Genomic DNA, 144,179 nt, shown 5'->3' with positions numbered 1-144,179 from the left:
TGGAGAAAAAGGAACAATCTTCTCCATTGTTGGTGGGATTGCAAGCTGGTACAACCACTCTGGAAATCAGTCTGGCAGTTCCTCAGAAAATGGGACATAGTACTACTACCTGAGGACCCAGGTATACCAATCCTGGGCATACACCCGAAAGATGCTCCAATATATAACAAGGACACATGCTCAACTATGTTCATAGCAGACTTATGTATAATAGCCAGAAGCTGGAAAGAACCCAGATGCCCTTCAACAGAGGAATGGATAGAGAAAATGTGGTACATTTATACAATTGAGTAATACTGAGCTATTAAAAACAATGACTACATGAAGTCCATAAGCAAATGGATAGAACTAAAAAATATCCTGAGTGAGGTAACCCAGTCACAAAAGAATACACATGGTATGCACTTACCAATAAGTAGATATTAGCCCAAAAGCTCAGAATACCTAAGAAAAAATTCATAGATCATATGAAAATCAAGAAGAAGATAGACCAAAATGTAGATGCTTCAGTCCTTCTTAGAAGGGAGAACAAAATACTCATTGGAGGAAATACAGGAACAAAGAGTTGGCAGGGACTGAAGAAAAGGTCATGCAGAGATTGCCCAACCTGGGGAACCATCCCATATGCCGCCACAAAACCCAGTCACTATTGCTGATGCCAAGAAGTGCATGCTGACAGGAACCAGATATATGTGTCCCCTGAGAGGCTCTGCCAGAGCCCTATGGATACAGATGAGAATACTTGCAGCTAACCATTGGACTAAACAAGAGGACCCCAAAGTAGGAGTTAGAGAAATGGCCAAAGGGGCTGAAGGGTTTGCAACCCCATAGGAAGAACAACAGTGTCAACTAACCAGACCCTACCAGAGCTCCCAGGGACTAAACCACCAACCAATGAGTACAACCACTTATGCAAAGGATGGCACTGTCCAGCATCAATAGGAGGAAAAACCCTTGGTCCTATGAAGGCTCATTTTCCCAATGTAGGAGAATGCCAGGGCATTGAGGTGGGAGTAGATGGGTGGTAGTGGGAACATCCTCATAGAAGAAGGGGGGAGGAGTATGGGGGGAGAGATAATATTATGACCCTTAAGTATCATAGGCTCTATTAGATAAAACTAAGTTTCATTTTGAGAAAAATTAAGTAAAATTCAAGACTAATGTTATAAATGCTACTTTTCAATTCCTGTTAATATTTTTTCCATGCTCACAGCATCTCCTTTTAAAAGGGAAAATAACAGTTTCAGATAAAATTCAGTTCTCCTAAAGAAAAGATAATTCTACCTACTATAGCTTGAGAGTTACCAATATCTACAAATTGAAAAAAAGTTAGAAGCTACTATCTGAACATAGAGAGAATACCTAATCGCCAAGCCCTTGTGAGCAACAAGTGGAAAATTCTATACTGCTCCTTCTAGTCCTAGTGTTCACACCATTTTTTTAAAACCAGACTCACAATTTGTTGTCTTCTGAAATCAACACAGGGCTCATGTTAAAATAATAATAGTATTAACTACACCAATTCTGAATGTAATAATAGTATGTGGTTATAACATAGACATACACTTTACATACACAGAGAAGAGCTGCGACTACTTACTTTTGTTACTTGGGAAGCAGGTTGGCATTATTTGAAAGTAGACTTAAACTAGTTATAAATGTGAACTGTAGATACCAGGCATGCCATTAACTGCAGAGAATTATTATAACTGATATGCTGGGAGAAGAAAGAAAATAAAATTGTGTAAACAGCTAAATTAGAACCAGAGAAGGCAGAGAAAAGGAGAACATTTTAAGTTAGAAACAGAGAGGATATTAATCTATATAGTCATTTCAAATGGACTAAAAATACTAATTAAAAGTCAAGAATGTCACACTGGAAAGTCAAATTCAATGTATGGAATCTCCAAGAAAACCACTCTAAGTAGAAAAACAGAGTAAAATAAAAGTAAAAAGATGAAAAAGTTTTTGTCTGAATAAATTAATATTTTTATTGATTAAGTTATCTATTTATCTGGATCACTGATTCTCCTCCCTCCTCTACTCCTAGTCCCTCCTCATCCCCATCCCCTGCCCCCCTGGGACATGTACCCCTCCTCCACTTCTCCAAAAGGGGAAGCTCCCATGGATATTAACCAGCCTTGGCATATCAAGTTGTAATATGATTAGGTGCATCTTCTTCTAATAAGGCTAGACAAGGCAGCCCAGTTAGGGGAAAGGGATCCAAAGGTAGGCAATATAGTCAGATACAGCCCCTGCCCCTGCTTTAGGAGTCCCACATGAAGACCCAGCTGCACAACTGTTACATATTTGCAGAGGGCTAGGTCCATCCCATTCATGCTCTCTGGTTGGTTAGCATTTCAGTCTCTATGAGTCCCTCTAAGCCCAGGTGAGTTGATTCTGTAGGTTTCCTTGTGGTATTCTTGGCCTCTCTGGCTCCTCCAACCCTACCTCCCCCTTAACCCCAAGTTCCACTTAATGATTGTTGGAGTATCTGTTTCCATCAGTTTCTGGGTGAAGCCTCTCAGTTGACTGTTAGGCAAGTGGACAGTGCCAACAGACAGAAAAACTAGTAAGGCTGAGCAGGCTCAGACACTGGGGAAATCTCAAAACTGAGAAGGGCAGGAGTGGAACCAGCTCCCTACAAAAATACCTGATCTGAAACACATAATCATGACACCCCACTGAGAGGAGCATGGCATTCAGTCATATGGCATAAAAACCTGGGTTCTCCAGGCCAATGAGCTTCCCTTCCTGGACATTCCTTCCCACAAAAGGTATTTAATTCTTGGTTCACCCTGAGTAAGGGTATGCATTCACATCTGCAATCAAATAAAGTAGTTTGGATAAGCAAGGACAGTCTCCTTCACCAAGGATCACTGCGGGGAGGCCTTTGTGGTAAAGAGCTACACCTAAGTCTCTCAGAGAGTCTTCTATCTCCCAGACCATCTATAGTCTCACTTGGAACAAAATCCAAACTGGGTTCTGCCCAGACCTGGGATCCACCTTCGCCTTCCTACCTAGCTCTTAGACAGCCTGTTCCCAACTCTCAGTGGTATGCTGGTAGCACCTGGGTATACAGGAGACTGGGAACCACAGCAATCATCACAGACTCTATTGTTTCCCACCCAAGAAAACAGACTGAGAATCCCTACTATGGACCATGTTCTGCCTCCCCTGAGTATCTTGCCAGCATCATTGGACACCCCAGCAGCAAGGCAGACATGCAGCCAGCAGAAGACAGTTATGCTAAGCTCATGTCTGCAAGTATAAAACATCATTATTAGTGTCAAGTGTCTCTCATAAGCATGAGTTTCAAGCTGGGCCAGTCATTGGTTGGCCTTCCCTTCAAATTCTGCTCCATTTTTCACCCCTGCACATTTTGACAGCAGGACAAATTATGGGTATTGATTTTGTTGATGCATTGATGTTGCAAGCCCTTCATTGGAAGTCATACATGGTTACAGGAGATGGCCAGTTCAGGTTCTGTATCCCCCATTTCTAGGAGTCATAGCTACAGTCACCTTCATATATTCCTGTGAGTTTCCATTCCACTGGGTTTCTAGCTCGTCCCAGAGATGCCCCCCCAACCCAAGAGTCTCTCTCAGTACTCTCTCTCTCTGTCTTCCCCACACTTTATCTATCAGTCCTGTTTCTAGCCCTACCCCTCTCTCCTCCCAGTCCCCTCCAGCATCTTCAGCAAATGGTGCTGGTCTAACTAGATATCTGCATGTAGAAGAATGCAAGTGGATCCCTATTACCCTGCACAAGACTCAAGTACAAATGGATCAACAACCTCAATATAAAATCAGATATACTAAATCTGACAGAAAAGAAAGTGGGAAATAGCCTTGAACTAGTTGACATAGGAGACAACTTCCTTAACAGAACACCAATGGCTCAGGTTCTAAGAGAAATGATTAATAATAGGGACATCATGAAACTGAAAATCTCCTGTAAGGCAAAATACACTGTCGATAAAACAAAATAACAGCCTACAGAATGGGAAAAGATATTTCCCCAATTCCAAAGCTGACATTCGAAGTATATAAAGAATCCAAGAAACTAGACATCAACAAACCTACTAACCTACTAAAAAATGTGGCAGAGAAATCTCAACAGGAATCTCTAATGGCCAAGAAGCACTTAAAATGCTCAACACCCTTAGTCATCAGGGAACTGCAAATCAAAACAACTCTGAGACCATCTTGCAGCTCCTAAGAATGGCTAAGATGAAAAGGCCATGTGACAGACCATGCTGGCAAGGATGTGGAGCAGGGGACACTCCTTCATTGCTGGTTGGAATGAAAACTTGTATCACAGCATTGGAAACCATTTTTGTGGTTTCTCAGAAAAATGGAAATAGATCTAAGCAAAGACCCAGCTATACCACTCCTGGGCATATACTCAAAAGATGCTCCACTGTTTCATACCATAAAGACACTTGCTCTACTATGTTCATAGCAGCTTTATTCATAACAGCCAGAAACTGGAAACAACCTACATGTCCCTCAACTGAAGTATGGATAAAGAAAATACGGTTCATTTACACAATGGAGCATTTGTTACTCAGCCATTAAAAACAATGACATCACGAAATTTGCAGGGACATGTACAGAAGTAGAAAAGATCAACCTGAGTGAGATAACTCAGACCTAGAAAGACATACATGGTGTGTGCTCAATTATAAATGGATAGTAGACATGAAGTACAAAATAACTATACTACTATCCACAGACCCAAAGAAGGGCCCAAGAGTGGGGGTGGGATTGGGGGTAGGAGGTGACACTTGTATCTCACTGAGGTGATACTGATAAGAAAGTTTTTCCTGCTAATACTTATCAAAAGAAAGATGTATAATGGAAGATATATAAGTTAAATTAACTTCTAGAAAAGACCTCTTCAGAACAAGAAAGTTCCTAAGTAATTAAAATGCATTGAATTCTCCAAGGAAACATAACCACTTATTAAGCTATATAGAACCAATAAAAGATGACTAAAATATTTGAGACAAAACACTGATAGAGATTCAGGAGAAAGGGAATTGTTCACTATTCAGAAATTCTCTCAGTAACTGACAAATAAGAAAATAACAATCAGTGAAGATTTAGCTGAATGAGACAGTACTACCAAGCAACTCCATCTGACTGATATTTATGGCAAACTTCGACAATAGTAGAACATTTTGTTCTAAACACATGCAGTGGTCACCAAGAAACACAATCTCGCCCATAAAACACTTTTCAAAGAACTTAAAGGAATAAGAATTATACAAAGTATAGCTCAGACACAGAGGAATTACACCAGAAAAGATGGCTGGTAATATTCCAAAACTGTTAGATTAGCAGAACAACCCACTGCTAAATGACAAATAAGTCAGGGACATCCCAAGAGAAGCTTGGTAATTTCTGGAAATTAAAACACAGCCTTTACGAATGTATGAAAGTGCACAGCAGTGCTCAGAATTTTGGCATTGTATTACAACATTGTCATATACCAAGATCACACTCGAAACTAATAACCAAGTTACAAAATTAAAGTTGAAAGAAAGCTCACAGAAATGAAACAAAACTAAAAACTTCATAGTATTTTAAATAAGCTTATGATCTTGTGTTGAACGACATTCATAGCTATCCTTGGCATGTGTCTGAGAGCTGTGAGTTGGGCTATGAATGCACAGACATAACAGAAAAGAAGGAAGTTCTGTGCCCTAAACTTCTACCTTAGAGATCCAGATGAATAGTATAACTGAAAGCTAAAGACTAAGAAAAGAAAGGGTTAAATTCAGTAAAGAGCTATGGTGTTGAAACCAGAAGTTTCAACAATTCAGTATAGAAAAACCAATGATCTTGACAATGACATTGGAAAGCCAATGAAATCATACAGGCTCAAAACATTTTTGCTTTCATTGGTGGTGGTGTTTGAGATAGGGTCTCATGTAGCCCAGGATAACTTCCAACTCACTACATCTTTGAGTAATTGAAGATAACCTGGACCTCCATGTGCTCCTGTCTCCAGTTTCTGATTTTTGTCCATAACATTGAAAAGCTTCTAGTGAGGCTAGCCAAGGAAAATGGTGCAGGCTGTCAGGATCAGGAATGAAAGAATACCATTACTAGTCCCGTGAACATTAAAAGAATAATAAAAGAATGCTATGAATCACTCTGCCCACGAGTTTCATATCCTACGGAAATGAATCGGTTCTGTAAAAGATGCTAACTATTAAAGTTCACACAAGGAGAAACAAATACTCTACATACCGCTGTTAAGTACATTGAACCAAGAATAACCTGGGGGTAGGGATTTAGCTCAGTGGATGAGTACTTGTCTAGCAAGCACAGGGTACTGAGTTTAGTTCTCAGTAGGAAAATAAAACTGTATATAATAAGCCCTTTAAAACCACTCAGTGAAGGGGTTGGGGATTTAGCTCAGTGGTAGAACACTTGCCTAGCAAGCACAAGGCCCTGGGTTCGGTCCCCAGCTCCAAAAAAAAAAAAAAAAGAAAAAAAAAAGAAAAAGAAAAAGAAAAAGAAAAACCACTCAGCGAAGTACCATGTGACACCTGCTATCTGAGCATTTGAAAGCTGGTGGCTATCCTGGGCTACATGAGATCCTAGGGCAAACAAAAACACCAATAAAAATAAAATTGTTCTGAGCCTATGTGGTTTCACTGGCTTGACTCTTCCAAAAAAATTAAGTAAAATGTTGCCAGTTCTCTACATCTTGCAGAAAATAAATTTGAAGGACCACTTCCAACTCATCCATATAAGGAGTAGTAACAAAACCAAATAAAAACATTTTAAAAGAAGCAAAGGCAATGAATCAGTATCTCTCAAATATAAATGAAATTTTCTCAATTATTACCAAATCAACAATATATTAAGAATAATTACAGAATGGCACCAAGTGGGATTTATTCTAGATATGAAATTGGTTAATTAGCCTATCACATTGGCATGCTAAAGAAAAACCCTACGGTCATATCAATAGACACAAATGAATGATTGACAGAATTCAGCACCATTTCATGATCTGTCAAAAGAACCAAAGCAAAACATTCAGCAGACGAGGAGCAGAGAGGAGTCTTTCTCTCCTTCATAAAGAACAATGTGCAGATAGGCAAAGCACTACGGCGAGATTGCACTTATTGACCTCCCGAAACAACACATCCTGAAGATCTCAGATAGGTGAGTGAGATCCGTGAAGATTACTTCCCTGGGCCTCCTTATAAAACAAAGAAAACCAAACACAAACAGTTCATTGCCTTTGAATATCATCATTTCTTAAAGCAGGATCAATGTCCTTGAAAATACACCAGATCCATGGCACTCAGAGACATTCCCATCACGCCTACAGCATACACTGTCTCTCTCCACCCACATTTCTTCTCCACCATCTGCTTTCTCCTGACTCCCATCTCCCTCTTACTAGACCTTAATTGATCCTCTATTTTCAGTTCACCTTTCCCTGCCTTAAATCTTCCACTTAAGACAGAAAACTTGAACATGATGACTTCTAGTCCTTTCAATTCTGACAACATGATTTTTTGTTCTGCTTTATGAACGTCTCTCTCTCTCTCTCTCTCTCTCTCTCTCTCTCTCTCTCTCTCTGTGTGTGTGTGTGTGTGTGTGTGTGAGTGTGTGTGTGTGTGTACATGTGTTATTTTCCTTATTCATGTAATTGTCTGAGCAGCTGTTGACTATATACCTAGGCTTATTCCATAACTTGACTGCTGTACGTTGTACCATACTAACTGTGGCTGTGTGAGTATCTATTCTATAAACTAATTTCATTTCCCTTACACATACACCAAGAAGTTGGCTAGCCAGATCACAAAGCACACCTATTCTTAGAGTTCTATGCATTCTTCACTGTATTTTTCACAGCACTTGTATTGTTTGACATTCCCATCAACAGTGTATAAGGGTTCTCTCCTCTCTACATCCTGCCAGCCCTTGCTATTCCTGTTGGTTTTACTATGGCCATTCTGTTTGGGGTGATAAAGAAATTCACTGTACGTTTTATTTGCATTTTCCTGAGGGTCCAAGGTTTTAAGTAGATTTCCACATAGTTATAGGTCATTTGTATTTCTTCCTTTAAGAAGTGTCCACTTAGATCATTTGCCCACGTTCCACTGAATTATTGTTTGCTAGTGTTTTAGCTATTTGCCTATCATGGTGTTAATCTGTTAAATAAGCAGCTGGCAAAGATTTCCTCTGAATTTGGAGATCTTTTCACTTCTCGATTTGCTACTTATTTTCTTTGCTGTCCAGAGCTGTTGACCTTAATGACATCTGCCTGGCCATCCTTGCTCATCTCTGTGCCTTTGGAAACTTACTCGTGAAATTGGTAGCTGCAATAATACTTCGAAATGCTTTTCTCTGACAGTTACAGAATTTCAGGATCTCAGTGGAAATTGAGTTTTGTCATAGAGGAGACTGCCCTCCAGAGCAGTTTTCAGGTTTTCAGGTTGGCATTTGGATTGCTTGTTTGTTTCTTTCTGAAGACATGTAGATTTATTTCTTAATTCTCTATTTTATTCAATTAGCCATTAGTCTTCTTTTATGCCAAAATCATCCTATTTCTGTCACTGTGGTTCTATGCTATATTTTAAAATCAGGCATTGAGGTGACTCCAGCATTGATTTTCTCTTTGTTTACCTTAGGGTTACTTTAGCTAATTGGACTCTTGTGCTTCCTTATGAATTGGTTGGTTTTTGTAGATTTATGAGGAATGTGACTAGTATTTTGACAGCAAGGTCTTTAAATCTGCACACCACTTTGAGTAGTATGGCTTCTTTAATAGCAGTAACTCTTAAAGTTTACAAACACCATATTCTTTTCAGCTTTTAGTGTCTTCTTCGATCTTCTTTCTCCAGAATCTGATCATAGTTATTATAGAGGCTTTTTAAATACTCAAGTTTTTCTAGGTATTAAATTTTGTTATTTTTGGTGGCTATTTTGGTTTTTCCCTGCTTTCTTTTGTTATGAGTTCGTTCCTGGGGTATAAAATGCTACTGATGTTTATGTATTGCTTTTGTATCCTATTTTACTGAATTTGTCTATCAGTCCTATTAGTCTTTGGTATAGTTTTTAGGCTTGCCTATACATAAATTCATAGCATCTAAAACAGGGATAATGTGTCATCCTCCTTTCCTAACTGCATGCTTTTTATTTCTTTCTCTTGTCTATAGCCTAAATTCCTAGCACTATATTGAATAGGAGTGGTTATAGCAGACTCCATGTCTTGTTCCTGACCTTAGAGATGATGCTTTATTCCCCGGTATTCAATATGATATTGGCTATAGGTTTATTATATACAGCCTTTGTTATATTGAGATATGATCATTGTATACCTTATTTATTCAAGATTTTTAACATATGGGTTGTTAGATTTTTATCCAATGCTTTTATACACCTACTGATGACTGTGATTTTCCTTCTGATTCTATTTAAATGCTAGATTACATTTATGTGTTGAATCATATATCCCTGGGATAAAACTAACTTTATTATGATATAGCATTATAATGAACTCTTGAATTCAATTTGAAAGTATTTTCTTAGGTTTTTTTTTACCTGTGGTTATCAATGGTATTGATCTATATTCTCTCTCTCTCTCTCTCTCTCTCTCTCTCTCTCTCTCTCGTGTGTGTGTGTGTGTGTGTGTGCATGTGTGTCCCTGTATCCCTGTGTCCCTCCTTCCACACATTTTTGAGCTTGAATTAAAATAAATGGCAAGGTAATTCTGTTCTGTTGGTACTTTTCTGGTTCTGTTCTGCCATTCCTGAATAGTAAACAGCTTTCCGTCCCATCTTTAATGGGTACAAGAAGATGTAGCTGATCATGCATCCATAATATAAACTATCAGACAATAAATGGTGCTGCTGAGATAGTCAGAGGGAAGTCATGTGTCGCCTCAAAGCTAACTTTCTCTTTATTATGTTTAGCCAAAATAAAATCTGCAAAATGTTATTTCCATTTTTATACTGTGCATTTGGTTTCTACAGAATTAAATCTGAAGATACATAATTGATGGGCAACATTACAATTCCGTTTTTAGCATTTGTTTAGACCTGTATGAACTTCAATACCATGCTGTCTAGACAGCTAAACTTGACTAAAGGCATAAATTTTCTAATTTACACAAATGTGAGTTAATGGGAGAGTCAGCCAAGGTCACAAGCCTGACTCATACTGCTGGAATCCCAAGAACAGACCAGAAGGCAGCTGAAGAGTCAGTGGGAACCAGTTACCTTCAGGCAGTTCATAAAACAGGTGCTTTAGGAGAGCTTCAGTACTGATTCCATTCAATTGACTATTGAATCACAAAAATAATGGCAATCTGTCCAGTAGAGAAGATGAGAGAGATGACTTATGATCCACAAGTGGCACCCCTTACAATCTAGGAGTTATGATTCACACTGAAATCTATATGAGTAGCCACACAGATTTATAGCACATTTGTGATAGATAAGTCAAAACCATTCATATTCTATCACATGTGGAGCCTGTGTACACTTCTGCAACCATGATGATAAACTTGAAAACATTTGGATGTTTGTCTATAATAACGAATGTATATAACATAGAGCAAAATATGAATATGTATTCATGTCAGTCTGAACTATTAACTCTAAAGAAGTTATACTGTATAACTTATTTATATGAACTCCTACACAAAAACCTGTGTGTGTGTGTGTGTGTGTGTGTGTGTGTGTGCGTGCGTGTGTCTCCTCAGCACCTTATAGAACCTTCTCCAAAATTGACCATTTAATCTTAGGTCACAAAACAGGCCTCAACAGATACTGGAAGATAGAAGTAATCCCATGCATCCTATCATATCACCACGCACTAAGACTGGTTTTTAATAACAATAATGACAGAAAGCCCACATGTACATGGAAGTTGAACAGTTCTCTATTCAATGACAACTTGGTCAAGGAAGAAGAAATAAAGAAAGAAATTAATGACTTCTTAGAATTTAATGAAAATGAAGATATAACATTCCCAAACTTATAGGACACAATGAAAGCAGTACCAAGAGGAAAACTCATAGCTCTGAGTGCCTGCAAAAAGAAACAGGAGAGAGCATATGTCAGCAGCTTAACAGCACACCTAAAAGCTCTAGAACAAAAAGAAAGAAAGAAACCCAAGAGGAGTAAAAAGCAGGAAATAATCAAACTCAGAGCTGAAATCAACCAAGTAGAAACGAAAAGGACTGTACAAAGAATCAACAAAACTGGGAGCTTTTTTTTGAGAAAATCAACAAGATAGATAAACCCGTAGCCAGACTAACCAGAGGTCACAGAGAGTATATCCAAATTAACAAAATCAGAAATGAGAAGGGAGACATAACAACAGAATCTGAAGAAATTTAAAAAATCATCAGATCCTACTACAAAAGCCTATATGCAACAAAACTGGAAAATCTGGAGGAAATGGACAATTTTCTAGACAGATACCAGGTGCCAAAGTTAAGTCAGGAACAAATAAACGATCTAAGCAACCCCATAACTCCTAAAGAAATAGAAGCAGTCATTAAAGGTCTCCCAACCAAAAAGAGCCCAGGTCCGGACGGGTTTAGTGCAGAATTCTATCAGACCTTCATAGAAGACCTCATACCAATTCTGTCCAAACTATTTCACAAAACAGATGGAGCACTATCTAATTCCTTCTATGAAGCCACAATTACTCTTATACCTAAACCACACATAGACCCAACAAAGAAAGAGAACTTCAGACCAATTTCCCTTATGAATATTGATGCAAAAATACTCAATAAAATTCTTGCAAACCAAATCTGAGAACACATCAAAACAATCATCCATCATGATCAAATAGGCTTCATCCCAGGCATGCAGGGATGGTTTAATATATGAAAATCCATCAATGCAATCCACTATATAAACAAACTCAAAGATAAGAACCATATGGTCATTTCATTAGATGCTGAGAACGCATTTGACAAAATTAAACACCCCTTCATGGTAAAAGTCCTGGAAAGATCAGGAAATCAAGGCCCATATCTAAACATAGTAAAAGCAACATACAGCAACCCAGTAGCTAACATCAAACTAAATGGAGGGAAACTTGAAGCAATCCCAATAAAATCAGAGACTAGACAAGGCTGCCCACTCTCTCACCACTTATTCAATATAGAGTCAAAGTCCTAGCCAGAGCAATCAGACAGCAAAAGGAGGTCAAAGGGATACAAATTGGAATGGAAGAAATCAAAATATCACTATTTGTAGATGATATGATAGTGTACTTAAGTGACCCCAAAAGTTCCACCAGAGAACTACTTAACCTTATAAACAACTTCAGCAAAGTGTTGGTTATAAAATCAACTCAAACAAATCAGTAGGCTTCCTCTACTCAAAAGATAAGCAGGCTGAGAAATAAATTAGGGAAATGACATACTTCACAATAGTCCCAAATAATATAAAATATCTTGGTGTGACGTTAACCAAGCAAGTGAAATACCTGTATGACAAGAGCTTCAAGTCTCTGAAGAAAGATTTTCCCTGTTCATGGATTGGCAGGATTAATATAGTTAAGATGGCCATTTTGCCAAAAGCAATCTACAGATTCAATACAATCCCCATCAAAATTCCTACTCAATTCTTTACAGAGATAGAAAGAGCAATTTGCAGATTCATTTGGAATAACAAAAAACCCAGGATAGCAAAAACTATACTCAATAATAAAAGAACTTCTGGGAGAATCACCATCCCTGACTTCAAGCAGTATTACAGAGCAATAGGCATAAAAATTGTATATGGTATTGGTACAGAGACAGGCAGATATATCAGTGGAACAGAATTGAAGACCAGAAATGAACCCACACACCTATAGTCACGTGATCTTTGACAAAGGAGCTAAAACTATCCAATAGAAGAAAGTTAGCATTTTCAACAAATGGTGCTGGTTCAATTGGAGGTCAGCATGTAGAAGAATGCAAATCAATCCATGCTTATCACCCTGTACAAAGCTCAAGTCCAAGTGGATCAAGGGGTTGATCCACATTGCACTACCTGAGAACCTCCACATCAAACCAGATACACTCTAATAGAAGAAAAAGTGGGGAAGAGTCTTGAACACATGGGCACTGGGGAAAACTTTCTGAACAAAACAACAATGACTCATGCTCTAAGATCAGGAATCAACAAATGGGACCTCATAAAACTGCAAAGTTTTTGTAAAGCAAAAGACACTCTTATTAGGACAAAATGGCAGCCAACAGAATGGGAAAGGATCTTTACTAATCCTATATCTGATAGAGGGCTAATATCCAAAATATACAAAGAACTCAAGAAGTTAGACTCCAGAGAGCCAAATAACCCTATTAAAAATGGGGTAAAGAGCTAAACAAAACATTCTCAGCTGAGAATTATCGAATGGTCAAAAAGCACCTAAAGAAATGTTCAACATCCTTAATCATCAGAGAAATGAAAATCAAAACAACCCTGAGCTTCCACCTCATACCAGTCAGAATGGCTAGGATAAAAATCTCAGGTGACAACAGATGCAGGTGAGGATGTGGAGAAAGAGGAACACTCCTCCATTGTTGGTGGGATTACAAACTGGTACAACCACTCTGGAAATCAGTCTGGAAGTTTCTCAGAAAATTGGACATGGCACTACCTGAGAACCCAGCTATACTTCTCCTGGGCATATACCCAAAAGATGCTCCAACATACAACAAAGACACACGTTCCACTATGTTCATAGCAGCCTTATTTATAATAGCCAGAAGCTGGAAAGAACCCAGATGCCACAGTTCAACAGAGGAATGGATTTTAAAAATGTGGTACATCTACACAACGGAGTACTGCTCAGCTATCAAAAACAATAACTTCATGAAATTCATAGGCAAGTGAAATGAACTAGAAAATATCATCCTGAGTGAGGTTACTCAATCACAGAAATACGCACTTGGTCTGCACTCACTGATAAGTGGATATTAACCAAAAAGCTCAAATTACCCAAGACGCAATCCACAGACCACAGGAAGCTCAAGAAGAAGGATGACCAAAATGCAGATGCTCCCACTCCTTCTTAAAAGGGGAAAAAATATCTATAGGAGGGGATATGGAAGCAAAGTTTAGAGCAGCGATTCAGGGAATAGCCATTCAGAGCCTGACCCACATGTGGCCCATATATATATACAGTCAGCAAAACTAGATAAGATTGATGAAGCAAAAAAAAAAAAAATGCATGCTGAAAGGGACCGGATATAGATCTCTCCTGAGAGACATATCCAGGGCGTGTCCAATACAGAGGTCAATGCTAGTAGCAAACCACCAAACTGAGAATAGGAACCCCTTGGGGGGGATTAGAGGAAGTATTGAAAGAGTTGAAGGAGCTTGCAACCCCATAAAAACAGCAATGCCAACCAACCAGAGCCTCCAGGGACTAAACCACTACAGAAAGCCTATACAGGGACTGACCCAGAGCTCCAACTGCATATGTAGCAGAGAATAGTTTTATTGGGGCACCAGGGGAAAGGGAAGCCTTTGGTCCTGCCAAGGTTGGATCCCCAGTGCAGGGGAATATGGGGGGTAATAAGGAGGATGTATAGGGGGAATACCTGTATGGCAGAGGGGGAGGGGAGGGAATGGGGGCTTATGGACAGGAAACCAGGAAGGGGAATAATGTTTGAAATGTAAGTAAAGAAATATATCTAATAAAAAATTAAAAAATAAAAGCAAAAGAAAATAAATATTATTGGGGATGGTCTAAATTATGATGTTTTTAATAATAACTTAATTACTCTTAATATTTGTTTTATTAAAACAATAACATCTTTTAGATATAAACATACTGGAGAGATTACTAGCTCACATTGGAAGTTCAGGTTTTACTAATATAAGAAACATATAGGGCTGAGGAGATGCGGTCAAGAGCTCTGCCTGCTCTTCCAGAGGTTCTGAGTTCAATTCCCAGCATCTACATTGTGGACCACAACTATTTGTCATGGAATCCAGTGCTCTTTTCTGGTGTGACTGGGGGTATACCTACAGTGTACTCATAAATAAAGTAAAGAGATGTTTAAAAAGAAGAAAAAATGGTTCAGAAAAAATAGAAAGAAATAAATGATTAATATCAGAATAATGTGTATGTATCTGAAACCCATTTTGCTGAGTGAAGAAGAAAAATCTGCTCTCAAAATGTAAACTACGGGAGGGGGATGTTTGCCCAGAAACCGGGAAAGGGAATAACACTCGAAATGTATATAAGAAATACTCAAGTTAATAAAAAAAAGAAAAGAAATGTAAACTACAACCAAGTTCCATTTCTATGATAGTGTGTGTACTTGCTATGATATCAGCTTGTCATAAACTCAAATCGTGTGGGATGGAAATCTTAAGGAGAGACTAGGCATGTCTTTGGGGATTGTCTGGGTTGCCTTAATGATGTGGGAAGATCCATCCTAAAAGTAGGTGGCACCATTTCCTAGTTTGGGGCTCTGAACAATTCTAATTGGGGAAATCAAATTGAGCACTAACTGTGCATGCATTTATTTCTCTCTGCTCTTGACTATGGATTTAATGCAACTAACTACTTCAAGCTCTTACCCCTGAAGTGATAGATTATAACATGAAATTGTACACTAAAATAAACTCTTTCTCCTGTAGCTTGCTTTTTGTCAAAATATTTTATCACAGCAATAGGAAGGAAACTAGGACATTAAAGAAAACTCAAAACTGGAAAGGTGATCAGTGGATGTCAGTCAGGGACTGGATGGAAGAGAGCTTGACGACAACAGGGAGGCATGAATAACTTGGAGACAATGCTCGAATTATTCTAAATCTGAGTTGGGTGGTATCTTCTGTCTTCAAAGTATACATTTGCTCATAACACTGACCACAAAACAGCTTTAACTTCACAGTATATTAATCAAACAACCAAACAAGCATCAAGGTGTCCTAATTGTTGTGGTACCCTCCTTCCACCTCCAGTCTTCCAATCTGCTTGCTTGCTTCCCTTCTTTCTTTCTTTTTGGAAGCAGGGTTTCTACATAGCTCTGGCTGTCCTGGAACTCACTATGTAGACAAGACTGGCCTTGAACTCACAGAGATCCACCTGCCTCTGCTTCCCAGAATGCTGAAGTTAAAGGTATGTACCACCACAACTAAACCAATCTGTTTTCATAATTATGAAATGTTTCTATCATTAAAAATAAAGATATAATGAAAAAATATATCCGATGGCTAATGTTGATTGTGAACTTGATACACATAGGAAGAAGAATCTTCAGTTGATAAATTCCCTTAATTAGATTGGTCTGTAGCCACGTTATGGGAACATTTTTTTGATTGCTCTTTGATTGTTAACTGAAGAGGGCCAAGCCCACTATGTGTAGTAACATCCCTAGGCAGATGGGTCTGAGCTGTATAAGAAGGAAGGGTAGCTGAATGTGATTCAGAGAGCAAACTAGAACACTGGATGTGTACACTATACCCTATTACATCCTCCAAACTGAAAAACAAATGAAAAATAAAATGTGCACCCAAAAGAAAATGTGTTGGTTTGAATGAGAATGGTCCCTAGAGTTTCATAGGCTTATGCATTTGAATGCTTGGTTCCCAGTTGAAGAATCTGTTTGGAAAGGATTAGGAGATGTAGCCTTATTGGAAATATGTCACTGGGGTAAGGTTTTGAGGTTTCAAAAGCTGATTCATTCCCAGTCAGCAGTTCTCTCTCTTTGTCTTTCTCTCTTTCTGTCTGATTCTCTATCTTTCTGTGTCTGTCTGTCTCTTTGTGTCTGTCTCTGTGTCTATCTCTGTTTCTCTCTGTGTGTCTATGTGTCTCTCTGTCTGTCTCCGAATGTCTCTGACTGTCTCCGCTCCCCTCCTTTCTCTCTCTCCATCATTCTTGTGGAACAGATGTAACCCCTCATCTACTGATCAAGGACCATGTCTACTTGCTTGCTTCTATGCTGCCACCAAGATGGCCATGGACTCAACCTCTGCAACTGTAATCCCCAATGAACTCTTCTATAACTTGCTTTGGTCGTGGTGCTTTGCTACAGCAATAGAAAAATAGCTAAGACAGAAGTTGATATTGCTGTGATAGGCCCGACCATCCTGGTTTTGGAGCAATGTGAAAGACATTAAGATTTTGGATTAGGAAAGTAATTGCCAATACTGCAAGCAGGGCCCTCCTAGTAGGATCTTGGAAGATAGTCGTGCTGAAAGAAATGTGGATCCATGAAAGTCCCAGTCTAAGAGGTTTCAAAGAGAAACAATATTAGCAACTGGGTTAGAGAGCATTTTCATGACATAAGCAAAGAATAAGGCTGCTTTTGCCCTTGCCCTAGGAATCTACCTGAGGCAAATTAAAAGGTTTGGGACTAACTTCACTGGCAGAGGAGATTTCAAGATAGTCTGGTGTCAGTTGTGCCATTTGGTTATTAGTGAACACTCTTATGCAGATCCACAGCGAAGTGTAACAAGCTGAATAAAAAGAAATATAAAGTGGGGAATTTGAGGAGAAAAAGAATACCAGGAAATTTAATGTTAGAGACAAGGCTTGTGCTGGAAGAGATAAGAAAAAGATTAAAGGGAGTGAGGCCCTCAGGATCAGACTGATCCAGTCAATCCTGTAACTTGTGAAAGAAAAAGACCCAAAGGATTTCCTCCACCTAAAAAGCAACTACCAAGGAAAGCTTATTCAAATGTTAGTCAAGGAGGAGACCAGGCTCCATCCAAGGCAGGCTACAGAACTTGGCAACGTCAGCCACACGGCTCTGGCTTCAGAGTGATGAAGGATACAGGAGTGAAGGGCTTGTGAATGTTCCTGCATGGAGGCCTAGAGAGGCTATTCTGTGAAGCTGTGAAGATGAATCCTAGATTGTGTTAGAGACACCATGGTTTTGAAGATACCAGAGCCATAGGATGTCTCCCAGAGAGATGCATATAAGAAATGGAATGAGAGAGAGGAGAGAGAGAGAGAGAGAGAGAGAGAGAGAGAGAGAGAGAGAGAGAGAGAGAGAACAAAACTGGGAGGGAAGAACCATATAAATTCTTTGTCATCAGATATAGAGTTATAGGATTTTTTTTGCCTGCTGGACTTTGGCCTTGCTTACCCTGGTATTTTCCCACTGTGCTCCTTCTCCTCCCTTTCAGAATGATAATATACATTCTGTGCCGTAGTGTGATGGAAGTATGTAATTTGCATTTAGATTTTACAGAGGGTTACAATTAAGGAATTGCTTTGAATCTCGGGAGACACTTGGGACTTTGAAACCGTGTTGAGACTGTGAAAGACAGCAGAGACTTTTGAAATCAGACTAAATTCATTCTGCATTATGATATGATGACAAGCCTAGGGGACCAGGGACTGGAATGGTAATTTGAATGGGAATGGTCCCCATAGACTCATATGTCTGAATGAATATATATATATATATATATATATATATATATATATATATATATATATATATATCACAGTATATCAATATATATCCACAACAGGCTTTGAGGCTTCAAGAACCTACACCATTTCCAGTCATATTCTCTCTCTCTCTCTCTCTCTCTCTCTCTCTCTCTCTCTCTCTCTCTCTCCCCTCTCCCCTCCCCTCCCCTCCCCTCCCCACCTTGTGTTTTTAGATCAGGTGTCTTAGCACCATAACTGCCTACCTGCTATCAAGCTCCCTGCCATTATAGTCATGGACTCACCCTCTGTAATGTAGACCCCAATAAACTCATCTATAACTTGCATTGGTCATGGTGCTTTGACAAACAGTAGAAAAGTAACTGAGACAGGACACATACTGTATTGCATCACATACACCATAGTCTTACAAAAACACAGCAGGCTTTATTGTTTTACTGGAAATGTGTGGATTGCTGTGGATATGTAGGTGAGGGCAGGTGAAATATAAGGCTAGAGTCTGTGATTGGGCAATGAAAAAGGAAGGCAGGGTTAAGAGTCTCAGAGAGAGAGGACAGGGGCCAGACAGGAGGAAGGACAGAGAAAGATGGAGGAAGAGGACAAACCGGATCCACGTTGCTTGAAATAGCCACATGTAGCTATAAATATTAAGAAGAGCAATAGAGTAATGTGGGGCAATTTGTCCAATCTAGGTGGGCAGCTTGTATCAGTATCAATTGAATCTGAGTTCTTTGAGTGAGCATTTTGTGAGTCAGGAATTTACCGTTATAAATCTGACTGATAAATCGCAAGCCTCTGGAGTTTTGATTTTACTGGGATATGGGAATTTGTGACAGTTAGCCACAGGGGCTGGATGGCTGGGAAGATATGAGCGGTTTGGAGGCAGGTGAAACACAGGGAAACAGGGAAGACCACGGCTTGTAGCTCCCAATTGGGGGGGGGGGGTGGGACCGTGTTACTGGAGTGTAGCTGGCTAAAGTGTGGATTGATTTTTTAATTATTACATGCAACAGAAATGAAAAATTTTTTAACTAACTGTACCAGGCTCATTTCACTTATTTGTGCCCAATTTTTGTTTCTCCCTCTATCCCATGCTTGCTGCCTCCACCAAGTGCTCCACTCCTCTTAGCTGAACTGTTTCTAGCTGTTTCCAATCAGTAGCTCTTCTTGCCTCTGTCTCTAGAATTAGCATGTAACATTGGCACACAACAACTGGGAAAGAACAACAACATCCCAGAGATAGCATCTATTAAAAATTAATTGGCTGTTCAGGAAACAATAGCCAGAAAATAGAAGAAAGAAAACTTCCCTGTAGGATGCTAAAAAAATGCTCTAGTGTTAAAAGTTGAAAGAAAGACAAATAAATGTTTTCCCAGTGTTATTGCAGGTGCCTCTGGACTAGCAGTGGGGTGAATGATTTCAAAGTAAAATAAAAACAATAGTAAAATATGCACTGTAGGGCAGAATCCGTCCTCTTACTTCCTTAGCAAACCCTAGCTACTCTGGGGGAGCTTCACTTATTGCTAATAGCTGATACTCAGGAGATACTCATAGTTTACCACCAAAGTCAATTTAAGAGTATTAAATACGGAGGTGGTAAACCATACAAGAAGACAGAGATGGTTGAACAGATGGGGCGACATAAAACAGGAAGCCTTTGCTGCAAAGTGAACAATCAGCCTGGAAATTGAGACCCAAGCACAGGCCTCCAGGTCCCCACACTGGTGATGCTGGGGCATATCAGGTAGCAAAGTGAAGAGCTTTGCTATTGGGAGTTTAAATTAATTGGTAAAAGCCTTTCCCAGTTCCAGAAGAAGGGACCGGAGTTTAAGAAGGCTTTGTAATCTTCGAAGCTTACAAAGTTTACATGGACATGACCTGTGATGCCAGGTTTTGTAGATTGTCATCAGGTAGCTCTAACCATGACCTAGTCTGCCCCACTGTCTTCGTCAGCTTTTTGTTATGGTCCTGTTGGTTTTTCTTTGGGGTGAGGGGCAGAAAGAGGCAGCACATCATGGTGGGAGCACATAACAGAGGAATTCTCATGGCAGCCCAGAAGTAAAGGGAGAGCGGGGGGGGGAGGGGAAGAGGTCCCAAGGACACTCAATGATTTCACTGGGCGCTGCTTCTTTAAAGTTCTGTTACCACTCAGTGGTGCCATGGGCTGATGGACCTTCTGAGGGAAATATTCAGGTTCAATTAGAGCATTCAAATATGGAAAATCATGCTTTGGGATCCTTCCGCCAAATTTGTTGTCAAGTTTGAGAGACACAAGTCTTAATCTGCGTTCAGAAATTATTTTTTGATAGACCTTTCTCTTTACAATTCAGATTTGTGAGCTTGTAGAAATCTATTCTGTGAGTTAAAATAATCTTCATGGTATAACTGAAACTAAATAACTGAGTAACCATACTCATGTGTTATCATAAGATCTTAGCAACTTGTTCACAGCCATCAGGACTATGAGGAGGGGGCTGGGGATTTAGCTCAGTGGTAGAGCGCTTACCTAGGAAGCGCAAGGCCCTGGGTTCGGTCCCCAGCTCCGAAAAAAAGAACCCAAAAAAAAAAAAAAAGGACTATGATACTCTGGTTGGGAGTCTTAGCTCTAGTTTTATCGTAGAAAGTTGGGACTAACATACATTTTCTTCATTATTTCCACTCTCTTCACCACACGAGGAGTGGTGGTTTTGTCTGGGTAGAGTAGCTGGTTTTATTCTGGTCACAAGAAACAGAGATCCGTTGGAGTTGCCTGAAATAATTGGAGGATGTGAAAAATACAGGGTTCTGAGTGCCTGGATCTCACCCTGTAGCTGGTTTCTTCTTTTTCCCATACTTAATCCCCCTGGTTTCAACCTGTATCACGAGATAGGAGAGAAGGAATGAGAGAGAGAGAAAGAGAGAGAGAGAGAGAGAGAGAGAAATCCTTGAATCTAATTTCTTTCCTTTTGTTTCTTCTTTGAGCTCTACACTTAACAAACAGCAAGCAACCTCCCTTAAATGACCAACAAGCCCCCACCTTGCCTATTGGGCTCTAGTGTTTATATGCCCTCTCAAAGTCCAGAACGCCAAACCTTACACAATCACAGAAACTATCTACAGCTGGCAAACCCGTGCCTCTGCCAGAGCACAGGACATCATAATCATAATCAGCTGCTGTGACAGTCTGAACAAAGCAACCCTACGTCCCTACACCTGGGATTGGAATGAAACCACATTCTTAATAACATTTCTGTGTTTAAGAAAACCAAAATTCAAAAATTGCCACTACAGACCCTCATAGAAACAGAGAGACCACATTAGAGTCAGTCCCTTCTGACACTGCAGGGCAGCTCAGAAAAAAGCAGTTGACACAGTTACTGCTAGCAGTGCATCGAGATGATTGTTCTCCAGAGGCCAGTTTCTCTCTGTCTCAGCTTCTACTGCACTTATGTTCACTAAAATTCTCCATCATGTTGTCTCTGTTCAAAGGTTCTATTTGCTCATGCTAATTGTAATGGTACGGAAAATATAGAAGGCAAAAAAGTAAAGTTCCCATGTAAGGATCCTCCCCAATATTTCCTGTTCATCAGACAGCATTAGGACTATACAAAAAGACAAAAAGATTTAATTTCAGATCATGGATCAAAATTAAATTAAAATGTGTCAAAGATCTAGAAGCAAAAAGTGATCTCAGAATATCAGTTTGACTTTGGTGTAATCAAATATCCCTGAAGTCACTAAGGCATTGAACACCCTTACATGCTATGGCCAATGTACCATGCTGATAATAGGGAATGCTGGACATGGAGTTTATGAGAACTCTCATATTGTCTTTGTATTTATCTAAGTCTAAAATTATTTGAACCTAAAAAGTACATTTAAACATCAGCCATTAAATTAAAAATAGATAAACTGAAAAAATCTTTCTTTGTGAAACTGGAAAAAATCATGAAAATCATACAATTGAGCATGCAATTCTCAACAGACAAAACAACCCTTAGCAAAGAGAGCAATGCTGGAGGAACCCTGAGACAATCGTACAATACAAATTATACCGCAGACTCTAGCAAGAGCATGGTCCTGGCACAAAGATGGTTCCAACAGCCGGAATAGAGGACCTAGAAATTAACCCATACATTTATAGCCATCTACTTTGATGAAGGTGTTGAATCACACTCTGGAGGAAAAAGATCTCTTTAACAAATGGTACTGGGAACACTGGATTCCCACATGTAAAAGAATGAAACTGGACCTGTATCTCTGACTTTGCACAAAATCCATTCAAAATGGATTAAAGACCTTAATTTAAAATCTGAAACACTGAAAGTGCTAGAGGAAAACATTTTAAGATTCAAGCCTTGAGGTCACTAAGGCATTGGACATCTTAACTGTCTGTGGCCATCTTAACTTTCTGAACAGGACACATAGCACAGGAACCAATGTCAGGAATTAACTAATAGAAATCAATTTAGCAGTTTCTCAGAAAACTGGAAATAGTTCTACCTCAAGACCCAGCTATTTCACTCCTGGGCATATACCGTAAAGATGTTCTACCATTCCACAAAGACAGTTTGGTCAACTATGTTCATAGCAGCTTTATTTGTAAGAGCCAAAAAATGGGAAATAGTGTAGATGTTCCTCAACTGAAGAATGGATAAAAATGTGGTTCATCTACACAATGGAGTATTACTCAGCTATTAAAAGCAAAGACATCATGAATTTTGAAGGCAAATGGATGGATCTTGAGAATATCATCCTGAATGAGGTAACCCAGACCCAAAAGAACATGCATGGTATGCATTCACCATGAATATTAGCTATAAAATATAGGATATTCATGCTATATTCTACAGACACAAAGAAGGTAAAACAAGGATGCCACAAGCAAGGATGCTTGACTCTCACTTAAGAGGGGAAATAAAATCATCATAAGAGGCAGATGGAGAAATAAAATCTCAAGCCCGAAACCCTTCCACAGCTGCCCCGCTCATTCCACCATCCTCTGTAGCTTTTTAAGAGAACTCTGAGGACCCAACATGTCAGAATTGGGGGTTGGTGTCTTATCCAGGTATTCCTGCCTATGGGACATTGCCCTTCTGGTCAAAGGACAAATTCTCACCTCATCTTTCATATTGCCCAGCTGGTACCAGCTGACCAAAGGACTCCAAAGAGATGTGCTGTTCTCTGAGAGGCTCTACCCAGCAACTAACTTAGACAGATGCAAATACCCACAGCAAAACAGTGGCTAGAGCTTGGGAACAGGAAGAAAGATTGCAACCCCTAAGGGCAGAGGAACTCTACAGAAAGACCAAAAGGATCAACTAACCTGGATCCTTGGGGCTCTCAGAGACTGAACCACCAACCAAAGAACATACACAGACTGGACCTAGACTTCCCAACACATATGTAGCAGAAGTGTAGTTTGGTCTTCATGTGGGTCCTGAATAACTGAAGTAGGGCCCACCTCAAAAGCTGTTGCTTGTATGTAGAATATGTTTCTCTAGATGGGCTGCCTTGTCTGGGCTCAGTGGGAGAGGATGCACCTAGCACCAGAGACTTGATGTACAAGGGTGGGGGGTTACCCAGGGGCCCTCCACCCACTCAGAGAAGAAGGGGAAGGAGGAAGGACTGTGGGAGGAGGTGACTGGGAATGGGGCAGTGAGCAGGATGTAAAGTGATGTAAGAAAAAAAATAATAATAATAACTATGCATGTACACACACAAAGAAGGAAAAGAAATAAGAAATAAGAAAAAAGAAAGAAGGAGGAAGAGGAAGAGGAGGAGGAAGAGGAAGAGGAGGATGAGAAGAGGAGAAGGAGAAGGAGAAGGAGAAGGAGAAGGAGAAGGAGAAGGAGAAGAAGAAGAAGAAGAAGAAGAAGAAGAAGAAGAAGAAGAAGAAGAAGAAGAAGAAGAAGAAGAAGAAGAAGAAGAAGAAGAAGAAGAAGAAGAAGAAGAAACACGACAACAAATGCTTGTGGGAAGGAAAAACCTTTGTTCACTGCTGACCAGAATGACAGCTTGTATAACACCTATGGAATCAGCATGACAGTTCCTTAAAATCCTGAAACTCATGCTCTTACTCGTATAGCAGCCCAAGTGGACAGTGGCACCAGTGACTGGGATTAGAGGTAAAGTGAAGACCAACTGCACAGGACCCGGAGGAAACTTCTGTGGTGGTAGGTGAGCCGGTACCCATCTTGACTGTGAAGATGACCACACACGTGTGTTGTTACACTTTGCTTTACACTTTGAGTCCTCCCAGTGCTCCCCCCATTGTGATGACCAACCAAAACAAGTAACCAAAAGCAAGACTTGTGCTGAGTATAAATTATGCCTGGTAAACTATACTTTAAAAAGTAAAACGGGGATGTCTTCTACACTACATTTATATTGCTTCTCCTTTTTGTTTAATACGAGAGCACTAAATAAGCCACAAAATCAGATTTTCATGATGGCATAGCACTTCTCTGTGTAAGTATACTGTAAGTCATTTGAATCTTGTCTTATTATTGAAGACTATTTCCTGTTTTCACACAGAGATCCTTAGCTGAACATCTGTATATACTAATTCAGTCTTTTGTCTCCTTTATTGCATTAAAACAAAATCTAGATGTGAAAATATTGAGTCGAGAGTATGAGCATTGATTACAGTTCTGGGCATTTACTATTAATTCCCTTCCCCAAAAATATGGAAATAGCTTCTCATCATCAGTGTGAATCTGTGACAGAAACCTTAACTCCACCTTTTCTGAATTTGAAATCTTAATCATAAAAAATATTCAAAATATTTGAGAGGGATGATATCATAACTCAGATGTGGGCACCACCTAAGGCATGGGGAAGGGAGCTGGGTTAGTGTAGAGTGGAAAAAAAATCCCAGAGATGGTTTTCTGAGTTTCCAAGGATGGAAACTTTTGCGCTATAGATGACTTACCCACATCCATAGTGCAAAGCTTTCTTGAATGGTATTTTCTCTCTAGAAAGACAATTATTTTTATTATAACTTGCTACTTTGTATAATGAAAGAAAATTAGCAAAATTATCCGCCTAAGCCCCAATTCCCTTCCAGTTTCAGGAACAATCATTTATTTTGGCTAAGATGCACCCCTTTTGATAATCAAAAAGAATATTGAAATTTTCACCAAAAATAACACTCAATGTTATAAATACTATATTAACAGAAGAACCTCCCCTTTGTATAGTCTCCCTTATGTGGGCCTTTATATTAAGGACATAGTGTGTGCCACTTTGAAACTTTAACAATCCAAACAGAACAACTTTCCTCATTAATTTTCTGTTAATAGCCACAAGTTAACCCTGTTATAACTAAAATAAACACTTACCTATTATTTTAGTTAGAAAGTGGCCAAAAGAGAAAAATAACTAAATCTTGACAATGTTAAATTCAGTTACAAAGCAGCAACATGGAACAGAAATAAATGTCTAAATGTGGGTCACGCGACTCTGGAGCCCTCATTTTCCATCCCTGACTTGGAAGATGAATGGCGTCTGCCAGAGCAGCTCTATTGAAGCCGTCTTTCCTTACTTGTGTAGGTAAGGACTATGAGTGTCCAGATTCATTCAGAATTTTAACCCCACCATTCACTTCAGAACGGAGGCCCACTTGGTCTGCTCAAACCTCTGGCTGAGATGACTGGCAGTAGAGCTGCGCCAAGTTCATGTTTCAATCCTGGACTCCCCAGGCTACCCTACTCTGTCTTGCTGTCTGTTCTGTCTTACAAAAGGTGACACATTCAAATCTACTTATCTAGTTTCTCCCACAAGAATGCTTAATTTGTGGAATGATTCAGAATCACACTAGTGAAAATTCTACCTAAATGATCCTGAGTATTCCAGCACACCTTCCAGAACAATTAAGCCGACTTCTGACAGGGAAAAAGATATATATATACTTGGAAGCTTTAAACAAAATATATTGGGTCAGTTTCTAATTTTCTTATATTATGATTATCTTATTTAAGATGCATCTTTAAAGGAAAATGCTGCCATTTCAAAAGATAGTCAAAATAAATATCATATCCCTCCATTGTGATTCTACCTCTGTCTCCCTCCCTCCCCCTTTCCTACAGGTATATTTTTCAAAGGCAATTGGTAGACTTTCCATCAAAGGACCTAGCCAAAATGTCACTAATGCTCTAATGATGTACAAGTCCTTGCCAGCCAACAGTCAGGTTTGGAACAAAGCCAAGGCCATCCTTTGGAGCCTATAATGCCTTGTGGGGCATAACTGTTCTCCTAGGCATTCTGTTCTGCTTTATTCAGATAAGCACCTTCTCTCAGAGACTAAAGGAGGCTGTGCAGACATGTTTAATAAGGGCAGTCTGAAGCCAAACCTTAGGTAGAGTGCCCTTTCAGTCCATTTTGCAGCACTAGCATCTGGTAGTCCCCTTCTTGCAAGCCCCCTAGCCTATTACTTCTCCTCCTCCTCCCCCACAGCAACTGTCTAAGAACCCTACCTCAGGTTTGATTGCCACCAACCACGGAAGCATAAGAAAGGCTAAGCCCTCCCAGGAAATTGGATCAGCAGAAAACCCTGGAAATGGTGGATTCTCTCTGGGATATGACAGTGAGGGGAAGTGGCTGGGTGAACTTGCTTACAGAGGGTTCTCAGAGTCAGACATTTCAGGGTCCTAGAAGGTTGCATTTAAATTTGAATAACGAGCCACATAAACCACTAGAGGCCACGTGTGATTGTGGAAGCAGCAGCTTCCTCCACCACAGATTTTGAGAGCAAAAAGTCAGACTCTCAAACAACCATCAAGTTTCACACGAAACTGAAAGACCTACAGATAGTCTTCTGCCCCTGAATTTATGCAATTACCCAATAAATTTGTCTTTGATTACATACTTCAGTGGAAAGCTACTCCTAGGGTTATTTAGTGGGTTTTGTTTTAAAAGCACAGCTCAGGAGTGAACTAGATTTGGGGTAAAAATTGCAAGCATGATTTACCAAGAGCAATAAGGGATCATATCTATGACTCCTTTCACCACAACTATCCTCATCCCTGGGTCTTAGATTCCACCTTAACCACAATTAGAGGAAAGAGACCAGTGGAATGCCCCACACACAAATTCTTGCCATGTAAAACTGACAATCTGAGTTAAACCCCCAGAACACACATGAAAAGCATGAGAAACTTAAGGTTGTCCTCTGTGATAGTTTGAAAGAGAAATGCAAATCAAAATAACCTTGAGATTTCACCAGACACCAGTCAGAATGGCTAAGATCAAAAACTCAGGCAACAACAGATGCTGGAAAGGATGTGGAGAAGGAAGAATAGTCTTCCATTGTGGGTGAGATTGCAAGCTGATACAACCACTCTGGAAATCAGTCTGGAGGTTCCTCAGAAAATTGGACATTGCACTACCTGAGGACCCAGCTATACCTCTCCTGGGCATATACCCAAAAGATGCCCCAACATATAACAAGGACACGTGCTCACTATGTTCATAGCAGCCTTATTTATAATAGCCAGAAGCTGGAAAGAACCCAGATGTCCCTCAACAGAGGAATGGATATAGAAAATGTGGTATATTTACACAATGGAGTACTACTCAGCTGTTAAAAACGACTTCATGAAATTCATAGGCAAATGGATGGAACTAGAAAATATTCTGAGTGAGGTAACCTAATCACAGAAAAACACACATGGTATGCACTCACTGATAAGTGGATATTAGCCCAAAAGCTCGGATTACCCAATGATACAATCCACAAACCACATGAAGCTCAAGAAGGACAACCAAAGCGCTGATGCTTCAGTCCTTCTTAGATGGGGGAACAAAAATGTTCATAGGAGGAGGTACAGAGATGAAGTTTGGAGCAGAGACTGAAGGAAATGCCATTCACAGCCTGCCCCACCTGGGGATCCAGTCCATACACATAGAGCCACCAAACCCAGACAATATTGCTGAGGCCGAGAAGTACATGCTGACAGGAGCCTGATATAGCTGTCTCCTGAGAGGCTCTGCCAGAGCATGACAAATACAGAGGCAGATGCTCGCAGCCAAACATTGAACTGAGAATGGGGTCCCAAATGGAGGAGTTAGAGAAAGGACTGGAGAAGCAGAAGGGGTTTGCAACCCCATAATAACAATACCAACCAACCAGAGCTCCCAGGGACTAAATCACCATCCAAAGAGTATACATGGACAGAATCATGGCTCCAGCTGCATATGTAGTAGAGGATGGCCTTGTTGGGCATCAATGGGAGGTGAAGTCCTTGGTCCTGCCAAGGCTCAATGCCCTAGTATAGGGTATGTCAGGGTGGGGAGGCAGGAAGGGATGGGTAGGTGGGTGGGTGAGCACCCTCATAGAAGCAGGGGAGGGGGATGGGATAGGGGAGTTATGGACAGGAAAACAAGAAAGGGATTTTCATTTGAAATGAAAATTAAAAAATCTAAAAATAAGAGAAAAAATAAATTAATTAAAAAGAAAAGAGAATGACCCCTCCTACCCCAAAGGACATATAAGAAAGAAGTTTTCCTTTTTCCCCTGCTTGCTTCCACTCTTGCTGGCCAGTTCATCTGTCTCGTTGAAGATGAATTCCTGCACTGTTATTAAGTACAGCTTCTTTGGTCTAACAATGTAAACTGAAGACCAGCAATGCCAAGGAATCCTCCAGGCCTTTAGCAACCGGATTGGAACTGCTAAGACAGATAGCTTTGTGGACTGAACAACTATCATGTTGTTGGCCTCTCCAGTGTGAAAGTTAACTGAGGAATTACATACATCCCTGGGGGTGAGCATCAAGAGTCAGTTGCCTCACCCCATTTCTAGTTCACTCTATTTTCTTCCTACATGGGACAGAAATATGATCCTTCAGCTTCCTTCTCCTGACAGAATGTTGCCTCTTGTCACCTACCCTCCAGGATGGTTTCTTATCCTTTTGGAACCACAAACCAAAGAAATGCTTCTATCTCTAAGTTGCTATTGGTCACGGATTTTATCACAAGAACAGAAGAGTAACTGAGCCACACATTGGAATGAAATAGAGGAGGTATCTCTGTCAAGAACATGAGTGTATTAAGGTTTGGTTTTGTAAGAAGGCACTAGAACTCTGCAGACTCCTACTAGGGTGGATTGTGGAGGGTGAAGGCCCAGCTCAAGAGGCTTCAGAAGAAAGCAAGAACTGTAACAGTACCTCAGCAAGAGGCCACCCTGTGATATTTTGGCAAAGAATTCAGTGGTCTCCTGCCCATGAACTTGCCTGAAGCTACCTAAAATGTAGTGGACTAATGTCTTTGGCAGAGAAAATCTCAAAACATTTTAACACTGAGTCTCTGGAAAGGTTATTACTAATAACTCTTACGCAAATTTACAATAAAAAAGAACAAGGTGACAAAAAGAAAATGGAGAGAAAATGGGTACCAGGAAGCATGCTGTTACAGTCGAGGCATGCACTGAAGGTAGGCTGCAGAGGTTTTAGGAGATCAGCATTGGCCAAGGGAGACCTCCTACTCTGCCCTGAAACTATGGGAAGGATGCCTACCCTCAGTGCAAGATCCACCCAACCCAGCTACGCTTCCAACCTGTGAAAGGAAGAGCCTGAAGGTTGCTGTTCCTACGGAGCAACTGCTTCAGTGTAGGAAAGCTGCTAAAGCCACTGAGACTGAGCAGTGCGGGGCAGTGCCTAAGGCACTGTGAAGGGATGACACATATAAGGGCCCAAGCACTCTACGATCCTCCAAACTAAATGTTACAGGAACCAAGGCGCTCTTGCTTTTTTCACTCAATCTCAGCTGCTGAAGGAGCACCTAAGCTACAAACACAGAAAAGAAATGCACAGGGCCACGGGGAGAGTTGTTCCTCCTCCTCCTCCTCCTCCTCCTCCTCCTCCTCCTCCTCCTCCTCCTCCTCTTCCTCCTCTTCTTCCTCTTCCTCCTCCTCCTCTTCCTCCTCTTCCTCTTCCTCCTCCTCCTCCTCCTCTCCTCTCCTCTCCTCTCCTCTTCTCTTCTCTTCTCTTCTCTTCTCTTCCTCTTACTTATTTTTTAATTCCACTTTGGATTTTACTGTCCTAGAGTATACTGCTCTAGAAATTATTTCACCTTCTCTCAAAATGTTACAGAGATGAGTGGAGACTCTTGGATAAGTAAAGTATGGCTTCAGGTCGCAGCTCTACTGTTTACCTATGTAACATCTCTCATGCTTCTTAACCTCGTCTATTAAATATGAGACACCCAGCTGTTATCTTGGGGGTGTTTTGTTTTGTTTTGTTTTGTGTGATGTGTGATAAAATACCATGGCCAAAAGTGAGTTGGGAAATTATTTTGCTTATCTTCCAAGTAACTGTTCATCACTGAAAGAAGCCAGGCCAAGAACTCAAACAAGGCAAGAACTGCCTCCAGAGGCCATGGGGCGGCCATAAAGGAACGCTGCTTACTGACTTGCTCCTAATGGTTTGCTCAGGCTGCTTTCTTACAGAACCTGGGACCACTAACCCATGCTGGCCCCGCCCACAATGGGCTGGGCCTTCTTCCATCAATCACTAATTAAGAAAATACCCTAGAGATTTGCCTACAGTCCGATCTTATAGATGATCCTAGTGTGAGTCAAGTTGACATTAAAAACTAGCCAGCACAATTGATGCCGTGTCAAACTGACACACAAACCCATCACTGTTCAGCCATAATTTATCACTTCTTGTTCATCCTCAAAAATCACACATTAATTACAATATAAAACATTCCAAATTTTAAAAGTTCCACAATCTTTAAAAATTCAAACACTTCAAAGTCCAAGATCTCTTTAAAATAGTCAAAATCTGTCAACTGTGGGGGCCTGTAAAAAAAGAAGTTGCTTTCTTACTTAAAAGAGATGAACCAGTACATAGTGACAATCTGAACAAAACCAAACCAAACTCCAACAGTGTAAATAACTCAATGTCCAATGTCTGGGGTTCACCAACAGTCTTTTGGGCTCCTCCTAAGGGTCTGGATCTCTGGTTTACTCTCTGCACCCACTCAGCTCATCTTCTAGACTCAGGCTGTCTCCACTTTGGGGTTGCTGCTGTCCTTAACCCTTTTCCAGGGTACCGGCACCTCCAAAAATTCCTAGCTCCTCTCTTGCAACCGGTTTGCACTTTCACCAGGAGCCTCTCTTGGGCTTTGTGAGCCTCAGCCCTGCCACAAGGTGCCAAGCCTCAGCTGCTCTCTATGAGCCCTTCAGGCCTTTAAAATCAGTACCACCTGGGTGACTCTTACCAAATTGAGCCACCAGCACGAGGTGCAAACATTGCTACCTCAGGGTCTGAGGACTGACCCTGGGGAAGCACTTTCCAGAAGGCTTCACGTAAATGGTGCTGGTCTCTTCTTATCACAACTGGTTCTTCAGCCCCAGATGACCAGCATCCAGTGTTCCAGCAAAGGTTTTAGTAGTGCTTTTCTCTTGTTCACGGCTGACTCTTCAGCTCCGACTGACCAAACACCACAGACTCGTCACACAGACAGCCTGGTAGAGTCTTCACTTCTCTCTGAAACTCTACAAGCCAGAGCTCCATCTTCTGAACTGCTCTCAACATTCTTATCTCCCAAGCTCCTACAAAACTTGAGCATTCACTCACTGATCCCTGAGCATTCAATGTCTTCACAGCCCAAAGTTCAAATGCCACCACAGTCCTCCCAAAAGCAGAGTCAGGTCTCTCTATGTCAACAGTAACCCTCAACCCTGGTACATTTTCTGTCTTAGGATTTTTACTACTACGATGAAATTCCACAGCCAGAAGCAAGCTAGGAAGGGAAGGGTTTGTTTTGCTTACATCTCCATGTAACCGGCCATCACTGAGGAAAGTTGGGTCAGGAACTCAAACAGGGCAGGAACCTGGAAGCAGGAACTGATGCAGAGGCCATGGAGGGGTGCTGCTTTATTAATTACAACTTGATTCAAGCCAAAGTCATTGGAGAGCAGGGGGCCTCGATGGAGAAAATACCTCCATAATCTAGCTGTAGACAGGCCTGTAGAGTATCTTCTTAATTCGTTGTTGATGCGGTGCCATAAGAGAGCAAGCCATGAGGAGCGATCCATTGAGAAGCACCCCTCCATGGCTTCCGTACCAGCTCCTTCAATGATGAGCAATGATGTGAAACAGGAGGCCAAATAAATGCTTTCCTCCCAAGTTTCTTTGGTCATAGTGCTTCATCTCAGCAATAGGAACCCTAACTAGGACACTTCCCATGGCTTGCTCAGCCGCCTGTCTAATAAAACCCAGGTCTACCAGCCCACAACGCTCTGAGACCTCCCCTTATCAATCACAAATTAAGGAAATGCCCTATATACACCTGTCTATAGCTGGATTTTGTGGAGACATTTTCTCAGTTGAGGCTCCCTCCCTCCTCTCATGATCATAGTTCATATCAAGTTGATATAAAAATTAGCCAGCACACTGGCTTATAAGGTTGTCACTTAACATGTGGCAGATATCCCAATGGCTTTATCTTGATACACAACTTTCCACAGGCCAAAATGGCAGCCCGTTCAAAGTATATATTTCATATACATATCTGTTTCAGAGTTTGTTTCAGAGAGCGTTAGAGTCATCCAGGAATTTTTGTGATTTTTATCTCTCAAGCCTGACACACATGCGAGTTTTACTTCAAAGAAAAAAGAAAAGCGACCTGGACATGTTGGTGCCTATAATCCTAGTACTCAGAAGGTGAAGGAGCTCAAGTTAATTACAGCCACATAGTAAGACTAAGGCTAGCCCAGGTTACATGAGACTGCCTCAAAAGGAGTTGGGGGTAGACATAGGTCACTACGATAGCACTTGGTGCATGGTTTAAATAAACATTGTTCTCTTGTCCATCTTGTGCTCTTAGGGATTTCTGGTCACCTATCACTTTCTGCTCAGTGCTGGCCATCTCTCCTCACAAATCGACAGCATCCTTCTAGCAATCACAGTGGTTTTGTCCCTACTCTACAATACCAGGGAATGTCTCCTTGTTCATTTTATGAACTGCAGATGTTTGCATTTTCTACACCTGCCAATATAAAAAAAAATGCAGGTAAGCAAACTGAGACTGTAGACTTTTTTGCACATTTACTACTAATAAAAGCAGATATGTATTGACGGAAGCTAACCAGGTCCCGGGCACCACTCTATTTGACATGTGTCACTTGATTTAATTCTCACCAGGGCTCTGTGACGGAGATACTTCGTTATGCCTGTCTTTATAGCTGAACAGACTGGGGAACGGCAATGGTAAGCTTCTTGTCAGAAGATCAGCTGCTAGGAGGAGAGGGGGAAGGATGCCAAAGCTAGGCGGCTTGGCTATATCATTCTGCACTGCCTTTTGCTAAGAATCAGAGGTGAAGCAATAAAGAAATTGCAGGTGCAGTCAGAAGAGACAACAAAGCCTTCAGACACTCTATTCAGCCACATGGTGTTGAGTCCATCGATGGCTTACTTGGTAAGATTTTGGGGTGTGTGTGTGTGTGTGTGTGTGTGTGTGTGTGTGTTACATGTATATATGGCTCTACTCCCTTTGTTGTTACATACAAACTGAAACCACATACAGCAAAAAAATAATAACAATTTTAAGTTTGGAAGATAATGATCCAAGTCTCTATGAACTCCATAAACCTGATACATTTGTTCAGTGCCACTTAACACCAAACACACACCAATAACATTATATGATGCAAAGATAAAAGAGGCGTCACCTTAGGGTTTCCACGGTTGCAAAACGCCATGACCAAAAAGCAAGTTGGGGAAGAAAGGATGTATTTGGCTTATACTTTCAGATCATAGACCATCTTCGGAGGAAATCAGGACAGGAATTCGATCAGGGCTGGAACCTGGAGTCAATAACTGATGCAGAGGCCACTGAGGCATGCTGCTCTCTAGCTCGCTTCCCCTCGCTTGCTCAGCCTACTCACTTATAGAATCTAGGACCACCATCCCAAGGATGGCAGGACCCACAATGGGCTGGGTCCTTCCCATTGATCACTGAGAAAATACCTTACAGTTGAATCTCCTAGAAGCATTTCCTTACCTGAGACTCCTTCCTCTCTAATGACTCTACTTTGTGTCATATTAACACATAAACCTGCTAATACAGAGGTGTGTGTGTGTGTGTGTGTGTGTGTGTGTGTGTATATATATATATATATATATATATATATATATATATAGAGAGAGAGAGAGAGAGAGAGAGAGAGAGAGAGAGAGAGAGAGAGAGAGATGGATGCATGCAATCACTACTTAACAGTCCTTGACATAGAGAAGTTCTGCAGGCAGACAAAGGTGAAGTAGATACCACTCCCAAAACCTACTGCTTAGGAAGAGGAATGGATCTGCTTAGAGTTCTTTACATTCTGTTCTTGTGGGTTCCTAAGAGCACATTTCCCATCACCCTCAATCCCATTTAGCCACCCTGTCCAAGACAGAGCCTTCCATTTCTCAGCCGGTTTTAACCAGACTGAGACGGTTCACTTATCCGAAGTCTCCGTCCCCTGCCATCTTAGCCCTCAATGCTGGCTTTCTAGAATCAACATCGAGATGGAGTCCTTCGGTTCCTCCAGAGACAGTCTCCACTCTTATCGATGACTATAAAATATCAGAGTGGGACCAAGATAGTGACTTGAAGGGACATTAGGAGACACTTTAGAGCACCCATATTTGTCTGCAAATGAGCTTCCGAGGCACAATGAATTTATTGACAAATACATTGAAAAACTCTACACTTCTAAAAATATATTCTTAGATACATCTATCTTTCTTCTATGCTTGTTTGAAACTATGAGACAAGGTCAAATATCCTCTTCCCTGGTTTTGACTTTTTTCTAATACTAAAGGATATATACTTGAGCTGGGCATGGTGGCACATGCTTGTGATCAAGCGATCAGGAGCCACAGGAAGGAAGATCTGAAATTCAAAGCCAGCCCAGGCTACAGAGCAAATCTGATGCCAGTCTGAGCTACATAAACCTTGTTTTACAATGTATTTACACACTTAACTCCACCACTTAGATCGATGAATTTACCTTCTCTATGAACACTTTCAGAAGGAAATGTATTTGTGTAGTAATATATTTATCCAATTTTTCTGGGCTAGTCATAATTTCAGTCATTATACTCACCAGCTTCAAACCCCATGGCTATGTTTTTATAATCATGGCACAGAGCCGTCTACCAGGACACACAGGAGCAGTGACGGCGAGCAGTCAGCTTCTGTGATGTCTGTCCCCGGGTTGTTTCCAGGTCTAGCATGCCTCCATGCACTTTCCTAGGATATACTTTCATGTTGGCTTTAAGAGACTGCAGCTTTGGGGTTGGGGATTTAGCTCAGTGGTAGAGTGCTTGCCTAGGAAGCACAAGGCCATGGGTTTGTTTACCTACTCAGGAGTTCTTCGTGTTGAATCAGAGCCAGTTCATTGTCTTTATACCAACTTCTAAAGCTAAGGGTGCCAATGCTTCTGACAGGGCGGCATTTTTGCCCAGAAGTCACAGAAACTAACTTCATTTTGACCCTGTGGCCATGGGTGGAAATGCCCTAGGGCAGCGGCTCTCACCCTGTGGGTCTCACTGACTCTGGAAGTTGAACAACCCTCTCACAGGGGTCGCATATCACATATCAGACATCCTGCATATCAGGTATTTACATTATGAGTCACAACAGTAGCCGAAATTAGTTATGAAGCAGCAACTCGAATGACTTCATGGTGGGGGTCACCACAACATGCAGAACTGTTAAAGGGTCGTGGCGTTAGGTAGGCTGAGAACTCTAAAGTCTAGATCGATCTGCTGAAATTACTCTAAGAGAAGATTCAGTGCCAAACTTTCACAGGTTTTGGCTCAGCAACTTTAATTTACCGTTTGCAAACTCTCAGATCCGTTAAAATACATGATGGCACATTTTAAATCTTTCAGAAATATTGTCAAAGACGCAACTTCAAAAGATAACATCTAACACTGAAATCTCTAACAAACTCAACTCCTGCCCTAATATTTTCAGGAAGCACGAAAGCATTTATGTCATTTTTTTATTTCCCCCATTATTTCCCCTTAAATCGTTTTAAACTTTCTAGACCATAATCTGCTTTTGGTGGCAATACTTAACAAACTGGAGAGATAAATTATCATTATACTATACTCTGCCTTCATACTTCCAATTAATAACACTTACTAAGCACTTCCCTGTCTCCAGATTTAACATCCCTTCCAACCTTTGCAGTATTCCACTGGCTTATGAAGCAAATTTGATACTGGAGGATGCCAAGGCACAAAGCTTATTTACCTAGAGCCCCAGTGCTTGAAGGACATGAAGAGGAATCCACCAATTCTTCCCCAGGCCATTCCCTTGGCTCCGTCCACCTATTGATTGGCATTTGGGAATGAGGTAATGCAGTCACACAGTGTGCATCTGACCTTGCTGCAGGTGTCTGATACTCCATTCCAGTCCTATAGACTGCAATGAGAATTCTGCCCCTGACCTTGTTCTGCCACCAGTCTGTATTGCTGCCATTCATACTTTCGTTGCTGCCATGGGCACTTTCTTTCAGAATATGAAGGAAAGGGAACTTAGCCCTATTATCATCACCCCAATGGTATTTAGGAGCCAGGACTCAGCAGCCCAAATATGAATGCACCATTTAAAGGTTATGGCAATCAAACTGGGTTTGGTTTGAAGAACCATTCTAGAGATTAAGGAACTGACAAGTCACAAGACCAAGCGTAACATAAACCTTGAGATTTTCAGCTCAAGTTTGCAAAAAAGTCAAGGTTTTGGAATTTTAAATTAAGATGGTTTTGAATCACATGCAAACATGGTCTCATTTCAAAAACTTCCGGTTATCATTAGAAAAGCCAGACACTATATGCTTAAAATTTATTTACAGTTAATAAGTTAAAAAGCAACACACAACCAAATTGTAAATCTCATTCATATGCACATTAAACTGTCCAGGGAAACACTTCAGTTCCATTACAAACAATTGTGTTCTAATGCACTTAAGACATAACAGCTTATCAAAAAATATCTGAACACACCAATAAAGGAAATGTTATGTATGTATGTTCATCAAAAATCACCGATTTAAAGAACACCATAACAACCCTTAAGACAACAAAAACCTTTTAAGTTCAAAATTGTGATTTTTTTGTATTCAAATATCTTAAAAGTTTTTTATAAAGTTTTTTGAAAAATAGTAGTATTATGTACACATGGCAAATCAATAGGTATGAGCTACCAGCTTAAGTCACACTTGTCCATAGAATACTGCAACAGACAAAATAAATAGGCACCACGTCAGCAACACTGCACTATCAACACGGAAGCTTGCCCTCAGCCGTCGCCAGGCCATTGGCTTAGCAAAGTAAAAGTAAGTTGCTGGGTGATGGGGAGGAGGATATAAATGACATTGGGAACCTAACAAGGTTACCTTGAGGTGCCAGTCACCACAAGTAGGAACTCAAAAAGTCAAGAACTAAATAAAAGCTTAGTGAGGTGATGCAGCCCCTCCCAGGTGAACTCTCTACTTGTGCCATGAGAGATGAGAGAGGGGAAAATAACATCTTTAAAAACTGCCCACAAACCAAGCTAGAGTATCTTTCTAGTACAAGATCCAGATGCTTTGTCTTAAAGGCCACAATGTCAAGTTTTCTTTCCACAATCTGTCCCAAGGTACCCAGGAAAAAAAATCCCACTTTCTTATAACAGGCTCATTGGCTACATTAGATGTGTCTTCTTATGTTCAAAGCTGCAACATGGGTTTTGTTGCAGAAAAAAAAAAAAAACTTGGCAAAATAAAGGTTCTATTTTTGAGCCATCTCAAACTCAGCATTGGCAATCAAACCTAAACTTTAGTCAGTCGGATCAATTAGCCAAAGAAACCATTATGCATACGGTAAACTGCACTAAAGTACCAAGGCGTGAGAGAAAGGGATGTCAAAAAAATCTCAGTAAAAATGAATGCATGGTGTAACTGGTTACCTGTCCATGGTGGGCTGAGGTAAATTTTACCGTCAACCATGTTTAATTTCAGAGTCATCTGGGAAGTATCTAGATAAATCCCATGTTGAAATTACATTCTAATATGGCCATTGGATTTATTTCTTGTTATAAAACTATATACACATGAAGTGGTACAAATGCATTTTCATCAGGTGCTAGTTAGCTATAAAAGTTAACAATATATTTTTTGGGAAGAAAAATCCTATGTCTCTGAAAGACATTTGGCAATGGAAGCTAATAACCAAGACTGTCTCAGCTTCCCATGACAGAACTCTTAACACTCCCCCCTCTCATGGTGACCCACTTTTCCTGTACTCAAGTAACGGTATTTGTAACAATGTATCATTGAGTGGTGAATAAAAGATTGAGGCTTGTGGGAAACTGGCATAAAGTCATATATGTATTTATATGTGTGTGTGTGTATTTTTACAAAACAAAAACACTAAAGTCACAGCTCTTTTTATGAACTATTAAAAACTTAAAATACTTAATTCAGAAAGCTATGCCATTGAATTCTAGGAACACAAGAGTCAAAACTGCAACTCTCATTATTCTAAGAAACTGCCAAGCAGAGATAAACCTTAGCGTTGAGGGCCTAATAAGTTCCAGCCCTGTATGAATGTCCCATGGCAGAACACTTAAATCTGAAATAACAGTGGTAGAAAAACACTATTTGACCCTTTAGGTATTGCAGAAAAAGCTGGCTGTGGCACCACTGGCTAAAAAACCACCAAGTCTTGCTGCCACCAATGACCAAAGGCACTTGGATAATCAAGAACTCCACTCTGGGCCATATGGTATACACACTATTACAAAAGTGTACAAGAAGGGTCAGTACTGTGTGGCTCGATGTTTTGATTCCTGTGGCCTTCAGCTATCGAAGATTGCAAACACAATTATGAATGGGAAGAAGAGAAAAAGAAAACTCATAGGACAAAATGTCAACCAATTGTCATGGTTTTGAGAAATACAATGAGTATTAGTTTAGGCATTTCTTGTTATTCAACAACAAAGAATTAAGATCTACTTTTCTGCCAAACAACTTTGACCAGTTATATGGAACCAAGAAATGCCCCTGCCCCTCCCTATAGATCATTCACAGTTCTGGGAATTCTAAAGGGTATTCTGTTTATCTACAATGTCCACACGTATTGATCTCTCCTAAGAACCCTCCATCTTAATTCTCTTCCCATCAACAATCCTGAATTTTATTTTAGACCAGGACGTGAGGTCAAATCACCTCCAACTGGATTCCAGTCATTCTTGTAGCCAACATATTCAAAATTTATTCAATTTTTATCACAAGTCATGTGGTTCAAAACACTTCAATTTTATTCAATTAAAATGAATAAAGTAAGTCAACTTTTCTTAAAACAAAACTTTTAAAGAATATTCTACCATTTTACTTAAGGAGCTCAGTAAATATAAATATTAAACTTCAATATAAAACTTTATATATAAACACCTTAACTTTTTTTTAAGTTGTACTTTGCATCTCTTGGTAATCACTGAGCTCATGAAATTCAAAGCCATACAAATCCTTACATTAACAGTCATAAGCTTGAAACTCTTAAAAGAGACGACCTTGATCAAAGCTTTGGAATCCAGTAAAAATTAGAAAACGAGTGGGCTTCAGAATACCCTGAGCGTACACCAGCACTTCACCAGGAAACATAGTCGATCTTCTGTCCAGAAAGTGGGGCTGACAGTCAAAAAGAAAACAGAAGGGGAATTAAGGAGCAAGTAAAATTCTGGCTTTATTACACAAGCACGAAAACAAATTCCTTTGGAGAAAAAAATTGAAAAAGTCTTCGGAGGACTTCCAGACCGGTGAGGTAGAGTCCGAGAGGGAGAAAATGCACGTGTCCCTCCAGGTTCTGGAGACGTCTCCATCCGGGTTGGGAAGCAAAGAGACTTCTGTCACGGGTCCGGCCGTCCCGTCTGGCCGCAGGCGTGGGGGCTGCACCTGTCCCGATCCCGGACCGCGGCGCCGCACCGCATCCAGGGGCCTAGTTCGCGCATAAAGTGCACCAAAGGGGGCCGGTTCTGTAAACTTTCGACTGACATTAGTCCGTTCCAGCGCGCGGAAGCTACCTCGGGCGGCGGCCGGCAGGAGGCGCCGCAACGCACATCACACCCGGGGCACCGGGAAGCGGCGGAGCCTCACCACCGGGTCCAGGTCCACTCGCAGCACTTGGCGCGCCCTGCGCCGCGCCACCGCCAGGCTGCGCTCGCCCCACACGTCGTCGCCGACGCGGATGGTCGGGAAGCTGGTCAGCGTCGGGGTGGCCGCCCTCCAGATCTCCTCCAGGGTGCGGCCCCCGAAGCAGGACGCGGGAGGCCCCGGCTCCGCAGCGGCGGGGCGCGGCCTGCTGGTGCCCGCAGCGGCCGGAGCTCCACGGCGCCTCCTCCTGGGCGTTGCGCGCGGGCGCGGCCGGCGCGCGGGGCGGCTGGCGGGCGCCGGGGGGTCGGGCACCAGTGCCCGGCACGAGGAGTAGCCGTAGACGTCCTTGCTGCGCAGGATGTGCGGGGAGAACTGGTGCTTGAGGCTGCAGAGGAAGCTCCAGAGCTCCGCTTCCGAGCTCATGAACTCCGTGCTGCTGGGCATGAAGAGCTTGAAGGCGTCGCCCAGCGCCTCCGTGCTGCCGGCTAGCGACAGTTGCGACCGCGAGTACACCACCTTCTCCTCCAGCGCCTCCAGACCGGCCCCTCCTTCCGCTCCGTAGCCGCCGCCCCAGGCGGCCCGGGGCCGGCGCCGCCGCCTCTTCACGCCGCGTCGCATCGGAGGCCGCTCGGGGCCGCCCGCCGTCCCCGTCTGCGCCCCGCTCCTCCGCGCTCGCTGGTGCTGGCGCCTTCCGCCCGGCGCCGCTCGCTACTTTTCTCGCCTTGCCGCCCCTCCCCCTCGGGGCGGAGGACGCGCTGGATGTCCTGTGGCCGGGCTAAAGATGGCGGCGGCGGCGGGCGCCCACCCCGGGGCTTTGTCATTGGACGGCGCCCGCCCCCTCCCCTGGCTTCTCTTTCTTCTCTTCTCTTGCCTCCTTTCGCCCTCAGCCTTTCTTTAAATGGGCCCGCCTTAGTCCCCGCCTACCGCGGCCTCGGCTCCTCCCATTGGGTGCTCTCAGAATGAAGGGCGGGGACTTCTGGGAGAGAGGCCAGTTCCTGGAACATGGTGCCTGTGGTGGGTAATGGTGATGGTCCTGGAAGGCCAGTCAACCATTGGATAGGTCCAAGAGGGTTGCCCTGTCAAGAGAAGGAAGTGGGTAGGCGTGAGCTCCATGTTTGGGGGCGTTGTGGGTGACTGGGTGCAGCTGTGGGTTGAGCTGGGGTAGTCTACCAGTCTGAATAGTGAGAACCCAAGACCTGATAGCCTAACAGCCCAGAGAGTTGGGTCTAAAACTAGAGGGGATGAGCATTTCACGAGTCCCTTCTAAAGTCTCAAATCCTACTTTGGCACCTTCATATGCTTTGCCTCTCCTGACCCCATCTTTCAAGAAGACTAAGCATTCAGGCATTTATGACAGTTTCCTTCTGGGCAATGGAACCATCTTGGCACATTTAGGAGATACCGATCATTGGGAAAGAAAGACTTTATGAACTAAAAGAGTCTGCTCAAGTTGAACAAGCAGCAATGGCAGCAAAGCCATTCTGCTGAAAGAAAATATATTTTTTTTAAATCAGAATGCTATTTCATATTTCAGTTGGTATTAAATTGCCCATTTGCTGCACCATCTCTATCCTTGATGTAGTATTCCTCATAATCAATAAGATTCTTTGAGAAGAATACATTCTTAAGAATGGATTACCTTTTGTATTTGGGAAGACAGTAGTAGACATTCTTTTTGTCAGTTTCTCTATTCACACTCAAGCCGCTGCCTATTCACGTAATAGGCACTGAATGCATACCGAATGAATGTACGAAATAGCACCGACCATTTGAAATGGAGTGCAGCCCTGAAATTGCTTAGAACGAGGTAATTATATATTTTGCATTTATATTGCAGTTTTCTTTGAAGTCCTTTAGACGTCATTATTCCTCATGCTGGGGATCGAACCCAGAGCCAGAGCCTCACACATACAAAGACAGGACCCTACTACTGAGCTATACCCTCCAGCCCATAAGATTTCTGTAAAATGTTTAAGGTTTTCTAAAAAAAAAAAAAAATTACATGTCCTGCTGCTAGAATGTTCTTCAGTAAGCATCTTTATTTTGCAGCACACAATGCCAAATTTTTGTGATTTACATACAGTTAATAGTTCCTTTAAATATTTGAGCTGAGGGACACCTGGCTCAGTCTTCTCGTGGCACAGATGAGGGAAATTTAGAGCCGCGGGAGTTCATTAAGATGGCTTGCAAACAGCAGGACAGATGCTCAGAGCTTTCTGTCCCTCATCTAGAGATCTTTGTATCTCACTGCTGGTTTTTCCACACTGTGCTGTGCTAACTCAATACACATGCTTTATGCATTTTCAGTGGAGTGACCAAGGACATAGCTGTACCCCTGTCCACACTTCCCACCCACAACTGGGCAATTTTAATCCGCCCTGTACTGGACACGGATAATACTTTGTTTGAACCACATAACATTTTGTTTAGTTTCACTAAAAAAGTAAAAAGGAATAAAAGAGGAACTTGCTTTTCTATACCAAAGCGCACACTCCACACAGTAGGCTGATGGCAAAAATAAAAAACAGTGACCATGAATCAGTTTTCCATGTACCAAAAGGGTGGTGGCCTTATAAAGAGAAAATTATTTTCCTAGAAAAGCATACTTTGCTCTCAGAACAAGATTACACAGACAATGACTAGCTTCCTATCTCCTCATGAAGGAATTACATTGTAACCACTGTATTCATAGCTAGTTCTCGTGGTAATTCTGAGAACACATAATGTGAAATTTGAATAATTTCTGTTGGAATACAATAGAATGTCAATTTCTGTGTAGATGGACACAGGAAATCTCACAGTAAGCTAGTAGACTGTTGGGGGAGGGCTTTGTAATGAGAGAAAAGGATAAATTAGAATACAGTCCAAGCTTCACATGCCACGATGTTCACCCTTCTATGTTAACTATAAACTCTTTGGGTCTTGCCACATAAGTATGTACCATGCATCTGCATTACGAATTAATCTAAGCCAAGTAAAATCACTACAGACATTGACAAATTGTCTAACTTTATCTTTGGGTTAATATCTCATGTCTTTAAAATTGTTTCTTGAGTGGTGGCCAAAATAAAATATATATATATGTAAGCTATTTTATATATACATATGTTATATCTATGTAAGGTATACATCTATATAGATGTATGTATAATATATTACAAAATTATGTAATATAATCCATATGTGTACATGTGTGTATATATGCATATGTGTGTATGTGTATATAATGTGCATATATACATTAGCTCTGGAATAAAATCGACTTAGCACCATATATCTTTACAATTAAGAATTCTTAGATGCTGCTTTTGACCTTTCTGCATCAGCTTTGCGCAGTGGCAGTATCGTAGCCAATGAGGTTTATCCGAGGCACGGTTATTGCTAATTGAAAACTTGACCTTTCTGCATCCATGTTCTCATCTACAAAATGAGATGTAACTTATTCTTCAATAGATTGCTTATTAGGTAATACTCATATTAAATATGCTATAGTATCTGAAACATAGTTAAGCATTTAATGAACTATAGCTACCTTTATTTGTCTTATTTAACTTTGAGAATTTTATTTGAATTATCCCACATTTCAAGCACTGTAGTATAGAAAATCTAGAAATTCGGTGGCAGCAGGAGTGGAGAGTAGTGTTCCATGAGGAAATTTAAGAGATTACCCAACAAATTGAACAATCCACATTCAGCTGGGTATACTGAGACACCAAGAGGTCTGCCCAAGGCTACAGAACAATCCAGAAGGAGACTGAAGTCTAGTCTCTAACACAATTGTTTCTAGCATCCTAAATGTGTATTTAATCCTATTAATTAATATTTATCTTTTAATTTAAATGATGCTGGCTAGAGCATGATACATCAAGAAAAGAAATCTATCGTTATATTCATTTTAAAGTAATCTAGATTTTTCTACAAAGCATCTAAAAGCACCCGTGTGTTCTAAAACCGCATAATCTGTAATATATTAAGACCATATAATCCAATATGATAGAAATCCCCCTTCTTTGAAGATGGAAATCATCTATTTTCCTGATTGTTCCTGAAAACCCCAACTAAAAACTCTAGGCATCACACATCAAATAAACACAAAAAGACAAAGGTGGAAAGAGCTGGCTGCTCCCAAAAGACTGTGGCTCTCTGAGTTTCCCTTCCACATGTGTCAAAAACTGGATGCCAGAGACAATTCAGAAATGCCCACATATCAAACATTAGAACCCTCTTACAAAATCTACTCTAGCCATGAGACCAGAGAAGGGCTAGCCTAGAAAAGTGGGAAGTTTTCAGTTAGGGTAAAACCAAAACAACAAAAAATCATAAATTGAAAAGGTATGACTTCTACCCTCGCCAGGTTATAAAAAGGTACCCCATATCCAATTTTTGCATCCTACCTTAATGCACCTCTGCGGGGGGTGGCATTGTACAAGTCCAGATGCATCAGGACAGCTTTTCTCACTAGGCCATAAAAAAGGAATCCCTATTCACTGTCAATGCAGAAAAGTGGAGACCAAAGCCAAGATCCTCCCTCCCTAACCGCCATTACCCTAGGGGGAAGCCAGACAACACCATCCACTCTTAATGAAGAGCCACTTCCACCCCCTCAGTGTCACCGGAAGCAGAATGACAACCCGAAACTGTTTTTGTTTTTTCTGCCAGTACTAAGGCAGCTTTCCCCCCATGTTGTAGCAATGTTAGACAAAGCCAACTGAAAGAGCTTTAAATAAGACTTGGAGTCCATAACGCAGTGCCTTAAAATATGTACGGTTCAGTTGGGAATCACTTATCAGACAATCTTAGCTGAATGAAAAATCTGTAGATGTCAACAAGACGGGAGTGATGGCAGAATCACATAACAAAGATGATAAAGTACCTGCCATAAAAATACATCTAATAAGTAACTGAGCATCCTAAGACAATTGAAGAAACAAGGCTATAGCAAGGAAACAAAATCTCACTAAAGAGGGGATACAAAAATATAAATAGAAATTTTAGGGTAGAAATCCCACAGACACAAAAGGACATTCGGCTGTTGGCACAATATTAGAATGGGGCTGGGGTACAGTAAAGAACTGGAGAACCCGAGGATGAAGCAGTAAGTGTAATGCACTAACCACAGAGAGAAAGTAAATAAAGCATAATTGAGCAAGGCCTCGGGGTCTAGAGAACTGAGGTCTGATATTTACCTCACCAAAATCCGGGCAGAGATAAGGGCTGATGAAACAGTAGCTGAAAATCAAATTGACATATTTGAGAACAAGCCAAGTTAAAACCAAAGAATGCCACATTGATCCACTTCAGCGTTGACCTGCTGAAAAACAAAAGCTATTTTAAAAAATGAAATCAGCTTAATTAAGGATACCTTACTTACAAACAGTATACACAGTTATGATTTACAGTGGAAGACCAATTTAAAACATTTTTCCCTTGAAACCATGGGTGGAGGACCAAGAAAAGTAGGTGTATCCTTTCCATTTTCCATGTGTCTCTTCCATCCAGTGAGAACAACCTTTAAAAATCAACGAGAGATGAGGACATCCTCACAAAAAGGAAGACCGTTTGTTGCAGGTAAACAGAGTCTAAAGAATAGCAAAAACAAGTCAAAACCTCACCCCCCCAAAAAAATGAATAGTTAAGGTCATCTTCTAAATAGAAACAATACAAAGTTTCTGAGCACATCAGGATCAAAGAATTCTGCAGGCAAAAGTATGTGTAAATACCAAGTCTTTCTCCTCCTACATCCGTTCTCTAACTTATGATTGATGGCTATCATGATGGAATGTTTACTCTTCCAGAAATTCACAGGGAAAAAAAATGAACTATGCATGAAGCAACCACTGGTAATTCTGCATGCAGAGATAAACTGGAAAACATAAGCTACAATGGAATTATATAATTCAGGTACCCACACAGAAAGGGAGAAAAACGTAAAATAATGGAGAACAGCTAACAAACTGAACAGAAGATAAAAAAGAGAGCGCCTTCCAACATTTATTATGATACAGATTTGCTATACTGGAGACTCATTCTGTTTCCAACTCTGGCCCTGTTGGCCCTGACTACTACGATTCTCATGGTACCACCAGGTATTAAGACTATTACATTCCTCTTCGCACATTAGCACACCTGAGCAATCCTTACCACCTGCAACCCTTTTTCCTCCCTGAGGCAGCTGACCAAAGTCATCTTGTCTACCCACTCTTTCTGTTCTATGAGGGCCAGGGGGATTGGCAGCATAGCTTTCTGCTTTCTCCTCTGGCTCCTTGCCCTCATCCCTCAAAACTGCCGTTATTAAGAGGAAGTTGTTGCATCTCTGTTGTGTTGAGGCAAAAGGCAAGTTGCAAATTATCTCAATAGCAAGGGTACATCACTCATATTTTTATTTATTGGATGTAGCAATACTTCCACAGTCCCTGTTCATAGAGTTCTTTGCCACTTGTCTGGTTTGAACCCCTCAGGGTCAGATGAGAGAAACACATGAAAAGGCTGCGGTTGTCATTTACAGGTGATGACGCAGAAGCAAGGTAAGCTGAGCTGCTGTGTTCAAGTCAAGGGCTGTGTCCTAACTTAGTATTCCTCAAAGGATACAACTCTTTCTTCCTCTATCTTGTTTCACATTGCTTGTAGGAAAGGTACTTACTTAACAACTATATCTTTGGCTATCTTTAAAGTTTACCCCTTTCCCTTTTTATCCTTTTTTCTGATTTTTTAGCCCCGATATGAAGAAATGAGATCCTTTATTAAGATACCACATTGCTTTTATAGAGAGAAATTTTAATCCAGCAACATGGCTTCTCTGACAAGGGAAGGTGTGCCTTTAGCACACAAGGACGCCTTTAATCCCAAACAATGACACCTAATTGAGGGGCAGACAAAGTGGCAAACCACAGAAAGATTTGAAGGGATGAGTCAGAGATAAGCTATACCCAATTCTCAAGAAAGCAGACAGGAAAGAGAGGGAATTTAAGAAAGCATTGAGGGGAGAGAGGCAGTTCAGGTCAGAGGAGTTGAGTTGAGTGCAATTCAGTTGAGCGCAGTTGAGCTCAGTTCCAAGCAGAGCAGTTTGGTTTGTGGAGTTCAGGGGCAGTTTTTCCAAATAGAGCAATTCAGTCAGAAGCCAAGAGAAGCAAATCTGAATCAAACAGCTTAGAGAGGAGTTTGAGTCAGAACAGCTGAGTTGACCAAGCCACCCAGAGTTCAGAAAGAGCTGGAAAGGATGAGTTTATTCATCAGTAAGTCTTGGAGACTGAAACATTTTAGACTGAGATTAGCAGGTGGAGGCTGGAAGCTGAAACCTTCAAGGTCCTCAGAGCATGCAGAAAATTAGATTGCACAGCAGCTAGAAGATTCCAGGCCTAGGCCTAGGGATAGGTAGAACAGAGAAGAAAATTCTTCTGGGCCAAGTCCAAGCCATGTATTCACACAGCTTGAGTTCAGCTCTCATCTCATCACTTCACCTGAGGTGATGTTTACACTTTGAGATTGTGCAAACAAAAAATAGAGAAGAAAAAATTCTTTAAAAGGGGGATTCCTGCAGAGAGGAAACCTTTAGAAATCAGAGTTTCTCAACAGTTTGGGGAAATGGTGTAAATGTAGCTGATATGCTGCCCTAGTCTGTGCCCATATGCCTTTGACAGCTGGATCCATCATGGTGCTGTCAACCTGGAAAAATGCTGCATGTGCTCAGACTGACCCAGGGCTCCCTCAGTACCACTTCCTTCAGGTAATGACCATCGTCTCCCTGACTTGGCACACATTTGGAAAAAAGGCCTCAAAATAGCATCTAATATGGGAGGGAAAGAAGAAGCAGGTTAAAATCTCAGCCTGTTCTGCTCCTCTGGAAGAGCCAGCAGCCTTAGGAATATGCAACCAGCTCTGCTCTGTCTCAGACACTGATCCTCAGGGAACTGGGAAATGCCTGCCAAAATAGGAAAAGCAAAAACCATTTGCTTCCTCCATTCTTAGTTTCCTTTCTTCAAAGCTTCCCCACACAAGAACTTGTTCCTGCTTAGCCAAACATACTTTCTCTTGTAAAAGAGCTTTCTAAAGCGTATATATCTGGAGGGAAGCCTACAGTACACCTCGCTAAAGGCCACGGTTGTGGACATGATTGCCAAGTTAAGAGCATCAAGAATCCCAATTAAGACAAGCCTCTGGGCATAGACTTGGGTGCATATTCCTAAGGCTGCTGGTTCTTCCAGAGGAGCACAAGCTGAGATTTCAATCCACTCCTTTCCTTCCCATACCAAATGTTATTCTGAAAATTCCTTTCCAAATGTGTGCCCAGAGAGGGTTTCCAGATTAGGTTCTTTGAAAAATGCTCACCCTAAATGTGGATAGCACCATTTCATTGGCTGGAGTCCCAAACATCTGAACCTTACTACGGACTAGTTTTAACTTTGAACTCGAGAATGAGATGCCGCGATGCTGCATCCTATGTAAAATTCTCTTGCAGCTATAAAGCAAAAGCCTGGGAGTGAAGTTTAAGCTAAGGATAATGGGAAAAGCTAGAAGGTAGCCAGATCCTCAGAGACACTGTGAAGACTTCACAATTCTTAGATTGTCCACCTATCATCATCTAGTTAAAGAGTCGTAAAGGTCCTCATGACTTACATTACTGAGTAATTGCAGCCTGACACATCTGATACCACAGCCATGTGATTGTCACATGCATGTGGTGGTTCGAATAAGAGTGGCCCCTTTAGGCTCATATATTTGAATGCTTAGTCATCAGAGAGTGACACTATTTGAAAGAATTAGAAGGATGAGGTGTGGCCTTGTTGGAGTAGGTGTGGCTTTGTTGGGGGAAGTATGTCACTAGGAGTGGGCTTTGAGGTTTTTAAAGCCCATTCTAACCCAATGTTTCTAACATTCTGCCTAAGGATCAGGGTGGATCTCTCAGCTACTGTTCCAGGGACTGTCTGCATACTGCCATGACCCTTGCCATTATAATAGACTAAGCCTCTGAAACTATAAGCAAACCCCAATTAAATACTTCCTTTTATCAGAGTTGCTATGGTCATGATGTCGCTTCACAGTACGGAAGGGTGACTAAAAGAACTCCAATATTCCGAAGATGCCCCTGGCCGTACCATCACACCACTGACTGATAATGTTACAGATTTTGTTCACATCTCTTTAGATTTTTAAATATGTAGGAATGACTCATTTGAGAAATTTCTAGATGATAGGGTAGACATTCATAATATGTCACTGCGTCTTCAAACAATAAATACATGATTAATCTAGAGAAAAAATGTGGGAGGAGCAAACACCAAAGAGACCACCGAGTTGTGTCATTTACAAACAATTTTTCAATTATTTAACCCTTCTTTTGGGAACTTTGTAGCTACATTGCTGTAACTATTTTCCCCCAAATCATGGCCAGGACTGCCTCATCCTCTCATTCGCTGTCTCCTCAGCCCTCTCTTACTCTGTGTCTAAGGACTAGATTAGTAGCTCAATGACCCCTTCCAAGATGAGGAGTGTCACTACGTGATCTGACCACAAATTCCCAGTACTTCCGTCTCAAGAGAAAGCGATCAAAGCCAGGTATGGTAACACACACCTCTGATCCCAGCACTCAGGAAGCAGAAGCAGACAGCCAGCCTGGTCTACAGAGTGAGTTCCAGGACAGCCAGGGCTGCACAGAGAAACCCTGTCTAGAAAAACCAAAAGAAAGAAGAAGAAAAAAAAGAGGTGATTGAGGCCCCTCTCCCATATCATTTCTTTCTTTTTTTTAATTGCACATCACTCCTTTATTATACTGACCTGGAAAGAGACTTAGTTGTTATGCCCAAACGAGTTCTGAACCCACACAGGAGGGTCAGGCAGCTGGAACATGATTCAGTGAAAGACAAAACCTCGGACGTGATCAAGGGGCACTTCACCGCTACAAAACAAGGCAAAGGGATCCAAACACAGCACGAGGTACAAGGAGTTTATCCCATTTGATATGAGGAATGGCTTGTTTTCTGGTAACCACATAGGACTGTTTCAACTGCCACTAGCAACCTCCTCGTTGCTTTTGTGCTGATATATGCATATATACTTTATTTTTGTAAAAGTCATCCCAGAAACTGCCCCTGCCCTGCTGATTTCCCTTCTCTCTCCCCTGCTCTCCATACATAAGATCTCCCTCACCCCAATCATACTCTGCTTCCCATTTCTCTTCTACCCAGTTCCCTCTTTCCATCCACCTCCAATATCTACTTTGTTTTTCCTTCGAGAAATGTTCAATCCGCCTCCCTTCAGCACTCCTTGTTATTTAGCCTCTTTAGGTCTGTGGATTTTAGCGTGGTTATCCTATACTTTATAGCTAATATCCATTCATAAGTGAGTACATACCATACATGTTGTTTTGGGTCTGGGTCGCCTCACTCAGGGTGATATTTTCTAGTTTCATCCATTTGCCTGTGATATTCACGATGTCCTTGATTTTAATGGCTGAGGAGTATTCTACTGTGTGAATTTTCTTCATCCATTCTTCGGTTGAGGGACATCTGGGTTGTTTCCAGTTTCTAGCTATTATTAACAAAGCTGCTATGAATATAGCTGAGCAAGTTTCCTTATGGAATGTTGGAGCGTCTTTTGGGTATATGCCCAGAAGTGGTTTAGCTGGGTCTTGAGGTAGAACTATTCCTAATCTTCTGAGAAACCACCATATTGATTTCCAGAGTGGTTGACAAGTTTGCACTCCCACCAACAATAGAGGAGTGTTCCCCTTCCTCTACAACCTCTCCAGTATGTGCTGTTCTTTGAGTTTTTAATCTTTGCCGTTCGGATTGGTGTAAGGGAATATCGGGGTCGTTTTGATATCCTTGATGACTAAGGATGTTGAACATGTTTCTAAGTGCTTCTTGGTCATTTGAGATTCCTCTGAGAATTCTGTTTAGCTCTGTACCCCATTTTTAATTGGCTTATCTGGGTTGTCAGTGTCTAACTTCTTGAGTTCCTTTTGTGTTTTGGATTTAAGCCCTCTGCTGGATGTAGGGCTCTTTTCCCAATCTGTAGGCTGCTGTTTTGTCCTCATGGTAGTATCCTTTGACTTACAAAAGCTTTTCAGTTCCATCATTAATAAATAATTCAATGTATTAATTCTTGACCTTAGTGCCTGAGCCATTGGTATTCTGCTCTGGAAGCTGTCTGCTGTGCTGATGAGTTCAAGGCTATTACCTACTTTCTGTGATCCATGATCATGGGAGATCTTTCCATCTTCTGATATCCTCCTCAATTTTTTTCTTCAAAGACTTGAAATTCTTATCATATGGGTCTTTCACTTGCTTGGATAGAGTTAAACCAAGATATTTTATATTGTGTGTGGCTATGGTGAAGGGTGTTGTGTCCTTAACTTCTCGGCCCATTTATCAGTTGTATAAAGAAGGGCTACTGATTTCTTTGTGTTACTTTTATATCCAGCCATTTGGCTGAATTTGTTTATCAGCTGTAGGAGTTCTCTGGCAGAATTATTGGCCTCACATACATACATACATACATACATACATACATACATACATACATACATATATATATACATATATATATATACATACTATCATATCATTTGTGAGTAGTGATGCTTTGACTTCTTCCTCTGCAACATGGATCCCCTTGAGCTCCTTTAGTTGTCTTATTGTTTCAGTTAGAACCTCACAGTTTAGGTTGAAGAGATAGGAAGAGAGTGAACAGCATTGTCTTGTTTCCAATTATTGGAATTGCTTTAAGTTTCTCACCATTAAATTTGATGTTAGCTATTGACTTGCTGTATGTTGCCTTTACTGTGTTCAGGTATGCACCTTGTATCCCTGATCTCCTCAGGACTTTTTACATGAAGGGGTGTTGGGTTTTGTCAAAGGCTTTTTCAGTATCTAATGAAATCATCATGTGTGTTTTTTTTCTTTCAGTTTGTTTACATGGTGGATTACGTTGATGGGTTTTCATATATTGAACTACCCCTGCATCCCTGGGATGAAGCCTACTTGAATATGGTGGATGATGTCTTTGATGTGTTCTTGGATTCAGTTTGAGAGAATTTTATTGAGTATTTTTGCATCAATGTTCATAAGGGAAATTGGTCTGAAATTCTCTTTCTTTGTTGAGTCTTTGTGTGATTTCGGTATCAGGGTGACTGTGGCCTCATAGAATGAGTTTGGCAAAGTTCCCTCTGTTCCTATTTTGTGGAATAGTTCATGGAGTGTTGGCATTAGCTCTTCTTTGAAAATCTGGTAAAATTCTGTGCTAAAATTATTTGGGAGGTTTTTATTTCCTTAGGAATTATAGGACTGTTCAGATAGTTTACCTGATCTTGATTTAGCTTTGGTACTTGGTCTAGAAAATCAGTCATTTCATCTAAATTTTCCAATTTTGTGGAGTACAGGCTTTTGAAGTAAGACATAAAGAACGATTCTTTGAATTTCCCATGTCTGTTTTTATGTCTCCCTTTTCATTTCTGATTTTGTTAATTTGGGTACTGTCTCTCTGCCTTTTGGTTAGTTTGGCTAAGGGTTTGTGTGTCTTGTTGATTTTTCTCAAGCAGTTCTTGGTTTTGCTGATTCTTTGTTTCTAATTGATTGATTTCAGCCCTGAGTTTGATTATTTCCTACTGGGTGTGTTTGCTACTTTTTCCCCTGGAGCCTTCATTAATAATTTTAATTATTAATTTTTCTTTTAATTATTCACTTTAATTCATCAGTATGAGAACTCTCCGATTTCTTTATGAGGGTATTTGGTGCTACGAATGTTCCTCTAAGCACTGCTTTCATGGTGTCACGTAAGTGCGGGTGTGCTGTGCCCTCATTTTTATTGAATCCTAGAAAGTCTTTACTTTCTTTATTTCTTCCCTGACCCAGTAATCATTGTGTAGAGAGTTATTCAGTTTCGATGAATATTTAGGTTTTCTGTTGCTTCTGTTGTTGAAGTCCAGCTAAATTTAATCCATGTGTGGGGTTATTTTAATCTTCTTGTATCTGCTGTGGCTTGCTTTGTGTCTGATTATATCATCAGTTTTAGAGAAAGTACCATGAGTTGCTGAGAAGAAAGTATATCCCTTTGTGTTTGGGCAATATTCTATAGATATTTGCTAGGTCCATTTGAATCATAACTTCTGTTAGTTTTGTTATTTCTCTGTTTTGTGTCTGGCTTGATGACCTGGCATTGGTGAGAGTGGTGTGTCAAGGTCTCCCACTATTAATGTGTGGAGTTTGATGTGTGATTTAAGCTTTAGTAAGGTTCCTTTTGTGAATGTGGGTCCCTTTGCATTTGAGGCATAGATTTCAAAATTGAGATATCTCCGTGGTAGATTTTTCCTTTGGTGTGTATGAAGTGTCCTTCTCTGTCTCTTTTGATTGCCTTCAGTTGAAAATCTATTTTCTTAGATATTAGAATGGCTATGCCAGCTTTTTTCTTGAGTCTGTTTGCTAGGACAATCTTCTTCCAGCCCTTTATACTGAAATAATGATTTCTTTGTTGCTGGGATATGTTTCTTGTGTACAGCAGAATAATGGATTCTGTCCACATCTGTTCTGGATAGATAGCTCTTGCAGCTTTTTAAAATTCTTTCTTTATTCTGTATATTTAGTGTTTTGAATATTATGTGGCAGGAGGATTTTCTTTTCGGATCCAAACTGTTTGGTATACTGTAAGAAGCTTGAACATTTTAGGCAGCTCTTCTTAGGTTAGGGGCACTTTCTTCTATGATTTTGTTGAAGATGTTTACTGGGTCTTTGAGTTGGGAATCTTCTCCTATTCCTATTATGTTTAGGTTTGGTCTTTTCAGAGTGTCCCAAATTTCCTTGAGGTTTTATGTCATGAACTCTTTAGATTTTGTGTTTTCTTTGATCAATGTAATTTCTTCTACCATATCTTCTATGCCTGAGATTCTTTCTTAAAGCTCTTGTATTTTGTTAGTGATGCTTGTATCTTTAGTTCCTGTTCTGTTTCCTAGGCTTTCCATCTCCAAGATTTTTTCAGTTTGTATTTTCTTTGTTGATTCTGTATCCATTCTCAGATCTTGAACAGTTATATCATTTCCTTCACCTATTTGAATGTATTTTCCTGTATTTCCTTACGAGAATTTATTTATGGCCTCTTTAAAGGCGCCTATCATCTGTATAAAATTGGATTTAAGATTCTTACTTTGTGTTCCAGTTTCCTTAGGATAAGCAGGTTTTGTTGTAGCAGGGGTAGCTGGGCTCTTGTGGTTCAGTATTGCCTTGTGTCTTGTTAACTGTGTTCTTATGCTGTCCATTAGGTATCTGTTCTTCCCTGGTGCTGGCTAGATGATCCTGATGGCAGAAGAACTTTTCAGGAAGGTGGGAGAAGCCATGGGCCAGACAGTGGGGTCAGGGTATGCAACTCCACCCACTGTGCCTTAGGCAGACTGCACTGGCAAGGGACTGGTGGGGAAATATTACAAAGTGGTAGTTCTTGGGGCCTCCACAAGCCTCCACAGGGAAATAGAAGGCTCTTGGGATCCCACAAGGTTCCTTGGGACAGAACAGCAAGCTCAGAGATAGTCAGTAGAGCCCAGGAGATTTCGCATAACTCAATCCTGCAGGTTGTGTCCTGGACAGACCAGACTGAGAAGGAATTGTGGAACACTGTTCCAAGCTAGTTAGTCTAGGGGTCCTCAAATGTTTCCACAAGGAGGCAAGGCACTCACGGGGTCCCACGAGGCTCCTTTAGACCCAAAGAGTGAGCCTAGAGCTAGACAGCAGAGCTCAGGGGGCCATATACAGCTCATCTCTGTGGGCCATGTCACAGGTAGACCAACTAGAATGGGATTGGTGGGACACAGTTCCAAGCTGATTTGTCTTTGGGACCCCAAATGTTTCCATTGGGAAACAGGACACTCTTGGGGTCCCAAAAGACTCTACAGCTAGACAATGGGGCCATTTCTCTGTATGTTATATAATTTTGTTACTTTCAATTCTAGTTCTTCACCATAAGATAATTTTTATCTTAACATTCTAATATAAAATCCAGGGACAGTTGGAGCATTGGATTTTTTATTGTTTGTTTGCTTGTTTGTTTGTTGGCTTTTACAGATTAGGAATTATCTTCAAATGCACATTTTTTGGCATATTTTTATTACTTCTCATAAGTTCCCAGGGCCAAAAAGTGAAGAAATGCATATGTAAATTCTGAATACATACTGCTACATAGATTACTAAGCATCCAAGTTTCAATACTTTAAGCAATGTATGAGTATCTATAATTTCCCCTTAGATTTCCCAGCACTGTGTGACTGTGTGTGTGTGTGTGTGTGTGTGTGTGTATATATATATATATATATATATATATATTACACATTCATGGTTTCACTAATTCTTCTCTTACATTAATTTGATTACTAGTGAGAGCGATCCCCTCTTTTCTGTCTCTCGGTGTTGTTATTGAGGTTGTCCCTTCATGATCTCTATCCTCTGGTTTTTGACCTTTTCATGCTTTTCATCTATGATTTGCACAAAATGACAGATAAGCTTATAGGCAAGCTTATCAAATTCAGAGTGCTTAGGATGCAGGAAGAGAGCTAATATGCCTTCTGAAGTACCATAAACAACTACATTTTTTTCAAAACTATAATCTCAAAGAAACAAGAATAAAGTCTAAACCTGGGGTCTACAACCTCTGTTTTAGAAAAGAACCGTGAAAGAACTCTATCATAATAACAGCAGATGCTTATGCTTAAAATCAAGGGGGCTTCATTTAGCAATAGGCTTTAAATGAGGCACAGCAGGCATATGCCTCCCCCTGTAATTGTGAGTTACAGTTGTATTAATAATCAGTGTAATCTGCACTCCTTAGACCATTCCTGGAGCATTGCGGATGGTTCTGAGACTGTGGTACCCTGGAGTCATTCCTGGAGGTTGATTAGAATGATGAGGTCACTCAATAATATGACAAAGTCATGAGAAGAATGGAAGAATAACTTAGGATGTTTTACCTGGAAAAAAAAAGTCAATGTGGGATGTTAACAATGACCTGCAACTATTTTCATCCAGAATGTTCTCTGGGGTTCTAAATAGAGCATGTTCTAAATATTGTCATTATATAATTAGAATAATGTATCACCCAGGCAAATAAAATAGAGAAACTTCTTCCTTTGTGGATAAGCATATTGTCACAGTGGAATACAGCATGTCAAGGGCAGTGACACTCGGTTTTGTTCTTCATCTTTTTTGGTCCTCATTTTGCACAGTTACTTCAGAAGCATGCATTAGTTCCCAATAAATGCATTAGGCCCAATAAACTACCACCGCACAGCACATCCAGTGCCTGGTTGATGGTACATTTTTGTTGTGATAAAGCTACCCTTGTCCATATGTTTAGCCTCCTTCCTACAATAGCAGACCCGAGTAGGGGGACTAAAGGCTGCATGACATGCAAAGCCAAAATACTTGTTGCCTGGCCCTTCACCGAAGAAGTTTGTCAAACACTGATCTACAACAGTTTGAATAATCAATTTCCCAAGACCAAGATCTACTATGGTAGCACTAAGGATTGAAAAGGTAAGGGCTATTTATTTGAAAAGCAGACTTAGGAAGAGAGAATTTTACCTCCTAAGGTATTACACTAATTGTCTTCATTCCTATGTCACCATTACACATGTACATGCTAGAACATGCCTGAAGTCAAACAGCTCCAAGAAGAGTAGCTTAGTGTCTCTTAGAACCCAATGCAGACTATAGGTCAGCCTCAGAAATATTCTCCAACCAAGAACTGAACACTGAATACCATATGAGTATTTTGGTTACCATTTTCTCTGTTTGCCCTTCTCTGTGCGCATCTGCTATGGCCTCAGTGAGGTTTTCCAACAAGAATGCAGGCAGGTGTTCATTGAGTCCCCAAACTGTTACACTGATGAGATGAAGAAGCTGGAAAGTTGATGCCACTATGGTTTGTACTGCTTTGGGGAAATAATTAAATTAGATTAGATTAGATAAGGTCATTAAAGAATGACCTAAGGTTGAATCCTATTTGTTTATGAAGTCAAGGAAACAAATACATGTATGCTTCTGCATGTGATAAAACTGAGGTCTGGGAGGTACTTGTAAGAACCTGCGTCATTCCTGGACTTTGAACCTCTAGAATTATGGGCCTGAATAAACCATTTTTTCCTTGTAAAGTAGCCTGTCTCAGGTATTCATCATAGTAATGAAAATGGATAAACATGATATCCAATTTATTTCATCTTTTATACAAACTTTTCATCAAAAGATTATACTAATAAAATTTCATTTGTTTTTTTTTAAGTCCAGTCTTATGATGAAGCCCTAGTTGACCTGGAACTTGCTATATAAATGAGGCTGGTTTTGAACTTGCAGTGATCCTCCTGCCTCTGCCTTTAGGATGCTGATATTATAGATGTGAACCACCAATCTTGAATGTTCATATAGTGGGATTTTGTTGGTTATTTGTTTGGTTTGTCGTTTTATAGTCCAGATAGTTACATAAAGCTTAAACAAAGAAAACTGTGATGATTGGGAAATTTCATGCTCTGGAACTATTTTTTGTGATTACAGTATCATAAACAATTCATATCTCAGCTTAGCCACAAATTTAGCTATAAAGTAAGGCATGTGGACTGAGCACCCACTACAGCAGTGCCGAGCAGGCAGAGAAACAATGGTGCATGTGACAGCACATGGTACCTGACACTTCTCAAAAACATCAGAAAGCATCCAGTAGGCATGATGAGTCACAAAGAAAAGTCTATTCCATCTCTAGACTCCGTCTTTAGGGGCTTAGTGCAGCTGCTATTTTAGATTATAGATAACAGAAAATGGGAACACTTTGCCCCTTTTTCACACTTTTGGCCTCCTAGGACACCTGGAGACTGGAACATAGAGATTCTGCAGGTAAGTTTCTTACATGAGAAAATGGTGGCTCAATCTTTTTCAAGGTGACAAAGTTTGATATATGATCTAATTTCTTCCTTCCTTCTTTTCTTTTATTGAAAATATATTTTTTCACACAATATACTTTGATTATGGTTTACCCTCCCCCAGCTCCTACCAACTCCATCCCATCTCCCCACCCACCAAGTCCATGCCCTTTCTTGAGCTTTCTCATTAGAAAACAAGGTAGACGTAATAACAATGATGATGACGATGCTAATACAAGCAGGTGTATAACATCATCAACAACAAAATAAGATAAAATAAAGACAAACTAGAATAGGACAAAATGAACACAAACAAATTTTTAAAAGAGCCAAAGAAAAAGCACGAGAAACACATATAGACACAGAGACATATATTTACACACAGAGAAATCTCATAAAACCACAAAACCAGAAATCGTAATATATAGACAAGTGACCTGGAAAGTTAAAAATAAAGAAAAAACATTATGAAACAAAAAAAAAACAAACAACAATAACAAAGTTCCTAAAGTACCATTGAGTTTGTTTCATGGTGGCCATCTATGTCTGAGCATAGGGAGTGTGTTCATTTCTCCTCTCAGTGCCAGGACTCACCTGGCCCAGACCTGTGCAGAGCCTGTATATGCTATTATAGTCCCTGTGAGTTCATATGCACTTCATTCAGATGGTGCAATGGTCACTTCTACAACTTTTGTGCCACTATGCCACTAGCATTCTCTTACAGGCAGGTCACCATTGTAGTGCTAAGGTTTTACGTTTGGCTTTTCCTCTAGAAGCACAGAGTATGTTCCAGTACCATAGAGGCTAGTCAGTAGGAACGAAGGTCCCAGGTAGGCACCAGCTTGACTTCTCCATGTTCAATGAATTATGGCAATTAAGGCCAAAGGGACTCACCATTAGTTTGTGGTGAGCAACCAATAGCCTTTGTGATAGCTTGGTTTGGGGAGGTTTCCATGAGAACCCTTTGACTAGCAACTTAATTAGTTGGAATTCTGCATATTAAAGGTTTTATTTGGTGGTGAGATATGTCTAGTTGGGCTTTGTCACCCCTTTATTTTGTGATTTCATTTAAATCTCTACCATATGCATATATGCTTTAAGAGACTCCTACTGTATTAGATTTCCATATGACCCCTCAAGTATCTTAGTTTTAGCTACCCCTCCTGTATTTGTTCCCTTACCCACCTCTTCCTTCCCACTTGCCATTCAATTGTAATCCCCTGCCCTATCCATTCAGAACTATGTATTCTATTTTCCCTTCCTGGGGAGGGTCTTCTCTCCCTACAAGTTTCTCTCTCTCTCTCTCTCTCTCTCTCTCTCTCTCTCTCTCTCTCTCTCTCTCTCTCTCTCCCTCACTCTCTCCTTCCCTCCCTCCCTCCTCTGTGGTTATACTAATTGTAGCCTGCTTATGGAATACTTAACAGCTAATATCCATGTAATAAGCAAATACAAACCATAGTTGTCTTTTCAAGTCTAGGTTACCTTTTTGAGCTCCGTCTATTTACCTTCAAATTTCATGATTTCTCTGTTAGTTGTTGTTATTGTTGTTGGGTTTTTTTTGTTTTTAATAGCTGAGTAATATTTCATTTTGTAAATGCACAATTTCTTTGTCCATTCATTGTTGACAGATATCTAGGCTGTTTCCAACTTCTGGGTATTATGAATAGAGCAGCAATGAAAAAGTTGAGCAAGTGTCTCTGTAATAGGATGTTGTATTAGTTAGGGTTTTACTGCTGTGAACAGTCACCATGACCAAAGCAAGTCTTATAAGGGACAACATTTAATGGGGCTCGCTTGCAGGTTCAGAGGTTCAGTCCATTATCATCAAGGTTCCAGTATGGCAGCTCGAGATGAGATGCAGGCAGATCTAAGAGTTCTACATCTTCACCTGAAGGCTGCTAGCAAAAGACTGACTTCCAGACAGCTAAGAATACGGTCTTAAAGTCCACACCCACAGTGACACACCTACTCCAAAAGGTCACACCTACTCCAACACCTTTTAATAGTGCCACTCCCTGGACCAAACTTACACAAACCATGACAAATGTAGAGTCCTTTGGGTATCTGCCCAAGAGTGGTATATCTGGATCTTGGAGTAGATCTATTCCCAGCTTCCTGATGAACCACCATACTGATTTCTATAGTGCCTGTACAAGTTAACACTGCAACCAGCAATGTGTGACTGTTGCTCTTACATCACATGCTCACCAGCATAAGCTCTTACTTGTTTTATTGATCTTAGCCATTCTGACAGATATAAGATGAAATCTCAAAATAGTTTTTATTTGCATCTCCCTGATGACTAAAAGATATTGAACATTTCTTTAAATATTTCTTGGCCAGTTGAGTTTCATCTTTTAAGAATTCTCTGTTTAGATCTATGCCCCATTTCAATTGGGTTGTGTTCTTGATGTCTAGCTTTTTTTTTAGTTCTTTATATATTGTATATATTAGTCTTCTATCAGATGTAGAATTGGTAAATATTCTTTAGTCTGCTGCTTTGTCCAAATGATGGTGTCTTTTGCCTTACAGAGCCTTTTGGATTCATGAGTTCCCATTTATTAATTGATCTTAGTGTCTGTACTATAGGTGTTCTGTTCAGGAAGTTGTCTCCTGTGCCCTGAGTTCAAGTCTATTCCCCACTTTCTTTTCTACCAGATTCGATGTATCTGACTTAATGTTGAGGTCAGGTTAGGGTCTAATATTAATTCAGGATATTTTTCCTGACTACTGCTGTGAAGCCATAAGTGTCCATACAAATGCCTGACCTCTTGTTACAGAAGAGACTGCTGAATGTTCAGACAAGTCTACCAGTGAAGGGCATGGGTCCTTTGTGTAATTAAGAGGTGTACCAGAGTCAAGGATTTCCTCTGTGCTTGTAGTACTGTCATCTTTAGATACATATCATTGGGATTTGAGGTTCTAATTTTTACTTCCCTGTATTTTGTGTATAATAATGAGATCTTCATTCACTTACAACTCTACTTACTTATCCTACATGTTTCTGCTGTAGCATAGAAGGCTGAAAAGATGCTTTTGTTACTCAGTGGTGCCAATTAATAAGCAGGGTATTTTACCACATTAAGGGAAATATGAAAAACAAGGAAAAATGACACAAAACCTTCTGTACTTTAAACTGTAGGAGTGACCCTCAGTAAAACAATGTAGATTTTCCCATTTTTAAAATTGTGTATGTGTGCTTGTCATGTGCATTCAAGTGTGTGGGGGGAACCAGAAGAGACTATAGGATTCCTGTAAGTGGAGTAACTGGCAGTTAGTTGTGAACTGACAGGATGGTGGAAACAGAACTTGGGTCCTATCTTAGTTAGGGTTTTACTACGGTGAACAGACACCATGACCAAAGCAAGTCTTATAAGAACATCTAATGGGGCTGGCTTATAGGTTCAGAGTTTCAGTCTATTATCATCAAGGCAGAAGCATGGCAGCATCCAGGCAGGCATAGTACAGGATGAACTGAGAGTTCCACATCTTCATCTGAAGGCTGCTAGCAGAATGCTGAGTTCCTGGCAGCAGAAAAGTAGTCTTAAAACCCACACCCACAATGACACACCTACTCCAACAAGGTTATACTTCCTAATAGTGCCACTCCCTAGGCCAAGCATATACAAACGTCTAGAAGAGCAACATTCTTAACCATTGAGCCATATCTCTACCACTTACCATGTATATATTTTTAATGTATAACAGGGACTTCTGCTTTGATAGAGGAGAGGCCTTAGCTGGAGGGGGTTGAAAATGCACAGAAATGCTGTATTTGAATGTTCACTACATTTTAATAATCCACACAGTTTACAAAACTGTGAATACCCAGCTGTCCTTTAAAAGGTGCCACTCTCTGTTACTGCTGGGTCCACATTACAACATGATCACTGGTTCATAGCTGAAGAGTGCTTTGTACTCTGTGTGTCCTCACTAACAAGTTGTGGACCACAGACTGAAACACCAAGGCTCAGCCAACCACTAACCATGTTTGAATTATTTGAACCTCCCTACCCACCTTTACTGCCAATCCAGGAATGGAAACAACATTTGGGATCTTGGAAAAACAAGCCACGTATTAGACCTAACAAGATACTGGTCTCTGATCCTCATAGTTGAACCTTTCCATGGTGATAGTAATACATTTATATGTCTTTACCATAGCATCTTGAAACTGGTCTTCTACTTTTATTTATTTGTTTGCAAATAATTTGGTGATTAGTTATAAGGCAAACATCCCTATAAGCCATCTGTTCTTTTAAAAATGAGAACAGATTGAATGTTAAAACTACTCTTTTGATAGGGAACCAAAATAGAAGAAAAAGAAAAGAAAAAAGAAACAAAGAAAAAAGAAAGAAGCAAAGAAACAAAGAAAGGAAGGAAGAAAGGAAGGAAGAAAAAGAAAGACTAAATGACTGGTTTCTTCAGTTGCGCGTGCAGTGTGTGTGTGTGTGTGTGTGTGTGTGTGTATGTGTGTGTGTGTGTGTGTATTCCCTACTATCTTCAAATAACAAAGTTCTTTCTTTTCTTTGTAATTTATTAAAGATATTCACTCGGCTGATGCTGTCCCATTGGAGATGCCATCTTAACACCTGGCAAGGTGCCCGTGACCCTTACATATGTTACTGTTGGTCCAATAAGGATAGAAGGTAAATTGTTAGCACACAACACCAGGATTTGAGGTTAGTTTCTTCTTCCAGTAGGAATTCAAAATGGCGGGGACAATCTGCATAGCCCAGATATGACTGGACCGGATGTGAAGAACATTGAAACCTAACCAAGCCTCCTACACCCTAAAAAATGTCACTCTGTAATTCACATATAGTAGCCTAAAGAGCTTTGGGATATTAGAAGGCTGCTTATCACAAGCCAAGCCCATTTAAATGGCCGACATCCGTTCTTACTAATGCCACCAGAGCCTTTCTGTGTTGCTCACCTGTTGGATAATAAGTGACTAAGCATGACACACGTTAGTGAAATCATAGAAACTACCATTCGGATGCAGTTTCCTGAAAACCTAAGTAGTTGCGTGTGACTTGTACTGGGGGATAAGATAGGAAATCCATTCACCAGGATCTCAGAAGCCTGTTGCTCCAGAATGAAAGCAGTTAAGGTGTTGGGGGAAGTTATACTTCCTGGGCTAGAGAGATGGCTCAGTGAGTAAGAGCACTAACTGGTCTTGCAGAGGACCCAGATTTTGTTACAACACTCACACAATCTCCTGTACTTTCAGTTCCAGGGCATCTTCCTCTGACCTCCGCGGGAAGCAGCACAAATGTGCACCAAAAGTCACACAAGCACGCACACCTACACACAAATTAAAAACAAACAAGCACTATTTCTTTAAAACAAGAAGCACGCTATTCCATGGTTTGGGCAATGTGTGGAGACTTCTGCATTGTTTTAGCTAACTAATTTCTGTTTTACATTAGTAACAGCATTTTAAAATATATTTAAATTGTTTTTCTTTCCAAATTCCTATCTTTGTAGAAAAAAAAAAAAGGTATACGGGGAGAGAAAGGGAAAAAGGGAGTCAGATATATGAAGAGAAAGCAAAATCCTGACAGTTAGAACCTGTGGGTCTCCCTCGGATCAGACAGATTGAGCTCCCTACTGACCTATGAGAGAGAATTGCTCTAAAGTGTGTGGATGGTTTGGAAAGGATCCAGGGAAGCGGTGATTGGAGAGATTGCTCATTTGATGTCGACCTGGAGCTTGCAAAAGGCTCAGGTCCATCTGTCTGTATGTTTGAAACTATGCTATCCTTCTCAGGTCCAAAGTTTCAGACGTCTGCAGGAAAATCCCCCCAACACAAAGGCTGCACCTTCACTTTGGTGGGCCGCTGAAGTGAGCACAGCACTTCAAGGTGAGGCACATATCAGACTCAGGCGGTGCTTCCTGAACTGAGGGAACATGCGAATCACCTAGAGAGTCTTTAAAATGCAGTGAAACTAGAGGTTGGGGTTGGAGTCAGGGGAGAGTCTGCACCCCTGATGTTATCCCATGTGATCTTCATTTCGCAAGTCTGCACACCACACTCTGTTACAAGTCAGTTGCCACAAAGAAGAGTGTGTGGGGTAAAACATCGCTCGGAAGGCTCTATTCTGTTCCTTAAAGTGAGATGGGCATGTCTGCAAAGCAAGTAATTCTGGATAATTTATACCAACACAGAGTTTTATCTGCTTTCTGACATGCAGCCATTGGTTGATGTTACGTAACACTAAAGCAGAGGCGTGGTCAACAGTTCCAGAGGACCCTACACAAAGGCTGCAAAATTAGCACACTTGAAAAGTATCTCAGAAGCTTGGAACGTCTGACAGAGGCCAACTGAAAATGGCTGGAGCCAGGGAGGGGCACAAGCAGAGAGGGTCCAAGGTGACTTGTGGCGTGTTGTAATGTTAAAGAACAGATGCCTAGGTCGAGATTTGTGGTGCTAATTCGATATGTGCAGCATTAAGCTGTATGTGGGAGGAAGCCTGAGCCATGCAAACGATCCAAAGCCCGTACAGTATGCCGCAACAACCCTCCTTCCGCGCAGCAGGCATCCTCTTGAGCTGACAGACCATCTCTCCCGTGGCCTGCTCTCCCACTTGGGAAGTACGCCGTTCTTAGTAGATTATCCCTACTTTTGCTATTGTCCACATGTCTGTCCACTTCTTTGTTCCAGGACAAAAGAACCCAGAAGCCTCCAGCGATCCTCACCTGGGCCTCCCTTCTTGTTTACCTTAAGTCTGTTTAATAAGCTTCATGTTTTAACTGGTTGTTTGGTGGTGGTGGTGGTGGTGGTGGTGGTGGTGGTGGTGGTGGTGGTGGTGGTGGTGGTTTGGTTTGGTTTGGTTTGGTTTTTGGGTTTGGTTTTGGGGTTGGTTTTGATTTTGTTCCTTATAAGTCTTGCAGTTAAGCTTTCTCTGTGACTAGGCTAGACCCTGTGTCTTCAAGATCGAAGGTTTATAGCATGTCTCCATCAAGAGCCTTGTCTTGGAAATACAGGTTTTTAGTTTGGGGATAGCTTCCTATTATGAAGAAAAACAATCAGATTAATTAACTTCTAAAACTGGCAATAATAGATCTAAATAGAAACTACAAAATTTGTGGCTGGCAAATCTATCTTTAGTATGTCTATGCAAATATTTATTGTCTACACGTACTTGTGGTTTTTATATGGCTTACATGCTACCAAACCGACCCATGAGTAGTGAGTAGTCACGCCGATTAAAACAGTTTGGGTTCATAATAGTAACTGGAGTTTTAGGGCAAAAGTCCTGGCTGTGACAGCTCCCAAAGGTTAAGTTTAGTCACCAGTTCCAGTAAGCCAATTAAAGAGACAGATTGACAGTAAGGGACAGAGAGGCGTGTTTAAAATTGTTGCCATGCTGCCAGAGCCAAAGAGAGGTCTGATGGCCCCCTGGGCTGTCTTTAGGATCCTGACTTACTGCCTGGGGTAATGGACTGTTCCTCAGGAGATCATTGTTCCTGTTCCAAAGTGCAGTCACATCCTCAGGGGAAACTGTCCTCAGTTTGGGGGTAGTCTCATTAGTTTCTGCTATTCCCAGAATCCAAGGATTAGGAAAATGACTTATGTTTGTGTTTTCACATGCTTTTTTAGAGAGGTAATCAATCCAAACCAAAGAGAGAAAACAAGGAAGACAAAGGCAGAACTGCCACACTTCCATTCAACCCTCAGTAGAGGAGCAGATATGAAATCCCTGGGGGCTGTTTACACACCTCATCTGTGTTTCAGACAAGGCTGTCTGGGTTTTCATTAAGAAAGAGCCATGCCCCATGCTCTGAAGACAAAAGGAACCATCAAGTGAAAAGATATAAAATCTTATTAGTATGGAATACGTTTTTGGTTTAAAGGGGGCTAAAGAAAAAGAGTAATTAATGCTTTTAAATGAGTAAGGGCCATACATGGTATTTTTGTATAAAAGTAAATTATTATTCCAAAATGAAGACAGAAGTGAGGACAAAACCAAAAAGCTAAGCATGGTCCAGAAGGCCAGAGTAACACCACATACACACACACACACACACACACACACACACACATATACACATACACACACACACACATATACACATACATACACACACACAATTATTAAAGATAAAACTTAAGAAGGTATGTATATAATGTATATAATAAAGTTTACTATAATTAAAGTTTAGTAATAAAGTTCTTTTTTTTTTTTTTAGTGGCCCTGAAAAGGGCTTTTGGTTTCTGAGTGATGGGAAAAAATGGGTAAGCTTAGTCCCCGAAGCCGTAGGCCCTGGCGCTAGAGCACGTAGACCACATAGACCACGCCCAAGGCAGTGACAGTCTTGTGCTTGGCGTGCTCCGTGTAAGCGATAGCATCACGGATCACGTTCTCCAGGAAAACCTTCAGCACACTGCGGGTCTCTTATAAGGCAGAATACTTCTAGTTGTTTATTCATCAGTCAATCTGCTCAAGACCCAAGAAGAGAATTATAAAAGAAGTCTAGAGTGGGACTCTTAGCCACTTCATGCTTAGTTTCAGATTTGTGTTTGGGATGTTCAACCACGGAGATAAAGTAGAGACAATCCAAAATGTCTATGAAAAGTGACTAGTGACATGAGAACAAGTCCAAACAAAAATCTCATCCCTGAAAACAAACCCTCTTCTAGGCAAATATGTATCTGCTATCTTAGAAGAGCCCCAGGCTGAAGAAGACTCTCAACGGCAAGCCAGTCACAGCTGTGGGAAACACACAAACAGGGCCCTGGGGGAAAAGACTGCCCTTGATGGAGATGTAAAAATAAATAACAACAAAAACAGGACTTCAGTCTTTCTGTAAAGAGGAAACCATTGTAAGGTGTGATACCCCACCCTTTGAAGAGAAATTGGGCCTTTGACTCCAAGGATGCTTGCTCTTGAAGACTGGTGATCTCTAAGAATCTCTAGTGAAGCCTTCTGTCTGTCTAGTGACTACAGTCATTGAGCTGTCTCAAGTAAACTCTTGACATGACGGGTTAGACAATATTAATTTTCTTTCTAATGTTGAGGCTTGTTCTCCATCTCTATAGATAGCTTGATACTGCTCACTTAATGAGTTTGCACAATAACTAGTGTTGATGGGAATAATCCAAAGCTAAAGACATTATTGTTGCCAGTCTCTGTTTTGAGATCTGCCCCATACATGGCCTCATAACATGACATAACATGTAAAATCCTCACCCAAACATCCTCAATCAGATTTCACTACTGAGGCTGCAAAGGGTGTGGGTCTAAGCATTGTGGACCTGGGGAGTTGGCCTTTCTTAAAACTCAGGAGGAAAGGATTCATAAAACAGTTGGGTCCTCAATGGAAGAGGCTTTACCAGGTGGCTTTGAGCATAGTCATGGCTGTCAAACTGCTAGACATCAACAGGTAGGGTCAAGTCACTAGGATAAATAGCTGACCCTCTCAACCAAAGGACATACCCTAGCACACAGAGGAAAACCCCTGTCTCGGTGGATCTGCCGAAGACCTCAAACGTCTTTTCAAAAGACATGGTTAAGTAGCACTGGATGTTATGATTCTGCTGTTTCAATAACTTCTGTTCTAGATGAAATTTTTCTCCTTAGTGTTGGAATAATTGTCCCTTGAGGACCCAAACATCTTCTCTGTTCATATTGATCTAAAGAAGATGCCATTCTCAATTTATAACCACCTTTATGTTTTAATAAAGACCCAGGGATCTCAGGGACTACAAAGTTAAAGTGAGGGAAAATGTACTACAGAGCCTGGTGTCCTATATCCTAACAGCAGGCCAAGAGCAGAATCTGCCAACATTCAAATTATAATGGGATTTTCTGTCTTCTAGAACACACCAGCTCCAGACTACTTACAATGTAAGGATTCCAGCCAATTCCTAGTACACAGGATCCAGATCCTCCCCCCAGTAGATTCATAGAGTAGTGTTTCATGGTCCCCCTTTGTCAGGGCCTCTGCTCCCTGAAGTAGTTTCAAGAAGAGGTTCATCATCCTTCAACTCCCAGGCACCTACCACATTGGGCCACTTTTGTCATGGAAAAAACAATGATTTGTCCTTACTATAGCAGTTATTCTGCTTATGGCTTTGCTTTCAACTGGGGAAATTCACTTTATTCCCAGAGAAGTACTTCAGAGGACCCACAATCATGGGATCCACTGGTCTTGCCCTGTTCCCCACCCTACTGAAGCAGCAGGCCTGACAGAACAATAGAATGGCCTGTTAAAGACACAGTTATGGAATTGATTACGTGACAGTAGCCTAGAGGGCTGTGGCAGAATTCTCCACAACGCCATATGTCCTTTGAATGAGCATCCAATGTATAATAGGGTTTTTCCCACAGCTATCTATGACCAAAAGGGCCAGGAATCAAGGGAAAGAAATTGGAATAATTCCACTCACTACTACCCTTAATAACCCACTAGAATAGTGGGCCTCAACCTCAGTTGCAACCTCTTTAGGGATCAAATAGCCCTGTCTCAGAGGTCACATATCAGATATTTTGCATATCAGATATTTATGTCATGATTCATAGCAGTAGCAAAATTAAAGTGATAAGGTGACATTGAGGAACTGTATTAAAGGGTCCCAGCACTAGTAAGGATAAGAACCACTGCTCTAGAAAAATGTTTGCTTCCTATTTCCATGACCCTAAATTCTACTGGCATAAAGAAGTTTGGGTTTCAGATGGGGAAGAATTCCTGCCAGGTTACACAGCAAACATTTCAGTAAACTGCAAGCTGAGACAGTCCCCTGGTCACAGTAGGCTCCTGATGTTCCTTCTTCTTCTTATTATTATTATTATTATTATTATTATTATTATTATTATTATTATTGGATATTTTATGTATATACATTTCAAATGTTATTCCCTTTCCCAGTTTGCCCCTCCTCCTTCTTCTATGAGGATGCCCCCCCTCCCACCCACTCACTCCCACCTCATCCCCCTGGCATTCCCCAACACTGGGGAAATGAGGCTCCTGATGGTCTTAAACCAACAGGCTAAGAAAGGAAATAACAGCATTGTTGGGGGATTCATGGATTAATCTTCCACAATAGAGGTATGAACAATTATGTCTGGAGTGCATGGAATCCCTTAGGGCCTCTTATAGTACTACCATGTCCTATGACAAAAGTCAGTGGAAAACTACAATAACCTAATCCACGCTGGATGACAAAGGGCCCAGACCTTTCAGAAATGAAACTATGAGTCACTCTTCCAGGAAAAGAACCCTGACCTACTGAGGTGGAGGGTGGAGGAAACACAGAATAAGTACTAGAGAAATGTAATTATAAATACCAGCTAAAAATAATGAGGATTATAATTGACAGTATTAAAAAAATAAAAAAAAATTGACAGTATTTCTGCCTTGTTTGGTTAAGAATATAGTTTTTAATATATTTATACTGACTAGGCCTTGTGATAATCACCTGAGATCCTACAGTCCTTTTAAGAAAGCCATTGCGTGCACCTATAGTTTTTCCTCAAGTGGTTTGTGTTCTGAGTCTTACAATCATGTCTTTAGTTTATTTTCCATTGATTCATTGATTCCATTTTCCACTGATTCATTGATTCCATTGTTCATTGATTGCTGCACAGCATGCAAACTAAGGATCCAGTTTCATCTCCCACATGAACACTGACAGGATTCCCTGCATTATCTGTTGGAGAGCTTGTCTCTTTTTCAATGTACGGTTTCCATATCTTTGTCCACATCTAGTGTGTGTAGCTGTGAAGGTTCACTGATCAGTTCTACTCTACTCTTAACCCTCCCTGTCCACACCATGTACTCCTTGTCACTATGACTCTCTCAGATCATTTGAAATCTGGTGCTGTAATACTTAACGTCATTCTTTCTGCCTAGCATTGCTTTGGGTATTTGTGATCTTTTGTGTCTTAACATAAATTTTACGAACTTTTTTTTATCATTACAAAGAACACCACTGTGGTTTTGATGGGGGTTGTGTTGAATTAGTACATCTGTTAACAATTTAACATTTTAAAATTTGCTGATCTGTGAGCACTGTTTACTATATCATTGTGTATGTTCTTCAATTTATTTTGTACTTAAACAATTCCAAAAAAAATTATCATTGTTTGCAAACAAGGCATCAAGTTTCATCTCCAAGAATCCTGGTGACTATGCAAACTTCAATGGCTAATTTTTTAAAAAATTAATCTACTGTTTACTGTCATCTCCTGTGCTCAAAATATTAAATATCATTTTAAAGATTAAAAGAACATAGAGACATGGTGATTATTTTGGTGACTTTATAAGAAATTGTAGAGTGAATGCAAACAAATAAAGTGGTATCTTTTTATAAATTAAAAAGTAAATTAAATTTAAAAAGAGAAAGAAGAAAGGGAAGTTCAAAGCTCAAAAATAATATATATATTCATGATATTCATGTTTTCTTTTCTCTATCAAGTAATATAACAAAAACTAAGATAATATAAAGGTTATCACATTTACTTTGTAAGACACTAAAACACTTAAGAATTCCTCCAGGGACATTGCACTTATTCTAAAATATATAATGAATTTATGATTATATGTGGGATAGTTATATCATGTTAGGCATATTTATCATCTGGTTATTGTTTTCATCTAGAAATTAAGCATGATATAAGGAGACGTGATTGTGGGTTAACAAGGGTGGACTTGCAATAGCTAATCTCTGTTACCAATTCGACTTTATTGATATCCACTAAAACTCAAGCAACTAGGTACATTGATAAGGTTTTCTTGATTGTATATTTTGACTGAACATTGATGGATCTGTAAGTGGGCAGACTTACCCTAAATCTGGGTCACACTTTCTGGTGACAGCCCAGGTGAAAAGACATAGAAGAAAGGAAGGTTTGGCTTTTTGCCTGCCTACTCTCACTCTCATCGATAGGTTCGTGTATTCTGTTGTGGAGGTGTTCCTTTTCTGGTGTCAGAACTAACTTCATCACAATTCCAGTGTAGATTAAAGACCTCTCTAAGAATTTCCCTGGAGATGCCAGGACCACATTAGGACTGTTGAGACATCCAATCCTGTGGATGAACAACTACTGGATTCTTTGCCTTTCTATCGGGAGACAAACATTGTTGAACTCCCAGACTATAGCCCATAAGCCACTCTAATAAAATCCCCTTTTCATATAATATGTGTGTGTACACATATGTATATGTGTGTATCTATGTACTTGTCGTGTGTGTGTGTGTGTGTGTGTGTGTGTGTTGAATTATTGAATATATATTCAATTCTGGTCCCTTAAAGCAGCGATTCTCAACCTGTGGGTCGCAACCCCTTTGGGGTTAAACAACATTTTCACAGGGGTTGCCTAAGACACATCAGATATTTACATTATGATATATAACAGAAAAATTTCAGTTATAAACTAACAATAAAAATAATTTTATGGTTTTGGGTTACCACAGTATGAGGAGCTGTATTAAAGGGTCAGCATAAAGAAGGTTGAGAACCATTGCTTTAGAAAACTTTAAGACAACATCTATCTCTCTTCCTGAAGTGCCTCCCAGGTGTACACACCAATTATGGAAGCATCGATTTTTCCAAAGTTTATCAGAAACACTTTGGGGAACCCATTAAATATACATTTTTAGATTGTACTTCCAGATACTTTAATTCTACTTGGGTGGAGCAAGTTACCTCATTGTGAACAAAAACCTAAAGGGATTCTGATGAAATTGGCCTCCAGACAACACATGGAATAAAGTTTCACCAGGAACTGATGATTATGGTTCGGGGCCTGAATTGTGATTCACCGTGCAGCATTCAATGACAGCAATCCACTGGGGACTCTTCAGCCACATTGCAGGCCTCTACACAGGCTATGGGTATTCTCCTCTGGTTGTATCTCTTTTTCAGCATAAAATAGGCAAAAGGTAAGAGTTCTTGCCTTTGGGATCTAAATGTCTCTATGATGGCTGACTTTAATTGCTGACTTGAGACAATGTAGAAATCATCTGAAAAAGGGAGTCTCAGTGGGGAGTTGTCTGGATAGGTTGAAGCCTTTAGGTATGTAAGTGGGGAATTGTCTTATGTTCCCTTGTAACATAGGCACAGGCGGTTTTCTAGGCAGTTGTCATTCCTCAGCATGGATAGAGAATTGCTTCACAGGGGAAGACAGATTAAGCTTGGAGAAAGTAGTGGCTTATCTTTAGGGATGCAAGAGGTTTAAGGCTGAAAGTCCACTAAACAGAAGCTGGTTTAGGCATTTCATGGGTCTTCTAGGACCTGATCTTTACCTATATGTCCCCTTTGGCTAAGTACCCACTTCACCCCATCCCTACTTTACATCCACACATCCCACCCCATGCCCCACCTCCACCCTACCTCCATGCCTTCTTAAAGTTTTCTCCTGATTCTTCTAGGAACAAGAAGTTGCCATCTCAGGGACCCAATGTTCAGTCCACCTGTCTGCCTGTATCCCTCTAACACACCTTCATTAGAAATGAGACTGGGTGCTGCCATTCTAGCAGGTTGCCAAGTTAATTCCCTGGCACAGACAAAGAACTGAATGACGCATAAGTCTCTCCCTTCTGGATGGCATGGGAGAAACCTAAGAATGGATGTCCTCTAAGCAGATCTCCCTGGGTCCTTCTGTTTCTTTTTTTGGTTTCTTTGTTTAGATACACTGTCTTCTGGGAACAAGAAGCTGCCATTTCAGGGACCTGCTTTCACTTTCCCTTTGTCCTGTGTCCTTCTAAATGAGAAGACCTTTAAATGAGAAGACCTGCTCACTGTGAGTGGTGCTCTCCCCTGAGTTTGTTTCCTGAACCACCTTAGAGACTGGACAATGAACCGAGAATTAGTAGGCAAGCATGTGTTCATTCTCTTCAACTGTGGTTAGCTTCTTCTAGTTTCTTCCTACTGCTTTGACTTCCCTGAAGCAATATACTGCAAGTTGGGTGAGCTAAATTAAACTCTACACCCCCCACCCTGCCCAAATTGCTCTTGCCAAAATATTTTATCGCAACAATTGGAAACAAAACTAGGACAGTCTATTGCACATTTTTCTCTTGAGCAGCCATATTTGTGATATATATGATGGGGACATAGAGTTGCATAAGGTTTCTCATAAGGATTTTTAAGCTGTTCCTAGCATAAGAACATTTCCTTTCTTTTATGCATGATTTGAAGGCACAACTTCTAAAGTCACAAAGAGAAAATTAAAAAACACGAAGCTATCAAAGTGGGTGATAAATTTAGAAGACATGTCTATAAATATCTTCCCAGTTTAAGAACAACACAAACAAGAAAAACATCAAGGGCTATGACGATCAGTTAGATCAGTTCCCTCTTCAAAACAAAACCAACAACCAAAGCCAAAAACCAGCTTGGGGAAGAGGGAAGATGGCTCAATAGATAAAAAGTATTTGCCTTGCAAGCCTGAGAATCTGCGTTTGAATCTGCAGATTCTAAGCAAAGCCAGATGTGGTAACACAAGTCTGTATTCCCGCACTACTACAGCACAGTGGGAAGCAGAAACAGAAGAAGCCTTATCCGTGGAAGCTCATTGGCCACCTAGCCTGGTGTACACAGAGATCAACAACAAAAGAGATCGTGATCTCAAACAAGTTAGAAGGCAAGGAGTGGTTCTGAGGTTGTCCTGACCTTCTATGCATGTCGGAGCAAGTGTGTGTGAGCACTTACAAGGAAAAATAAGCATCAGCTAAGATTTTATCTTGTGTATGGCATGTGTCAGACAAGCCTCTAATGAGTCTCCTCTGGCTTTACAACTACACCGTCTTCCCATCAGAGACAATGTCTAATATTTATAGTGTTGGAAGTTTAACCTGTGTTATATCAGTCCTTTCTGAAGATCTGGTCCATTAAGATGTCTAAAATGTGTGTCCCCTGGGTGTACTTGGATAAGGAGTTCTGCATGACTGCCATGCCAGACACTGTGTCTGTGAATGAAGAATATTCTCCAATAAGCCATGGTGTGTGGAGACAGAGCCTCAGCCCCACTGTGAATGCTTCACACTTCAACAAGCAGTAGAGCAAATTCTGCCTACTCAAATGGAAACGTGTGTGCAGACCACTCAGCCCTACTTAACAACCAGAAGGCACATGCCTGTGATTGGCTTACAGTGGATGCTTAGAGGAAGAGGAACCAAGTTATCAAGTGTTTATTGAGCAGAGAGAGAGAGAGAGAGAGAGAGAGACAGAGGGAGAGAGAGAGAGAGAGAGAGAGAGAGAGAGAGGGAGGGAGAGAGAGAGACAGAGAGACAGAGAGAGAGACAGAGAGACAGAGGGAGAGAGAGAGGGGGGGGGAGAGAGACAGAGAGAGACAGAGAGACAGAGACAGAGACAGAGACAGAGACAGAGACAGAGAGAGAACTGATGCAAATGTTTATCTCTTAGCAAGACCCAAATAGCTATTTTGTTCACTGAGATATATTTAGCTTCTAGGATTGGCCCAGGATATCTTGAAGGAGGTTGCCTAGTCCATTGTGAGATGAACCCACTTGACTGTAACCACCCCCCTCTACACCTCTATTAGCACATCTATGCCAACATCAGTTCTAAATGGGAGTCAGGAAGCTTTCTTGATGTCTGTAACATCAACTATTTAGACCATGTTGCTGTATCTTTCAATAGAAGTTCAATTAGTAAGTCACAACCCGCATATTTTCTTAAAATGACAAAAGGTAAAGAATATTTAGGTTTTTCAAAATAGCACATTAGTAAGCAAGCCTAAGGTTATTTCATGAAGTGGATATTATGACTGTCAAGGGTGGGATGTGGTAAGACGGTAAAAGGGAGAGAAGGAGACTATGCATGTTAGCCAATGGTCCTATGAATATTACATCTGAATAGTGTCTGCCAGAGATTCAGTGATCTATCATTTTTCAAAGGCATTCTATAGCTTTCTGACTTTTCAATTTCAGCATGAATATAAGGTTGCTTAGTGCCGGTTATGCTCTTCTGTTTTTAACAAACTATTGCTTGAGCAATCATGGGTTTTAGGTTCACAAGAACAAGAGGCAAGCCCAAGGGTTTTCCTGCATACTGACTGCATGCACACATGCACAGCCTCCCCTGCTGAACATCTGGCCTCAGAGCAGTACCTTTGTGACAGTGACATTTTACCACCACCCTAGGTCCACAATGTGCATCAGGGCTCTCTCAGTATTATACATTTTATGTTCTTAGAAAAGGCATATGACATAGATCCACTATTATAATATCATACACTGATGTCATTGCCTTAACAACCTTCTTGTCTGCCTATCGACCCACTCCTTTTCATGATCTCTTTCTAGTCTCCATAACCCTTTCTTTTCCCTAATGCCATATACTTGGGATCATCACATATGTTTTCATTCTAGATTGGCTTCTTCTATTTTGTACTGTGCACTTGTGATTCTTAGATACCTTTTCATGGCTTAATAGCTACATTATTCGTGGTTCTGAATTGCCAGAATTGGTACATTGCCAGAACTTACTCCACTTATCAATTTGCTTGTGATCTCAGTTCATTTTTAGTTGTTACATAACAAAGGTCCTGAGACTGGTACTTCAGAAAGGAAGGTTTGTTTTGCTGCGGTTCTCTTCTGTAAACGAAGTTAGGCAACCACATCTAAGGAAGGCCTTATGCTGTAGGAGATGTGTTGACTTTTCAGCCAGCCTGTGCAGATCTTGTCTGCAGGACCTGAGAGAATGGGGCAGACTACAGTCTAAGGTCATTGACAATCTTACTTCAGTTTCAGTGTATTTTTATACATGAATGTGACAAAGAAAGCAATGACCCAAGGAAGGTTGTTTGAGTTCAGAAAAACATGATCAGAAAAACATGTAGATAAATTCCAGTAAGCACATACTAAATATTACCAGAGCAGCCTTTTCCAGAACTTTCTCAGGGCAGAACAACTGAAACATAACTGCCTGACACATTCTATAGATTATATCCAGAAAATATGAAAGTAAGGCAGAGGCCATATGCAGATTCAGGGCACACTGTCCAGATTGGGCTTTATAGCTCTGATCTGACATACAAGAAGAATTAACGTTTATAAATTGAATACAAATGTTTGTCTTAGGAGGCATGAAATCACATCCAAGAACAATCCAGAGAATAGAATGCACCTGAAGTAAAAGGCCCTCTGCTTGTTTTCCTGGACCCTCTTCCAGTTCCCCAAGACTCACCCTGGATCATCCTTTTAACCATGTTCCAACAAGAATAACATCACATTCTCCAGCAGCAAACAGTGGGTGCAGAAGAGAGGTCATGTGGTAAGAGGGAGAGAAAGTGAACCAAGAAACCCAAACGTTTTGGTTGTTGTAGCACATACCTTTATTCTCAGCACTCTGGGAAGGCAGAAGCAGGAGGAGCTCTGTGAGTTCAAGGCTAGTCTAGTCTACATAGTGAATTCCAGGACAACCAGGGCTATAGAGACCCCGGCTCAAAAGGAAAACAACAGAAAAAGAAAGTAAAACTTAATGCCCCATAACATAAGCTGCTTCACTGAGAGAAGCATGAATTCATCTGTAGGGGAAAACTACCAGTGACTTAATTAACCCATAAGGCTCTTAAAGTTTCCAGCAGCTTCCAGCATCACTGCATTCCTTTGAATAGTTAAGCTGATGGTACTGACATCAAATACCACCAGCCCTCCAAACGACTCTAGCTCTTTCTTCAAGAAAACCACTGACTGTGTGCCTCTTTTGGAATCAGTTTGTCAATGTCCAGACAAAAACATGACTGGACTTTTTGGATCTGAGCCACATTGGAAAGCACTAACACCATTGCAGTGTTTAAGATTTGCATCTATGAACATGGGATGTCTCCTGACATAATTAATTCTTTGTTTCTTCATGAGAGTACTGTGGTTTTCCCCATACCCACCAGTGCATATCTCATTAGATTTCTAGCAAAGCATTTCATTGTGGGTATGTTAAAATAAGTGGTAATATATTTTTAATTATAAATCCCACATATTCACTCTTACTATACAACAACGTGTTTGAGCTTTGGAGATTAACATTATAGTCTACAATCTCACCATAATTTCTTATTAATTCCAGAAAAAATATTTATTTCAGATTTGCTACATAGCTATCATGTCATTTATGAACAAAACACTTTTATTTTTCTTTTCCATTTGTACACTTTTTATTTCTTCTTATTATTTTATCACCTGGCATTTCTGGTACAATGTTGAAAGGCAGTGGTGTAAGAAAATACCTCTTCCTCGTTCCTAATCTTAGTAGGAAAACTTTCCAGAGTTTTTCACCATTGATTATAGCATTCACTATAGGATCCAGGGGTGGGTTAAACCTAATCCTATAGTTCTGAATGCTGAGATCTTGAAAGACAAGATCCCTAAGATCTAAAATCCTAAAATATTAAAACCTTGAAAATAAAAGTTTGGAACTGTGTGTAGGTGTGTGTGTGTGAGAGAGGGGGGGGGGACAGATAGACAGAGAGACAGAGAGAAAGACAGAGACACAGAGAGACCTGGGATCAAATCTAGGACCTCACTCATGCTAGATAACCACTGAGCTATATTCCTGACCAAAAATTAAAGTTCTCTTAAAAATAATCTATTTACATTTTAAGGGATAAATTGAGAAGTGCAGCAATGTGATAAAATACCTAATCAGCTACTTTACACCATTGAATAGACATGATTTTGTAAACACAAGCATGCAAGTAACCATGATCATGTTGGGATGATGGTTATGAGCAGGTCAATGCCATTTATAAATAGGTCAAATATAGGCTCGTTTCTTTCTGGTTGGCAATTGAGCACATTTGAATTCATAACTGACATCACCAGAGATAATGAAGAGTCAAAGTTTTTTCTGACAACAGTCAGAGTGAATCATTAGTTGACCACTAGCTAAGGAGCCAAGATCCCACAGCATTTTTTTTCCTAAAAGTAGACACTTAAAAATAATAAAAATGTTTATTTGTTTTTGAAAGGAATATCATCATCATCATCATCATCATCATCATCATCATCACATTGCTTATGGTCAGTGTTCTTGTAAAGTACTATTGTGCAGTAAAATTTTCAGAAACAAGTACCACAAAATAGAACCCTCTAAGTCTTCCTAGTGTATGCCCAACTTGCAGTACTGGAAATGATATGAATGGGAAATTCACAGCATAGCAAATCATTCCTTTCAATAAAATATTAACAACAAACTTTTAAAATTAAGGAATTTTTTTAATCTAAAAAGAAAATTTGACATAGAAAAAAGTATAAGTGGGTACATTACAGCTAGAGGGAGTGGTTGTTATCAGAGCTGACTGATTTTCCTGGTCATTATATTTTCAAGTCTTGTACCACAGTGAATAATGGCATTTTGGGTTTAGGCTTTGTTCTTTTTTTTCTGGTTTTCCTTTAGGGGACTGACTCTCCTCCAGGGGTACATTCACACTGATTTTTCTATGTTGCACCCCAGTTTTTCTAAAATGCTTCTGGATCAGCACAAGCCTTCTGGAATCAACTGAAGCAATTCCATTGTAGAATTATGATAAATTTACTGAAGATTTTATCACTACCCTTCCTCAGGACCAAACCTCTCATCCTAAATTTTCTGTGAAATTTGCCAACCTGAGTAGGGGCAAAGGAGTGAAGGAATTCCTTTGCTTTGGTTCACTTTTAGAAGCCATCTTGTACCTAATTCCAAATCTCCATTGTTCTATGGAGACTCTCTTGAAATTCCTTCTTTTCCTCAGAGCAAAACCCATCAAGTCTTCAAATAATCATTTACAAGGTGTTACATTTTTTTCAGTTGTCAAAGCATAAGTATGGATAAGTTTTTTTTTTTTTTTTTGGTTCTTTTTTTCGGAGCTGGGAACCGAACCCAGGGCCTTGCGCTTCCTAGGCAAGCGCTCTACCACTGAGCTAAATCCCCAACCCCGATAAGTTTTAAAATACTAAGAACCAACAGAGACTTACATGACATTCTTTGACTGCAGCAGGGACATTTTTGAAACTACTGCCCCGTAGTCAGAGTGAATCAGGTGCTGGTTCCTGCATGGTAGACAGTAGAATCAGGAAACCTGTGGCTGTTAATAGGACACAACTTAATGTGTTTTGCAATCCTGAAAGAACTTCTGTCCCAGAAAGGTCACTGCATTTGTAGAATTCCTTTTATTATCTACAGAATGGTGCTGTTCTGAATGCAAGCATGGTGCTGTGTGCAAAGGGGCTGAAGTAGTGACAGGTAGAGTGACTGTGCTCCAGGCCCAGTAACAACCATGTACCTCTTCCCTGAGACTTAACCTTCTATTGCTCTTATGTCGCCCCACCCTCACCCTTTACAGTTTTCAGAATATGCAAGATGTGCAATTTTATTCTTTAAGGACTGTAATTCTTAGGGTTTTCTTCCGTTGGGATTTTCGACTTTATTTTTCAGCATTTGGGAGCACTGTCATTCCCATGCTTGAGATCACTTAACAGATATTTGCTACCAAGCTGAGGAAGTTCCAACTCCTCCCTTACTGGAGCTTCCACTCCACACAAAAATGTTGGAACCTGTTAAATACCTTTTCTAACATCTATCGATATCATCGTGTGAGTTTTTTCTCTTTAGCTTATTGGCTTGAAAATTATATTAATTTTCAAATGTTGAAGCAGCCAAGAATATCTAAAATAAAACTTATTTGATCATACTAAGTAACTCATTTTATGAATTATTGGATTTTTTATGAATCACTGTATTTATGAAATCTATTAGTCTGTAGTTTCCTTGTCCTGTGATATGCTTGCCTTATTTTGGAAATGGGTAATGTCAGCCTATTAGAATGAGTTAAGAACTCCTGCTTTTATATTCTTAAATATAATTGGTATAATTTCTTCCTTAAATGTTGTGGTGATTTGAATAGGTTTGGCCCCCATAGATTCATGTGTTTAAATGCTTGGCCCACAGGGCGGGGCACTATTAGGAGGCGTGGCCTTATTGCAGTGGGTGTGGCCTTGTTAGAGGATGTACTTCGCTGTAGTATAGGCCTCCTCGTGCTCAAGCACTGCCCAGTGCGTAATCAGTCTCCTCCAGCAACACATGTGCCTACAGCCTGCCGTGATTTCTGCCATGATAATAATGATTGGAACTTCTGACACTGTAACCCAGCCCCAATTAAATGCTCTCTTTTATAAGAGTTGCCTTGGTCATGGTGTCTCTACATGGCAATAAAACCCTAAGACAGAAGTTTAATAGAACTGCCTGGGCCAGTTACCGTTTGTCTTACAAAGTTCATTTCAAGGAATTGGCACATCTTATCTGGATTAAAACATAAGTCTCAGTATTTTTACATTTTGCAAGCCTAGTGACCACAGAATCTATAATAAAGATGACTCATATCTGTCTCTGTTTCTTTAGGTTTGTTAAAAGTTAAAAAAAAAAAAGCACTTTGGGAACTTTTCGCTCTCTGTTTTCAACCTCACTGACTGGTGTTCTAATTTCTATTGTCTTTTCCTTTTGCTTACTTTGGATTTAATTTCCTCTTTTTTCAAGTTTCCTATGTGGGATGCTTGGAAGACTGAGTTCAGTTCTCATTTTCTAATATATGCACTTAATGCTATAAATTTCTCTCAAAATATCTTTACGAGTGTATTGTTCAATTTGTAAATAATTGAGAATTTTCCGCCATCTTTCTGCTGTTGATTTCTAATTCAAATCCATTGTGGTGTGACATCCTGATTTGTGACTTATGTAGCATAATGTGCTCTGCCATGGTGTCCCATGTGCATTGAGAGAGCCTGCTACTGGATAATGCAGCCTATCGATGCCCCTCACATTCAGGTAATTGATGCTGGTATTGATTTAGTGCGGTTAAACAGTTATCTCCCTCCTGGTTTTCTACTTGCTGCAAATGCACACCTTTGGTGTAGAGGATATTGACCTTTGCGCCTCTGACACAGCACAACAGAGAATTGGTTTCCTTCTCTTTGCCACTGCCAACCTTTATGTCACACATGTCAGTTCTCTGCTGTTGAGCAAATACACATGAAAGGTCTTCACGTCTTCTTGACAACTGACCCCCTTGTCATTAGGTAATGCCTCTCTGACACCTTCTTGTGCTTTCCAACTAGTGTTGAAATAGGGCGCCTTCTTCACCTATTGTTGTGGTTTCTGGACAAGATCCAACATACATTTACAACTAATCTAAGTCTACTTTTGAGTAACAATGTAACGAGTACAGTTTCAGATGCAGACCCAGAACGGACAGTGACGAGAGCATCGTCCATCCCTTGCATCGTCACTGTCATTCTCGTCACTTACCCATAAGCAAAGCTATGCAAGACGCACGCTTATACATACAAAGCCTTGTTGCTATTGCTCCAAACTATCTGCTCCGTCTTCAAGAGCAAGAAAGGATTGCATTTACCTTCACTCATTCATTCTCCACATTCTTCCTCTCTTACAGAGCTTTGTTCAGTATTTCTTGCCAGGCAGGTGTGCTAACAACAGCTTCCCTGAATTTTTTTTTTTGTCTGATAAGCTCTCCATTTTTTTTTAATTTCATAATTTTTACTTCATGATTTCAAAAAATACCAACTTTTAGATTGGTAGAAGCTTTTGGGGGAAGGGGTCTTCAAAACTTGTATTATATTACTCTAATCTTTTGATTACTAGCATGGTTTCTGAGATGTCTGAAGGCAGTTTTATCTGTGTTTGTACACAGGTGGGATGCGCGCGCGCACACAGACACACACACACACACACACACACACACACACACACACACACACACACACACACACCCTTGGCTGTTCTTAGAGCGTTGTCTTGGATTTCCTGTTGCCTAACATGACGTGCTTCCATGTGTCTAGCCTTTGTCCTGCATGTTGTTCTCAGAGTCTTCTCGAGCTGTGATCTGATTGGCTGTCTCACTGGTCTTGCGTGAGCTTTGCAGATTTGAACCGATTCATCACCAAACTCAGGGTTCTCCTCAGCTGCATCCAGTCTAGGAGGTGGCCCATCGAAAGCCTCCTTCCTGTCTACCCAAGGCTTCTAATCTCTAGAAACACTTCCTGAATCTTAGACTCCCCCTCTGCTTGCACTGCCCATGTGATCTTGCATGCTATCAATTCTCTTACGTAAAGTTTCTCAAATGAACTTTTTAGCACTAGGGTCCTTAGTATTTTAATCATAGTTGTTTTAAATCCCTTGACTCATAACTTCAAGAGCATATTGAGTCTGGGTCTTATGCCTTATCTTTTCAGTCTATCCCCTCGCTCCAACCTTTGGTGTCGTATAAATGTTTTGATGGCACACATGCCAGACAGGGTAATTGGAACGTCTTCAGACAAGCCACTAGAAACGAGAGTTAGATGGGACAGAGGAAGAAGAGCTCCAGTCAGGCCTCTGATTCATGGTCTCAGGCCTTTGGTATGCTTGGGCCTCCAGACTGCAGTCTGCACAAGCCTTTTCCAGTTCTTTTCACTCCGAGGTGGGGCAGGACGTTAAAGCTAGCTTCAGGTGGGTCCCTGTTAATTTTTATAACACCTCCCACAGCAGGTTAGTTTCTCCTGAAAAAATAGGACACTCTAGAACATTGCAAACCTTTCTCATCTTCTTTCTTATCTGTCCCTGCCCAGCCCCTGTGGGGAGAAGAGGGTTTCTCAGTCATTGTTGAGAAACTGGTAGAAAGTCGGGAGGTTGGTAGCCATGCTGACAGTTTTTAGCTCCCAGGGATGTACACACAGAGCCTCAAGCAAATCTTTAGTTGTAATTCTTGTTTCTCCACTGTAACACTGGTTCCTGCAGAAATTTCGGCCCCAAAAGGCTGTTCATTTTCGTATCTTGTCAATTTCCCTACCATAGCCTCATATCTCTTACAGCTCGAAGGACAACTGTTGAATATTCGTTAGCTAACTTTTAGGGACAACTTCCAAGCTCCTTCCATGCTCAATTAGAAACTGAACACTCACTATAAATAACTTTAAATCCCATAACTGAACTAAATAGTTTCAAAAAATCAAAATTTCAACAATTATCTGATTTCCCATCCAAATATCTACTCCATATGGAAAGTGGTAAAGATTTATGTATGAGATGAAAGAGGGTAGTTTTCTATTTTATAAATGTTATTCTGGTGGTGTTCTAGATAGTTGTCTATTGCTTTTCTAACAACAACAAAAAGAATGTAGCTCTCTCTACATCCATACATTCACTAATCCAGACTCTAACTCCACTAATATACAGCATATATATGTATTTTATTTATTATTATTATTATTATTATTGTTGTTGTTGTTGTTGTTGTTGTTGTTACCTGCAAATACTATTTGACTTTATGACTGTTATTTCCATATGGGTCTATAGGGCAATGTGATTAGATTTCTTTGTTTGCTTGTTTTTTTGTTTTCTGTGAGATTATTAAGTGCCTTCTTACTTGAGTAGTCTATACCCATTTCTTACTCCTATACATAATTTCAAGCAGAACTATATATCTTCAAAACCAGCAGTGGGTTTGGTAAAATTTCAGTTTCATTACTTATGAGGGATTTCCTGGTTGGCCTTGACGCTGGAGGAGACCAGGAAAGGGCATAGGATCCCTTGGAGCTGAATTGCAGGTTATTGTGAACTACTAGGTTTGGATGATCAGAAGAAACAGTCCAGGGTCCTCTGGGAAAGCATCAAATGTTCTTAACAGCTTAGCCATCTATCAGCAGCCCAGCACCCACATTTTCTAAAGCTTCTACCACTGCTCTTGAGAAACCTGACGCCATTCTGATTTCTGAGCTTTTGTGAATACTAACATTTTCTCACTTGTTCTTGTTCTTGGAGGTCTGAAAAACAACTATTTGGCAGGTTGACTCTCCCGCCAGCTGCCCACACTGTTCCAGGAATCTTCTCCTGCTGTTCCTTACTTAATTGTCCCCTTTGTCTGGTTGCTTCTGCTTATAGAACTCCTTCCCTTTGGTTGATTTTCCTCATGTCTCTCTTTCGGGTATTCCTCTACAATTTGACCTCTCTTTATCATCATCATCTAAGGCATCATCGAGGTTCTCGGCTTCTGCTTTCTTTTGTGGCTGTTTCTCAAACACGTCCATGCACACTTTCTCTTCCTGGGGTTTTCCTACTTTGCACCCTGGCTGTGCAACCCCCCAGATTACCCTTAGTTCTCTCCTATGTCACACACATTCTGTGTCACTTTCCTCTATTTTTGCTCATACTGGAGGATGAAGCCCAACAGACAAAGAATGATGAGCAGATGGGACTTGTGGACCTCACTGAGCACCGAGGGACACCTCCATTTACTGAAAATCCCGAAACGTAAGTTGGTTTGCTTTCACTTTGCTCAGTCCCTGGAAAGTAAACTTCACATCCCTTGCCTGGAGTCTTATGATAGCCATCCTTGGTTGTCAACATGGCTACATCTCGAATTAACTCAAACCCAAGTGTCTGGGCACCTCTGTGAGAGAACTTTTTCTTACTTAAAAGGTAGGAAGAGCCACCTTTAATCTGGGCCACACCTTCTGCTGGCAATCTATAGAAAACATGGAAGAAACTCTCTCTCTCTCTCTCTCTCTCTCTCTCTCTCTCTCTCTCTCTCTCCTCCCTCCCTCTCTTCTCCCTCTTTCCCTCCCTCCCTCTCTCTGCCCATTTTTTCTCACTCTCATTGGTAAGTCCATTCTTTCATTGGCATTAAAGCCTACTTCTTTAGGAGTCCAGCTTATACTGAAAAACTAAGCTAAGACATTCAGTCTCGTGAACTGAACAACTACTGGATTCTTTTTTTTTTTTATTAACTTGAGTATTTCTTATATACATTTCGAGTGTTATTCCCTTTCCCGGTTTCCGGGCAAACATCCCCCTCCCCCCTCCCCTTCCTTATGGGTGTTCCCCTCCCCACCCTCCCCCCATTGCCGCCCTCCCCCCAACAGTCATGTTCACTGGGGGTTCAGTCTTAGCAGGACCAAGGGCTTCCTCTTACACTGGTGATCTTACTAGGATATTCATTGCTATCTATGAGGTCAGAGTCCAGGGTCAGTCCATGTATAGTCTTTAGGTAGTGGCTTAGTCCCTGGAAGCTCTGGCTGCTTGGCATTGTTGTACTTTTGGGGTCTCGAGCCCCTTCAAGCTCTTTCAGTTCTTTCTCTGATTCCTTCAATAGGGGACCTATTCTCAGTTCAGTGGTTTGCTGCTGGCATTCGCCTCTGTATTTGCTGTATTCTGGCTGTGTCTCTCAGGAGCGATCTACATCCGGCTCCTGTCGGTCTGCACTTCTTTGCTTCATCCATCTTGTCTAATTGGGTGGCTGTATATGTATGGGCCACATGTGGGGCAGCCTCTGAATGGGTGTTCCTTCAGTCTCTGTTTTAATCTTTGCCTCTCCCTTCCCTGCCAAGGGTATTCTTTTTCCTCATTTAAAGAAGGAGTGAAGCATTCACATTTTGATCATCCGTCTTGAGTTTCGTTTGTTCTAGGGATCTAGGGTAATTCAAGCATTTGGGCTAATAGCCACTTATCAATGCAACTACTGGATTCTTAAACCTTCCATTGGTAGGCAACCATTGTTAGACTAGCTGGGCCACAGCCTGCAAGCCATTCTAATAAATCTCCTGTGTGTGTGTGTGTGTGTGTGTGTGTGTGTGTGTGTGTGTGTGTGTATTCATTCTTCAAGTTCTGTTCCTCTAAAGAACCCTGACTAGTACAAGTCTACATAGCTGTCACCATTTCCTTTCTGCTGTGTTGAGGATGTCAGGCGTCAGACTGGAAGATTCTACCCATTTCATACATCGAATTGCCTTGCTGTCAGGGTGGCATTGCTGCAGCCTAGCATACTGTCCCTAAGGCCAAAGCCCTTCTGATTAGAGTATTGCCTCCTCCTGCTGCCTGGAAGAGCATCATCCTGGAAAGCCACATGAGGAGAGACCCAGAGACTGTGGAACTGATTATCACTTTGATCTGCAGGACAATCCACTTTCAGAGTTACTGTCCAGATCTTTGAGAGGTTCTGGGTGGATTTTACCTGCTCGTGAGCACCCCTCACTGTGAACCTGGTCTTGTCTTCCTCTGTCTTCACTACTCGCTTCTGCATTTTTAAACTGGTGTTGTGATTAGCTTTTCTCCCTTGCTCTTTGTCATTTGAATATGTGCTTCTAAACACTTTTTTTACTGGTATTCAGTTAATGGATGCCGTGATTTGGGGGATTTTTAAAAAAAAAAAAGGTTTAAATGTAATCTCACAATTTTCAAAAGTGAACTGTCAAATATAATTTCAAAAATGCATCATAAGGACCAGAAGATGTGGCTTAATAGTTAAGAGTACTTGCTGTTCTTTCAGAGGAGCAGAGCTTAATTCCCAGAGAGCACGTTGGGTGGCTCACAACTACTTGTGACTTCAGCTTTAAGGGCTGGAGCATCCTATTCTGATCTTCACGTGCCCCAATATACACATCACTCACACTCACACACACACACACACACACACACACACACACACACCACAATCAAATCTTATATTTTGTGCAATGAATGTGAGATTGCAAGAGTAAAAGCTTGTATTTGCATGCTGTTTTATAAAGGTAGTATTTTTAAATCTAATTTGGAATCACATTGAGGACGTGGCACTTTACCAAGTACGTATGGAATTAGATTAACCTAGTTAAAGTAGGCGTTCTAGTTTATTCTCAACAATAGAACAGCAAGATTGTTTAAGAGTAAATACTTCCTTCCCCTGCACCCCATCCTCCTGGCATTAAACCACAGACAGGTTACAGATTTCGTTTTCTTCATGTGTGTAATTTAAGATTCAGATACAATAGTTGTGTTGGTTGAAAACAGAGCTCAGAGCTTTCTCATGCATTTGTCTGGTATACAGTGTATTACAGTCATTCTGGGGATACTTCCCTATCATGTAAGAGATTGGAAAGCCTTGCCTAGCATTCTTTCCTTGTTGCTCTAATACTGAGCTGACATCAAAACTCACTCTTGACAGTAGGAACAGGTAAGGTCAGTGTGAGGGTAGAGTGAAAAGACAAGCCATGTCTGAACTACCTTACTAACCAGAACTTTGCTGGAATCAAAAGAATAACCTGACCAAAACACCAACAAGCTGAGTGGCAATGATTTTTCTTAAGACAGGTAGGAAACACATCCCTACTCATTTGTCTCCTTCCTATTCTCTTTCCACAGAACAGGTACACCAGCCAGAGTATGACTTGCCTTTCCTTGGTGCATTCATGGAACCAACTAAGAGAGCCTTGAGGGACAATACTTTATGTCTCTACTCTTCCCTCAAGCATTATGGGAGGAAGTAATAGACCTCACTCATGGTTCTTCTATAAGATTCCCTTAACTGTCTTCAAATAAGCTCCTATCGCTGAGTTTAAGTCTGAAATATGTGCAGTTGCTGAATCTGTGCTGGGATTCATTGTACCCTGACTGATGAGGAGACCAAAGTACATTCCACTATGGGGACCAGCCCTCTGGGCAGAGGAATTCTGGCCCTGTCATTTGTGTTCTGGTTTAAGAGCGTGGAGCTATGTACAATGCAGCAGAAACTGAGCACTGCACAACTTAATTGCTTCCTTTGTCTGCCTTTAGAAAACTCAGGCTAAAAGGAGCACTCCACTGCACATGTCCCATGACATCTGAGGTCACCAAGAAGAGCTCTGTTCTTTCTTTCCTTAGACAAATACAGTGTTAGATTACTAGTGGCTCATTTTGTACTTCAGTTTTGACTTTGAGCAGGGGTTAGAAATTACACATGAGACTGGATACTCCTTTCACTAAGTGAGGCCACCTTGTCTGTGTGTGGTGCTCGATTCTGCTTTACTCCTCTTACAGTTTTGCAAGGTTAAGAGTTGTGATAGGCTGTTGGCTTCATGTGATTTTATTTTCCTCTTTCTATGAGAAAGTGGGTTACTACCCTATCTTCTGAGTTTTTGAAACCTAGTTTTCTGGCAATTAATGCAAAAGCAAAAACACAGAAAGCCACGTAAGTTTTTAATTCAAAAGAAATATGCTCCCACCTCCTACTCTAGAGTCTAGCCCAGTAAATGGATAAAACTGTAAGCTATTGAGAGAGATAATCCAGACCTGTAAAGACAAACATTGAATGTTCTCTCTCATCAGAGGCTCCTACTCCAAGTCTTCTAATATGAGTATATAGTCTGGAGTGACTGCAGAAACTGGGAAAGTGGAAAAGGGATCATTGCTGGGGTAGGAAGTAAGGAAGTAATGGGGGTAGTGGGGTACAAGTGATCTGATCAAGGAATTGAAAAGGGGGTGCTCTAATTTGGAAGGGATAAGATAGATAAATACAGAAGGAGAGGGGACAGTAAAATAACAGTAAGGATTCCTGGAAGGTCATAAGGAATCAGGAGGGAGAGAGATAGACACACAGAGACAGACAGACAGGCAGACAGACAGACAGACACACAGAGAGAGACCCTATAATATACATAAGCCTATCTACAAATATGCACATACATTTTAAACGAAAAATTTTAATCTGGGCTGACAATGTTCTCTCCAAGAGCCAAAGGCCATCTGCTAAAACCCCAACAACAGGCCTGAGAAGCTCTCATTTAACTTGTGTGTCGGGGTTGTCCAAGAGACCCCCAAAACACTATAACTATTGCTATTTTCCACGATTACCCTCAAGAGGTGAAAGTAAGTCTCTGCTGCTGAAGACAACATACACTTCAAACAGAGGCCCCTGAGCTGGTACTAATTCGAAAACCTCCTTCCTGAGAACTAGATTTCATGGTACCAGAAGGCACCATATGAGCTTCCAAAGGAGGAAAGCAACTAACAGACCCACTCAGAATAATGCATATGAACTATGATGACCAGTCTGGCATCCTAACCCTAAGGATGCTGTAGTGGCATGCATGCCTTAACAGTAGCCAGCCACTGTCTAATTAGACTAAAGACCTGCTTAACATAAAGAAAGTCATCTTTCAGTCATCTGCAAACCTAGACAACTACCCAGAGCTAGGGAATCTATGGATCCTGCAGAAGAATCTACAACTGCTTTTTATTTTTACTTTTTACTAAGCCAGCACAATTCCAAACTATACTATAAATATCTGTCTTTATACCCACAGAGGAATGTAGTTCTCACCCCTGCTCATGAAAGGCTCTCTTTGTTACAAAGACCATTATGGACGACCACAACCAATCAATATGCAGAGGTGTAGAGCCCAGTCCACCTAAGGTTCAGGGAACTCTTCAGAAGAAGGGGAGGAAATATTGTAAGAGCCAGAGGACCAGGAAGCTTGCTTCTAGAATGTGCCTTGTAGTGATGTCAGAATCTACAACCATGAGGTCTCAACATGGCTGCCTAAACATGACATGAACAATAATGATGCCAATGAACATGCTAACGTTGAAGAAAGAAATCTCATAAGGCCCTAAACAAAGAACTACAGTCAACCTAAGAATGCTAAGAATGGGGAAAATAGTCTGCCTCAGGGGAGAGCACATCAAATGGTTATCCAATACCAAATGGTCAGCCCTGGAAACATGTATAACCATGATACAGACTGAATAGTGTGTGTGTGTGTGTGTGTGTGTGTGTGTGTGTGTGTGTGTGCATATATGTGTGTGTATGTGTGTCTGTTTGTACAGATATACACATAATAGTAATCAATGAAAATAGAGGCCATAAGTGTTTGAAAAAGGAGCAGGAAAGTGTATATGGGAAGTTCAGAGAAAGGAAAGGGGAGGAAGACGTGATGTAATTATATTGTATAACCTTGAAAAAGAAAAAAAATCAAATCAATTTATAAACAAATGAAATTGGCAGAACTATCATCAGGAATTTTAATATGTTGCCTGTACAAGATCTTCACAAGGTCAAGTCAATTATAATTTTGGCATGAAGGGAGTAGAGGCTCATGAGGCCCCACCCCTAGATGATGAGCTGCTGGGCAAGGAAGAGTCACTTTCCTTGGGGGGGGGGGGCATTGGTAGGTTTCCAAAGCCCCAGTGCTTACGTGCAGCACTTATTAGAACTGGTGAGTTAAAAATAATAAGTAAGCCAAACCAAAAACCTGAAAGCCAGCTATTAAATAAATGGCTTAAAGCAAGAAATAAATAAGCCAGACCAATGGCTAAATGATACTTCTGACAACAGTGTGAGAGACAAATGGAAGAAAGTCTTTCTGTCAGAAATAACAGAGATGCAAAAGAATGAGACTCAAGGAAAGATGACGACAACAAGAACGTGGAGAGAAGTTCCTCTTACTGGATATTTAGACAACAGAATCACAGTATTAGCTGAGCAAGGGAGGGAAGGAGGAGTGAGAAGCAGAAGACAGAACCGAGGATTCTGACCTGTTACTGGTTCGTTGGGGTCCTAGTTACCAGCTTGGTGGTAACTAGGGAATGATAGCCAACTCTCCAGTTAGACAGACATGTTTCTTCTTAGACCTTGTGCATCTAACCAAGTTACTAAATGGTGTGACTTAGAGGCCTGATAGATATTTGCCCTAGACAAAAGAACAATTTCATTTTCAAGTCAGTTCTTAGGAGCCTCAGTGAGGAAGACACTCTGGGAATTGAGAGGAGAAATAAATGTAGTTCTTGCAGGCAAACTTTGCATCAAAGAAAAGGTTTTCTATGAAAGACATTTCCTTATCTCTCCTGGGCAGGTTCTCCAAAGTTGACACAAGACTACTGAACAAAGCACTGAGTGGCAAAAGTGAGCATGCGACTTCTGCAGACCACACATTCATCCCCAGCATGTGTAATACAGTTAAAACTATAACAAAAAGATTGGGTTCCTCTACTTTTGCTTATGGGTGAGAGGAGAAAAGGCCAAGGCAGCAGGAGCCATTAGTGTTTAATTAGTTAACATGGAGCTACTGAAGCCCCTCAAAGAATGTCCAATCAGCAAGAAGAGACCCAGGAAGAAGCCATGACAGTACAAAAACCAAAGGAAGTTCATTAAGGAAGTGAAAAGGTAACTGGGTGAGGAATTTGCAGCACAGAAAGTCACTGGTGACTCTGCAGAAATCCCTTCACTAGATTTAAAGGACCCAAGCCTTGCCAGAGAGCAAACCACAGAGAAGCACAAAGTGTCTTTAGAGTCTGACAGTAAGGGTGATTGCACATACGGGGACAGACCATTTCTTTAACTTGTTTGAAAATGGAGCCTGAAATAGACTGCTGAAAATAATCCAATCTAATAAAGGGCTCAGGAGTGAGATGAAGCTAAGAGACACAGGAAGCACCCAAAACCCACTAGAGACAGGAAAGGATGGCTGGCAGCTCTGCCGGCTGGCAAAATCCCCAGGAAGCACAAGGACAGAAAATGTTCTGTTGTGTTTGATGACTAAGCCACTGGTAAGTTTTGTTTGTTTGGTTGGTTTTTGTTTTTATTTTTTGTTTTAAGAGAGATTCAATTGAGTGTTGGAAACTTAAGTCAGAACCTAGGAACCAAAAATCAAAGGGCTGTGGGGAACTGAAAGTTGATGTTTGAGGGTACATTTTCCAAACTGGTGATTGAAATTGAAAGACAATAACCAATTCTTCAGACCGGGCCTGGGTAGGTGAAGGGACTCTAGTCAGCCCCGAGCAGGACAAACATGGCTCTGGCAGGCCTTGCTCTTCTCTCCCATCCCCTCTGCCTTGCTAAAAAACTGCTAGATTACATTCCTAGATCAAGCCACCCAGGTCTAGCTATCAAAATATTGAAGTCCAACAATCAAAAGTTCCCTAGGGCTTACCTAATTAACACTCCCAATTAAAATTAAATACCTCATCCTAACATGGAATGTCCCCTTTTCTCTTCATAACCTGGCATTTGACTATAAGCCATGCCTGTCTCCTCTCTATCCAGAGACAGTCATTTGTTCCAATCCACAACAAATATTTCTTCCTCCTTTCTCTTGTTCCCTTCCCCGGCTCCCTCATAAATCTCTTTTGTGCTGAGAACTTGGTCTTGGGAGTCCTGAGCCAATACCATTCTCTTACAGTAGGCCCATGATCTCCTCTGAATGGCCAATTCTCCTAGGAATGGGTGGACACCAAGCCAAGAGAATTGAGTTTTATGGACACAACAGTCAATCAAGGTAGAACAGCTAAAGCAATATTGTTTTTTTTTCTTTCTGTTTTTATTGTTGTTGTTTATTGTTGTTGTTTGAGACTGGGTCTTACAATATAGCCCTCGCTAGATTGGAGATTTCCATGTATACCAAATTAGCCTTGAACTCGGAGATCTGCCTACTTCTGCTTCCTGAGTGCTGAGATTAAAGATCTGCACCACTATAACCAGCGATTTATTTTTCCTTGGTGGAAATCCTTTCCAGAAACATTAAAAGTACCCACAGTCCAGTGGCATATGGACTGACAGGACTGTGAGGATCCTTATTTGATTTTGCAGCTATGAAGCTTTCCTCTTGGATTGAATTTCCTTCATGGTAATTGGCCAACAAAATAATTTTCAGTGGCATTGTGTCTCTTTCCCATTTGTGATGGTTAGTGTTCACTGGAGCTTGACAGAACTTCAAATCACCTGGGAGATGGGACTCTGGGCATGCCTGTAGGGGATTGTCTTGACTGCGTTAACTGGCTTATAGGCAAGGGCGCAGGACTGTACAAATGGAGAAAGGGAGCTTGACCACATGCACTCATTGCCCATCATTTCTGACCATGAGCATAGTAAAACCAGCTGCTGCTGCTGCTGCCTTGACTTCCCCACCATGATGGACTGTACCTTGAACTATGAGCTAAAATAAATTATTTCTCCTTTAATTATCTTTCTTTTGCTTTCATGAAACTATTTTTATCACAGCAACAGAAAAGAAACAAAGAACCATGAGGAAAGCAAAAAACCATAAGGATTCTATAAAACAAATTACCTTCCTCCTTCTCTTGCTCCTCCTCCTCTTCCTCTATCCATCCCTCTTCTTCCTCCTCTTCTTTCCCCTCCTTCCCCTCCTTCCTCTTCTTTCCTTTCTCCTCTCCTCCTCCTCTCCCTCCTCCCCTTCCTTTCCCTCCTCCCACTCCTTCCCTTACTTTCTCTTCCTTTTTGCAAGACAAGTAATTGATTGAACCCAGGGCATTAACAATGTTATATACTCTACCACTGAGCTATATATCCTTAGACTTACAAACTAAATTTTTCACTGTCATGATCTCAAAGTATTAAGTAGACACCCAGTATGTTTTTTTAAAAAAAAACCAAGTTAACAATAGTTAATCATCTAACACTCTCTCTCTCTCTCTCTCTCTCTCTCTCTCTCTCTCTCTCTCTCTCTGTGTGTGTGTGTGTGTGTGTGTGTGTGTGTGTGTGTGTGTAATTTATAGACATAGCTTAAATCAACTTCCTCGTTGTATAAGCATGAGTACATATAATTATGTACTCAAAGCTAACCAGGATTTTTGAAAGTCAGGTATAATCATGGGGTATGGCTTTTATTAGTCACAGCCTCCGTCTGGAAGAGTTGATTCGGCCAAACAGCAAGCCATAGGATTTGCTCTGACTTAGTCAATAGTCACTGGGGGGGGAAGGGTATAGCCTGGGTAAGGGCAAAAAAATGAGCAAATATTTAAAAGAATTGCATTTTTAAAAATACACCTCTTCCCATGGTTAAGAGAGTAGCACTTACATTTCTGATGCTGTGTGATGAGTGATGAGATTTAGAGCCTTGGCAGAGCGAGAGTCACAACAAGCATGTGGCTGTTGGCAATTGGGGTGAACATTTGCACACTAAAAAGTTTTAGTATGCACATCTGCCTATGAGAGATGGAAACCCTAAAGCCATCGAGGAGATGTTCATCTATCGGGACATTCCACACCTTTGGGAACACTTGAGGTCATCACTGATTTTGTTTTAAACCACAGTACAAGCCAAACTTAATTCACAAAAATTTAGGTCTAAGATATAAATTGACGTAGTATTTCTGAGAGTCTTGCAAAGATGAAGAAGAGGAGGAAGAAAATGAAGAAAAAGAGGAAGGAGATCAATGGGGGTAGAAGAGGACTCAGAAAAGGCAGAGCAAACAAGGTCAATATGTTCTAAGTGCATTCTATACAAGAATAAACATGACAGAACCCACTACTATGTGTAGTTAACACATGCTAGTAAAAGTGGTTCTTAAGAAACTAAAAGGGCTTCTACTTCTCCCCATCTCGCCCGATGCAAAGCCTCAAACACTACCTCATCCTGCACCAGGAGAACAACCAATGAGTAACATCTATTAAGGGATTCTCCTGAATTGTCTTGGAGTTTTCTTCCAAACTCTTAGCCCCCTCTCTGCTTTGATATTGTGTCAAAAGTTGTTAATGAGAGGTTACTACACAACAATAGGACCCGTGTCTCCTCTTCAAATGGTTTGCTCACCTCAAATGGGACCCACATTTGTGCAAGCAGATAGTGGTCAGAATGTGAGGAGAGCTTTCTGGCTGCCAGGAAGTGGCATCACATCAACTGAAAAATGTAGCCCTATCCCTAGTTCAAGCAGTGTGTGTGTGTGTGTGTGTGTGTGTGTGTGTTACATTTAACATGAATTTTTTAAATCCAAATGATAAGAAGGGGAAAGATCTAGAAAAGAAAAAGAAAAAGTCTAACCCAGCAATCCAGATAAGAACTATTATTCCAACAGTGGGGAAGGTTACCAGGATTAGATTTACAACATATGTGGAAGTTACTGTCAGCAAGTACTGGCCATGGCGGGAAGCTAGGAACAGGGATAAGAAAGAACAGAAGACAGCACCAAGGGTCCTGGGCCATTGATCTGGACAGGAAACAAATTATGAAAAGAAAAGCATTGTGTAAATTTTGAATAAACAGAATTTGAGGTCTCATTTGTTACACAGATGGAGATGCAAAGCAATCATGTGGATATAGACATCTAAACCTTGAAAGGGTCATGTTTTCTGAGGATTTGAAATTGGAAGTTCTAGAAAATGTTGGTCATAGCAACCCACTGGGTTCAAAAAAAAAAATCAAAATCCAGGCAATTACCGTATTGATTAGTATTTGCTTGCATAGAACAGAAATGCCTACAGCTAGATTAAAAGGAAAGGGATTAACTACAAAATATTATGCAGCTTAGAAATTTCATGGAAAAAAAACTATCCTAAGCTTCAAGAAATGATTCTCAACACCACACTCCATAAACAAACAGCTAAGTGAGCTGCCGTCTCTGAAACAAGAGATTCCTAACCCTTGGGACCTTCTGCTTCCTCAGTAAGTGTCCGCAGCCACTTAACCCAGCACCACAGCCTTCTTACTGCATCCTACCAGCAAACACCCCCCCAGGCCTTGACCTCTTCCCAGTGTCCCATCCAACGAGCCAGACCATAGATGTTGAAATACATGCAGAACACACAGGCATCTGAAAAATGGTTCATTTTGCTTTATTTAGTTGTGGGTTTGTTTGTTGGGCTATTTTCCACATTAGGGGGACAGTGAAGAAAAGTGCATTGTGAGTGGATCAAACTACAGGAGACTCCAAGAGGATTAAAACATGGGCAGTGAACACTGAAAACCAAAGCTAAAACTCTCCAGTTGCCTTGGTTCGGGTAACGTCAGTCACGTATGACTGAGAAAGATGATTGAAACTGGTTAAAGGTAAAGGTCCTGAGGAGATGTTGTATTTGTAGCCCCAGGCCTGGCGGAACAGAGAAATAAGCTCACTCACAGCCCATCTAGCTGACAGTGAGCTCCAGTTCAGCAAGAGACCCCGTCTCAAAATAAAACAAAATGAAATAATAAATGCGATTCATGTTAGAGTACACCTGGTGTCAACCTTTGACCTCCACATGTCTACGTGAGCAAGCACGCCAGCACCCTTGTATTGTAATTTCTTTCCAGTTGAAACATTCCTTCTCCAGCCTCATGTGGTAAACCAAAGGTCAGGGTGTGCAGAAGTTTAGAAGGTTTCTGGAGGTTGCTAGCCCACAGTATACAAGGGGACTGGAGACTGACCCTCAAAACAGTGGGAAGAAAGCCATCTGTTCAGATTGTGAAACGACCTGCAAGCTGCTTAGAGGGCTCCAGGGTTATAGCTTGGGGGCATCCTCATCTATGCAGCTGTTTTTGTGCTAGCCTACTCCAGATCAGTAACCTCTCACCCACATTCCTGACCACAACCTTAGTGCCACTCACTTTCCACCAAATTAGACAATAGTACAGTTGTCAGTTTGGTCTGTTATGGGCCCTCTTTCTGGAGTAAGTAGAAATGTTTATGGCATCTAGCCAGGAAAAGTACACACACACACACACACACACACACACACACACACACACACACACACACATATTTTAAAGAGGTCAACAAGAAGGATAGTTTGACTTCCTCTTAAGGATGACGTAACTTCTAAGGACCTGGGTGTCCCATATGGCAGGAAGGACTCATACCAACTTAGCAGGCTTCTTGTAAGAGTGACTTACCTTTCACCACTATAGCGGAAATCAAAAGTGTTGGCCTCACTTAGCACCTGGAATCTCTCCAAGTGCAGGCGTTGGAGTGTGGGCAAGCTCAGTTACTCAGCTCCCTCATTGTCTTCTTCCAAGCTGGAAACCAACTCGCGAGTTAATAACTTTCAAATATGAGCTTTATTAATGGTGAACCAGGAACGAAGAGCTCAGTATGAGCTTTGCAGTGGCTAGTTCTTTGTTTGACCCAAGCTAGTGTTATCTGGGAAGAGGGGACCCTAATTAAGAAATTGCCTTCCTCAGAGTGGTCTGTAGGCAAGTCTATGAGACATTTTCTTGATTAATGATTGATGTGGAAGGACCAAGTACACTGAGGGTGGTGCCACCCCTGGGCAGATGGTTCTGAGTTGTGTAAGAGGTTGAGCAAACCATGAATCACCTCTCCATCCTCTGCTCCATTGCTGCCTCTAGGTTCCTACCTTGACTTCTTTCCTGGAGGACTACAAGCTATAAGATGAAATAAACCCTTTCCTCTGCAAGTGGCTTTTGGTCACAGAAATAGAAATGAAACTCAGACAGGCTTCAACCCAAAATATCCTTCCCTGAAACTGAACTCACAAACCCAGTGCCATACTTACTAGATGAGTGTCTCAGCTTGCTTTACATTGCTGTGATAAAACACATGACCAAAAGCAAAAAGAAATGTGCTTTTCCCTGTCATCCAATCCCTCTACACGTCCCTCTGCCAACTGATCAGGGAGGAAAAGTTAAACTTTTGTCCGCTGAACACTTGACCAGATGACAATAAGGCTTTTTATTTTGCAAATATCCAACACTATTGTTTCAACTTCCATACAAGTCTCTGGCATGCTTCAGGCTCATGGAGCAGAAGACTTAACATAAGAGGCACCACTGCACAAATGTATCTGCAGAGTCTAGACCAGGTCTTTGAAAAGAAATAGAAATCTAACCCTAAACTTCATATGCAAATGCAAAAGCCCCAGGGACCTACATAAGTTTGCAAAGGAAGACCGAGGTTAGAAGACTAGCACTCCCCAATTTCAGAACTTACTGAGAAAGTACAGTGATCAATACAGTGGGGGCTGGTCAAGGTCAGGCTCAGAGATCAATGGTGTAGAATTGAGAGCCTAAGAATAGACTCTCGCCTTTATAGTCAGTTGGTTCTCAACACAGCCAAGAAACTTTACTGGAAACTCTGTCAGATAAGTAGCTTTGACAACTTGTGTTTTTATAAAACATGAAGTCAATCCTACCTCATACTACATACAAAAATTAACTCCAATAAAATCAAAGACGCAATTCTAAAAGTATAGACTTATAAGAGGAAAACATAAATATAACTATAGACCTTGGGTCAAGCAATGGATTCTTAGCTATACTATCAAAAGTATAGTTAATAGAAGAAAAATATCTAAATGGATATTAGAGAATTTAAAGGGGAAATGGGTATGTCAATGAACGCAATAAAGAAAGTAAAAAAACAATTCATAGAATGGGAGAGAAAGTCTGCAAATCATTTATCTAGCAAAAAGAACTTGTATCTATAATATATAAAAAGCTCTTACAACTCAACAATAAAAAAAACAGTCCAATTTTCAAATTGGCAAAGGATCTGAAAGGTTAGTTCTCAAAGAATGGCTGAAACAGGCAGGAGAACACAACCAAGACTATTAGCCATCAGAATGAAAGTCAAACCACTGCTGGTTTCTTGGTTTCTTGTACATTATGATGCTGTAACAAAACAAAACAAAACAAAAGGAAAAAAAGTCCTGTGCGTTTTACTGTTCCCAATGGGAGCAACTTTTTCTTTCCCTCAACAGCATTTGAAACCACACTGACAAAACATCATATAATATACATTTTCTGCTTTTTCATAAATAACCCAGTAGTATGAATTTCTGATGAAGGTGTTGAGAAGCATATTAATAAATATGCTTTATGCATTAATGCTTATTTAACTGAAAATATTAATTTATACAGATGGCAACAGGTCAAGTATCTTTAACAAATGATCATGGCCTCAGCTTACTCATCCACTCTTTTGTTTTTTAAGACATAGGCTCACATTGTAGCCCAGGCAGGCCTGGAACTTGCAGTTCTCCCTCAGACCTCTGAGTGCTAAGACTGGAGGCGTTTTCTACCACATCTGGCTACAATCCATTTTCTAAAGCTGATTTTACAAAAGGAATCCAAACCGTTCTCTCTGTCTGTTACAGATTGTCCACAGAAATTTTTTAAGAGAACAGAGATGTGCGTTCTATGCAGTTCTACATTGGAAGTACTATGTCCATCTCTTTAAAGATGGGGCTGGTGTTCACATTTGTTGAGTTCTTGAAAGGATTGTTACCAGAACATTTCAGTGACATTCTCAGGCACGGTGGCAGATGTGGCACATGTATAAATGTTAGGAAGGTTTTTACTTTTCTTTGAGAAGTATTTATAACATAAGGCATTCCTCTAAGACAGGGTGCATGGTCTGTGTGTCTACAGATATTTTACTCTTTGTACTTCACAGGGCAATCAATATGACCTAAAAGCCATTGCACTGTTTAAACATCTTGGTAATATCATGAATTGAATTTGCTGAAGATCTCATATATTTCTTAACTCTTGTGCTCTTAATAAATTGAGTTGAGAAAAGAAGTTTTTGTTGTGGACAGGGGATGTAGCTCATTTGGTTTAATGCTTGTCCAGCACACATGAAGCCCTGGGTTGCTTCCCCAGTACAGCATAAACTGGGGGTAGGGGTGTAATCTTGGCACTTGGGAGGTGGAAGCAGGGAAATCAGAAGTTCAAGGCCATCATCAACTATATAATGAGTTTGAGTCCAGCTTAGCATAACAGACACTGTCTCAGCACTGAAAGCCTTTGTTGGTGGTCATTTAGGCCCTAGCAAGACAATGTCCCTTTCATGTGAAAAGTGTGATTATTATGACATATTCTCAACACGGTTCTGAACCTGCACCTCAGTTCAACACCAATCGGCTGAACTTTAAAATGTATTAAAGTAATATTTAAGTAGGCATTCAAAATTATAGGTCAGATGGTTTTAAATCTCTGTACGATAATTTGTACTGTAAAAGTTGTCCCTTCTCCCATTTCTTTCTGCTGTTCTACTATGCTAATTAAAATACTTGTGTGAACATAAAAAGTCATATTAAGAGGAATTGGTAAGAATGTGGCCAAAATGGAAAGCTCATACTTGACAGTGGAAATGTAAAAGGCTATGGCTACTTTGGTAAACAGTATGGCAGATCCTCAAATGGTCAACATGGCATTACCATATGACTAGCAAGCAGGTCTACCCATAGGTATAAATATAACCAAGAAAGGTTAAAACACAAACCTAACATTATTCATTATTGTAACATAAGGTAAGAAACGTTCTTCATAATTGTCAAAGATGGATACAACTACAGTCTCCATCTATTGGTGAGTGGGTAAGGAAAATGCAGGCTAATCCTGCATGAGAATATAGCCTGCCATGGAAGAGGTGAAGAGCTGGCCTGCCCCCACACGTATGAACCTTACCAACGTTATGATAAATAAGAGAGGACAGTCCCATTCATCGAATGAAATCAGAAAATCTAGACAGATAGAGAAGAATTCTGTTTTCCTCAGATTAGAAATAGGAGGACCAGAGCAAGAACTGAAGATTTTCTTTTAGTGGTGATAAAGTTTCTGTAAATCCACTGTGGTGATGCTAGAAAAACACTGAATATACTTAAAACCAGTGAATTGTGCTCTTGAAATGGGTGAATTGTACAGTATTTAAATTACACCTCAGAAGGATCTTTTTCTTTAAAACTAACTTATTTTTTATCACTATACCAACTGTAAAAATTAATGGGTTTCCAATAGCACAGGTACTAAGATCAACAATTAATAAATGGGACCACATGGGTCTGAAACACTTTTGTAAGGCAAAGGACACTGTCCATAGGACAAAATGGCAGCCTACAGAATAGGGAAAGATTTAACTAACCCCACATCTGACAGAGGTGTGATAGCCAAAATATATAAAGAACTCAAGAAACTAGATATCGACAAACCAAATAATCCAATTGAAAAATAGGGTAAAGATCTGAACAGAGAATTCTTGCCAGAGGAATCTCAAATGACTGGAACTTAAAGAAATGTTCAGCATCCTTAGCCATCAGGGAAATGCAAATCAAAATGACTCTGAGATTCTATTTTACATCTGTCAGAACAGCTAAGATCAGGAAGTCAAGTGACAGCACATGGCAAGGATGTCGAGCAAGGGGAACACTACTCTATTGCTGATAGGAATGCAAACTAACTTATCCATGTTGAAAATCATTGCCAGTTCCTCAGCAAATTGGGAATTGATCTACCTTAAGGCTCACCTATACCACTCTTGGGCAAATACTCAAAGGAGCACCATCTTACCACAAGACACTTGCTCAACTATGTTCATAGCAACTGTATTTGTACAGCCAAAAGCTGGAGTCAACTTAGATGTACCTCAACTAAAAAAATGAATACAGAAAACATGGCACATTCACACAGTGTAGTATTTCTCGTCTGTTAAAAGATCATGACATTTTCAGACAAATGGATAGATTTAGGGGGGAAAAAATCCTGAGATAATCCAGACCCAGAAAGACAAACATTCTGTGCATTCACTTATAAGTGGACGTTATCTTTAAAATATAGGATATCATCATGCGACAGTCCACAGACCCGAAGGGGCTAAGTAACAAGGAGGGCTCAAGATAAGATACATGAATCTCCCTGGGAAGGGGAAATAGAGGTGAACTGGAGGTTAGTGGGCATGGGAACAGGAGGGATTAGGGTGTGTGGAGGAGAGGATACTAGGAAAGACAGCTGGATTGGGGGGGGGATTTAGGGGTTATGTAGAAACCTAGTGTAATGGAAACTCCCAGGAGTCCATAAGGGTCACCCTAGTGAATACTCTTAGAGCCTGAGCCTGGCCATCTTCTCCAACCAGGCAAGGCTTCCAGTAGAGGAACTGGGACTTTAACCCAGCCACAAAACATTCAACTCACCATTTGCCATGCTTGTAAGATGTGGTGACTCAGAACTCAGATGTGGTGACCAATCAATGACTGGTCCAACTTGAAAGCCATGCCACTAGGGGGAAGACCATGCCTAGCACTGTCTGGATAGCCCAGAGACCTAGGATCGAACCAAATACTCCCTAGGGAGAAAAAAATAGTCCGTGAAATGATTCATAATGATACTTTGCTATACTTGTAGACCAGAGAGTAGCATAACCCTCATCAGAGAAGTTTCACACAGCAACTGATGGAAACAGTACAGAGACCCACAGCCAAACAATATGTAGAGTTTGGGATCCTGCAGAATAAAGGAAGGAAGGATTGTAGGAGCCAGAGGGGTCAAGGACACCACATGAAAACCCACAGAATCAACTAAGCAGTGCTCATAGGGCTCACAGAGACTGAACTGACAATCATTGGGGAGCCTGCATGGGACTGACCTAGGTCCTCTGCAAATATGCTACGGCTTGGTCTTCTTATGGAACTCCTAACCATGAGAGCAGGGGTTGTCTGACTATTTCGAAGGCTTTAGGGACTCTTTTCCTCCTATTGGGTTGCCTTGTCCAGCATTTCCAGGGGATGTGCCTAGTCTTACTTCAACTTGATGTGCCATGTTTGGCTGATATCTTGGGGAGGAGCGGATCTGGGAGAGAAAGGAGTTGGAGGAACTGGGAGGAGAAGAAGGAGAAGAAACTGTGGTCAGGATGTAATATATGAAAAATGAATAAATAAACAATAATAATTAAAGAAAACTGGTGATGATGACCTTTCCGTACACACATATATTATGCTTTGAGTATATTCGCCCCTTTTATCCTTTCTTATCACCACTCCTCTCTCTTCTACTTTTCTCCTTCACATTTCTAATGGTCCCATTTTATCTTCACGTCTTTTAAGTTTCCTCTTGAACTCCAAAAAAAAAGAGAGAAAACATTCAACTTAGCTTTTGTGAGCTGTTTGCCTCAGTCATGGGCATGGAGGACCTACTGTTGTAAGCAGGTCTCAGTGTTGTGATGCTGACTTGGATTCCTTTGGGCATACAGCCAGGAGTGGTATAGCCGAACCATTAAGTATTAATAAGAATAAAAATTAACTGTTAATAAAACCAGTATTATGTTAATGTTCTTATATTAATAAATTTACATTACATTAATTAATAATAAAACCTCTCAGTTTCCTTGAAGAACTTCCACAGTTGCCAAACTGTCCATATCAGGGTACTTGCCTGGCCCCATTTTCCAAAATTGGGGGAATTTTTGGTTGTTTGTTTCCTTGATGACTGAAGGAAGATGAAATATAAGTGTAACTTTAATTTTTATTTCTCTGATGCCAAAAGAAGCTGAACATTTCTGTGTATTTATTAGTAATTTATTCTAAACTATTGCTTCCTGATACTGAACAACAGACACGGAAGAAGTAGTAACTATAAGTAATTTGAAGTAAAAACATTAAGAGATTCCCAAATTCACAAATGTCTTAGTCAGGGTTTCTGTCCCTGTGATGAAACATCATGACCAAAAAGCAAGTTAGAGAGAAAAAGGTTGATTCAGCTTATACTTCCAGATCATAGTCAATCATTGAGGAAGTCAGGACAGGAACTCAAGCAGGACTGGAACATGGAGGCAGGAGCTGATGCAGAGGCCATGGAGGGGTACTGCTTACGGGCTTGCTCCTTATAGCTTGCTCAGCCTGCTTTCTTATAGAACCCAGGACCACCAACCCAGAGATGGCACCACCCACAATAGGCTGCCCCCACACCCCCTGTTGATCACTAATTTAGAAGGTGCCTCACAGCTGGATCTCATGGAGGCATTTCCTCAACTGAGGCTCCTTCCTCTCTGATGACTCACTCTAGCTTGTGTCAAGTTGACACCCAAAACCAGCCAGTATACTATCTAACTTTTTAATGAACTAGAAGGCAAAGCCATCTACTGGGAAGGAGTTTACAGTCATAGTGGTGTGAGAAGCAAGGACTGCAGAAGTGCCTTAGTTCCAAGTAATAAAAAATGTCAAAGTGTGTCATAAGAGTGTGTCCAAGGTGGAGTAGAGGCGGGGCACAATAATCATAGGACGTCATAAACTTTATACCCGTCAATGCATTTGTGAATCTAGAATGAATAACCCCTTTGCAAACGATTTGTCAGATGGCATTGATAACAACTTTTAAACCTTAGAAATTGCCACTATACTTGCCCTAAGAAAACGTCCTTTTACTAATTTCAGGGGTAGATATGCAAGCACGAATGGAGGCTATCCACTAGTCAGCTCTTATGTGGAGCAGAGAAAGGGAGGGAAAGAGATATGTACAGCTGTGCTGAGTTGTCTGTGCTCCTTAGACATATTAACTTTCAGAAATCTAGAAGCAAATAAATATACAAAACAACACTAAACACCACCCACCTGAGATCTTCTCCTTTTACAGTCTCGGGGTTGGTAGGATCAAAGGACAGACTTCTGGGAACCTCAAAAGACTTTCCCCTTCACACTACCCATATGAATTTTTCAGGTCTTATGACTATCTTTCCAGAGACATCAGCATTTTCTGTCACTTATTGGGTCCCCCATGGTCCCTCACCTCTAAATATAGCTTAGAATCTAACATTTCTCAAATATGATTCTGACCTTCGGCCAAGGCACACAATAACAGTTCAAGGCAGAATATAGAAAGCAGTTTGGTTATATTAAACTCAAAGGAATTTAACAGAAGGACTAGAGTGTTTCCAAGTTAACCACATGGCTGGAGGAGGGGACATTAAGCTGGGACGTGACCTCAAATAATGCAGAGCTGAGGTGTTGAAAAAAGCTACTGTCTGACATCAGGAAGTCAGGACCCAGAAACTACAGCTGCATCTCAACGCCCAAAAACTGTGTGGCTGGATGCCAGAACCTCATTTTCAGAAAAGCTCAAGGTCTTGGGCATGGTCCATGCTCTTGTTCATCAGGAGAAAAATAATTAAACATGAGAAGGGTGGCTTCTGTTTCCCTTCTGTTCTCCGGGCTTAATCCAAAGTGTGCATAACAAATATAGTCTGAAAAGTCAAGGAATCCTTATTTCCAGCTTCCCATCTAGGTACAGGATCATATCAACAAGGGTTAAAACATAGCTGCTTGGTGGCTAGAGAGGTGGTCTAGAGGTTAAGAACACTTGCTGCTCTTGCAGAGGACCCCAGTTCCACTCTGGCTCGTAAGCCCTTGTAACTCCAGCTCTGATGGCCTCTTCCGTCCTCTGTGGCATTCACCTAAACAAAACTATAAGCACACGCCTAAATAAAAAAAATAATTTTAAAATATCTAATGTACAGCAGGCAGCCCCATCCAACACAAATGTGCTCATTACTCCTGCCGATGAAATTGCCAGCTTTTGTGTTGTGTAAAATTGTTCTGGTATTTCTAATGGGAAACAATATAAATGCCAAACATGCTGTGGTGCTTTGAATAGGCTACCCCCACCCCCATAAATTCCTGTATTTCAATGCTTAATTATATTAAATGGCACTGTTAGGAGGTGTGGCCTTCCTCGAGTAGGTGTGGCCTTGCTGGAGGAAGTGTGTCACTGTGTGGGTGGGTTTTGAGATCTCCTAGCCTCAAGCTCTGCCCAGTGTGGAATCAGAGCCTCGTCCCGGCTGACTGAGGAAGACAGTCCCCTTTCGCTGCCTGTGGATCAAAATGTAGAACTCTCAGCTCCTCCAGCACCATATCTGCCTGCACACTGCTTTGCTTCACACCCTAATGATAATGGACTAAACCTCTAAAACTGTAAGCCAGTCCCAATTAAATGTTTTCCTTTATAAGAGTCACCTTGCGTCATGGTGTCTTTTCACAGCAAAACCCTAACTAGGATGCATGAGAAATGAGAAATTCTCCAAAATTTCACAAGACTGGGGAGTCCTCACCTCAAAAGTCCCTGGCTGCTGATTTCTTCAAAGAAAGTAAACAGTGCGCTCTGTGAGACTGTAGACTCTCAGTTCTCCTGCTAGACCCGTCCACTGCTGTGTTCCAGCTCCCTGTGATAGACTCTGACTTCATTGTGTAGCTGCTCCTGAGTGTTCATGCCCCACCACTCCCTCTTCCCACCGTGCCTCATATCGAAGCCGTGGATAAGAAAACTTGAACAAGCTCTCCTTTGACTCTCATGATGCAAGCCTTGGTCAACATGAGGGAACTCTCAGCCAAACCTCCTAACTGAATCTCCTCTCCCTCAACTCTCAAGGCATTTCCACACCTGAAGGAACCTTCCCTGATCTCCTATGACAGCCTCCTCAATGACTGACGACTCTTCCACGCTGTCTCATGTATCATGAGCCTCAACATCTGAACTGTGTGTGAAGCCCATCTTAGCCTGCTGTACTGGCTGGTTTTGTGTGTCAACTTGACACAAGCTGGAGTTATCACAGAGAAAGGAGCCTCCCTTGGGGAAATGCCTCCATGAGATCCAGCTGTAAGGCATTTTTTCAATTAGTGATCAAGGGAGGAGGGTTCATTGTGCGTGGTGCCATCCCTGGCCTGGTAGTCTTGGGTTCTATAAGGAAGCAAACTGAGCAAGGCAGGGGAACCAAGCCAGTAAGTAACATCCCTCTGTGGCCTCTGCATCAGCTCCTGCTTCCCAACCTGCTTGAGTTCCTGTCCTGACTTCCTTTGATGGTGAGCAGCAAATAAATAAACTGAACAAACCCTTTCCTCCCCAACTTGCTTCTTGGTCATGGTGTTTGTGCAGGAATAGGAAACCCTGACTAAGACACCTGCGTACATGCACACTGTCCTGCACTCGGTGTCTGCTATTACTTGCCTTGTTCAGTCAACTCCAAGTTCTGTCTCAGGACCCCTGCTCCCACCTATAGACACCAGCAAGGAGAGTGAGGACTTTTTATCCCATAGGAAAGTTGGCTTCTTGACAAAACAAGGTCAGGCTCACTTAGCCAGGGCTTTGCTTTGCCCCAAAAGGTTCCTTTCAGAGAACATGGCCCCAGAAAGCATGTTAACCTTATCCAAATGCATCTAGTTACCTTCCACCCATGAGAACCATCCTTATCTGAACTCCCTGTCTATGGCTCCTGCTCCTGTGAACCATGGCTATCCCTTCCTCTGTGTTCCTCTTTCGGGGGTGCCTTCAGCACCTCCACCTCACTTAAACAAGCCTTTAACTTGAGAACATGAGTGGCTATAACCTCACTCAAGCCATCTAATTCCACTTCTATTTAACACCTTTATCACATCCCTCATCGCTGAGATCACTGCCAGCTCAGATTCAGAAGCCTCCGATCACCCATCTCCTCCCATAGTTTATTCTTTTCTTTAAAAAGACTTTTTCATTTTTGTTTATGTGTCTAGGACTGTATCTGTCTGTGTGCGTGTGTGTGTGCGTGTGTGTGTGTGTGTGTGTGTGTGTGTGTGTATGCGTGCGCGCCCAGGCACGCATGCTCAGGCACATGTGGAAGCCAAAAGAGGGCCCCTTGGGCTACAGCTGCAGCACTGATGAGCCATCTGACCTGGGTGCTGGGACCTGAATGTGGCTTCTCTGCAAGAGCAGCAAGTGCTGTTATAACTGAGCCATCTCTCCAGCCCTTCCCCCCGTCCTTTATTCTTGATGCAATTGATTTTGCTGAGAGTAAGGTACCCGTAGATAAGGTGTTTTGATACCTCATCTCATCAGACTTGGTTTGGAGTTCTCTCTTCCTTGTCATTCCTACCATGGCCTTCCTATTATCCTCTACTTAGAAATAAACTTCAAAGGAATACCATGGGCTACAAATCAACAGCTAACGGCCTTTGGCTGAAATCTATTTGGATTGCAGAGGATTTGTTCTTAAAAATCATTCTTTTTGCCTGCAAACTGTTGATAACAACAGATCTCAACAGGATATCTAGATATGCCCCATGCCCGTGGTAGCATCATTCACAGTAGACAGAGGTGAAAGCAGCCTATACAGATGTCTATCTATAGACAGATGAGCAAAGAATGTTACATATATTTAAGAGAATACTATACAACCTTTAAAAAGAAAGAAATCCTTAAAATAGGACAAAATGGACAAGCTTGAGGATTCTGCCATAGTGATTTTAGCCAGTCACGATATGATAGACACCATCTGATTCTACTCATGTGAAGTCTTTAAAATAGTCAGACACTCAAGAAGTAGAATAGTGTTAGTCAGGGCCGCATGGAGGAAACAAACGAAGAAAATATATCAAGTATAAAGGTTCAGTTTTCCAAAGCAAAATAGTCTTGAAATCTGTCACATAAGAAAGTGAAAATATGAAATGAATACCAATAAATCATTCCAAAGTTGTTAAGGTGGTAAACTTTGCATCATGTGTTTTTTAAAAATTATAACTAAAAATATAAAAATTAAAAAAAAACTTAAAGCTTTGAATGCCCTTAAAGGAATTACCAAACTACCAAAGGATCAACTCTAAATAGGTTTAGGGATTTAAATGGGCTACAGGGCCCCTAGACATTAATTCTGAGTTTGGGATAATGGTAGAATTTTTGAAATGAATAAAATGAACTTAGAGGTCTTACACAGGATGGTGGGATTTAACAATAAGAATGATTCCTTTGTTCCCTAGACACTTAATGAATCCTACCACCTCCTGCTTGTGAGACACAGAGAATTCAAAATTACTTCAGATCCTGTCTTCAAATGCCTTACATCCTAAATAAGTCGATTTACAGTATTTAATGAGTATTAAGATTAAACGTCGTACAGGGAGGAAGACAGATAACCCCTGCAGTGTCTCCTAAATGCATTCGTATGTGAGGGTTTTGTAGTGTCTCTTCTATGAATAGGTTTTACTTTGCCTGCTGTGGTCGGGAAAGCTTCCTAATATAATTTCAGTCTTCCTACACTTCTGACACATATCCTGAGACCTGATCTGTGATCTGTCCTGGGAAATGATCTGTGTACTTGGAGAACATGCATGCTCTATTCTCTTTGGGTATAATGTCTGCTATGTGTCTATCATATCAGTTTCTCCACATTTGTGCTCAAGTTCACTGTCTTCTTACTGATTTTCTGTCTATACATTCTAGCCACTATTGAAAATGAGGTATTTAAATTAGAAGTGAGAGGCTATCCTGGCTTTAACAGTAAGTCCCAGACCAGCCTGGACTATAGCATAAAACTGCCTCCATAAATCCCTCAAAATATGTCCACCCAAATTCTCAATTACTCTTAGAAATACCTCTACCATATACTCATTGCATATTTTATGCTTGCACAGTTCATATTGACAGTATTAATCTATGCGGAATTCACCTGGTATATTCTCCGAAATTTTCCTAAATGATAAGCCAGTTCCCGGGCTGTTCATTACTGAAAGGCCCTGATTTGTACATACTGAATTCTCATAAATAGTTGTCTTAGTTAGGGGTTCTATTGCTGGAAGAGACCCCATAACCACAGCTACTCTTAGGCTGGCTTACATTCAGAGGTTCAGTCCATTATCATCGTGGCAGAAAGCTTGGCAGCATCCAGACAGATTGGCAGCATCCAGACAGACATGGTGCTGGAGAGGTAGCTGACATCTGGATCAGCAGGCAGTAGGAACAAAGAAAGCCAGGGGGCCTGTCTTGAGTATTTGAAGCACCACCCACTACTCACCCACACCCACCCCCGAACCTCCCCAACCCCACTCCAACCTCCATAACACACATCCACCAACAAGGCCAGACCTCCTCCAACAAGGCCAGACCTCCTCCCACAAGGCCACACCTACTCCAACAAGGCCACACCTACTCCAACAAGGCCACACCTACTCCAATAAGGCCACACCTACTCCAACAAGGCCACACCTACTCCAACAAGGCCACACCTACTCCAACAAGGCCACACCTCCTAGTGCCACTCCCTAAGCATTTAAATATGATTCTATAAGCCCCTTCTTATTCAAAGCTCTACAGTAGTTGAATCCCTTACTTCATTTATTGATCTATAACGCTCCTTTATTTATTATTTTACCAGTACAGCACCATTTTTATTATTACCCTTCTCTATTTTTTTCCTGAATTCTGGTGAACTCTAAGGGTTGAGGGCATAGTGTTCCAGAATTCTTTTGGTTTAATACACTATTCTCTTGAGCCTCAGAGTCCAGAAAGCTGAAAACTACATTTCCCATAGTTCACAGTAGATATCATATTTAGATTTTTTTATTTGTTTTTCTTTTTCACATAGGGTCTGTGGTAGCCCAGCCTGGCCTCAAACTTCCAAGAATGACCTTGGATCCTCTTCCTGCCTCCATCTCCCAGGTGCTGGGCCTAGATTTGGTTTTAAGTTAGACTTAAATCGGATGCATTGGTACACGTTTTAGCTGGCAGGCCCCTCTGGGTCTGGTCCTCTCCGCCAGTCACTGATGTTTTGGCTGTTGTGAGTCCACAGGGCCTGGTTTTCCTGGTACACACTGCAGCAGGGGCTGAGGTGTGGAGCACACAGCAGTCCTGACAACTTCCTTCTCAGAGTGACATCCTCACCAGGACTCTTCTGATGTGGCCGACACAGCAGCTGCCTGGTGACACCATTTTGCAGTGTGGTTTCCAGAGTCATTTCTGAAAGCTGCACCTAGTGTCTGGTCCTCAGCACACTGTCAACACTTGTACAAGCCACCCGGTCTCCTGTAATAATTATCCTAAGTCAAGTGAATTCTGTCCCGGCAACTGGACTTAATAAATTAGCAGCATAGCTTTGGTGGAAGATAATTGCTTACATTTGCTAGGCCCGGAAGAGCAGGAGGATTTTTCTTTGTTTTTTGGTTTTTTTTGTTTTGTTTTGTTTTTTAAGTTGCAGCTTCAGGTTTCTCTATAAACAAACAAACCCCTCAGGAGGGTGAGGCAGAAGGATCATGGGTTTGACATCAGCCTGGGCAGCCTAGTGAGACTCTGTTAAGGAAGAAAGAGAGGGACAGAGGGAGTGAGGAGGAAAAGAGGGCAGGAAGGGAGGGAAGGAGGGGGAGGGAGAGAGGGAAGGGGAGGAGGTGCTTGTCTTGAACACTACTTAGGCTCTTCATGTGGTTTTGCTTAGTCATCCCAAGGTTAATGTCTTCTTTTCTGTGACCCAAGAGAACTAAGCCCCGTGTCAATATTCTATCCAGAAATATGTAGAAGATGCTCGTGTATTTTGAAGTCATGACCTGAAAGTTATACCTAAATGATGGCTGTATCGCATCGGCCAGAACAGACGCTGGCTGCCTGCCACACTTGGTTGCTAGGAATAGTAAAAGCCTTCTGTCCCTGGCTCTTGATATCCTGAAGTATCTTATTATGAAACTCAGAGAGTGCCCTGCACTAGAAAGGGGCAAGACCTAGCTGCAATTTTCTTACCTTTAATTTTCTAAAAAATGATAGATTGGAGTCCTCATTTCTCCGGCTATTTAAGCCTAAGCCTTTGCTACTCCAAGTGTGGCCTGTTGGGGTCAGACTGCCGCTACCAAGATCTATTTTCAATGGATCGCTCACGGGCGGTAGTATTAGGCTTGGAAGTCAAAGAGGTACCCCAGGCCTCGAAGAAGATCCTGCAGCCTTGCCTGGCTCAGCTCCTTCCGCCCACTCTTCTACCAAGCGGGACTTGGGGAGCAGGGCTGTCTAGAGCGTCAATTTCTCGAGCGCGCCATCTTGCGGTAATTGTGGGGTATTTACAAACGAGACATCTTCGAACACACTCCCTGCTATTCATCAGCTTGAGAGGCTCCAGATTTCCTGTAGCCACTTTCCCTACCCTGTCTTTCTTGGTCTCTTTTCTCTTTTCTTTATTGCAGGGGATTATAAATCGTCGCCCAGGGCTAGGTTTAAACGTCAGCACGTTTTCCTGGGTTGTCACGTGTGTTTTTACGAAGTCTGGATTTGAATGGCATGTACTGGGAGACTACCACACTCGCCACGATTCTTTGAAGCAGGGCAAGCAGAGAGGCCTGATTTGTTAATTCATTCATTACTTCTCTGGCTCCTGTGAGCACTCGATATAGTGATTTAACCAATTTTCCTCTTCTTGCTTTGTTTTTGTTTTGTTTGTGTGTGTGTTTGTTAGCTTTTCTAGCTATGTAGAAGTTTTTGAGTTAGTAAAGAACTCACAGTCCTTCACTGTCATGGGCACCGAACGCCTGTCACTGAACAACTGCTTTTAACTTCCTTCATTTGCTTTCCATTTTTCTGTTATTTATTGGGTGTTGCGTGCTCAATGTCATCAAAGGAAAATTGGTTCCCTCTATCCGGTGGGTACTGGGGATCAAACTAAGGTGGTCGGGCCCGGAAGCAAATGCTTTTCCAGGGGAGCTGCCTCATCCGCCCTCCCTTGTTGTCATGTGGGGAATTTCCATCAGTTTTTTCCTTTCTTGCTGAAATTCAAATATTACATCACCTCTAGCCTGGTCTATGTACACCACACCCAGCAATGGGGACCTGATAAACTGGTGTAACTGCAGGGGAATAGTTCACCAGTCTGTGGATCAATCACTCCCAATTCCTTACTCAGCAGCATGCGCTGTGGAATCTAGGAGACCCACAGTTACAGCATTTTGTCCACTGTATCGCCCTGTTCATTATTCTCTGGGCAACCAGTTTCCCTCTCATATTCAAAATACACGTAAGACACACCAAACTAGTCTATGACCCAGCAATTTCAGGCCTGGGTGTATGCTTCGAGAGTAGTAAGGACTTCCATTCACACTGAATCTTGTAGACAGAGAGCTATAGCAAACATAATTCTCTTATTCCTCTGGCTAAACCTTTGTGTACTGCATAGAATAAGAATGGAAGGAGTGGGTATCCTTCACTCTGTCCAGATTATAAGACAAGTGCTCAGAGCTTTCTTCATTTAGTGTAAGATTGACTACAGCTTGGTCATATACGACCTCGGTAATGTTTAAGTGTGTTCTTCCTATACCTAGTTTGTTCCAGGATTTTATCATGAGGAGATGTTGAACTTTGCCAAGGGTCTTGCTAGCACTCACTGAGATGAAGATATGATTTTATTTTTACCTTAAGTCTAATTATAAGTTTTGGGTTATGTATGTTGAACCATTCTTCATCTCATGGTAAAAACCAACTAGGTCACAATGTATAATCTCCTTAACATTGTCATGAATTCAGCTTGCAATAACTGTGCTCTTGCATGCATGTGTGTGTGTGTGTGTGTGTGTGTGTGTGTACAAGGTCTCTCTGTGTAGCCCTGGCTGTCCTAGAACTAATTCGGTAGAGTAGGCTGGCCTCAAACTCATAGAGATCCGCCTATCTCTCTCTCCCGGCTGCTGGGATTAAAGGTGTGTGCCACCATGCCAGGCTAAGTTCGAAATAATCTGAGAACTTTTGCATCAGTATTCAGCAGGGAAGTTGGCCTGTAGTTCTCTTTCTTTAAAAAAAGAACGTGCCCCTCCTGCCTGGAGCTGACATAAAGATCCAGCAGTTAGGTAAGCCAACCAAGTCTGCAACTACCCTTCTAGGTCCTTGCTGTCATTGAGGGCCACATCAGAGCCCAAGGTCCTACTACCACCAAGGTATGTGTCCATATTCATGGTCTAATTTACCATCAAAGGCCAGGCAGTGGTCTGTGGTCTATGCTGCCACCTGAAGTCGCTTTGATGTCCTTGGGACATGCTGTCCCAGGGGCCATACTGCACTGCCATGTAAGGTAATGAGCCCACAGTGTGGGCAGCCTGCAAGGGCCTTGTCTGGGTATGTCCTACTGCAACAGGGGCCTTATTCATGGTCTGTGCTGTCACCGGAAACTGTGTAGAAGCCCAAGATCTGTGTTCCCATGGACTGAAAGATCAAGGAAGCTTCTTTTGCTGTTATCTGGATGACTGCAGATGCGCAGTGGAGAGGAAAGACAGGAAAGCTTCTGTGACCATCTCTACCCCAACCTCCACCCTCCAGACAGTAACAGCCTAGGCAGGAAGGCACTGAAGAGAAAAAGCAGGATGGGATGCTGAAATGTAGCTCCCCACAATGATGGCTTCTGGCCAGGGTGCAGGTGAGGAAGGACTCAGTTCTATTTAAGGGGCAGGCCACTAAGAAATTGATCATGTTCCAGTGAGGCTATAGGTGGACTTGGGTTTTGTTTTGGTTGTTTGTTTGTTTGTTTGTTTGGTTGGTTGGTTGGTTGGTTTATTTTCTTCTTTTTATTTTTTACTTCTTTGGTTGGGTAGGTAATAGGGGGCAGACATGGAAGGACTGGAAAGGGATTGTGATTGAGGTGTATGATATGAAACTCCCAGAGAATCAATAAAAATGTCATGTGGAGTAGGGTGGTTTGTATATGCTTGGCCCAGGGAGTGGCATTATTTAGAGGTGTGGCCTTGTTGGAGTAGGTGCACCACTGCGGGCTTAGTCTTCAAGACCCTCATCCTAACTTCCTAGAAGTTAGTCTTCTCCTAGTGACCTTCAGACAAAGATGAAGAACTCTGAGCTCCTCAAGCCCCACCATCTGCCTGGACACTGCTGTGCTGTCATTTTGATGACAATGGACTGAACCTCTGAACCTGTAAGCCATCCCCAATTAAATGTTGTCTTCATAAGAGCTGCCTTGATCATGCTGTCTGTTCACAGAAGTAAAACTCTAAGACATGGGGGGAAATTAAAAATTTTCCTCCATTCAGAGAGCATTCACGTTAACCCTTTCAAGCTTGGGTTCTTCCAGTCCTGACTTTTCTTAGTGTGGAATCACTTCATTTCTGCTCTAATTTTTGTTTCCATGCTCTAGATTTAAATTTTGTCAGTTCCATGCATCTAGCATTTATCAATTCTTTTCCGTTTTCCAGTCTTTTGGGCCAGGAGATCGGAATATTCTTTAATGCTTTTCTGGATTTCACTGGAGTCTCCAGTGCCCTTCCTTACCTTGGTTACCTCTAATTTTATTAACTCGGCCCTCTCTCCCCTTTGTAGGTTAGAGAGTTGTCAATCCCATTTAGGTTTCAAAGAACAAACTGTGATGGACTGAGTTCTACACTCTGTTCTCTTAGTCTCTGATGTATTAATTTCTACCCTGGTATTATTTTTGTTTTGCTATTTAGTGGAACCTAAGTCTAGTTGGATAGTTATCGGTTATTCCAAATATCTAAGTGCCACAGTTGCACCCTTAGGGACACCTTGCTGTGCTGAGCATATCTGGATATTTTAGATCATAGGCTTTACAGCTGGGTAGGACTGCTCATTGCTCCTCTCCCTTGGCGCTTGCATAACACTTTTAGATACTATGGGAGCTAGTCCTCAGGGAGGCTTCCAGGACAAGTCCAGCTAATTCCTCAAGTCCTGTATATGGGTAGGATGGTGTCCTCAGCAATAGGGTCTTACCTCTGGCAGGCAATCAAAGTCAGCAACCATCAATAGCCTATATTGTTGTGACAGTCTTGATTCCACTGACCAACAACTTGAAAGGAGATTTCCACCTCGCTGGTCCCGACCCACAGCTCCCTGCCCCCAAACCCCGTGAGAGAGAGCTCACCACCCTGACAGGTGAGTACTCCTGAGACTGCAAAGTGGGAGAGACCACCAATACTGTCCACCCCTGCCCACATCCCTGGCCCAAGAGGAAACTGTATAGTGCATCTGGGAACTGGAAGATAGGGGCACACAAGCGGCAGGTTTCCTGCAGTCCAGACATCTCCTGGACCTGAAGGGACCCGATCAATAGCTTCCTGCACCCAAATCCCATGGGAGGGAGAGCTAAACCTTCAGAGGAGCAGACACACCTGGGAAGCCAGAAGAGACTACACTCTGCCCTCATTTCTGACTCCAGAGGAAAACACCTAATGCCATCTGGGACCCAGGTGAATGAGGACCACGGGAAAAGGTGGTGCAGGCTCTGCTGGTTGCCACCCTCACTGAGAGCTCAAAAGCAGCCCCCAGGAGCCACTTCAGCCGTGGGACCACAGGTAAGACCAATTTTCCTGCCCCAAGCAACCTGCCTGGTGGACTCAGGGCACACGCCCACAGGAAGAGCTGAAGACCTATAGACAGGAAAAACTACACACCCGAAAGCAGAACACTCTGTTCCCATAACTGGCTAAAAGAAAACAGGAAAACAGGTCTACAGCACTCCTGACACACAGGCCTAACCACTGTCAGAAATAGCAGAACAAGGTAATACCAGAGACAACCTGATGGTGAGAGGCAAGCGCAGGAACACAAGCAACAGAAACCAAGACTACATGGCATCATTGGAACCCAGTTCTCCCACCAAAGCAGACACTGAATATCCAAAAACACCAGAAAATCAAGATCAAGATTTAAAATCATATTTCATCATGATGCTGGAGGATTTCAAGAAAGACATGAAGAACTCCCTTAGAGAAATGGAGAAAAACATAAATAAACAAGTAGAAGCCTATAGAGAGGAATCACAAATATCCCTGAAAGAATTCCAGGAAAACACAATCAAACAGTTGAAGGAATTAAAAATGGAAATAGAAGCAATAAAGAAAGGACACAGGGAAACAACCCTGGATATAGAAAACCAAGGGAAGAGACAAGGAGCCGTAGATACAAGCATCACCAACAGAATACAAGAGATAGAAAAGAGAATCTCAGGAGCAGAAGATTCCATAGAAATCATCGACACAACTGTCAAAGATAATGTAAAACGGAAAAGGCTACTGGTCCAAAACATACAGGAAATCCAGGACTCAATGGGAAGATCAAACCTAAAGATAATAGATATAGAAGAGAGTAAAGACTCCCAGCTCAAAGGACCAGCAAATATCTTCAACAAAATCATAGAAGAAAACTTCCCTAACCTAAAGAAAGAGATGCCCATAAACATACAAGAAGCCTACAGAACTCCAAATAGATTAGACCAGAAAAGAAAATTCTCCCATCATATAATAGTCAAAACACCAAATGCACAAAACAAAGAAAGGATATTAAAAGCAGTAAGGGAAAAAGGTGAAGTAACATATAAAGACAGACCTACCAGAATCACACCAGACTTTTTGCCAGAGACTATGAAAGCCAGAAGATCCTGGATAGATTTCATACAGACCCTAAGAGAACACAAATGCCAGCCCAGGTTACTGTATCCAGCAAAACTCTCAATTAAAATAGATGGAGAAACCAAGATATTCCATGACAAAACCAAATTTACACAATATCTTTCTACAAATCCAGCCCTACAAAGGATAATAAATGGGAAAGCTTAACATAAGGAGGAAAGCTACACCCTAGAAAAAGCAAGAAACTAATTGTCTTGGCAACAAAAGAAAGAGAAGAAAAGCACACAAACATAACCTCACATCCAAATATGAATATAACAGGAAGCAATAATCACTATTCCTTAATATCTCTCAACATCAATGGACTCAAATTCCCAATAAAAAGACATAGATTAACAAATTGGATACGCAATGAGGACCCTGCATTCTGCTGCCTACAGGAAACAAACCTCAGAAACAAAGACAGACACTACCTCAGAGTGAAAGGCTAGAAAACAACTTTCCAAGCAAATGGTCTGAAGAAACAAGCTGGAGTAGCCATTCTAATATCAAAAAATGGATTTTCAACTAAAAGTCATCAAAAAAGATAAGGAAGGACACTTCATATTCATCAAAGGAAAAATCCACCAAGATGAACTCTCATTCCTAAATATCTATGCTCCACATACAAGGGCACCTACATACATAAAAGAAACCTTACTAAAGCTCAAAGCACACATTGCACCTCACACAATAATAGTAGGAGATTTCAACACCCCACTCTCATCAATGGACAGATCATGGAAACAGAAATTAAACAGAGACATAGACAGACTAAGAAAAATCATGAACCAAATGGACTTAATAGATATTTATAGAACATTCTATCCTAAAACAAAAGGATATACCTTCTTCTCACCACCTCATGGTACTTTCATCAAAATTGACCATATAATTGGTCAAAAAACAGGCCTCAATAGATACAGAGAGATAGAAACAATCCCATGTGTCCTATCAGACCACCACAGGCTGAAGCTGGTCTTCATTAACAATAAGGGAACAATGCCCACATATACATGGAAATTGAACAATGCTCTACTCAATGATAACCTGGTCAAGGAAGAAATAAAGAAAGAAATTAATGACTTCTTAGAATTTAATGAAAATGAAGGTGCAAAATTCCCAAACTTATGGGACACAATGAAAGCTGTGCTAAGAGGAAAACTCATAGCTCTGAGTGTCTGCAGAAAGAAACAGGAGAGAGCATATATCAGCAGCTTGACAGCACACCTAAAAGCTCTAGAACAAAAAGAAGCAAATATACCCAGGAGGAGTAGAAGGCAGGAAATAATCAAACTCAGAGCTAAAATCAACCAAGTAGAAACTAAAAGGACTATACAAAGAATCAACAGAACCAAAAGTTGGTTCTTTGAGAAAATCAACAAGATAGATAAATCCTTAGCCATACTAATGAGAGGACACAGAGAGTCTGTCCAAATTAACAAAATCAGAAATGAAAAGGGAGACATAACTACAGAATCAAAGTAAGTTAAAAAAAAATCTGATCCTACTACAACAAAACTTGAATATCTGGAGGAAATGGACAATTTTCTAGACAGATACCAGGTGCCAAAGTTAAGTCAGGAACAAATAAACCATCTAAACAACAACATAACTCCTAAAGAAATAGAAGCAGTCATTAAAAGTCTCCCAACCAAAGAAAGCCCAGGTCCAGACGGACTCAGTGCAGAATTCTATCAGACCTTCATAGAAGACCTCATACCAATACTATCCAAACTATTCCACAAAATTGAAACAGATGGAGGGCTACCGAATTCCTTCTATGAAACAACAATTACTCTTATACCTAAACCACACAAAGACCCAACAAAGAAAGAGAACTTCAGACCAATATCCCTTATGAATATCGATGCAAAAATACTCAATAAAATTCTGGCAAACCAAATCCAAGAGCCCATCAAAACAATCATCCACCATGATCAAGTAGGCATCATCCCAGTCATGCAGGGATGGTTTAATATATGGAAAAAACCAACATGATCCACTATATAAACAAACTGAAAGATTAAAAACCACATGATCATTTCATTAGATGCTGAGAAAGCATTTGACAAAGTTCAACCCACCTTCATGATAAAAGTCCTGGAAAGAATAGGAATTCAAGGCCCATACTTAAACACAGTAAAAGCCATATACAGTAAACCAGTAGCTAACATTAAACTAAATGGAGAGAAACTTGAATCAATCCCACTAAAATCAGGGACTAGTCAAGGCTGCCCACTCTCTCCCTACTTATTCAATATAGTTCTTGAAGTTCTAGCCAGAGCAATCAGACAACAAAAGGAGATCAAGGGAATACAGATTGGAGAAGAAGAAATCAAAAATATCACTATTTGCAGATGATATGATAGTATATTTAAGTGATCCCAAAAGTTCCACCAGAGAACTACTAAACCTGATAAACACCTTCAGCAAAGTGGCTGGGTATAAAATTAACTCAAATAAATCAGTAGCCTTCCTCTCCACAAAAGAGAAACAAGCCGAGAACGAAATTAGGGAAACGACACCCTTCATAATAGTCCCAAATAATATAAAATACCTCGGTGTGACTTTGTATGATAAGATCTGTATGATAAGAACTTCAAGCCTCTGAAGAAAGAAGTTGAAGAAGACCTCAGAAGATGGAAAGATCTCCCATGCTCATGGATTGGCAGGATTAATATAGTAAAAATGGCCATTTTGCCAAAATCGATCTACAGATTCAATGCAATCCCCATCAAAATACCAATCCAATTCTTCAAAGAGTTAGACAGAACAATTTGCAAATTCATCTGGAATAACAAAAATACCAGGATAACTAAAACTGTCCTCAACAATAAAAGGACTTCCGGGGGAATCACTATCCCTGAACTCAAGCAGTATTACAGGGCAACAGTGATAAAAACTGAATGGTATTGGTAAAGAGACAGACAGATAGACCAGTGGAATAGAATTGAAGACCCAGAAATGAACCCACACACCTATGGTCACTTGATTTTTGACAAAGGAGCCAAAACCATCCAATGGAAAAAAGATAGCATTTTCAGCAAATGGTGCTGGTTCAGCTGGAGGTCAGCATGTAGAAGAATGCAGATCGATCCATGCTTATCACCCTGTACAAAGCTTAAGTCCAAGTGGATCAAGGACCTCCACATGAAACCAGATACACTCAAACTAATAGAAGAAAAACTAGGGCAGCATCTCGAACACATGGGCACTGGAGAAAATTTCCTGAACAAAACATGGGCTTATGCTCTAAGATCAAGAATCAACAAATGGGATGTCATAAAACTGCAAAGCTTCTGTAAGGCAAAGGACACTGTTGTTAGGACAAAACGACAACCAACAGATTGGGAAAAGATCTCTACCAATCCTACAACTGATAGAGGGCTTATATCCAAAATATACAAAGAACTCAAGAAGTTAGACTGCAGGGAGACAAATAACCCTATTAAAAATGGGGTTCAGAGCTAAATAAAGAATTCACAGCTGAGGAATGCTGAATGGCTGAGAAACACCTAAAGAAATGTTCAACATCTTTAGTCACGAGGGAAATGCAAATCAAAACAACCCTGATATTTCACCTCACACCAGTGAGAATGGCTAAGATCAAAAACTCAGGTGACAGCAAATGCTGGTGAGGATGTGGAGAAAGAACACTCCTCCATTGTTGGTGGGATTCCAGATTGGTACAACCATTCTGGAAATCAGTCTGGAGGTTCCTCAGAAAATTGGACATTGAACTACCTGAGAGCCCAGCTATACCTCTCTTGAGCATATACCCAAAAGATGCCCCAACATATAACAAAGACATGTGCTCCACTATGTTCATCACAGCCTTATTTATAATAGCCAGAAGCTGGAAAGAACCCAGATTCCCCTCAACAGAGGGATGGATACAGAAAATGTGGTACATCTACACAATGGAATATTACTCAGCTATCAAAAACAATGACTTTATGAAATTCGTGGGCAAATGGTTGGAACTGGAAAATATCATCCTGAGTGAGGTAACCCAATCACAGAAAAACACACATGGTATGCACTCATTGATAAGTGGATATTAGCCCAAATGCTTGAATTACCCTAGATGCACAGAACACATGAAACTCATGAAGGATGACCAAAATGTGAATGCTTTTCTCCTTCTTTAAAAGGGGAACAAGAGGAGGGTTTAGGGGGATGTTGGCCCAAAAACTGGGAAAGGGAATAACATTCGAAATGTAAATAAGAAATACTCAAGTTAATAAAAAAGGGGGGGGGAGCAAGAATAACCTTGGCAGAGAATAGGGAGGCAAAGTTTAGAACAGAGGCAGAAGGGACACCCATTCAGAGCCTGCCCCACATGTGGCCCATACATATACAGCCACCAAACTAGATAAGATGGATGAAGCAAAGAAGTGCAGGCCAGCAGGAACCGGATGTAGATCTCTCCTGAGAGACACAGCCAGAATACAGCAAATACATAGGCAAATGCCATCATTAAACCACTGAACTAAGAACAGGACCCCCGTTGAAGGAATCAGAGAAAGGACTGGAAGAGCTTGAAGGGGCTTGAGACCCCATATGAACAACAATGCCAACCAACCAGAGCTTCCAGGGACTAAGCCACTACCCAAAGACTCTACATGGACTGACCCTGTGTTCCAACCTCATAGGTAGCATTGAATAGCTAGGCTTAGTAATTGAATTACTTAGCCTTGAATTACTAGGCTTAGTAAGAGCACCAGTGGAAGGGGAAGTCCTTGGTCCCGCCAAGACTGAACCCCCAGTGAATGTGATTGTTGGGGGGAGGGTAGTAGTGGGGGGAGGATGGGGAGGGGAACACTCATATAGAAGGAGAGGGGTAGGGGTTAGGGGGATGTTGGCCCAGAAACCGGGAAAGGAAATAACAATTGAAATGTAAATAAGAAATACCCAATTTAATAAAGATGAAAAAATAAATAAATAAACACACCAAGTAATTTGAAAAAAAAAAAAGAAAAAAAAGAAAGGAGATTTCCCTTACCTAGCACTGGAGAATTTTATTAGATCATCTTAAAGGAAGCATTATTAACCCCAAGTGACATCTCTTCATTATATATATATATATATATATATATATAATATTGCATACATTAATTCATTTGTAATATAATAATTCAAAATATAAAGTAAGATGTTTCTCTATGACTTTATAAAACATCCTCAGTGTCATTTACTGCTCTTCTCCTCCCTAAGTTCTCTCTCCCCTTCCATAGTTAAAAAGTCTCTAGTTCCCCAGTTCTTCTATTAAAGCCCCTGTATCACATGATCAACCTCTCTAGAGCTCTTTCTCCCAGGTCTCTTTTTACTTACCAGGTTTCTGTGTGACTTCATGTTATACACTCACATCTGATTATTTGGAGCGAATATCTACAGATAAGAAAAAATATGCGATGTTTGTCTTTTGGTATCTTGGTGCACAGGATGAGTTTCAGTCTAAAATTTTGTCCGTCTCATCCCTCTCCACCACTGTATCCTTTACCCTTAAACAGGGTCACTACCCCCAGCCTGAGCACCAGCTCCTAAGAGCCCCTTGTTGTGACCCCTTGTTCTTGAGAACCATGCCAACAAACTTTCTGTCTGCTCAGCAGGAGAAATGTATGCTCTACTGATTCAGAACTTGGTTGTTTTTGCCAGCCCAGCCCACAAATGGTCTACTGTTCCTATCAAGGAAACACAGCTGTTCTATAGAATTCATTTCTAAACTGCAAAAACATCTTGGCCTCTCCCATCATTTGATGATAATGAATTTACTAAAACCCAAAATAGTAATTAGAGGAAAATTCATGTATATATGTAAAAATATTCATACTTGACATAAAATGTATCTAAACAAAAAAATGTTTCTGATATTCTGGCAGATAGATAGATAGATAGATAGATAGATAGATAGATACATACATACATACATACATACATACATACATACATACATACATATATACATACATACATACATACATTTTTCAATACATCCATGCTTCCCCCTTTAAAAAAATAACAAAGCTATTCATGGTACTTAGAAGGTATCATACAGTCTACTGAAGGAGGAAAGCAATGGTCAGTCCTACCCAGCTGCAAATGTTCAGATCTCTGGTAAGGCATGCCCAACAGTGTCACAAACATTACAAAAGTAACCTGTCACTTTTTATTGAATTTAAAGCCAGCTCCAGCAGATGGAACCCATACTTGACCTTTTAAATGACGCCATGAGCCTGAAGTTAGAGAGAGAGAAACCGACTACTCTTTCTCTGCTAACTGGATATAACAATAAACTGATTCCTACTGACTCAATGCTCTCCCCATTGATCAATGCATCTCTCAGCTCTCATTGGAGGAGCTTTTTCTTGCAGCAATGGCAATTAATGGAGAACTACGGCTGGCCAATGTTTATAGAATAAAGAGTGCTCAGTCCACTCAAGGCTCAGGGATGAGGGTGTCTGAAGAGTGGGAGAAAGGAGAGTAAGAGTTAAAAGATGGTGGGTAGCTTCAAAAGAGCCAGCATTCTCCAGACACAATAGGGCAGATGCCCATATGAACAAACAGCAGTGTATAGGTTCGAGTCAGACAAGATCCCAGCACGGAGAAGAGGAGGCAGGCATGTCCCAACGCTACTCAGGAGCCATTCGTATTCAATTGCTACTGGGAGAGGTGAAACAGTTTTTCTTTAATGGTGCAATGCCTGGTATGTCGACCACACGTCATGGCAGACCCTATATTCAGGCATAGTCAGTCAGACGACACAAACTAGACTCAATGTCAGGTGCAGGAGAACATGGAGTTTGGTGGAGAGAAATATGGGGGAGGATCTTAAAGGAGTTGGGAGATGGGTGTGCGTATAATTAAATGCATTATCTGAACTTCTCCAAGAATTAACCAAAGTATTACTTCAAAGAAGAACAGAACTAAAGTGTTAAAACTAGCAGTTGTTGACTCAGTGAAGCTTTTAATGTTATCTATGCATTGAAGACACAAAGCTTTTCTTTTTTAAGATTTATTTATTTTAAGTGTATGAGTGTTGTGCTTTCATGTATAAGTGCATCACCTGCTTCCCTGTGCCAGGAGACCAGAAGAGAACGCCAGATCCCCTGGTACAAAAGCTATAGACCATGTGGTGGCCATGTGGATGCTATGACCTGAAGCTGGATTTGGAAGAACAAGCCAATGCCATCTCTCCAGGCCCTTAAGACTTTCATTTTTAAAAGCGAAGTTGTTCTCGACTTGAGCTATAAAACTACAGAAGTCAGCCACACACTTCCTCCTGCAGTCTCTTCTCTGTCGATGGTCAGATCCTCACATCCTTCTCTCACTGCTGCTCCACAAGCACAGCTGCAGTCTCTCTCATCCTTTAGCTACATGGAAGAAAACACAAGAGCCAGGAGGATGCTGACTTACCCCATGTCATGTGAGATGCTCTAAGGTGTCCACCCCAGGGGCTGTAACACAGGGAGAATTGTGGCTAACTCTTCTTCTTTCCTAACATTTATAGTTTTGAAGGGCACAGTTGGCCTGACTCTCCAGTTCAGTTTATTTAAAAAAAAAAAGACAACTGCAAAGATAAACATGAGGAGAATGTGGCCAGGAACTGGACACTATCAAAATGAAATCAGGAGAGGGAGAAGCATATTCAGAGCAGACTGCCTTTATTGGGATGGAAAGGTGGACCCTATGTCATCTTCTAGTTTTTATCTGCCTACTCCTAACGTTCTCACCTCAACTATGGTAGTCAATGTTGTTGTTAACAAGATGTAAAATCAAGCCTCTGGGTACACCTGTGAGGAATTATCTAGACTTAGGTTGACTGAGGCGGGAAGAGCCACCTTAATTGTGGGCAGTACCAGTCTATGGGCTAGGATCCTATGTCTATCCAACTCCCTCTCTCCCTTCCTGATTCTTTACATCCCTACCTGCCTCCCTCCTCCCTCGCTCTCTCTTCCTCTCTTTTCTGTTGATGGGATGTGGCCAGATGACCCCCTTGCCATGAAGGACTGAACCCTGAAACTGTGAGCCAAAGTTAACCTTCCCCTTGCATCCTTTTAGTCATGTGACAAAACAAGTGCCCAGTTCCACTTCCTCACCATTTTCAGACAACCTTGTCTGCAGCAGAGCTTCAAGGTGCTGAAATCTAGAAGCAGGGTTGTGAGAAGAAAGGCCAATCACTAATTGCTTCTTAATAAAAATAAGATGGGGCTGAAGAGATGGCTCACTGATTAAGAGCACTTGGCTGCTCTTCTAGAAGACCTGGGTTCAATTCCCAGCTCACACATAACAGCTCATAGTCTGTAAATCCAAACCCAAGGATTCTGACACCTTCTTTTGGCCTCTGAAGGAGCTTCATGCATGTGGTGCACTGATGCTTTCTGACAAACACCCATAGACAAAATAAAATAATAAATGGACACTCCTACCTCCAAGACAATCCAGAACAGCCCTTCAGTCCGTGTGATGAGGCCAGAGGGTGCGGCTGCCTCCTGCCTCTTCCACAGTCCTCTCCCATCTCTGACTCTTCTTCAGAGCTGTCCTCTACATAACCAAGGCGCTGGTTTAAAGGCTGAACTCAAATCTAGTATGCTTCAGAGAGAAATCTAAACTTCCCAGGACTTTTCTACCCAGCAGTGTCATTAGATGAGTACCATTTGCAGCCAGGCTACGCAACTTCTCCATTGCTAGTGTGGGGCCCATAGGTGAGGATATTTATACTGAAATGAATGCCATTACCAAACAGACTGATGAGACTAGAGGTGTTGTTCTTGCTGGGTTTATCCCCCCCCCACCCCCCGGCTCTGGATCCTCCCATCTCCAAGCACCAGGACTTCACTAATTTTATCCCCCCCCCCTTTTTTTTTGACTGAAAGCCTCCAATAGCTCCAATCACTATTTCTAAAAGCAGAGTTCCTAAAATCTCACAATACAGAAAAGTGTAGCAAGTGTAAAACATTACTTAATGATCTGATTTAAAGATAAATCCTTAGTCCTAGTGGAGCTTGAGTCCAGTAGTTATCTGGTCACATCTCAGAAACTGGTAACCCTTGCAGCATAGCTGACCAACTGTCTGAAGAGCACATTGCAGAATTCAAAGAGGCTTTCTCCCTACTTGACAAGGACAGGATGGGACAATAACAACAAAGAGGCTGGGGATGGTGATGAGGTCTCTGGGCAGAACCCCACAGAAGCAGAGCTGCAGGACATGATCCGTGAAGTACATGTGGGTGGTAATGGTACAGTTGACTTCCCTGAATCTCTGATGATGATGGCAAGAAAAATGAAAGACACAGACAGTGAAAAAGAAACTAGAGAAGGATCCTGCGTGTTTGATAAGGATGACAATGGCTCTATTAGTGCAGCAGATGAGGAGGGTGAGAAAGTGATCAGAGAAGCAGACATCATTGGGGATGGTCAGGTAAACTACGAAGAGTTTGTACAAATGATGACAGCAAAGTGAAGATGCTGTACAGAAGCTGTTAAATTTCATGTACAAAACTGTTCGTTTGCCCTGTCTTTGTAACTTATCTGTAAAAGGTTTCTCCCCCACTGTCATAAAACGTGCATGTATAGTAATTAGGACTTAACTCCTCTGTGTTTCTTCCCTTATCTTCTGTGATTGTCCTTCAACCTTGTTTTAGAAAATTGGCCAAGTACCATGTTGTATGTGGCTTCCTGTGGATATATCTAAGCCCTTCTGCACATCTACACTTAGATGGAGTTGGTCAAATGAGGGAACATCATTTGCCTTTTTTAAAGTAGCTTTTAGGAACTGTCGGCATGTTGTTGTTGAAGTGTGGAGTTGTAACTCTGGGTGAACTGCAGACAGTCAACAACATGTTCTTAAAGGTTACACTATTACAGAATGTGTGTTTTATCCATGCACTCACTCATACACTATTTTTTTGTACTGCTGGTATTATACCAGAAACATTTTCTTTTATTGTTACTTGCCTTTTAGACTTTGTTTAGCCACTTAAGGAAAATCTGCTTATGCAACAATTTGCCTCAAATCCATTCCAAGTTGTATATTTGTTTTCCAATAAAAAAATTACAATTCCCTGCCCCCCAAAAAAAGATAAATCCTGCTGAATTTTTGTGTATCTTTCTAAGTAGGTATGTATGCATGTGTGCATGCACGTGCGTGTTTGTGTGTGTGTGTGTGTGTGTGAGAGAGAGAGAGAGAGAGAGAGAGAGAATCTATATTCTAGTGTAAATATTATTTCAATTTTTTTTACAATAGCAGCATTTACTAGTGGAAATACTTCAAACAATATCTGTATCTAGGCAAACAACTGAACTCACCTTCCCCCTTTCTACGCTGTTCCCAAACTCCTCAGTAGTGTCCAGGGTCTGTGGTATGCTCTTTCTGCACTTTCTAGACAGGTTTCTTTTATTCTTAAAAATAAAAGCAGTGTCAGGCCAGGGAGAATGCTCATCCAATAAAAACACTTGAGCAAGTCTGACAATGTCGGTTTTAATCCCACATAAATTATGTCAGGAACCCCACATAAAAAGCCAGATGCAGTGGTGCACATCTGTAATCTCATCCCTTCTACAACAGGATGGTAGCTGGAGGCAGGAGGATCAGCCAGGAGCTCCCATAAGCAGCATAGCCACAGAATCCTGACACAAACCAACTGCTGTAAAATTATCCTGCAACTTCCACCCTGTGCTGTGATACACACACACACACACACACACACACACACACACACACTAAGGAATAATTTTTTAAAGTATCACAAAACATGCATGCTGCCTCAAAAGCTGCTTTTCATTTCCAATTAAAACAGTTCAGATGTTTTTCCACGTCAGTGCACACAGGATTGTTTGGGTCTTTAACGGTAGGAGTTTCCCACTATGAGCTCACTGTACCCAGGCACCCTGCATTGTTGCAGATTTGGTGGCACCTTTACTTCTTCATCCTCTGGGATATTTCACAGTGGCTGCCATGACCAGTCCAGTTCCCATACCCCAAACACCTGCTGGGCTGCTCACATTCGTCTGTGGCTATGAGCATGAAAGGCCAGATAGACTGGCAGGAGTTGGTCATCTGGATTTCCTCAGAGGAGGCAGTCTTATGTCTCCCTGCGTGACTGAGTTCAGGCTCCCTGTCTCTGGATTTCATTAGGTTGACTCCCCTGCAAAGTCATAGTGAAGGAGACAAAGCAAGAGAATCTTGAGCAAAACACTTTAGGTGAGTTTTCTTTTCCTTTGCTGTGTGGGCAACTGGTATTGCTTAACTCAAACTCTGCTCTGCATATTCATCAGACCCTACTTCCATCCAGCACTTCCCTTTCCTCCTCAGCCTGACCCCCTACACTCTTCAGAGGGGAGCCCCCTCTGAGGGTTAGCCCCAGGGAAACATTCCATGGGTCTACTAAGGGGGCAAGTCTGGAGTCAGGCTGATCCTCTGTTCTTCATGCCCCATGACAACTTTATAAACCATTCCACTGGTCATATTCATAAATTCTGACTCCAGACCTTCCCTGTTGTCTTTGGGAAGGCTCCCCATCATCTCTGAACTTTGTTTGATTTTTCTTATTCTATTGTCTCTTTCAATTACACATTGACCCTGTCTGATTTCTAAGTTCTAGGACTTTGTCATATTGTCTATCTGGTCTACCTCGGTTCTGTCTCTTCCTCTGTTATGCTATTATGATTTCATCCTTTTATATTTTCTCCACATATGGAAGTTTAACTGATCTCACAGGAGTAGAGGGTGAACTTGTGGTCATTAGAACCCAGTGGGATTGGGAGGAGAAAATACAGAGTTAGAAAAGGAGAAACTTTTTCACATTCCACAGAGCAGTGGGGAAAATATAGTTTGTTTATTTATTCTATATTTCAAAATAGTTGTAGGAGAGAATTTTAAATGCTCCCTAACCATATTACAAATGTCTGGGAGATAGATTTGATTTTGTTTCATCATTACATATTGCATACCAATCTCGTGCTTTACACTACCTCCCGCAAATATGCATAATCAATATGTGCCAATTGATTTTGTTTATTTAAAGTGAATTTTTCTGTACTTTCAGTGGGGACTAGAGAGTAATGATTAGCTGCTGAAAATCCCCAGTTTGCCATCTTGAATTTTATGAATTACTAACTTCTGGTTTAAGAAAATAAGAATTCAAATATATAGGCAATATATGAATCTTCTTGTTGCAGATAAACTATGTGCATGCCTCCTTGCCAACCCATCCTGTCGTCTAAACACTTAACAGGCATCACTACTTTTTGTAGTGAGAATCTTGTTTTTTTTTCCTTTAAAAAAACTCAGTTATGTTATGTGAATATGTTTTTGTTTTAATCACAGATATGTGATATAAGGCTGCTTCAGATTGTCCACAGCTGATAACTATGATTGTCTCAGGCACTAAGAGGGTCATGATATTTGCCAGCTGCAGATAGTTTAATTCTGGAAACTCTGGAGAGGTTGTAAATGGGAAAGTCTGAATTAAACATCTTTAGCTGGCTGCTCTTGTAATGGAGCTAGGTTTGATTCCCAGCACCCTCATGATAGCTCACAATAGCCTTTAACTCAGTCCTAAAGAATCTGATGTCATCTTCTGGCAATCACACCATGCACAGACATAAATGCAGGCATAGCATCCTGTGTAACAAAACAACACATTAAATACATAAGATTCCATACACACTACTCCAGATCCTTATTGCTTATGCATACACATGACCAGTTCGCTTGAGGTACATGGGCTCCCACTGTAAGTGCTATTTTGATATAGATTTTCACGTGCAATATTTGCTAAAGCTATTTCCATTTCCTGGATTTGTGTACTCCATAGCACAAATTTTTTGCCTTTTACTAAACTATGATGACTGGCTATTTCTTTACTTCTCCTGTTTAAAAAATATTATTAGCATGTATTAGTTACACATGGAATAAATTTCATTGATATTTTCACACATGCATATGGTATATTTTGGTCATCTTCAGTCTTATTACCTTCTTATGACTCCCTTCCACTCCTTCCAATCTCTTCCCTTTTTCCAACTATTTCCTCTCCTGCTTTCATGATCTGTGTTTGTAACTTAATGAGTTAAATTGGGCTGCTTATGACAAAATTGGGGGGAAGGCAGAGAGAGCAAGGGAGGAAGAGAAGGAGGAAGGAAACATGAAAAACTTGTCAACTTCCTGAGGAAACTGCCTCTTCTGTAACTAACTACAGACCCTCTGTGAGGAAGAGGGAATTACATGCCTCTCTCCTGTCCATGATTGGCCTTCTTTCCCATCTCCCTCCCAAAGCTCCTCTCCATTCTGGTACCCTATGGATGCTTGCCAGGGTCCGTGGCATTCTTCCAGCCCTTCTCCTTCCCTTTAAGACTTGTAAGACCCTAAATGTCTCTCCACTAGATGCCCTCTAACCTGTTCCTTTAATGAAGACACAGGTTAGCTACCTGAATTCCCCTTAAGCCTCTCTTCATTCTGATCATTCTGGCTATTGCAAAGAATTACAGACTCTTCCTCTTCCTCCTCTTCCTCCTCCTCCTCCTCCTCCTCCTCCTCCTTTTCCTCCTGGCCCTTTCCCCTCCTGTTGGGACTCAACAGTTCTCAGCCTGTTCCCCAATAGAGAACTCTCTGAACAACACTCCTGTGGCTGGGAGACCCAGATCACTGCCTCACTTCAAGACTCACTAAAGCCCTGCCAGCTTCCTGGCTGGGTGTTCCTGTTGCTTTGTCTGGCTCTAGGAGCCAAGACTAGTCACATTACCAGGTGACCAAGCTGTTGAGGGCACCAGACTGTAGCCACCTGGAAAGGAAATAGTAGACCCAAATACTAGACAAAGTGTGCTGACTAGTTTTATGTCAACTTGACATAAGCTAAAGTCATTGAGAGGAGGGAACCTCAACTGATAAAATACCTCCAGAAAGCCGGGCTACAGGTAAGCCTGTAGGGATTTTCTTAATTAGTGATTGAGTGGCAGGGGCCAGACCCTTGTGAGTGGTGGCCCTGTGTTCTATAAGAAAAAGGAGGAGCAAGTCAGTAAGTAACCCTTCTCTATGGCCTCTGCATCAACTCCCGCCTCCAAGTTCCTGCCCTACTTGAGTTCTTGCCCTGACTTGATTTGATGAACAGTGTTGTGGAAGCATACATCAAATAAACCCTTTCCTCCTCAAGTTTCTTTTGGTCATGGTACTTCATTACAGTAGTATTAGCCCTAGCTAAGATACAGAGGAAAATGACATCCCAGCCCTGCTGTGAATTAGCTCCACTCCTGAACACTGTAAACACCCCTGCTGAAATAACAAAAGTTGCTCAAACAAAAAAAAAGAAAGAAAGAAAGAAAGAAAGAGAGAAAGAAAGAAAGAAAGAAAGAAAGAGGAAAAAGAAATTTAATAAAAGGAAAAGAATTTTCTCCAGATACACAACATGAAAGACCAAAACGTGTGTCCTCCAAAAACTACAAATGCTAAAGAAATGGCTCCTATGGAAAATGGCCTGGAAGAACTGTCAGACATGGGATTCAAATGAACAATTGTAATTGTGGTCAAACAACTCAAAGAGGACAAACACAAAGAGATAGATAAAATAAAGAAGTCCAAGGGCTCAAGACCCCATATGAACAACAATGCCAACCAACCAGAGCTTCCAGGGACTAAGCCACTACCTAAAGACTATACATGGACTGATCCTGGACTCTGACCTCATAGGTAGCAATGAATAGCCTAGTAAGAGCACCAGTGGAAGGGGAAGCCCTGGATCCTGCTAAGACTGAACCCCCAGTGAATGTGATTGTTGTGGGGAGGGCGGTAATGGGGGGAGGATGGGGAGGGGAACACCCATATAGAAGGGGAGGAGCAGGGGTTAGGGGGATGTTGGCCCTGAAACCGGGAAAGGGAATAACATTCAAAATGTAAATAAGAAATACTCAAGTTAATAAAGAAAAAATGGAAAAAATACTATTATTATACTGCCGCCATCAAAAAATAAATAAATAAAAATAAAGAAGTCCAAGACATGAAAACAGAATTTGAATTTTAAAGAAAACCCAAACTGAAACAATGTTAGAAATAAAAAAATAAACTTAACAAGCAAATTAAAACTACAGAGGAAAGCCTCATCAAGAGGATGGAGCCCATCATAGATAGAGTGAGGGACAGAAGAAATGTAGAGGAATCAGATACAGATCAATGGGAAGTTCAAAAAATGCAAACAGAGCATGGGAGATAGGACACTATGAACAGACCTAACTGCTCGTTCATGGGAATGTTGGCCGGCTAATCTTGTGTGGGTGAGTTTAGGAGAGCAATAGCTGTGTCATATCCAGAAGACAGCATCCTACAACACCCTACTTGTCCAAGCACTCACACTGTGTCTCCCCCTTCCATAATTTCCCATGAGTCATGTGTTGAGCAGGAGGTGTCTTAGTCACTGTTCTGTTGCTTTGAAGTGACACTATGACCAAGGCAACTCTTATAAGAAGAAGTATTTAACTGGGGCTTGCTTACAGTTTCAGAGGGTTAATTCATGGTCTTCATGGCAGGAGGCAAACAGGAGGCATGTCACTGGAGCAGTGATTGAAAACTTTGCATCCTGATCCACAAGCAGCAGGCAAAGAGGGAGAGCCTGGGCCTGGCATGAAATTTGAAAAACCTCAAAGCCCATCCCCAGTGACACACCTCCTAATTCTTCCCAGTAGTCCACCAACTGGGAACCAAGCATTCAAATATGTGAGCTTATGAGGCCACTCTCATTCAAACCACACATGGGATGATGATACAAATGGCCCATTTAAAGCTGAGCAAGCAAAAGCCACATATTCCCAGCACAAAAAAAATCACAATGAGTCTCAACATAATTGGCTTTAATTAATTTATTATTGCATTAAATTACAAGGAGGGGCTAGGGACTCAGCAGCTGTACCTGTCACTTTTGCAGAGGACCTGAGTTCCATTTGCAGGACCCGGGTTGGGGGCTAGCAATGGCCAGTATCTCCAGTTCTAAGGGGATCCATGTCTATGGTCTATGCAGGCATCTGCACTCATCTACCCCATACCCTACTGATATACACATATGCATATATATGTGCACATAAACATACTCACACAGGCACACACATACATGTATGAACCCTGCCAGCTCTTGATCATGGCCTTGATTTTTAATATTTGTCATTCTAATAATCAAAGCAACTCCACTCAAAATTTTATGCTGTACTATTGAAATTTATGTCTTCTGTTCATTTGTCATTTACTTGTCTTTGTCTATTTTTCTTTATGTGTGTGTGTAAATGTGGTATATGTGTGTAATTTAAGTATGTGTGTATTTTAAGTGTGTGTGTGAGTGTGTACATGAATAGTTTAAGTATGTATGTGTGTAATTTAAGTGTGAGTGTGTGTGTGTGTGTGTGTGTGTGTGTATGTGCGCGCGCGCAATTGACCATGCCCATGTATGGCTGAAGGCCAGAGAAGAACCTTCAGTGTCCTGCTTTATCACTTGTAACCTGGAGCTAGGCTGGCAGCCAAGAAGCCCCACAGATGTTCTTGCCTGGACAGCAACAGGGGTTATAGGCACATGCATCACTTTGTTTACGTGGGATCTAGGATCCAAACTCAGCTCCTCATGCATATTCAGCATGTACTTTAACCCTTAAGCTGTCTTTCTAGCACTTTTTTCTTTTCTTCTTTTCTTTAATTAATTAATTAATAATTAATTACTTAATTGAGACAGGATATCATTATGTAGCTCTGGTTGGCCTAGAACTATCTTTGTAGCCCAAGCTTGCCTTGAACTTGCAGCATATCCCTGTCTCTGCCTCCCAAGTGCCAGTCCAGATTGCCACTTACATATCATCCACATGCTAGGCTGTGTCCCTCCACTTACACAGGGTCTGAGCTTCCTGTTGTCTTCATAAAAGCATTGCATGGTACTTAACAAATCTATTCTCAGTCTGAGGGACTTTGATGCTGATGGGAAAATAATCTTATAACTATTATTGTTCATTCTGTTTTGTCTCTTAATTTCTTTCTTGTATTTCAGACTTTTACATTAATTTAAATAGATTTGCCATTAAGCCTCGTGAATTTTCTGGTTATGGAAATATCACAGGCAAATGGTGACTCTTTGACTCTTCCCAACATTATTCCTTTTCCACTTGTGGTTTATGAAGTGCAACAAAATGTTAATGGGAGGCAGAGACACGAAGCTTGCTTTGTCTGTGGAGAAGATGATCCTGGACTTCACTACTCGAGTTTAGTGCACAATGTTTCCTTCATGGGCAGAGTCCCTGCATTCCTGGTGTAGACGTGGTTATTTTGTTGTTGTGTTAAGTATTATTAGAAATGAATGTTGAGTTTTTCAGTTACTCCTTTCTTAACATGTTGTATTAATAGATAAGCTGGCAAATCTGTAGATCTGTCTACATATATATTACCCCGTCCACACCTGCAGTCACCCTGATGTTAAGCAGAACTCCAGAACATCCCTCTCATCTACCTACAGTGCCTCTCAGTGCCCTTAATCGGCCTTTTCTTGTTCTTCCCTCCCCCTTTACTCTTCTCAGCCTCTGGTATCCACCATTTTCTCTGAAGGACTCTAAAATCAATGTTTTTAGATTCCACAGACAATGTGAAATGGCATTGTCCACTTGTCCCTGGCTCACTTTACTTAACATACTGACCTCCAGCTTCATCCACACTGCTGAAAATGGCAGAATTCCATCCTTTTGTGGCCAGACAGTATTATTCCACTGTATATATGAACTACATCTTTATTGTCTGTAAAAATGGGAGTGCAGAGGATCCAAAAGCCTAGCAATACATGTCTGAGTTCATAGCAGTGACTTCAGTTCTCAGTTCCTATTTTCTTTTCTTTTTGAATTAACATTAAGTAAAATAAGCCAGAATCAGATAGTGAAGTATGACATCTCTCACAGACATACAATCTGAGGAGAGGAGGAACAAGGGGTCTCAGCAAGATGGAGAATAAGTGTGAGAAATAAGGAAGGCAAATCTCATCAAACCAAAGTTTGCACTATTTTAAGTGTCAAAAGAGAAGCAAAATTTCCTTGGCAGGGAGGGCTACAAGGAGCATGATCCTGGGATCCTGGAAGCATGGCCTCACCTTTGTCCCCCTCTCGTCCTCCCTTCTCCATCCCCCTTTGAACCTTGCATTGGCTTGGCTTATTTCCATGGCACTAATCCCATGGCTCTCATGGAAATAATTGTCCTTGTTTGTAAACAGTTAAAGATGAAAATACCAAGGTTGGTTTATATCCTTGCTAGAGAATAATGGGAAGGGAATTTGTTGAAACATACAGAAAATAGGGAAGGAGTTGATTATACAAGAGAGAGAGAGAGAGAGAGAGAGAGAGAGAGAGAGAGATCATAAACAGAATGGGAAACCAGGAACCAGAGACCCATATTCCATATTAACAGTGGCATCTACTGTCCAGACACCACTGTCATCAGCTAATTGTACCTTTAGCTGAGTACATATGCTCTGGACCAAGCACCTGTAATTATTAACAATTTGAATTATTTGCTTTTATGATGCAATGAATAATTAACGTGGGGGTCCAGGGACTTTATTGTGTGACTCCTCTACATAGCTTGGCATCTTTAATTTTCTCCCAGGACAAGGAGAGAGAGGCCAGCCACATACAACAAGTCTTCTATTCCTCAAATGCCAGTCTACCCTTCAGAGAAGAGTCATCTTACAATTATTACTACTATCAGCTAGTGAATTCTCATAGACAGAGATTGTGGAGAGCCGCAATAACATTCGCCACCACAAGATGGCGCTGGCTTCCACTGCGCCCCACGTGGAAAGCCGGGATAGCTTTTTGCCATTACAAGATGGCGCTGGCCTCCGCCGTGCCAGCCGACTTCCTTTCAGGAAGTTAACTGTGTGCGCATGTGCAAGAGTGCCTTCGTGCCAGGTCTTTGCCCACTCCGGGGCGTGCCTAATGAGATCATGGCGACCAATCAGGTGTGGATGCGCCACACTAGGGTGTATATAAGCCGCACCATGCTGGCGCCCTGGGCCCTCTCTCTCTCTCTCTCTCTTTTTTTTTTTTTTTTTTTTTTTGGTTCATTTTTTTTTTCGGAGCTGGGGACCGAACCCAGGGCCTTGCACTTCCTAGGTAAGCACTCTACCACTGAGCTAAATCCCCAGTCCCCAGGCCCTCTCTTTAAGATACAATAAACATTTTAGCTGCAGAAGGATTCGTGTGTCCCTGTGTGTTCTTGCTGGCGAGATATCACAGGGCATCTGGTGCCGAAACCCGGGATAGAAACGCCACACCATCGCCAGACGCCGAGAGAGGGGTCCTCTGTCCGCGGAGGGAATCCAGAACTGCAGTGTTTTAGGGTAAGCTCTGAAAGATATATTTGGTCTTGATCTGTTCCACTTCTCTCCCCCGCTAGAAGATGCGGCGGAAGTTTTTGTTATCGTTTTAGCAGCCTTCATGCTTTCTCTTTTGGTTTTTGATTTTTTGGCTGCTGCTAGACAACGTCAGAGGTCGTGCCTGGAAGATGGGAGCCGCCCAACTGTAATAGCAGGACAGAGAGTGCTAGGGAAGTTACAAGGCAGCATGTCAGAAACAGAGCGGGATGAAAGATTAAAGAGCTCAAAGAGAAAAGATAAATATAAGCAAAAAGGCCCTTCCAAGGACCTTGGATCTGAGGAAGCAAGAGATTGGGGAAAGAACGCCCCAGGAGAGAAACAGAGAAAGGAGAAGAAAGCTTTGAAAAGGAGAAGCCTTTATCCAGTAAAGGAGTTAGAGGCTTTAGAGCTTGATAGCTCAGAAACAGATGAGCTTGGCTCCTCTGAGGAAGAGGATTTAGAAGATGAGGCAGCTCGCTATGAAGAAGAAAGATATGGGCCTAGGTGGAGAGCCACTGTGAAGAAAAGTTATGGATCCCTTGTGGACATCACTGGTAATTTTGTTTAAGCTTCACAGAGTCATACTGATCAGATTTGATAGAGGTAGACCGCCTGAAAAATCTACTCAGGAGAATCAAACAAAAGGACATCTCAACGCCCATGCCCAGTTTGATGGAGTTAATGTAATTGGGTTGTGAGTGGAAATATTCAGGACTGTGTTTCACTTCCATACCATTTGTGAATGTCAGTCGTGCTGCTCAGATATCCTGTAATATATCTCAGTATCTTACAGGAATTTGGTTTCAACATGTTGATGAACTAGTCCAGGAATTGAGACAATTCATCGTCCATATCAACTCCACTCGAGTGGATAGTCACCGTGGAAGTGGTGGGAAAGGGGAAATCCTACCTCTCTGCTGACTCCTATTGGAACCTGGGTTCCTTTTCTGGGACACCATCTAGTTTTTCCCCTTTGTCTATTGTCTGTCCTTGGTGCACCAAGCTGTCCATGTATGTCAGTTTATGTCTGTGGTTTTTGTTTCTTGTTGCTTAAATGTTTTATGTTTCATGTTCAAAAGAGAAAATGGTAAAAACTTTATCTGCTGGTCGTTCACACCTTGATTTGGTTTTAACTCGTTTCAAAAAAGGAACAAATGAATAAAAAACAGTTTCAATCGGCCTTTAGAGCCCTATACCTGTAGCCAGGAGTCTAGGTCAGCTGGAGAAGCTGCCCGGGGGGCTGAGCGTCTGCACAAGCTGATCTTAAAGGTGCCAACAGCTCCTCAGCTTCTTTGGTACAGGATCTGATAGCTGTTTCTCTTAGAAAAATCCCTGACTTATTATTTGACTCAACAGGTGGCAAGGTGCTTCTCTTAAAATCATAGCTAAAAAGATAAAAATGGTGCTTGGTCTAAATATTAAAGACATGTGTAGCCACTTCAATTTTGTTTCTGATTGGTTTTAAATGTACAAATATGCTCTACATACATTGGTTATGGACTATTGGCTTTTAAGTTATTGGATATGGTTAAAAAAGTATGGGGGTTGAGGATTTGGCTCAGTGGTAAAGCGCTTGCCTAGGAAGCGCAAGGTCCTGGGTTCGATCCCCAGCCCCGAAAAAAAGAAAAAGGAAAAAAAAAAGTATAATATTGGTAACAAAAAGTTGACATAAAACTGATAATTTGTATGAAGTCATTCTAGACAACATGTGACATGGGCCAACCTAGGGAAACAGGTCTAAATTGAGATAATATTTTTATGGAATTCTTACTCTAGAAACCAGGCTTCTAAAAGAATTTAGGGCAATGTCTCTTTGTTGAGGTATTGGAGACCGCACCATCGTGCATTCATATGTAGGAATTGACAGTCAAACTTTGTAACGGTGTTTTGGAGACTGGATTTTAGAAGCTAGTTTGTTAGAGGTTGAGTTTTGCTTTCCAAAGTTGTGGTTTACCCTGGAGTTATCTGTATTTTGATGCTAATTCCACTGCCCCAAGAACAACTGCCTAGTCACATACTCAGAACTCAGGTGACATTCCAAAGTTGTGGTTGTGCTCTGGTGTTACAAGGAGAACTTAAAGATTGTGATTAAGGATTGCCAGTGTTACATTGACTAGCTCAAACTTATTTGTAATTAAGAAAAATCAAACAGGTAGAGATTGTTACAGGATTTATGAAGGATTGATGGGGTTTTGGAACTTGTGAGAGCATTACAGGTTGTTTGCTTACTCCAACTGCCATTTCAAGACAGATTTAGAGGATTGATTGTGAGTTTTCATTTCATGAGCTTGCTTATAATTTTAGAGAGCCCATAAAGTGATATCATTAAGAATGACTAACAGCCTTGTATTATGTAATTTTGTCGCTTCTTCAATGTTAGAAGTTAGAACTTTAAATCTTTCAGTGTATATGAAAATTTTTACTACAAATCTTTGCTCTCAAAATGAGCTTTAATATTTGGGGAGTAGCTGTTACACTACTCCAGAAAAGAATATTTGAAACTAATTTTAAGCTTCTAAGGATATGTTAATTGGCTAAGTACCTCACCTTACCAGAGGACTTAGGTCTTTGTTATCCACATTAGAGATAAAGCTTCAGTTGTGTTAATACAAAATTGTAGGCTAGAGTCATGGAAGTATTTTAAAAAGAAACCTGGTAAAACATACCTTATTCCAAACAACAATTAAATTGGTTATTACAAAATACTGATATTTGGCCTATTACATATACAAATTTTTCAGGCAAAATTGATAATTTTACTCTTTACATGCTTTTGTATTTACTGTAAATTTGTACATGCTACCCATAGAAAATGCGCTTAGTGTATTTATAGGTGGTTCATCTAATGAAAAGGCTACATGTATGATTAGATCACTTGTTTATTCTCTTGAGTTTCTGCTGCTTCAGCACAGATTATTAAATTCCATGCTTTAGCCACTGTTTTTAAATCAAGCTTTCAATTCATATACTGATAGCCAATGTGCTGCTTGTGGTTTACAATTGATTTCAATTACTTAATGCTTTACTAGAGACAAGTTTTCTACATGAAATCAGTGAGTGATGATTTCAGTGTGAATTGTCTGACAACTCACTGTCCTTTCAGTGCTCTGGCTCAGACAACTAAACAAAACCATAGACCCAGCTCTTTGGAAATGGTAATGGAGTTGATATGAAAAGAGGAAGACTCCATTTGCTTACTTTCAATTCCCAGCCTCACCCTGCCAGCTCAGAGATTTCTAGTAAGACTGAAATTGGACAATATTTACAGGATTTGACATTTCTAATTAATGCTTATGTTTAGGTAAATAAAGTTTGTGAGGTGCTAGAGAGATGGCTTAGTGGTTAAGAACACTAAGTACTGTTACTTTATAGGACATTAAGAACTCAAATTAGATTGCCTGGGCTCCTTAACAAGGGAGGACAATGATACCAGACAGATTATAGGCCTTACATAAGAACAATTAGTCAAAAATCTCATTCTTTCTAATATTTTAATAATTAAAAGGGGGGAGTTATCCCTGTATGCTAAATAATGCTCCTTTTATTTCAATTTTAAAATTTGTATGCCAAGGAACACTCTGAGTGTTTATGACACTCTACAACTAGGCATACTTCTGACTAGGTGAAATAGAAAGATCCACATATTGGCATGATCCTGTACAGGTATTTTTATGGGGAAGAGGGAATGTTTGTGTTTTTTCTACAGGATGCTACAAGAGTATGCCAGCTGCCAGAAGTGGTTGGTGAGACCTGCTGATCCTGGTTGCATGAAGATTCAGCTCTCCTGGTTCAGGTCCCTGGAGTCATTCCTCTGCCCTGAGAGGAAGATGGAAGATTCCCCCTCATCTTTTGTCATCACAGAGATTTTGGCGTTGCTGCAGTCAGTGTTACCGCTGCGTGTGTCCCGTCCCACTGTGGCCTGCTCTCTGACCCTCTGTGCACTGCTGCTTGCTGGAGAAGACTGGACTCCAGGCGTTGCTGCCCCCCTCATTCCCCTGGTGACTCTTGCTGCCTTAACTGGTGTTGTCATTTTGCAGTCTATAGCTTCACAGGAATGCCACCTGCGTAAAGCTGCTGTGGACTGGGGAACTCTGCCCTGGTTGTGCAGATCTCAGACATGGTTCCATTGCCTGCTGGTTGTTCCAGAAAAGAATGGCTGATCCTAAACTGTCCTGGGAAAGACCTTGTTATTTTCGCTGCTATTGTAGCAGCCATTTACTGCTGCAGCCATTGTGTCTACAGTGTCTGGAGTTACCCTCCCCCCATTCTATTGTTAGACAAGCACAGTGGGTGAACTTTCTGGAGTAGTTGCTAACAATTGGGAATTCTAAATTTTATTATAGGAGCGGCTTGACTACGGCCCTTGGTGGTAGCAGCTGAGGAGAACCAGATGAGGTGCCCACTACTTATCGGGAATGGCTCTGTTTGGTACAGCCCTATGCTGTAGATTAGTGTTCATGCTATGGTTGGTTTGCAAACTCAGATCTCAACAGAAACGTGACAAGGTCGTTGTCACTCAAGCACTTGTGGCCATTGAACAAGGGGCCTCCCCTGGAATTTGGTTATCTATCCTCAAAAATTAGTCGACATCTGAGTTCTCTACTCTTGCACCCCATGGATTTGTGGATCCATTGCACTGGGATGAGAGAGACTCAATGATTCTTTGATCAGCCCTTCTACATCGCTGAGGTTTCCTCATTACATGCGATAGGGTGATCATGATTTCCCCACTAACTCATTTTCTGGCTGGCCTCTTTTGTAGAGTTCGCCCTAGGTCGTTTAACAGTTACTGTCACACAGCACTGTGGTATCCAGAGACGGGCAACTTTCCTCATGCACAGACCAATCTAAGACACGGGGCCCAGTGGTGATAGGGTTACCCTTTGACGGATAAGGCTGTGACATAGAGGAATGACCTAAGACAGGAGCCACAGCAGATGGACGTAACTACAGGGACCTAGACCAGCCTCTTATTAGTAAAACAATAAGGGGGAGATGTGGGAGCCGAAATAACATTCGCCACCACAAGATGGCGCTGGCTTCCACTGTGCCCCACGTGGAAAGCCGGGATAGCTTTTTGCCATTACAAGATGGCGCTGGCCTCCGCCGTGCCAGCCGACTTCCTTTCAGGAAGTTAACTGTGTGCGCATGTGCAAGAGTGCCTTCGTGCCAGGTCTTTGCCCACTCCGGGGCGTGCCTAATGAGATCATGGGTAAGCGACCAATCAGGTGTGGATGCGCTGCGCTAGGGTGTATATAAGCCACGCCATGCTGGCGCCCCGGGCCCTCTCTTTAAGATACAATAAACGTTTTAGCTGCAGAAGGATTCGTGTGTCCCCGTGTGTTCTTGCTGGCGAGATAGCGCGGGGCAAGAGATGAGTGTATGCCTGTAATATTCCCATGAAAAACATCATATCATTGAGTTCTTAAGAATTCCTAGGCTTTCCCTGGTTCACATCCCATGTGGTGCCTTCCCCCTTTAAGAATAAAGGTTATCTTCTTAGGCTCTCATTACGAAAAGGAAATAGCATGAAACAACCGGTCTAAATGTCATATTTCATTTAAAGAAAAATCTGTTTTATATATGTATGATAAAACAGAAAATATGGGTAAAACAGTAAGCAATTCACTTATTACATATGAATACAGCATCAGGGTGGGATACACTCTCACAGATCCATGGAGACGCAATAGTCATGGCCTTCACCCCATCAGCAGACACATCGATAGATCTTCATCTTACATGCTGTGACGGTTTGAATAAGTTTAGTCCCCACAGATTCACATGTCTGAATGCTTGGGCATAGAGAATGGCCCTATTAGGAGGTGTGGCCTTGCTGAAGGAAGTGTATCACTGTAGGAGGTGGGATTTGAGGTCTCCTGTCTGAGCTCTGCCCAGTGTGGAATCAGTGTGGCACTCAATAGCAGAATCCTTGAGAAATGCTGTCTCAAAACATAGATGGAGGGTGATATTAAAAAAGGTACCTGATGTTGACCTTTGGCCTCCTCACATACGTGTGTGTGTGTGTGTGTGTGCACATAACCAAAGGAAACATCCTTCACAAAGGCACACTATTTGTCACTGAAAACCAAAGCACACGTCCAGATGTTGGATTGAATGATCAGGAAGTGAGAGACAACAACGCAGCAGCCCGGGGACTTTGCTTCTTCTCACTACCCAATTTCCACCAAGGTTTCAATGATACCTGCTGTCAATGTGGTCTTTACAGAAACTGTCAGTAACCCACAGGTCCTGAAATGACAACATATGTAAGTTATCATTTAAATTTATATTTAAAGATCAGCATCACCCATTCTCATAGCTCGTTCTGAGAGGGGGCTAACAGCACGGTGACACTAGCCAATTTCATTCCTCTCTCAGCTGAAACTAGAACTCATCATTCTGTGGGAAAATGGTGGTTAGCCACGTAAGCGAGACAATAGGATGATGCCCTAGATAGAAGCTACATTCACTTCAGTTTGCAGGCACAGGTGCACCTGCAATGAGCAGAACAGAGGGCATCTTGAAGGCATGCTTTTTTTTTTTTTACATTTCAAATGTTGTCTCCCTTCCTGGTCTGCCCTCCACAAACCCCCCATCCCATCCTCCCTCCCCTTTGCCTCTAAGAGGGTGCTCCCCCATCCTCCCACCCACTTCCTGCCTCACCCTCTAACCACACCGTACCCTGGAGCAACAAGCCTCCAAAGGACCAAGGACCTTCCCTCCTGTTGATGCCAGATAAGGTCATCCTCGGCTGCATATGCAGCTGGAGCCAAGGATCCCTCCATGTGTACTCTTTGGTGGGTGGTTTAGTCACTGGGAGATCTGGGAGGTCCAGTTAGTTGATATTGTTGTTCTTACTATGGGATGGCAATCTCCTTCAGCTCCTTCAGTCCTTCCCCTAACTCTTCCATTGGGGTCCCCAGCCTCAATCTGATGGTTGGCTGTAAATGCCTGCATCTGTCTTAGTCAGATGGTGTCAGAGCCTGTCAGAGAACAGTCATACTAAGCTCCTGTCTGTGAGCACTTTTTGGATCAGCAAGCGTGTTGGGGTTTGGTATCCACAGATGGGATGGATCCCCAGGTGGGGCAGTCTCTGGATGGCCTTTCCTACAGTCACTGCTCCATTTTTTGTTCCTGTGTTTCCTTTAGACAGGAACGATTCTGAGTTAAAAATGTTAAGGTGGGTGGGTGGCCTCACCCCTCAACTGAAGGTCATGCTTATCTACTGGAGGTGGTCTCTTCAGCTTCTATCTCCCATCTGTTGAGTGTTTCAGCTAATGTCATCCCCACTTTGTCCTGGGAACCTCTTGCTTCCCGGGTGTCTGGGAATTTCTAGTGGTTCCCCACACCCTCAGTTCCAACTGAAGAATCTCAAATGACCAAGAAGGACCTAAAGAAAAGTCCCACTTCCTTAGTCATCAAGGAAATGCAAATAAAAATGACCTCTCAAGGGAGCATCTACCTCACACCAATCAGATGGCTAAGGTGAAAAACTCAGGTAACAGCAGATGCTGGCAAGGATGTGGAGAAAGAGGAACACTCCTCCATTGCTGGCGGGATTGCAGGCTGGTACAACCACTCTGGAAATGAGGTTCTTCAGAAAGTTGGACATAGTACTTACTACCTGAGGACCCAGCTATACCACTCCTGGGCATATACCCAAGAGATGCTCCAGCATACAATAAAGACACGTGCTCCACTATGTTCATCGCAGCCTTATTTATAATAGCCAGAAACTGAAAAGAACCCAGATGCCCTTCAAGAGAGGAATGGATACATAAAATGTAGTACATTTATACAATGGAGTACTACTCAGCTATTAAAAATAATGACTTCATGAATTTTGCAGGCAAATATCATCCTGAGTGAGGTAACCCAGGCCAAAAGGACACACATGGTATGTACTCCCTGAGAAGTGGATATTAGCCCAAAGGCTCAGAATACTCACAATACAACCCACAGACCACATGCAGCTTAACAAGAAGGAAGACCAAAGTGTGGATGCTTTCATCCTACTTAGAAGGGAGAACAAAATAATCACAGGACGTAGAAGGTGGCAGGGACATGGGAGGAAGA

At 41.3% G+C, this 144,179-nt stretch overlaps 1 protein-coding gene and 2 pseudogenes across 1 annotated transcript; 2 read left to right on the top strand and 1 right to left on the bottom strand.

The window, feature by feature from the left end:
- Positions 1-37,215: 37,215 nt before the first annotated feature.
- On the bottom strand, positions 37,216-41,307 carry Ccdc71l (coiled-coil domain containing 71-like). The gene is given in 1 exon segment (NM_001399142.1): positions 37,216-41,307. A coding segment is annotated over 1 exon segment (651 nt). The 5' UTR covers positions 41,137-41,307; the 3' UTR covers positions 37,216-40,485.
- Positions 41,278-126,205, top strand: Calm2-ps3 (calmodulin 2, pseudogene 3; annotated as a pseudogene).
- LOC120093495 (U4 spliceosomal RNA) lies at positions 43,843-43,972 on the top strand (annotated as a pseudogene).
- Positions 126,206-144,179: the final 17,974 nt, after the last annotated feature.

Source organism: Rattus norvegicus, chromosome 6, assembly GCF_021556685.1.
Source record: "Rattus norvegicus strain SHRSP/BbbUtx chromosome 6, alternate assembly SHRSP_T2T, whole genome shotgun sequence".
In the NCBI taxonomy this organism is placed as follows: Eukaryota; Metazoa; Chordata; class Mammalia; order Rodentia; family Muridae; genus Rattus; species Rattus norvegicus.
The sequence above is the reverse complement of the archived record's forward strand: the minus strand, read 5'-3'. Positions and strand labels throughout refer to the sequence as shown.